Genomic DNA, 142,220 nt, shown 5'->3' on the forward strand with positions numbered 1-142,220 from the left:
ACTGGTTTGGGTTTAAAACCGGTTTCACCCAAACCGTCAGTTTCATGACCGGTTCCCCTTAAGATCTATCAAACCGGTTTTAAAACCAAACCGGTTTGAGAAAAACCGGTTTAAAACCGATTAAACCGGTTTTAGTCAAACCGGTTTTGACCAGCCGTTGACCAAACCGGTTCGGTTTATAAACTGGTTCGGTTTGGGTTTAAAACCGGTTTTGTACACCTCTACCTGGTAATACCCGAAAACCCGAACCCGTTCCATACCCGAAACAGGGTCTTCCAATACCCGAAACCGGGTATTTCAAATACCCGATTTATACCGAAAAATACCTTAAAAATACCCGAAATATTCTCCTAAAAAGTGCAACATTTTAAAAAATTTTAAAAAATCCAATCCATACCCGAAAAATACCCGAAAAAAGCCCGAAAAAAACCCACAAATAGGATTTTTTCAATACCTGAAAATAGGGTATTCAAATACCCGGTTCTATACCCGAACTGAACCCGATGCATAGAGTATGGTTTTTTAAGGCAATACCCGGACCCGAACCCTACCGATTTTTACCAATACCCGGTCATATCCGAACCCGGTTCTATACCCGACCCCGGGTATTTGAAAAAACCCGATTTGTGCACCTCTAGGCTAGGTCGTTGAGAAAAAGAAGAAAAAAATAACAAAATGACGGTGACGACAGACTATTAGGAAGAGATAGGTGTGTACGGTTTTGTTATTAGTCTTAATCAAATTAATCAGTTTGGTTTATTCGATTAATAACCAAAATTAAATTTTGGACTAAAATCTTTTAGTTATAAATTCATGACAATGACACATGGCTTCATGAATGAATGTATAAACACACGACATGGTGGTATAAAACATTAAATACATGAAATTGATGTATAAAAGTTAGAAATATATGAAAATATGAATGGTTTGGTTAAGTTATTTCCGCTGAATCGAAGGTACAAATTATTACGGATAACGTGATTTTAGTTAATTTGGTTTTTAGTTAATTTCGATTCGGTTGGCTTATTACTCACCCTAAGGGTCTGTTTGGTATGAGGTAATGGAATGCACGACGGAATGGAATGAACGGGGTAATGGAATGGACAATGGAATGGAATGGGTTATTACCATTCCAATGAAATGTTTGGTTACCACATGAGAATGAAGTGAATCGTTGCTTTTCATTGTTTGGTAGGTAGGAAAAAAAATAAATAAAATCAAAATGTTAGTGGGTGGTGGTGGTGGTGGGAGGTAGGTGGCGGTCGAGGCATTAGTGGGCGGTGATTGTAACACCCCGACCAAAGGCGGATTATACATCGGGGCGCCACATATTGTTTCATTACTCGTGACACTATTGGGTGTCAATATTTAATAAATACATTCATTCGCGCACGCGCAAAGCAAAAATAAGATAACATAAATCGTCATAAATCAATATATTATAAATCATAATATTCGAACAACAATAACTTGTCTTGATACATTTTAATCTAGGTCCAAAATAAAGAAAACTTCCTATGTGTCCACAAGCTCCAAAACAGCTACTGCAAACCTGAACATGTGTTAAAATAAACGTCAAACACTTGCGTGTTGGTGAGAAATCAAGTTTAATACAATACATAGATAACAATAAATCTGCGCGCAACATGTGTATGTCTGGTTTTCAACAAGGGTGTAATCTGATCGGGACCAACTCTAAGATTCATAAGACTGCCAGTGCTCACAATTGAGCTCACAAACAAAACAAACTGTGCATGTGTAAACAAAAGAGAAAATCATAAACGATAGTTCTCCCGTGTTCATCTAATGGTACCATGAAAACTGCGGAATAGACCGACAAGACGGTTAATGATCCACACATACAAATAAACAGCCAAGTCTACGTCCTCAACACATGGGATACTGCGCGACTAAAGTTCATAAACAAGTTTAAGACTCTAAGTTTGTATGAACACATGAACATCCCAAAACATTAAAAGCAAAAAGGGATTAGGTACGAGATTACTCACTTGATAAACGATGCGGTGTAAGATAAAGCAAGAACCAACTTTAAACAAGCACAAGTTAACCTATAAATAAGATTATTGTTTTAATGATTTGTTTTAAGTCTTGATTACAAGTTAGCATAATTAATAAGTAAATTATTATATATATATATTACCGGAAAAGCAGGGCAGAACAGGGAGGAAGACGGAGGCAGAGAGAGCAAGGAGGAGGACAGGAGAGATTAAGTGTTTTGTGTGTGTAGTGTTAGGAAAATAATACTATTATTTATAGAGAAAACCCTAGGAGACATAATCCCTAGAAAAGGGAAAAGGATCTTAACAGGATCAAGCAAAAGATATCAAAAAGCATAAGAATCCAAAAGCAAAAGATATGGAAAGATATGGCAGCTGCAGAGGCAAGATAAAGCTGTCAGGGAACAGTAAAAAAAGGCATGGGCGGTTCAGAAAAAGGTACAGGTCAAGCATGGAAAAAGCAGATCTCAAAAGATTGTCAGTCACTTTATCTGTCAACCAATGGGGTTGGTGCGCATGCTGCGCCGAAAGTAACTTTTCAGACATAAAGCAGATTAGGTCAACAGCTCAAAAGATAAGACAACACAAAAGCAAAAGGCTAGATTAAACAGAAGAAAACTCAAAGGGTTGAGCGCGAGAAGGCTAAGGCGCTAAGGCAGACACAGAAGGTCAAGAGAGCGCGAGCGCGAAGGCAGACAGAACTAACCTTAACGCGTCGCGGAAAGAACTACATTACTAAGCGCGCCGCGGGAAGAATTACATTTCTTAGCGCGCCGCGGTAGGAACTAAAATTCCTAGCGCGCCGCGGGAAGAACTATAATTCTTCGCGCGTCGAGGGATGAACTACGATTCTTAGCGCGCTGCGAGAAGAATTATAATTCTTAGCGCGCTGCGAGAAGAATTACAATTCTTAGCGCGCTGCGAGAAGAGTTCGTCTCGCGTATCGCTGTAACAGATGGTCTTCACGCAGGATTCCTTGTAAGGGGTCTGGCGCGTGGAGCTGCGCAGACAACCTTAGGCGGGAAGGAACAAAGGACAAGCAAAGAGTTAGAAGAAAAAAGAGGGAAACAAGGCGGAAAGAGAGAAGGAGAGGGACGGGACGGCGGAAAGAAAGAGAGAGAAAGAGGCGGGAAGGAAAATATATTATTATTAAAAGTAAAATATAAGTATAAATAAATATTAAATCATAAAAGAAAGAGATCGGGTAAGAGAAACGGGTACCTGGGTCGGGTCGGATCAGGGCAGATGTCACAGTCTCCCCTACTTTAAGAAATTTCGTCCCGAAATTTATCTCGAAGTAGGTTGCGCAGAGAACAGGTGCGGGTACTTGATCTTCATTTGATCTTCCCTTTCCCATGTAAACTCGGCTCCGCGCTTGGACTCCCAGCGAACTTTCACGATAGGGATACGACTGCGCTTGGTTTGCTTAACCTCGCGATCCATAATCTCAACAGGCTTCTCAACGAAATGCATAGTTTCATCAACTTGAACTTCATCAAGTGGAATGTGAAGGTTCTCGTCAGCTAAACACTTCTTGAGATTGGATACATGGAACGTTGGATGCACATTACTGAGCGCGGGCGGCAGGTCAAGTCTATAGGCAACTTTTCCTACACGCGCGAGAATCTTGAATGGACCAACATAACGAGGAGCAAGCTTACCCTTCTTCCCAAAGCGGACAACACCTTTCCAGGGCGACACTTTGAGGAGAACAAGATCACCAACTTGAAATTCGAGAGGCTTTCGCCTACGATCTGCGTAACTCTTCTGTCGGCTTCTGGCAGTCAGCAGATGATCACGGATCTTGGCGATTTTATCGGTTGTCTCTTGAACAAGTTCGGGTCCTGTGATTTGAGTTTCACCCACTTCGCTCCAACAAATCGGGGAGCGGCACTTACGACCGTAAAGTGCTTCAAATGGGGCCATACCGATACTGGAATGATAGCTGTTATTATAAGAGAACTCAATCAAAGGCAGGTGTGAATCCCAATTACCTCCAAAATCAAGAACACAAGATCGGAGCATATCCTCAAGAGTCTGAATAGTTCGCTCAGACTGACCGTCAGTCTGAGGATGATATGCCGTACTCATGTCCAAGCGAGTTCCTAGCGCAGATTGGAGAGATTTCCAAAAGCGAGATATAAAACGGCCATCGCGATCGGATATGATGCTCAAAGGAGTACCATGGCGGCAGACAATTTCCTTGACATAAAGCTGCGCGAGTTGCTCAACACGGTAGTTTTCACGAATGGGCAGAAAGTGAGCAGACTTAGTCAAACGATCCACTATTACCCAAATGCTATCATGTTTGCTTGCTGTCAAAGGTAACTTGGTAATAAAGTCCATTGCTACACATTCCCATTTCCACGTAGGAATTTCTGGTTGTTCGAGCAAACCAGATGGGCGTTGGTGTTCAGCTTTTACTTTAGAACAAGTCAGACATCTAGCTACGAACACAGCAATATCCTTCTTCATACCGGGCCACCAATAAGTAATGCGCAAATCCTTGTACATCTTATCAGCGCCAGGATGAATAGAATACCGAGATTTGTGCGCTTCACTCAGGATATCAGCACGAAGATTCTCATCAAAGGGAATCCAGATGCGATTAAGATAACAGAGAATTCCACTTAGATTGGGCACAAAATGCGCTTCCGCGCCACACGCTAACTCGGCGCGAAGGTTACCATTACTGATGGATGCGCGCTGCGCGTCACGAATGCGCGATTCAAGGTTGCTTTGGATCGGCGCGAAGTGAAGCTGGGTGCGCGGCAAGATACAGTTAAGCTGGCAGGGTTTTCGGCTGAGCGCGTCGGCTACCACATTAGCCTTACCAGGATGATACCGGATCTCACAATCGTAATCGCTGATGAGTTCGTTCCATCGGCGTTGTCTCATGTTGAGTTCCTTTTGATCAAAGATATGCTGAAGGCTTTTATGGTCAGTGTAAAGGATACACTTAGTACCATAAAGGTAGTGTCTCCAGATCTTCAAGGCAAATACCACTGCACCAAGTTCGAGATCGTGAGTTGTATAATTCTTTTCATGAACCTTGAGTTGCCTTGATGCGTAAGCGATAACCTTGCCTCGTTGCATAAGAACACAACCGAGACCTTGGTTGGATGCATCGCAATACACGACAAAATCATCATTACCCTCAGGTAGCGCAAGGACAGGAGCTTCACACAACAAACGCTTGAGCGTCAGAAAGGCTTCTTCTTGCTTCGAGCCCCAAATATACGGTTTACCTTTGTGCGTTAGAGCTGTTAAAGGCAAAGCGATCTTTGAGAAGTTCGAAATAAATCGCCGGTAGTAACCAGCTAAGCCCAGAAAGGAACGGATCTCAGAAGGAGAGGATGGCGTAATCCAGTTCTTGATTGCTTCAATTTTGGATGGGTCGACATGAATACCCATCTTGTTTACAACATGACCAAGAAACTGTACTTCATCAGACCAGAATTCACACTTGGAAAGCTTAGCATAGAGTTGCTCGGTTCGAAGCTTTTGCAACACCAACCGAAGATGTTGCTCGTGCTCGGCCTTGGTCTTAGAATACACCAGAACATCATCGATAAACACAATCACAAAACGGTCCAAGAAAGGCCTACACACCCGATTCATTAGATCCATGAAAACGGCGGGTGCGTTGGTTAAACCGAAGGACATGACCAAGAATTCAAAATGGTCATAACGAGTTCGAAAAGCAGTCTTCGGAACATCTTCATCGCGGATGCGCAACTGGTGATAGCCAGAGCGGAGATCAATCTTGGAAAAACAAGAGGCACCTTGGAGTTGATCAAAGAGGTCGTCAATACGCGGTAAGGGATACCGGTTCTTAATGGTGAGTTTGTTCAACTCGCGGTAATCAATACACATGCGAAACGATCCATCTTTCTTTTTAACGAACAACACCGGAGCACCCCAGGGCGAAGAGCTAGGGCGAATGAATCCTTTAGCAGTCAACTCTTGAAGTTGGCTGGCCAATTCTTGCATCTCAGCGGGTGCCAGACGATAAGGAGATTTAGCCACGGGGGAAGCACCAGGGACAAGATCAATACGGAACTCGACTTCACGAGCGGGAGGGATACCAGGAAGATCATCAGGAAAAACTTCAGGGAAATCACGCACAACAGGGATATCGCGAAGCTTCTTCTCTTCAGCAGGTTTAACCACATGGGCTAGGAATGCAATACACTTCTTCCGCATGAGCCTTCGGGCTTCGGCGCAAGACATAAGTTTAAGACCGCGGGAGGGTTTCTCGCCGTAAATACGAAGATCACCATTTTCTCGAGGTATGCGAATCATCTTCTTGGCGCAAATAACTTCGGCGCGATTATGCGTAAGCCAGTCCATACCAATGATAACATCAAAGCTTCCAAGAGGCATAGGGATGAGGTCAATCAGAAAATCGTTTTCGTTAAGGTTAAGCGTACAATCTTTAATCACCGAGTTAATTAAAACAGTTTCACCATTAGCCAATTCAACTGAAAAATTTTCTTTTAAATCGCTGCGCGGTCGCGCAAGCTTCTGCTCGAAGGCGCGAGAGATAAAACTTCGATCGGCGCCAGTATCAAAAAGTACAGAGGCATAAAATCCGTTAAGTAAAAATGTACCATTAACTACGTCATTATTCGCTTGCGCTTGGTGCGCGGTTATGTTAAAAGCTCGTCCACGCGTCACTTGGTTCGAAATCTGGTTCACCGGATTCGCCTGTGTGATTTGCACTTGTAGTCTCGGGCACGCGTTCCGGAAATGACTGGGATCACCGCAGTTAAAGCACGATCTGGGTCGTGGGTTTTGGTAGGTTGGTTGTGGGTTCTGCGGGTAGACTGGTGGTGTTGGCGCAATTGGGTTGGCGAGAAGGACTCTACAGTTTTCTGCAAGGTGACCAGTACGGCCACATCGGGTACAAAGTCGACACGGGGTTTGAGTTGGGTGGTGAAATCTACAGGTTGGGCAAAAGGGATGGTTTCCTGTGTAAGGTTTCTTAGTTGGAGGGGCAGAGAGTGCGGGATTGGTTAGGGCATAGTTGTGGACTACAGGAGGTGTTGGGTAGGTTGACAGAGGGTTAGGCGCATAAACTGGAGGTTGGTAAATGGGTTGCTGGACAATGGGCGGGTTGGTAAGCGCATAGGCCTTGCGCCTGCGCTTGAGGTTGTTATGGTTCGAGGGTTCAGGTTTGGTTTCTGTTGGTTCAGGGGCAGTCTTGGTGAGTTTGGTCTTTTCTGTTCCCCGCAGGAACAGGGTTCCTGCTCTGACATGGTTGTCGCTGAGTACAGCGGCCAACTCGATGGCGTCAGAGAGGGTTACTGGGTTTCTGGCCCATACAGAATCTTGAATTTCCATGGGGAGACCCCCAAGGTATTTCTCTATGGCTCGGCGGGAAGGGGTAACAAGGTGAGGGACAAGCAGGCTTAGTTCATGGAAGCGCGTCGCGTACTCGCGCGCTTCACCGCTGTATTGCTTCAAGTTCCAGAATTCCTCCTCTAGGCGCTTAATTTCGTTGGGAGGGCAGAATTCTCGCGTCAGAATTTCCTTGAATTCCTCCCATGTCATGCTAGAAGCAGCCTCTGCGCCACGCGCATGAGCTACTCCATTCCACCATGTAAGCGCTCTAGATTCCAGGACACTGGAAGCATATAGGGTTCGTCTGTCTGAGGGGCATTGGGTGTGGAGGAAAGTGTTTTCAATCTTTTCGAGCCATTGGAGCATCACGGTGGCTCCTTCAAGACCTGTGAACTTTGGAGGGTTACCCGCGTTAAAGGACTTAATGTTATAACTGGAGGTATTGTTTTGGCTCAAGGCTTGGGCTATCGCGGTGGCCATTTCCTGGGAACGTTGCTGTCTACGCATGCGCGAGGCTTCTCTTCTCTGAAATCGGCGAGATAGCGGAGGCATTCTATAAAAATTTTAATTTTAGTTAATATCTTGGTTTTAGCGCAAAGTTTTAATCTTATAAAGCTTGGTTTCACGGAGTCAGTTACTGTCCAAAGTTAAAGTAAAATAAATGACCCTAAATGCAGACTTAATAAAGGTAACAAACTCGAACCAAGAATCGGCAATTCATGTATCACCATGACTTTCCGAATTCCCAATTTAAAATGACTAGTAAACGAGTATTGGAGATTGACGATTCATGTATCACCATGACTTTTCAATCTTCAATATAAAACATACAAGAAAATGAGTATTGGAGGTTGACAATTCATGTATCACCATGACTTTTCAAGTCTCCAACCTCAGAACATAATCGTAAATGAAAATTGAAAATCAACTATTCATATATCACCATGACTTTTCGGATTTTCAAATCCAACAAACGAATATGTAAGTAAAATCAATAAAAATCGAAATTCAACAAAAATCGAAATATCGCGAAATAAAACATAAAATCATATACTGCGCAAGCGCGAGCATATTCATAAATAACGAGTAATTAACAATAAGCGCGCAAACATGAGATTTCTCTCATGCGCGAGAGGGGACTCTTAGGTATTCTAGGCCGTTACGTCTAACCACCTATCCTAAAGTCAACGAGCTCTGATACCAATCTGTAACACCCCGACCAAAGGCGGATTATACATCGGGGCGCCACATATTGTTTCATTACTCGTGACACTATTGGGTGTCAATATTTAATAAATACATTCATTCGCGCACGCGCAGGGTAAACATAAGATAACATAAATCGTCATAAATCAATATATTATAAATCATAATATTCGAACAACAATAACTTGTCTTGATACATTTTAATCTAGGTCCAAAATAAAGAAAACTTCCTATGTGTCCACAAGCTCCAAAACAGCTACTGCAAACCTGAACATGTGTTAAAATAAACGTCAAACACTTGCGTGTTGGTGAGAAATCAAGTTTAATACAATACATAAATAACAATAAATCTGCGCGCAACATGTGTATGTCTGGTTTTCAACAAGGGTGTAATCTGATCGGGACCAACTCTAAGATTCATAAGACTGCCAGTGCTCACAATTGAGCTCACAAACAAAACAAACTGTGCATGTGTAAACAAAAGAGAAAATCATAAACGATAGTTCTCCCGTGTTCATCTAATGGTACCATGAAAACTGCGGAATAGACCGACAAGACGGTTAATGATCCACACATACAAATAAACAGCCAAGTCTACGTCCTCAACACATGGGATACTGCGCGACTAAAGTTCATAAACAAGTTTAAGACTCTAAGTTTGTATGAACACATGAACATCCCAAAACATTAAAAGCAAAAAGGGATTAGGTACGAGATTACTCACTTGATAAACGATGCGGTGTAAGATAAAGCAAGAACCAACTTTAAACAAGCACAAGTTAACCTATAAATAAGATTATTGTTTTAATGATTTGTTTTAAGTCTTGATTACAAGTTAGCATAATTAATAAGTAAATTATTATATATATATATTACCGGAAAAGCAGGGCAGAACAGGGAGGAAGACGGAGGCAGAGAGGGAGGCGGCAGAGAGAGCAAGGAGGAGGACAGGAGAGATTAAGTGTTTTGTGTGTGTAGTGTTAGGAAAATAATACTATTATTTATAGAGAAAACCCTAGGAGACATAATCCCTAGAAAAGGGGAAAGGATCTTAACAGGATCAAGCAAAAGATATCAAAAAGCATAAGAATCCAAAAGCAAAAGATATGGAAAGATATGGCAGCTGCAGAGGCAAGATAAAGCTGTCAGGGAACAGTAAAAAAAGGCATGGGCGGTTCAGAAAAAGGTACAGGTCAAGCATGGAAAAAGCAGATCTCAAAAGATTGTCAGTCACTTTATCTGTCAACCAATGGGGTTGGTGCGCATGCTGCGCCGAAAGTAACTTTTCAGACATAAAGCAGATTAGGTCAACAGCTCAAAAGATAAGACAACACAAAAGCAAAAGGCTAGATTAAACAGAAGAAAACTCAAAGGGTTGAGCGCGAGAAGGCTAAGGCGCTAAGGCAGACACAGAAGGTCAAGAGAGCGCGAGCGCGAAGGCAGACAGAACTAACCTTAACGCGTCGCGGAAAGAACTACATTACTAAGCGCGCCGCGGGAAGAATTACATTTCTTAGCGCGCCGCGGTAGGAACTAAAATTCCTAGCGCGCCGCGGGAAGAACTATAATTCTTCGCGCGTCGAGGGATGAACTACGATTCTTAGCGCGCTGCGAGAAGAATTATAATTCTTAGCGCGCTGCGAGAAGAATTACAATTCTTAGCGCGCTGCGAGAAGAGTTCGTCTCGCGTATCGCTGTAACAGATGGTCTTCACGCAGGATTCCTTGTAAGGGGTCTGGCGCGTGGAGCTGCGCAGACAACCTTAGGCGGGAAGGAACAAAGGACAAGCAAAGAGTTAGAAGAAAAAAGAGGGAAACAAGGCGGAAAGAGAGAAGGAGAGGGACGGGACGGCGGAAAGAAAGAGAGAGAAAGAGGCGGGAAGGAAAATATATTATTATTAAAAGTAAAATATAAGTATAAATAAATATTAAATCATAAAAGAAAGAGATCGGGTAAGAGAAACGGGTACCTGGGTCGGGTCGGATCAGGGCAGATGTCACAGTGATGGTGGTTGGAGGTGGCGGGTGGTGGTGGGCAACAAGAGATAATGGTGGGTGGTGGGGGTGGGGGTGGGTGCGTGGTGGCGGTAACATTGGTGGTGGGCAGTGGTCACGGTGGACAGCGGGTGTGATGGTGGGGCGATCATTGATAAATGCGGCGGGCAACTGGTGGTGGTGGGTGGTTGGCACTGATGGCGATGGTTGGTGGAGGTGGGTGGTGGCGGTAATGGACGGTGATGGTGGTTAGTGGCGGCGGTGGACGATGATGGTGGTTGGTGGCAGTGGCGGTGGTGGGTGTTGATGGTGGGCAGTGGTGGTGGTGGGAGGGTGGTGGATATGATGTAGTGTGAAAGATGGAATGGAATGAAAAAAACATGGGGTATGGATGGAATGAAATTGAGGTATTTTAGAGGGAAGGGAATCACCTACGTAATGGGTCATTCCATTCCTTTGATCAACCAAACAAACTTTTCCCCATTCTCGTACAATGGGTCACTCAATTCCGTCCTCCATTCATCCATACCAAATGCTACCTAAGCGCTATTGTGTTGAGAAGGAATGTCCATTTTGGAACAAAGTTCAAAAATTCAAGTTTAGAGATTAGAAAACACATTTGGTTACATGGTCATCATGTTATTAATTGTTTGGTTTGAACTCTTTAAATTTGTGTATCTTTCGATATCTTGCCATGAACTCACATGATTTTGCTTTCTTTTTTATTAATATGAGTAGCTAATTTTCTTGTATTACCTAGGTATGGATGATAAGTAAATGTTTTTGACATGTTTCAATTTTAATTAATTACATGATGTATTGCTATTGAAAAGCTTTATCTAAATTAATCTTTGATGTGTTAAATTATTATTATTTTTTTTATAATTATTACATGAGATTCTATGTGTATTCTTTTGATTTGATTGATTGCCTTACATATGGATAGGGTTTCACGATTATATCATCTAGTTGGTGATTTGATATGTTTTGTGGGTTAATGCAACTATGGGAATCATGTGTGTGATTATTAAAATTAATTTCACTACCCTTACGACCGAGAGGTAATATGGACTAAGGAGTTCGTTTATCTTGCCAACTATTTTGTAGACCAATATACAAATTCAAAAATTTCTAAATTCAAAACTATAAGCCAAACAACTAAACCGATAAAATCACGCCATAAACCGAACTAAAATGAAGCATCAATTCATTAAATTGAAATTTTACAAAACCTCTCCTTACCAACCAATAAAGCATTCACTATACCCAAATAATATTCATAACCAATATCAAATAATTTCCAACAACAAAGGTCAAAAGACAACAATATTCATACAAAGCGAAACCTAAACACTAAATCAAATAGTCAACAGGAGTCACCAATCCTTCTCATTCACCGGCATAACTAGCATCTTAAACTCAGCCTTAGATCACATGAAGCAAAACATACATGGACCGTTAAGTCAAAGTCAAAGTCAAAATTAGTCAATAGCCATTTGGTGTGAGAAGTCTAACGTGCTCCAAAGTCCCACAAATGAATTGTATTGTCACCTGTGCTAGCTGCCACATGGCGTTCGTCGGCTATCATTGCGGTTATATCCCGAATTCGTTCTCGAAAAATATATAAATACTCCCCGTGATCCAACTCCCAGACCCGAACCCCGTTGCTAGTCGAAATAAACGCATAACCACCGTTTATGCAACCCAATAAACCACCCCGTGCCATGAACCGGCAAATCTCCCTCAAATGTTCCACCTGACGCACATTAGCTACACCCCTACTGTTAACAAACATTAGTGCCTTATTGTAAGCATCAGCGGTACCGACATTTATTTGCCTCATAAACTCTTCTTCTCCTAATATCATTTGGTTCCCTAAGCTGAACACAATCACGCGGCTTCTTGTGAACCCTACTGCCATGTCATCACTTGTTATTCTGATCCGACCAACGTGATCGTTTAGATCTATGAGCAGGTGCCAACCAATTACCGCGTCTGGGTCCGTTAATGTGCCCCCAATGAATACTAGTTCTTCGGTGATGCTGTTTCGTACATGAAATGCACGGTTTGGAACACCTGTGTATTAAAAAGAAAGTGTGTTCATGTTAGCAACGTTTGAACTAAAACGATATTCTTAAGCCTGAATTCATCAAACCGCTCTGCTTTAGTATTCATGAACCAGCTACCTTCATTCGGGTGAGGGTTACCAGTCTGAGTGGTTGAACTGCCTAACCAGATTCTCAAATTTTCTACTTTTTATCATTATTCTTCTTCCAAAATCTCACTTACTGATTCAAAATAAAATACAGTTACATATTTTGATTTGAATTGGATGAACATATATATATATATATTTTATTTTTTAAAATTATTTATAGTTGTTTTTTAAGTAGGTTTGCTAAAAGTAGACCACGAGACCTACTCTTAAAGGCAATGGTTATTCACACACCCTTTTTTTATATTCATACACCCTTTTAACACACATTTTATCTTTTATATACACTTTATAAAGGGTGTACGAATAACACATCCCCTCTTAAATTTTAATAGTACCGTCAATGGGAAGTTTGCATATTTATTTAGCTAGGCATGTAAACGAACCAAACGTTTAATAACAAGTAAAAAAAAGGTACAGTTAGCTAGGCATGTAAATGAACCGAACGTTTAAATGAATCGTTCAATGGGGAGTTTGTTTATTTATTAATAAATGAACAAACATGAACACAAGCCTAGATCGTTCATTTATGTCTATGAACATTCATTTACGTCTAGTGAGGCTTTATTATTTTTAGGCCCAATAGATTGACGTTCAATTTCATTTTAACTAGTGCTTGTTCAATTACCTTCATCGTCTATCTATGTGCAAGTATGTTCGTTCACAAACTTTTAATTTATACTGTAGAACATGTTCAATTTCGTAACATGAACAAGAAAACCTCATTCATTTAAGATCTTTTGTCGGTTAAATTTAAACAAACGAACAAACATGAACATGCTTCGTTCGTGTTCATTCGGTTTGTTTACAAGCATGCATTTAGCACAAACCGTGAGAGGGCTGAGGACCTGAGGTACATCTATCATAATGGGTTCTTAACTCGTTAGATCAACAAGACATCGGTTTTCTTGGTTATGAGAACATTAACTTTTTTTTAATTGTACATTTGTAAGATGGAACTAAATACCTGCGTAAAGACCAATCCACCAGCGGTTAGAACCAGTGAAATCAACAAGTACACCATCAGTGACCACGTCACCCAAGTGAGCCCTACGCAAAGCTCCCGGAACATGTATAGACGCAACATGAATATCACCGTCTAACGACGAAAAAACCAGACGAGTGTCCGTAAAAAAGATGCCAGAGACTGCACGAGAGAATGGTCCAAAATGATTCCTTTGATGTGGATGGAATGTGGACACGTGGAGTCTTGTGGGGAGATGGAATAAACGCACAGAACCATCGGAAAAGCCGGCTGCAATGTGGTAATCGGACAATGCAAGACGGCGGCACGAGAGTGCTTCGTTGTTGTTGTTATTGTTGTTGTCGTTGAGAGGGAAGTTGATGACTGTGTGGTGGTAATTACGGGAACGGAAGTTTCTAGCGGTACGGTGGCGGTAAATATATTCGTCGTGCCATGACGGATGGATGAGGTGGTGCCGGTTCCATATGCGTCGGGTTAGTGTTTGCCATAGGAGGTCGGATTGGGATGCCCTTCGCCATGTTCTACAAACCTGCAAAATGCCAACAAAACAAAAATAATTAATTAAGACTATACATGAGGTTTATATAACGAGTGAAAGATAGGCAAATTAAGACTCTTGAATTATGAGTCAAAAATTGTTTTTAAGTAAAATACAAAATTTAATACATAACTTACAACTCAACAAAGCAATATAGTCTCTTAAGAGATAAATCACCGTGCAATTTCAAATCATTAAAAACATTTACAATTTTGATCCTCTAACTTTAATCACCTTTTGTAAATTTAAACATTAATTACAACTATGACCCTTAATCTTTAACCTGTATACTCTTTTAATTTTCACTTTTAAACCAATTTCACCCACGTAATTTAAACGGTCATAACTTTTTATACGTTAATATTTTTTTATAAAGCATTGCACCATAAAAACGAGAATTTTATTATCTTTAATTTGATTATCATATTATTATAATTTTTTTCAGTTTAAAAAACAACATTTTATGTATGGGTGTTTGCGGTATGGTTTTGATGGTTTTAAATTAAGCTGTGATCCAAACTGTAAGTAACCTTTTTTTCGTCGAAAACCGAAACCACCCCGTTGAAACTTGAAATCGGTTGGCTAAAAGTTAAAGAAAAAAAATCAATCGTGAAATTAAACCAATGATCGGTTTGAACGCTTTCAAACCGAACAATAAACACACATAAACTTGTAATGAGATTACCAAATTCCGGGTTTCGCGCTGCATCGCGCGGGCACCCGTCTAGTGTTTTAGAATGTGCCAAATGTTATATTTAGCTTAACATGTCTAAAAACACTATGAAAAAATTTAACAGGGGGTCGAAAGACGGTCGGTGTCAAAATTTTATAGCGGTCGATCAAGATTTTAAAACACATATATATATATGGGTCGGCCGACAACATGGTATCATCTAATACTCTCACATGGATAAATAAATAATTCAAGTGTTAGCACTTAACTTAGCTATTACCTAACTAACCAATACAAACGCTATCATGCAAATTAGTATCAACGATAGTATGTTTATGTATTTATATATCTACGTATATGTGTATCAATGTATGTGATTTAGTATATGTATATGTATATGTATTTATACATTAACTTGTGTATTTTTACACGCGTACACAAATGTGTATGTGTATGTGTATGATATGATATGTGTATTTGTACTTATATGTGTATGTATTATGACAGTCACACGCACACATATTGTTTGTGTGTCTGTATGATGATTGCGTGTATTGAATCTATTATGACAAGTTTAGCTAGTGAGGACTCATTCAAACTTTAATCAATGCCTTTAAAATCTTCATAATATTCCAATTCACAACCCCTATTAAGTTTTCTAAGGCTTTAAACCGTTATGATTCCCTTTATTACAACACAAGGGGAAAGATGATAAGCGATTTAAGTTTCTTTAACAATTGTGTGCCACGTTTGTATGTTGATTGTGTGTATTGAATCTATTATGACAAGTTTAGCTGGTCAGAACTCATTCAAACTTCGATCATTGCCTTTAAAATCTTCATAATATTCCAACCCACAACACCTATTAAGTTTTATAAGGCTTTAAAACCGTTATGATTCCCTTTTTTACAACACAAGCGGAAGATGATAAGGCTCCACGCTATGGGCGCCCTTGGGGGGCTTCACAACGATGGACGCCGTTCTCTCTCTCTCTCTATCTCTCTCAAATATATAGGGCGCTAAAGGGGCTTTAAACCATAGGCGTTATGAAGAAGGGTTTCGAAGCCCCTTTTTTACGTGACGATGACGTGACATTGTGGTGGGGCTTCAATGCCCCCACCATAGAGAACAGCCTAAATAATTTAAGTTTTTTTAACCCTGGTCTTGTTAACAAATCCATATTACCAACATATGCACACCGGTAATTACTTTTCCAACGGATTTATAACAACAGAGTCCGCCAATGATACTCATTTGTTTAGTAATGACAACAACAAAAAACTTAAAAGAGATACCCAACTTATTAAACAGCATAATTTGTGCAAATCATGTGACAAACCGATAGATGCTTTGCCCAAACCCTCAAACTCGATTACATCATTTAGAGAAACATTTTCAAATGTAACAGTCTTCTTCAACTTTAACAACTTTGATTAATTATCTTTTTAGTATAAAAATAAAAACGCATGGAAATTTTATTTTTGTAATTCACATGTTGATTTACTATGTAAATGTAATTATTAAACAGTATTTTAGTTTCCTAAACACAATGAAAAGGATAAAAATCACTTTTAGATCATGTATAATAAGTTTATGAATATAATATATATAAAATTTCCTAATTAATAATTTAATGTAACATTTTATACGTAAATTAATGTATATACAAGCCATGGTTTTGTTATATTAGTCGTCGATATATCTATAGACTTAAAATATTTAATTATATGAACAAAAAAATACATTAAACAAATATAACATAAAGTAATAAATGAGTTAAAACAATTTAGTGAGCATGTTTTACTTAGATAGAAAGACCTTGGCAAAACAAAACTGGAATTGATAAGATAGAAAGGCTTTAGCAGCATGGGGGTTTATGTATATCCTATGACAGAAGTGAGAATTCATGCAGGCATGCAGAAAACTAATAAAGATAAATTCTTCAATTCTCTCTCTCTCTCTCTCTCTCAAACGTACGTGTCTATATCTCTATCTCTCGTAACATTTGTATATATGCATATTTTATTTGTATACATATACTTATTAACGTTAAGAGAGAGAAGTGTCAGAATCAATGCTCGGAGAATAAGAAAACACTGATGTATTGTATACATTTGTAGATCACCTGATGCCTACACCTACTCCTACACCTATACTTACACCACTGCGTTTCGTTTTGTCTTGTTATTCTGCTTATTAACTATTCACTAGTCCTTCTCATCAAACCATCTCCATGCGCCATGTAATCTGGTTCAATACTTAATTACTCCCCCACCTACCTGATTTAAGTCTTGTTGACAGGCTTGTGCATGCTTGGACATCTTTTTGTCTAACTTTAAAAAAATAATAATAGTAAATTAAAAATCTTGACTATCCGTAATGGAAACAGTATGGGGGAATTTTGGTGCCGTAACGCCTGGAACACCGCCCCCAGACACTATACATGGGTGATGTTTTGATGTTTAGCGTTATGTATATAACATTGTGATGACTCACATTGGGTTTTGTGAGAAAGAGGTAGTGAGAGAGGGGGGGGGGGGAGAGAGAGCCGTTTTGACAACATTATCTCACTATACCCACTTTTTTGCAAAATGTTCAACAACTGACTAAAAAGTGCATGACACAAAATGTTCGGGTGTGCCTAGGTTACAATTTGAATGGTCTTAACTACATTTATTTTGTTCTTTCGTTTTAAGATTTAATCCCTTTTTTCATAATTATTCATAGTTATAAGATCACATGTAAAACATTAAACATCAAATATTTTATTGTATTAAAATGTTACATATATTGTTCTAGTTACTTCCGGTATTTGAACAATAAGGTCTTTAAAGTTGTAAAAAACTTAAGATGAAAGATTTTTTTATTTAAGAATCATTTTTGAATTAAAAGAATTCAAAAATATAATTTATTTATAAAGTTACTGAAATACAGTATTATTAAGGGTATGACTTGTAAACGGATCTAGCAAGCTAGAAGCAACAAAGTACATCCAAACAGTGACATTACTGACTAAAACCAGAGAGAGAAAACCCCTATTAAAATAGGCAATGGTTATTCGTACATTCTTTTTGTTTATTCACACTCCGTTTTAACACACATTTAAACCTTGTAAATGGTTAAAGGGTGTAATAATAACACATCCCTTAAAATATACTATGAGGTAAAGAAGATTACAAACTCAAAAACAAAAAAAATGGTAGAAGTTATAATATTTTTGTTTCTTATCTTTGTATAGTAAGGCATGTTTTTAATGCTTTATGCTAGTGATTAACAACAAATGTCACATATATAGCAATGAAACAAAATTAAATTTCACTAGTCTAGCAAAATATGCAACTGATCACGTTGATTAATAGGAGTCATGGTTATCGAAATAATTTCAATTCTACTTAATTTTTTAACTGGCATTTTCCCTGAGAAAAAAATTATCATGTCTCCTATTATTTTACATATCAAATACTTAAAATGTTTAAAGAGGTTTATTACTGTGATTAACGAACATTAAAATTGACATATTTGTGTGTCCAACATGCAGGAATATATTTCTATTTCAAATAAGGTAGACAGAAAAAGTACAACCGAAGGATGATATATATAGAAACGGTAACTTTCATCTACTAAAAAAAATTATTTATTAATAGTAAACATGTAAACAATACAAAAAGGCAAAAAGCAAAATTTATTTGAAAGCGACAAAGTGTGGGTCTTATTTGTGCTGGACATCGATCTATGGTCAACATATTTGACCTTAACTGACCTCTGGATAGAGACCGCATTCTAAAAGTTCTGTTCCTTTTTCTTCTATTTTTCTCTTTTTATTATATTATCTCTTTTCTTTTCTTTTTTTACTCACAATCACATTCATTTTGATGGATAACATTTTTATATGATTAAACTGAACATAATAGTAACTCAATATCCTACTAGATAAGTCATAACTTATATTAAAAAAAAATACATATATTAGATAAACAATGTTATAATAAGTAGATTTGTCCTAAAAAGTGTAGGAAGTGTGTTTTCACCATTAGATCTAAGAAAACACACCGCACAATAAACACAATTTTCGTATACACCGTCAGATCAACATATCTAATGCACAAGATTGTTTCTTACACTTTTTAGACACACTCTACTTCTTATTTTAACCCCACCCTATATTGTTATGTAATATCTATGTTTCTACATATTGGAACCCAATTTTTGACACATCTAAATAAAGAAGATGAGTATATCTAAAAAAAAATTATTTAAAAAAACAACTAAAATAAAGTTAACATGTCTTTCAGACTAAAAAAATATGATAGTTGAGAGATTTTATTAGCTACCAAAAAATATAATCTAAAAAAAAATACTTTCATCCAAAATATACTCAAAACCAGTCCAAACAACCAACCGGTTCATATCAATTTAGCATATCGTTAGTATAGAATATAAATTTTATCTTGTATGATAGAAATACAGACATAAAATAATAAATAAACCTAACACAAAATACCTTTTAAAATTTTTACAAACTATTTATGTGAGTAATTACATGTAGTATAATAAAGACAACAGTCTCTTGGTAAAGAGGTAGGACCCAGCAGAGCACAGTTGGACCCGCAAGACTCACTTTGAAGAGGGACGTCTGCACAAAGACCAACTGGTTCCGCAGGACCCACCATGCTCAGAGAGATGAAGACCTTACGCGCAGTACGCCAGCTGTTCCCGCAGGAAAAGCCTCCCAATGGTGAAGTACCCCGCCTGTTCCCGCAGCTGCGGATACAAGCCATCAGGGAAGGCTACCCGCACTAATAGCAAGGCTACACGCACAAGGCACTAACTCTCAATAATTCAGTAATGTCACCTGAATAAGGAATGAGCAAGGCGGGAATACTCCCGCCCAAATGAGCCAGTCCGTACGCTTCTGGAGGATCTTTTGTACTATACCTGCCAAGGTATGGACAAAATAGACAAGATCTGACCAAAGCAGCCCATGAACCAATTACAGGGTGACAGCTCACTGACAACAGTACGACGAGGAGCACGCTCTAGTACAAAATGTCACTATCAGCCGCTGCCTACTCACCAACCCTTGTCGTGGCACGTACATAGCCTGCAGTTGGTGGAAAAGGAATAGTACACAGCCGGCCATGTCACTATCAGCCGCTGCCTACCCACCAACCACCAGCATGGCACGTGCGTAGCCCACAGTTGGTAGAAAAGGAATATTATACAGCTGGCTGTACCTGCTTGGAAACCTACCTTCGGCTATAAATACTCCAACACCTTGGAACGGTATCATATACTATCTTATATCATCACATATCTTCTCTAGCTATTCCTCTTAATATACACTTATATTCAGAGCAATCTAGTCTGATTCTCACGCCGGAGGGTCGTCACAAGGAGGTACCTCCCCCCTTCTCAGTGACGAGCTCACGATGTCTGTTTTGCAGGTCATCAGAAGAATAACCATCTTTGCCGGACTTGACCCTCGTAGGAAACATCTACTTGACCCTAAGATTATCCGTAATCCGTCGGGGTCACTTAGTGTTTCTTCATTGGCGCCATCCGTGCATAAAAGCTAGAACTAATTCTTTTTCAGTTTTTTTCAAAACCTCTGGAAAGATGGTTAAGGTTACTCCTGTGCCAAGGCCAACGAGTGACCAAGAAACTCAGGTAACCACAACACCAGCTACTGGGGGGAACACCGACGAGTACACAATTTTTACGAACACTACCCCGGTTACCCAAGCCGAGGCAAGTGCAGTAAATAATCCTCCCCTGGGATTCACCGATACCCAGTTGGAGAGACAACAGACGAGGCTCCCCCGCCAAACACTTTATCAAGTTAAAGCGTGGGCGGAAGCACGTCAGAAGGAATTTCAAGCTGAGTTGGATGAACACTTACGTTCACTCCAACAGGCTGACGAATTCGAAAGCACTCGACAACAGCTCAACATGAGTAATGAGTGCGAGTATGATAAAGATTGGGAAGAATATGACAGTGACGCAAACCCGCGCCATAGGGCGAAAGGGAAGCGTAAACAAGCAGATTTCCACAGAAGAAATTTTGGAGAAACCTTTAAACCAAAAAACGCGGGTGGAAACCCACGTGACTTCTCTAAAACCTTCAGACCAACTGTTGCAAATGCGGGAACGTCCAAATTTGCAAGGGACATTGCGGAAGCAATTGCCCCGAAAAGTGCCAAACAAATGTCCAACATAGGCACATATGATGGTATATCTTACCCAGACGATCATTTGAATAGATTCATAGCGGGGGCAACCGTCAGCAATTGGACGGAACCCACGTGGTGTTACATGTTCCAAATGACGCTTGTTGGGGCAGCCAGAGCGTGGTTCGACGGTCTACCGGTCCACCACATCTACGATTGGGCAGATTTCCAGCAAAAGTTCAGCCAACACTTCAGTCAACAAATAAAGTATACCGAAGAACAATGGACGATCCTCAACTGCATCCGAGAGGAAGATGAGTCTTTACTAGACTTCATCACGCGCTTTAATTCAAAGAAGCTAAGTCTGGGCACTATTAGCGAAGATCTTGTTCGCGCTGCTTTCATCCAGGGCGCGGAGGACCCAGAGCTCATCCGCACCTTAACGGGTAAAGATGACATGCCATCCATGTGGGATGCCATCATGACAGCAGCTAAACGCTTCGCGGAAACGGAAAAGCAACTGGGTAGAGATCTTCCCCAGAGTACAAACCTCTACACTCAAAAAACAAGAGGAAACAACGTCCTTACCGCCCGACAAAACAAAAAGAGGAAGCTTGGTATTTTGCAATCAAGGGTAAACTTTGGCACCTCATCCGGCTCGCACCCTCGGTTAGGCGGAAAGGATAACATGCAGTCGTCGAACCGGAACTCCAGATGGACGCCACTCACCAAAAGCGTCACCGAGATATTTGCCACCGAGAGGCTCCCATGGCCAGAGGCTCCAATAATCCGACAGCGTCCAAACGCTGATCAAAGCAAATCCTGTGACTTCCACAGGACAAAAGGCCACACCACGGAGGAATGCGTATCCTTGAAGGACGTCGTCGAATCATTCGTTATAAATGGGAAACTCACTCACCTCGTGGCGTAATAGACGCTAAGCAGGCTAATGCGTGTAGAACCCCAGTTGAGGAAAACACGGATGAAACTGCAGCTTTAATGTTGGAGACTACATACTGCGTAAACAACGAGATTCCGAACCAGGTGCATATCGGCTCGAAAGGCTCGATGACATCCCCATCCCAAGAACATGGAAGGGAGCTCAATTACACAGGCTGCATGTAGATCAATTCCAAACTTGTAAAGAAAAGGTCTAGAGCCACTTCTAATGGAAATGATTCTCCAAATCACATTGACGCTGATGGTCTTACATTTATACTTATGAACTTTCCAGACTGATATGCCGGTATTCACCGCATAAATATGGAAAGAAGTAAGTCGTTGTGTGTGGAAGGCGGCAAAACCCGCATAAACACAAAAAACGGTAAAAATTTCTAAGGAAAAGATGAGGAAAACCTTCACGCAGGTCAGTTATAGGTGAAGTTTGGTCATCCCACTAAATGAAAGTGACGGTCCTACCCGCACAATCATGATAGAGGAAACTGAACGTTAACCTATTGACAAACGCGCGTCGAAAGGTTAACTTATTCAAAACACTTAGAAAATTTATAAAAAGATGAGGAAAACCTTCACGCAGGTCAGTTATGGGTAAAGTTTGGTCATCCCACTAAATGCAAGTGACGGTCCTACCCGCACAATCATGATAGAGGAAACTAAGCATTAACCTATTGACAACCGCGCGTCGAAAGGTTAACTTATTCAAAACACTAAGAAAATTTCTAAAAAGATGAGGAAAACCTTCACGAAGGTCAGTTATGGGTAAAGTTTGGTCATCCCACTAAATGAAAGTGACGGTCCTACCCGCACAATCATAATAGAGGAAACTAAACACTAACCTATTGACAACCACGCGTCGAAAGGTTAACTTATTCAAAACACTTGGAAAATTGCTAAGTTAAACTAAAGTATGCGTGAGCAAGTCATATAACGTTTATAAAGCAAGTCAAAAAGATTCAAAAAGATTCAAAAATTCAAAAATAAGAGGGAATATACCCCCTTACCTTGGTAACCAAGAAACCGTAAGACAAGTGCGGGTACAGTGTCAAGGCGAAACCCTTCACATACTTAGCACCTGCAGGGAATTGAAGCCAAGAATACCTTGGTAACCAAGAACCCGTAAGACAAGTGCGGGTACAGTGTTAAGGCGAAACCCTTCACATACCTAGCACCTGCAGGGAATTGAAGCCAAGAATACCTTGGAAGTCAAGTAACTATAAGACGAGTGCGGGTACAGTGTCAAGGCGAAACCCTTCACATACTTAGCACTTGCAGGGAATTAAAACAAAGAAGGATCTTCTGGGCCATGCTTGTGGAAAGGGAAATAACATCCCCGCATAGCGGGAACGTTGAGAACTAGATTGTTTGAAGCTCCAAGATGGAATTGGTTGTTTAACATAATTGATCACTATGTCTAAAACAACCAAAACCTCGTGGAGAATCTACACAAGTGAAACTCAACGCTCCTGACTTGCGAGGAGGTTACACACCTACCCGCATCATACCCAAAGATCAAGCAGAAAAGTCGGGAATTTCTGCACGTGACATTATGGAAACCGCGGGAAGAATCCCCACGGAAAACCTTAAAACTAAAAACCCTTTTCAAAACCCCTTGCTTAAGTCCAAAAGTTCACCTCACTTATTAACAATTCATGAGAAGAACATTGGACTGGGGGGACTTGAAGAGGTAGGTCCCAGCAGAGCCCAGTTGGACCCGCAAGACTCACCTTGAAGAGGGACGTCTGCACAAAGACCAACTGGTTCCGCAGGACCCACCATGCTCAGAGAGATGAAGACCTTACGCGCAGTACGCCAGCTGTTCCCGCAGGAAAAGCCTCCCAATGGTGAAGTACCCCGCCTGTTCCCGCAGCTGCGGATACAAGCCATCAGGGAAGGCTACCCGCACTAATAGCAAGGCTACACGCACAAGGCACTAACTCTCAATAATTCAGTAATGTCACCTGAAGAAGGAATGAGCAAGGCGGGAATACTCCCGCCCAAATGAGCCAGTCCGTACGCTTCTAGAGGATCTTTTGTAATATACCTGCCAAGGTATGGACAAAATAGACAAGATCTAACCAAAGCAGCCCATGAACCAATCACAGGGTGACAGCTCACTGACAACAGTACGACGAGGAGCACGCTCTAGTACAAAATGTCACTATCAGCCGCTGCCTACTCACCAACCCTTGTCGTGGCACGTACATAGCCTGCAGTTGGTGGAAAAGGAATAGTACACAGCCGGCCATGTCATTATCAGCCGCTGCCTACCCACCAATCACCAGCATGGCACGTGCGTAGCCCTTAGTTGGTAGAAAAGGAATATTATACAGCTGGCTGTACCTGCTTGGAAACCTACATTCGGCTATAAATACCCCAACACCTTGTAACGGTATCATATACTATCTTATATCATCACATATCTTCTCTAGCTATTCCTCTTAATATACACTTATATTCAGAGCAATCTAGTCTGATTCTCACGCCGGAGGGTGGTCACAAGGAGGTACCCCCCTTCTCAGTGACGAGCTCACGGTGTCTGTTTTGCAGGTCATCAGAAGAATAACCATCTTTGCCGGACCTAACCCTCGTGGGAAACATCTACTTTAACCTAAGATTATCCGTAATCCGTCGGGGTCACTTAGTGTTTCTTCACTTGGGTTATGATCCTGAACTGAAATGGCCAAATCAATATTGTCAAAAGGCCTTGAATGACAATTTTAATCTTTCATTCCCAAGAAAGTGGTGGTCAAAAGCCCCTAAAAGAAAGTATGGTCCCCTTTTGGATATACGCAATTAATTAGTCACGCCTAACACATCATTTCATATCTTAAAAGATAACAAAAACATGCAAACACATAGGGGTGTCAAACCTATATATATTATCTTTACCTTAGAATAACATATCCGTTGCTCCATGCCATCTAAACAATTTTTTACTTAAGAGGTGTTTGGAATTTTTTATTTTGCTTTCTTAAAACTTATCATTAAGTTAATAAGTTACAAAAGTGTAACTTATGAAACTTTTTTTCTTACAATATAAGCAATCCCAAATACCTTATTACTTTTTTAAAAAGTTTATAAGTTATAAGTTAATGAAAATAAGCAATCCCAAACACCCCCTAAATGTATCTAACTTTAAACATCATCACAATAAAACATTTGGAGGACAAACCCCGAAACATAATGGGCAAAGGTGGCATAGAACCGGTTAAAGCCCTCTATTGTGGATATTCTAAATATATTCATAGACGTATTGTAATATGTAATAACATGATCGGCATTGTAATTTTATTAAAAGGTGAAATTACTTATTCCCAATGTATCTATCACTTTTTAGTAAATTTTAACTTTTAACAAGTTATATATAGTTTTATGACAAGTATAAAACAAATAGTTATGGAAATAAAATCTAATTGAGCATGAAACCAAATCTAATGAATATAAAATACGTAAACCATTGTTAATATTCTTCCAATTACCATATAATAACGGAGGAAACTCCCAGCCGTTACTTCAACTACAGTTGAACAAACTCCTTTAAATTAAAAACGATTAATTAGATTCAACTAAAAGTTTCAGAGTAATCAATTTTCTGTGTTGTGAATAATCAATCACCATTCGTAACTTTTGGAGTGAGTTAGTAGCTTTCATGATCAATGCAAATTGACAGATTTCAATTTGTTAGCGTAATATCAGTGTAAGTAACGCAAGCATTTGCACATTATAATAATATTATTATCAGATAATAATGTAACGAATGAAGAAATTATACCTGGAAGATATTAAACAGTGCGGGACCAGCTTCGAGGCGGCCGAATGATAGGGCGGCGTCAATGGCGATTTGAGTGGCGAGAGCTTCAAGGAAAGGTTCCGGCCAGACGGCGGTGTTGAAACGCTGACGGGAATGTGAGGGTCCTGCGGCGTCTGGTCCTTCATCGTGGTGAGAGGAAGAAGAAGAAGAGGAGGAAGTCGTTGACATGTGTTTGTTTGTTTGTTTTCGGTTAGAGGTACTGTAATGGAATAAGTTTTCCAAAAATTCACTCGCCCGAGGAGGAGCAAAAGGAGGGGCCCATGATGTTGCATAGCCTTTGCGCCTGTCTTTTATGTATATTAATAGAGGTGCACAAAATAACCGGTTCCGGAACCGACCCGGAACCGGTGGAAAAAACCCGGAGGAACCGGTCAAATACCCGACTATACCCGGAACCGGTTCCTACCCGAACCTGGTTTGACTTTTGTTAACCATACCCGGAACCGGTTCCTACCCGGTTCCGGGTTTTTTAAATACCCGATTTGTGCACGTCTATGTATATATACAACAACAATTACTATAATAATAATAATAATAATAATAATAATAATAATAATAATAATAATAATACAATAATACTTTAACGTACAATAAGTATGCGAATACCCTATATTCACGAAATCAATCATGAAATCAATCATGAAATCACATCCCAATATCTCGGAATCGTCAATACATATCCAATTAATCATTGGTTCACCGAAAAAAAAAACAGTTTTGGATCGTTAATCGATCATTTTTTTACTTTTTTCACGAAAATCGTTTTTGAACGTTTTTTAGTGTTTTAGGTTTTTGACTGAGCGTTTTAAATTTTTATGCCTTTTGAGCGTTTTTGTTTTTGCCTTTAAGCGTTCCGGGTACCTATCGTACGTAACAATTATTGTACAGTAACTTCACTCATAATAATAATAATTATAATAACAATAAAATTAATTTCCTATGATTTCTATCTTAAGTTATAAGAGGATGTTAATCTGCTTATGATTTATATTGAATTATTAAACCCGTTTTATTTTGAATCACTATAGAATTCTATAGTGAATAGTGGATTTCTATATTTCGAAGAGGAAATGAAATAGTCTTGTCCGTTTGTATTTGAAATGTAATAGGTTTTAAGTACGAAACCTTTTTTAATGAAGTAAACTTATAATGACTCAAATATTTTAAAGAAAAAAATTCCATTAATATTATGCATTTAGTTTTACTTGAGGGACAAGAGTAGAAGATTTCTAGTCACCACGCTGCCCACGCACACTCTCCATTTTTCTGAGCATGAAGACTCATCAAGTTCATATCTTTATTCGTTTCATGGATCGAACATTCGACGCGACTATTGAATCAGATTCAGGGTTTTCACGCAAAGACATATTGTTATCGTACATAGCAAAGTTATCGCGTAAGTTCTTGCATAGCTTACTTATCGCGTATCTTTGTTATCACATGGCTTAGCTATCGTAAGATAAGTTCTCGCATAGCTTATTTAACTTGGTTTTTTGTGATTAAGGTAACTCTAAACAGAGTAAATATATTTTAAAATAAGAAAATAAAACCTTTGAAGTCATATTCATTATTCTTTTCATACAAACTTCTATCTTATATAAATATTGATGTAGGTTACTTTGTATATATAGATTTGGTTGTGTGTATAGATACAGCATAGACATAGATTGCTGAATGTAAACAAGTACAAGTGTACAACCTTCTCATCCTGTGCCCCCACCATTAATGATGCAAGCTGGACCCTTCATAGTTCATACAAGTAACATCATTTTCTTATCATTCTTTTAATTCACATAACTTATAATCTGTTAACATTCCAGCTATATTTTTTTAATAGATTAATAGATGTTGATTTGTATAAAAAAGTTAGTTATATGTTTAACATCCATAATATTTATTTTTTAATAAAAAGTTTATATTCTAAAAAGATATATGTTTTGTCTTATAAGTTAGATAATATATATTATACTTACTCTCATAATATTCTTTTCATCAACCGTGTATAAGATTTATTCATCTTATATTTTAAAAATCTAAAAAAACAATTTATAAAGAAAATTTTTTGTTGTATGTCATGTTTCGATTTTACGTTGTGTTCCTGAGTTATATTAATGAAATAAAATAAAATAAAATTTCATTTTCTTTCATTTAACTCAGTTTGTTTTCGTTCTCTTTCTATCCTATTTTTTCCAAATATGTAGGAAAGTATCCATCCTTTAAAACACCATATTTTCTCTTCATTTTCTTTCCTTAACACTGCATAATCGGGTTTAAAATACAAAAAAAAAAAAAAGAAATAATAAGATTGGATATGGGGAAGAAAGGAAAATGAATTATATACTTAAAAGGAATTCTCGAATTAAAATAAATGAAAAAAAAGTGTTAAATACATTATTGAGTTAGATTAAAAGGAAAATATATGGAAAAAAATTGTAACTTTACAACTATTTCTTCATAGCAACATGGAAAGAGATAACTGAGATATGTTAAATTAGTAATATTGTAATGAGTTATAAACTTTTATTCACAATCATGTCATATTTGACAGAAAAAGTTTGAAATAAAAAAAGCTTAAGTTTTATTTTTATTCTCTTTCTTTTCTTTTAATAAAAAAAAATTCAATAATGAAAAAAGAAAAATTTTCTTATCTTTTCTTTTCTAATCCGTTAAATAAAAAACTCAATAATGCAATATAAATGAAACTTGAAAACACAATGTTTTTATCTTTCCTTTCCTTTCTTTTACAAATAAAACTTGAGAACACATATCTTTATTTCCATCCCTTTATTTTCCTTTATTTCATTAAATGGAACTTGGAAACACGGTGTAGTGTTAGACTTTTATCATGACATTTGAAAAGTTACGTATTTAGTGAGTGCTTGTCTTAGCTTTTGAAAATTTATTATTTGCTTATTTAAGAACAATTAAGTCAATAAATAATTTCGAAAAGCTCAATTTTAAAGCTTTTGGAAATTGTTTGCTTGTTTATTTGTTTTTGAAAAAACACATAACAATTTACAAAAGCTTAACCATACACCCCCTTAGTCATAGCTTTTTACAACTTTACAACATAATTTGGTTTCAACACTAACTTTGTGTTGAAAATAAATATAAAACTAATGTGAAATGAATCTTTTATCATATCTATTAATAGCTAAAACTTTTATCATGTCTAACAACTTTTAATTGATTTATTGATGAGTCATGAAACACACAAGTTAATATAATGAAACTCTAAATATCGGTGAACCTTCAAATGAGATAAAAAAGCAGACATGACCAAGATGAAGACGAATAATAGGTTCAAAGATAATTATGGGAATTTCTTACTCTCTCGTTCTCTCCTATGTTTATATAATTGGACATTTGGACCACAAGTCACGGCTTCTTCTAGTGATATGATCCATGAACCAAAGGAACAGCCCACCATGAAGCCCAAACTTAAGTGCATCAAGCCCATGTTTTAAGTTTTTTACTTTTAAGTTTTAATCAACCCTCAAACTAGAGACGCACAAATCGGGTTTTTAAAATACCTGAATCCAAGTATGGAACTGGGTTTGGGAATGACCGGGTATTGGCTCTCGTTCCAGTTGACATATATACTCTTCTATATGCAAATCATATCATTTTCACATAGATTGTTGGTTATCCATAAAGTAAAATGGTCTTTACATTGATCAACCTACTAGGCTACCAATTTACCAATATAACTCGTTTTATCCTTTAGTATGTCAGTAACCCGTGTATTATATTGTATAATAAAAAATTCAACATGTCTTACCTATTATTATCTTATTTCACATATGTAGTACCAACTTACCTTTATAAATGATAGTTAAAATAAGGCTTATTTCCAGTAGTGACAAAAAAAATTAACTTTATTAACTTAACAGGTCTAGTATAAACATAACATGATAACAACAAAATATCAAAAAGGCATATCGTCCAGAAAGTAAACTTGTTAACTCACAGATTCATGATAATCTATCATGACATATTGGCTAACTTCATGATGCATACTTTGTCTCACTTTCTTTATAAATTCATCACATTTCTGCTTAAACTCATCTTTATCATCATGTTCTTCTTCCTCTTCCACTACAATATTATCCACTATTGCATTTTCATCATCAACACACTCATCCAATTCTGTTTCTAGATCTTCAATTTGATCATCAAGATGATCATCAACAACCAATATCTCACCTCTGTATACTCTGTTCACTCTGTTTCATTTCTGCTAATTCATGTTCATAATGAACATGATGATGAAGATTAAAAGAATTTATATGATCATGGTCACTTGGTCTCAAAATATCGTCACATTCAATCAATTTTGGTGCTACATGATTGGTACCAGAATCAAGAAACAGCAATATTAGAATGCAATTGCATAGCAAAAAAATGCAGTGTTTGTCATTGATGTCGAGAAAGTTTGTGACATTTAAACCGAAAGTTAGCGAATAAACGAATAAGACGATAAAGATGGAGAAACTGTAAAATGGTATTTTTTTGCTGCACCGTCTGAATTGTTCTCCATTGTTGCAAAGACTGATACCCTTTGTAACTGTAAGAATAATATATGTTAAGTGTGTGCATGATGTTTATATTATATATATACGGAGGAGAGACATATGAAATTGAGAGAAAGTTTAATGGGAATTTGGGGGTAAGGTGGGGTGGCAAGAAGGCCAGGTCTTGGTCGTCTTGAAACTTGAAAGTGACATATAATTACATTAGAAAAAAAAACAACACGGTTTATGAAAATATGTTTTGTGTTATATGTTTTTGGATTTTATTTTTTAAATATTATAAAACTTAACGATAAAGATAAAGGTTCTAGGTTTTTCTACGTGTATATTTTCTAAAAATTTCTCATTTTTAGTTGATTGAATCCTTCGAATTTAAAAAGTTAAGTTTCCATTTTAAACGATTATTCATCAAAATTTGTAAGTAAAAATTGTCAAGATAATAAAAGATGAAAATCCCCGCAAGGATTAATTATTTGTTAATTGCTCTTGTTATATACAACCTTCAATTAGGGACTTTCCAAGTAAATTAGATAGTTCTATACTTCTAGATATTACAAATAGGATGCGTATGGATGTAGTATTGATAATCTCAATTTTATTTATCTTCATATCTAGCTTAATGCCCTTTGTTTTGTATTGGTTAATAACCTGTTAGGCACTAGTCTACTAGACATACTTGTTATTTTTCTTTTTTTTGTAGAAATTATCAGTTGTGATTCTTAAATATATTTCTTGCTATTTTTTTATATGTAATTTTGTTAACTAAGGAAATTAAAACTAACAAACAAAAAATTAGTGAAAGTACTTATTCTAATATCAAGGACAAAAGAAAATGTTTATGCAATGGTACAAGTAAACATATATGTATGTTTTGGGTAATCAGATTGGGTATCACTTAACACCATACTCTCCTCATACGTTATTTTTTAGAACTGATCATATAACTGAATACTTGTCATGTCACTCCAACGTCATTTAACAAAAATACTCCTTACTTAACGTTAAAAATATACGAGATTAAGGAATTAGATAAAAATAACAAAAGCCGTAAAACTTCAAGGTTTCAAATGCAAAAGAATAATAATAATAATAATATCAAAAAAAAAATCCTTTTGGATGAAAGTAACAATTGCAGCCAAATCTTTGGAGGGTAGTTTAATAAAAAAAATTAAATTATTTCAATATACTTAATAGCATTTTTCAGCCATAAAAATAACTCAAACTTGGAATATCGTTACTGAAACTATTTGACACCAGTTAACTTCAACTAACTTAAGTGGATTAGTTGGAAAGTTGGTTATTACTTCACTTTTAAGTTTAACCTAATATTATTTAACAGTGACTTTAAAAATCACTAAATCATAATAAGTTTTGTAATTATTTCATTTCACAAAAATTCAATTCTGTATCATTTTATACTTGATTTCATATTTAGAAGCTTTAACATTTTATATCGTTATGATTTCTGAGTTTGTTTTCAAAGAACAAACTTTTAACATATATGTCATTTTTCAAAGCATAAACTTTTTATAAATTATTCAAACTTATAATTTTTGAAATGTCATGAAATATTTCTATATAAGTTTATTTAGATGAAATTATCTGTAAGGGTGGTGGGGTGGAAGCGGGTAAACCATCACAGGTACCTCGGGTTTGCGGGAACACCGCCACCACCCCCATAAGTATTGATGTGGGGTATGAAGTCCGGGAGGTAGAACCCATGAACTATCAAACAAATATAGCCGTTGAATGGCCAATAGAGGAGTCGGTGGAGGAGGTGGTTCTAGCTCATGAGGCGCCGGTAGTCGGATCGTGTTTTAACAGATTTTGAACACGTCTACTAGACTACCCGGGACCGCTCTCTTAAAGCCAGCCAAAATCTATAATATCACCAAGAGAGTGTTCCTGAAATAACTTTACACTACAATTACAAACTTTTAAAAGACTCATGTTTTATTTATGTAACATCTACCATGATCATACTACAAAACATTTCCCAATAGATATCATAAGAAACATAGAATAATACACAATAATTTAAACGCCTACAATTCACTAGCATTATTAGGTGCCAAATCCAGAGCAAGTTCATCAAAAACAGGCATGTTCCTAACAATTTCAACAATCTGAGTCAACTCTCTATGAGCATAGTTAAACCGCTCTTTGGAAATCATTGATTCTGAATATAAAGTTGAAGTGAGAGAATGAAACGCCTCAGAACACTCATCCGTGTTATCTTGAGGCGTTATATGATCATCAGATAAGCCTAAAGAACTATCGATTCGCCACCTCAGCGGGAAATATTTTTCGGGTATCTGAAAGTAGTTTTTGAGTACAAGTACTCGAAGCGAATGTCTGCATAAAATACCTGAGTGTTCATACTCTTTACACGAACAATGAACTTGTTCATTATCCGGTATCCAAATTACCAGACACTCCCCTTCAAGTTTGTTATAATGTCTCATAAGAAACGACCCGTTTGACATATCGGTTGCTGCGTATTGCATGCATAGCACAAGTTCTTGTTGTAAAGCGTTAAACGCGAAAGGTGAAAGTATGCTTCGAGCGTGTTCTTCCAAGGGTAAACATGTCTTCAAGGGTAAACTTGGTACCCTTTCTTTGTTTTGAAAAGCAGCATTTGCAGCAACACTTACCTGATGAAGAGGGTAAAAATGTCAACTTTCTGGATCAAGTGAAAGAAAAAAACCGCAGATGTGGCAAAATAACAAACAGATCAAAGCAGAAGTCAACACTTTTTGATCGTTATGTTATAAACATTATAAACAATTATAATGTATTAACAAGATGATGAACCTATATTGCTAAACAATTACCAATCTGACTTTTTTAATAAAGTGGCTTGAGGTTTTAAGCATTAATAAACACTTTCGGTGACTTTCGACCCACGCAACCCGTTAAATATTAAAACTTTATCCGTTTGGATCAAATATGCAACATCTATAAACAAAAGTCATCCTTCTTGACTAAGTGTAAGAAAGAAGCCTGAGGTAGCAAACGGGTCGGTGGGTCAAAACAGGTTCAGGTTAAAGCATGTAACTTTCAAGATGAGTGCAAACAGCAAAGCAAGTAACTTTCAAGATGAGTGCAAACAGGTCGAATCAGCCATCTAACACTTTTTTGCCCATTTTTTCAATTTTTTCCCTTTTGTTTTTAGTAAAAAGGTAAAATTGTCATTTTAAATAAAAACAGAAAACCTAGCTGAAATCCATCCCAGGAACGAAAAGTGTGACTATTTCGCAAACAACTAGGATCGATTGCATAAATTATAAAGCTAGGGACCAAAAGTGAAATTTTAGCCAACCACAGGGACCATCTGAGTAATTTACTCTAAAAATAATTCCGCTACAATAATAATCTTACTCTTTTTAAAACATAAATGATTTTGGAGGTTTTAACTTTTAAGCATTGAACACACCTGTGTTGACTTCTGACCCGTTTGACCTGGTCAACCCGACCCATCTTTATGAGTTTAATCACAAACTGAGTTTAAAAAACAAACCTGTTCATAAAAACTCTTGAAAGATGAATGTGGAGTCAAAATATTCTTCATAAATTTATCAACCGACTTCACATACTCTACTGTCATTGTACGGGCCAGAAAATAACCTCTAATATAAGCAACGGGCCAAAAAGCTCGATAAGAAAACAGAAGAGCCACATGTTTATCTGATTCAATTCCAAATCGGGCCACGAGGTGATTCCATTGGTTCTCGAAATCCTCAATGTTTTCAAGATGACACACCAACTCAAACTCAGTTTTGAACTCGGGATATTGCAACCCGAGTGGCAAAGAAAACCAGCTCGATAGTTTAGATATGACGTGCCATATGCAAATAACGTGTTTAGTGTTTGGTAATTCGGTTGCTATCGCATCTCTTAGGCCTGGATCTATGTCGGTTACAATTGTTTGTGGGTGGGTCCCTCTCAAGAATCGGATGAAAGCCTGTTTTGATACATGATCAAAATAAGAAGACACAAAAGGAACAAATAATAACCGATCCGTAACCGAAATAGCCGGAATAACCCCTGAATCCAACCCAAAGCCGACGGTTTGGTTTTATGATTCTTCAGAAAATAAATTCCAGATCATTTTTGGCATGTACTGAAAGCCGAAAAACCAAACCGAATTGACTTTTATAACAGAACCGAACTCGTAAAAACCGACTTTAATTATTGAACTTATAGGTTGCAACTTTTATCGTTGAATGTTTATTAATTTATGAAAAATAATAATTGGTGTAGCCTAAAAAATTTAGGCCCAAATATATAATAATTAATTAATCATTACTTAACAAAAAAAAATATCGACCCAAATTCGTTATGCGGGGCCATTTTTTGGCCCAAAAAATTCAAGCCCGAATAACAAAACTGAACTGAATCCATTGTGAAAATCAAAAACCAAAAAACCCAAATCAAAGGGTTTTCAAAAACCCAAAAATTGAATTTTCGGTTTTTTAGTTCAGTTTGATCATGATGAGTTTTTAACACCAAACCTGTAGGGCCCACGAAAACGACTGAGAAGTTTCATCTTGAAGCAAAACGCACCCGAGCAAAAAAGCCCGACCCTGATTATCAATCCCAAACCAAACACCAAGAAGCATATTATACGTTATGGACCGATAAGTCGTTTCAAACGTAACCACATCTCCAAAAACCGAAAAAGCCCTAATCGAATCCCCATAAGCCCACGCAACATTTTCAATTTTGCCATTTTCATCAGTCGTGTAATTATAGATAAACCCATCGTCCCGTTGTGCTGCAGTTCTAAAACTTTCAAGAACCGCTAACATGTCGATTTCCCGTTTCTCGGTAAGTAATGCATCGTTCTCTTGAACGGTTTTTTTGCAAGTTCTCACAAAGTTTCTAACATCTTTCTGTATAAACGGTAATTGACCCGGTTGAACCCCTTTCTCTAATTCTAATACTTTTAATATCCGATTAACGGGAAATCCCGCTTTAGTAAGTAAAAGAATGCGTTCTTGATCGGGTTCTTGAATTTTCCTATACGCGGGCAAAAGGCGCACCTGATCATCTTCTAATAATTCATGATAATGAATATTACTAAACTGTGAAACATACCATTGCGTCACATTATTGACAATTTCTTTTGTTAAATATAACTTTGCATCACAACCACATCTTACTGATTTCCTATCTCTCGGGTGTTCTACATTCGCCTTTTTTCTCGGTTGGTTGAATCCGGACCGATAACAAACAAAGTCTCTCCTGTACACCCCAAGGTTTTGACTTTCTGTTGACCGGGCTTTCCTGACCGAAAACCCGTTTTTCCTAGCAAAGTTAGAGTAGTAATCAAACGCTTCATCGTCGGTTTTAAATATCTGACCGACATATGGCGTGAAGATGACATCTGGCGACGATGTGGCGCCTTCACCAGGTACCAATTCGGGTCCGACAGTTGATTGATCGTCTCCTTCGTGTTTGATGTAACATTTCCAATCGCCACACGGGCATTGCTGGCGGCGAATCCAGATGTTGTTTAACGATTTCGTTGCCATTAAATTATTAATTTTTATCAATCCTGATATAATTTATGGTTAAATTAGCCCCTATTAACCTCAATTTGTAATATAACAAGAGAAGAATCAAACAATATGATTAAGAGCAGATATATTAGCTGAATATACTTCTAATCGTAAACGATTCCAGAATTGCAACTAAAATAAAATGCTAGTTAAACGGAAGCTCATAACAAGGTAAGATTAAGTAAAAAGATGATAAATTTGTAAACCCCTTTTCAATTAAAACGAAAGTGGAGTGATTAGAGGTTGTATAAAGATTAATCAGAGCGAAATTTGAATTGAATTAGAGAAATTGACGTACCAGGAAGAGCAAATTAGGGTTTTGGAGTCCAGAATCATCATAAAACCTCAAATAAAGAGACCCTATGTAAATATGGAACACAGTAATAACTTAAACGCGAATATTATATTCACAAAATCTATTCATGAAATCACATCATAGCATTCAAAATCGTCAATACATATCCATTTAAGGCTGTTTAAAAAGCTCTTGACTCGAAGCTCGCTTGATAAAAGCTCGGAGAAAGCTCACTCGAAATCGGCTCGAGAGCTCGACTCGATTTCTAAACGAGCCGAGCCTGAGCTAGCCCTGGCTCGACTCGAGCTCGCTCGATTGACTCGAAGTATTTTATCAGGGGTGAGTTATAATAAAAATACATTATTTCCTATGAATGGTAAGAAGAAATCTCAACCATTAGATCAACACATCTAATGGATGAGATTAGAAGTTATAAAATAACCATATCGTGTCTTAACTTTGCCCTTTATGTGTAGTTTTTTAGGGGTAATTTTGTACATTGAATTTATTAATAAAAATCAACTGTTTTTTTTAAATGTCTTTCATTATGCAAATTAACCGTAATATTTTAATTTTTTTCCACAAAAATCGATTTTGAAAACTAAAAGTATAATAAAATTGATAAAATTAATTGATTCAGATTGGCATATAAACAAGTATATGTGTTGTATTAAGAAACAATTGAAATTAATAAACAAATATATATATGATTGGACGCTTTAAAGAGAATTAAATGAAATTAAGAAACAATAGACATTATTAATAAATAAATAAACACGATAGTCGGTAATTGTTGTACCATTTTCGCGATCCATAAATGAATTCATGTTTCTTATGGGGTTTCTTTTAATTATTATTTTTTTAATCAAAATCACTTTAACAAAGAAGGGAGGGTAGCCATAGAGAATCAGTTATGGAATAATCAAAAGAATCAAGTTGATAATGCTTATTTGTAGGAATTATCTATTTTAAACAAATTTAATGGATAGGCTTAATTACCTAAATATTCTTTATTTTAAATTAAGATGTAATTAATCTATTGGTTCCTACTATTCTTACAAAACTATTAATTTTTATTTAAACCCTATTCTATATATATATAGACACACACAGATACATATAATTATTTAGTCCGAACACATGGGCTTCCCTTATCAATTAAAGAGTCCAACCCAATACATAATACAAAATACCCAGTTACCCACAAGCCCATAACCCTATCACTATCTATCACCGTTCACTTTTTCTTTAACCCTAATCTATCTCTCTTCAAGTCACAGCGCTCTTGCATCCTTGCCCACAAACCCTAATCGAAGTCACGAAGCTAGCTGCTGCTATTAATTGCCATTACATCGAAGTCACGAAGATAAAACTCTTTTGCTTTTCTTTAATAACTTGTGATTGCCCCTGGTGATTATGTAGTGATGCATCACATCTTCATGATCTCTTGAATCTGTCAATTTATCATCGATGTCTATGTTGTACCTATTTGTTTTTATTGTTGCAAATGGGCTTGTGGTTGGAATCTTCGAGCCAAATCGAGCCGAGCTGAGCCGACTCGATTTAAAACCGAGCCGAGCTTGAGCTCATATTTTTAGCTCGATTAAAAATCGAGCTCGAGCCGAGCCAGCTCGAATGAATATCGAGCTCGAGCTCGAGCTGGCCTTGGCTCGGGCTCGGCTTGTGAACAGGACTATATCCAATTAATCATTGGTTTACCGAAAAAGCAGTTTTGGATCGTTAATCATGCGTTTTAGGTTTTTGACTGAGCGTTTTAGAATTTTTTGCCTTTGAGCGTTTTTGTTTTTACCTTTGAGCATCTCGCGTAACTATCGTTAAGCAGTTATTGTACAGTAAACTCACTCATGTAAATTATATCTAACTTAATAACTTATTTATGAAACAAATAAAATAAAATAATATATTGATTATTATCGGTCATTTTCTAAAGTGTTAAGTAATGTTGACCAGTAGCCTCCTACACTTTAAAAACTTGAAGCTGAATGTTCAAACACACTCAAAAAAACCGAGTAGCCCTACAACTTGGAAAATTTAATATCAAGTGGATCTTATTTTCTTAAAACAATTTAGTTTTTCAAGAATAAGGGGCTGTTTGGCAAGCGCTGAACCATTAAGTGCTGAATCATTAAGATGTCTGAATGATTAAGAGGCTTTGAGCCAGTAAGTGTTGAACCAGTAAGTGCTGTTTGGTTGAACATCTGAATGATTGTGCTAAATGACTATTTTACCCTTATGACTATTTTGTGCTAAATGAATATATTTGTTTAGTCAGAGCACATAATAATATACTAAATGACCAAACATTTATTATAACCAATCAAAATACATCTTAAAACACACTTTCATTATAACCAACCAAAATACATCTTAAAAATAGTTAACTGGGCATTAGCACAAATAATTAAACAACGAGGTTTTCCACCCACGTGTTGCGACAACGTTTGGGTTGATTCGAGTAGAGATATAAAACACTATTACATAAATGCAACCAAATTACTTGGCTCTCATTTTACAATTTGTAGTTTATTTCTTTTGTGGAATCTAAGAGAAGCCAACAATTATAACCTTGTATGCATCTTGATATTCTACTAGCTACCTGCAAGAACTAAAATATGACCATCAAATAAAGGAAAGGGGAGCTCTCACCATATATGAAAATAATTTTACCCATCATGTCAAATTGCAAATGACAGGTAGAACAAGCTTGCCTTCTTGTGAAGAGTTTATGTTTAACTTAATCTGCATTTCATCAAAATGAAAACTCAATTAAATTTGAGAGACATTCACAATCTTTTTAATTTGGGGTTCAAACTCCATATCCATAATGAAAAGATTGTCACAAACTACAAATTTTAAAACCTAAACTTGATCAGTACACTTGTCTAAACTTCAAAGCAACCAAGATTTATATTAGAAAGAACAAAATCCATACCAATTTCAAAATCTAAACACCTTAAACTGATAAATCAAATTGTGTCTTCTTTCTAAACCCTATGGAACTAAATTCACAAAATTAACATATGCAGACTACAATACAACTCTAATTGCATACCAAAATAATATCATTGAGAAACAAATTACAATAACAACATCAATACTACTATAACATCATGTAAATATACAAAAACTTCAAATAATAAATATATAATAACCGATCAATTGTTTCCGACTTGCAGTACCTTCCTGGACCTCTCTGGCAGCAGCACGTTCACCGAAAACCTGAGAGAATTTCCAGCCTAAGGTAGCATATCCAGATCGTTTACACCTTCCATCCAGGGGCGGATCTAGGTAATCGGGTGCGGGTTCACGGGAACCCACTGAGTTTCGGTTTTTATATAGAATGCCTATATAAAATATGAGAGTGAACCCACATATAAATTGTGAGTGAACTCATAAACAAAGGTTTTTTCATGGCCTAGTGGTAGACACCCTTGTTTGTCACTGTGAGAACCCGAGTTCAATTCCCATTTTCAGTAGGTTTTTTTTTTCTTAAACTGATTGTGTCTGTATCTTCCTACCTTCTGCTTCTGCTTGAGTGTATGTGGCTAACTTCAAAAGATGTGACTCTGCAACATTCATTTATCTTCCTAAAGTATTTTTATTAACACAATTAGGTGACTCTTGTAAACAAAAATCAACACAATTTCAAATTGCTCAATGTAGCAATTTAATCTTGTGGTTATTATGTATTACATGTTATAAGAAAGAGAGAGATGCTAGTTTTTCTAAAAGAACGTTTTGGTCATTATTTTGAGGAATCAAAGGTGATCTTTAGTAAAATCTCAATCTTGGTACACTGAACTAACCGAAATCGTCCAACCGACCTGAACCATAGAAACGAAAACGATCGGAACAATCGGAACGACCTGAATCGTCAAACCGACCCGAATAGTGAACCCACTTGACAAAATTCCTGGATCCGCCACTGCTTCCATCTAAGTTGAATCGCAGATACAAAACTCAACTACAACCATTCAACGAATATTGGTAAATCACAATTGTGTTCGAGGAACCAGATCAATCAATCCATCGTTTATACATATGTGGAATTTTTGCACATACACGGGCTGTTTCAAATTAAGTAACATTTTGTCGAACACACGGTGTTCATACCGAATTGATTATTGTAATACTATATCAAACAAATGTACATTTAATTTAGAATTAAGGCATGAGATATACACAAAATAATTAACATTTGTATAATCTGATAACGTAAATGGCGAATCTTCAAAACCATGATATAACAGTAAGATGAGATGATAAAATTACCGTCGCCGATCGCGAATGCAACACCTTCCTCGTGCCATGTAATATTGAACCGTTGTCTTCAATCATTGCCGCTGAAGATCGTCACAATCGTTGCGGTGGTGGTAGACGGATATGGAGGTGAAGATCGGTGGTGAAAGAAGGGGTAGGGGAATATTTTTTGACAAACCTGTATGCTAGGGTAAAGGGTATGCTGGTCATCTGAACCATTCACCAAACATTTGGAGCTGAATCATTAAGAGGAAACATTCATATGTGTTACAATTATCAGCCAAACACTCTGGATCTGAGCGAATCACATCTTAATGGTCTCATTCAGACCTAAAACAATCACCCCCTAAGTTTGACTGTTAATAAGAATGTAACATTCTCAATGGGTTCTCCATCCCCATCTTTAAAATTTAACCAAAAACCATAATTTCTTAAATTTATACACCATTTTTTAATATCAGTAATATTCGTTCTTATCATTCACACGTTCAACTTGTCATATCAATAATATTCGTTCAATTTCCTTTTAATTTGATAAAAATATATCACATTTACATAAATAATAGGTTTGAGCTTGGACAGTAGGACTCCTCTTTATCAAATGAACTTCAATTTGGACCCAGCTCCTCTTTATCACAAGAATTTTAATTTGGACTTGGGGTCGTTTAAGCTCGCTCGATTCTAGCCTTTAGGAAGCCGGTCCAGAGTAGCTCACGATTGCTCCACTCGCATACCTCTATTTTACAACATGAACTTATACAAGTGAAAAAACTATAATATATATGGATACATGTTGTATATTATAGAACTGAAAATTTGGTACAATATATATAAGTCATACTAACATTCTGATTCTGTCACTCTCCACAGTCCCTTTTTCCTTCATGAGCGTTATCGTCCGTTTCTCCAAAATCTTGAAACATTCGGTTTTTATTATTTCTTTGACCATTTATTGTCAGAAGTCAACGAGGGCGAAACTGGAAACTCAATCAAAATAATAAAAGAAGCTCTCTCGGCCTCCCGAAGATACTGTACAGTTCCGTTCATAATCTTAACAAGCTTTTGACTTATATAAAGCCCAAGACCTTCTCTCGTGACACTTCGGTTAAGATGAAACATATCATGAACCAACTTCTCAGGAATCCCGGGTGTCGGATGGGTAATTCTGTCATTTCATAACAACTTCTAGTGTTAAATCATTATCTTTATATTACTTGGTTATTTCTATGATACATATAATAATAGTTATTTATCATGTAATTATATCCTTACTATATCAAATAAAAGTTATCAAGCGCAAGTATATAATAAGACTAATCACCTGAATTCGATATGTGCGACTTGTACTTTTGCCCCGATACGTTCCATTTTGGGCGTCACACGGAAAATAACTGAAGACCCTTCAAAATAGGGAGTGAAATTGAGAGCATTTGATAAGAAATCCGAAAGTACCTGCTGAACCCTTAAATTATCACCGAATACAGATAAAGACAAAACTTGTTCGGGTGCATCAAAGACGACCTCCACTTTCCGCTCACGGCTTAAACCTGCGACCTGGTTCATAACCACTTCTAACGACTCCCCGAGTTTGAACTCGGCACATTTCATTTCCGTATAACTGAAACAAATATCAAATATTACATGATCAAATTCCCATGTTTTTCTAACAAAATAGTTGCACCGCTAGCCCCTTTTGGATAGCAAAACCAAGTTTTTTAAACTATGATTATTTTATAAAACCCTACCATTGTTCGATGCTTTCGACATCAAAATCGTCAACAATTTGTGCAAATTGTTCTCGGCATAAGTAGCTCTTACGCAAATTACGCCTCTGTTCTTCACACAACTCGAGTGAATCTAATAAATCCTCAATAAACTTAATCCCATTTAAACCATTTTTAAGTTCATGCCTCAAATACGACACTTTTGTAAGGCTATTTAACGCCGCCTGCTCAGACATACGTTGGACCAACATCGCGTGCTGAAGCTCGGAACTCGACACGTGTAAAAAACACAAAACCCCGGTAATTTTTCCATCTTTATTTACCCTTTTGTTAGCTGAAAGTAGCGCCTCGATGTATTTACCCTTTTGGTTGAAAAACCAGAATGATAGTTTATCCGAATCCAATCCAGACATTACCTCATTTATTAGTATTCTAAGACGGGTCAACATGTCATCTTTGACCTGACACCCAAAATTACCGACGGTAAAAACTTCGCCCGGCCGAGAGGACCACCTAAGCATTGTCAGTCCCAAGAAAGATGCACCCAAAACGGGGTAGTCACGCCGAACATCCCGAACCATTTTAATGGTAATTATTAACGGAGAATGAAGATAAACAAAGGGTTTACAACCAGATTCGGTGGTGGTGCAACATTTTTTTGGCTGACCCTGGTTAATATATGGCGGCACACCTAGAAGATGGAGATGTTGAGATGAGTTTATTAATAATCATGCATCTTTAATTTATCAATCCATAAAAAAATGTTGTTTTTATGTTTTATTGGTGCGGTGACAATGAATGTGTGACAAAGATAACATGATGAATATGAAATTGTGTTCTATATATGTTTAATAACTACATCCACCTTTAAATTTGTCTAAATAAATATGAAATTTTGATAATTTAACAAGGAATACCAATATTGTGTTGGATGTAGGATGCCCCAACAAATTCAAATAAATAAAAACACAATTTGATTGCTAAGATCCAAAACAGATATATAAATATAATTGTTTTAGTTGGAAAACATGTCTCTTAGTTGACCACTTAGTGTATAATTTTATGGATCACAGTTGTAATTGGCATCTTTATACGGCGGACAACGGTAGCATAAGCCCACCGACAGTCCAACACCCCACGTCTTTTTTTAAAATTGCCCCTCAAACTAATGTATATTTAACCAATTACATTTTAACCAAGAATATGACAACAAAATTAAAAAAAACATGTACAAAATACTTAAATACGTTATATTCTTACGACTTGATGAGCTTCATTTACAATTTTTACATTATAGAGAGTTTACCGTGAACCAATTAGGATCGTTAGAATTTAACACATGTCTCATTCAAGAGCTAATTTTCATGAATTATAACATTTTACTCGTTTACATTAAAGTATGCCATCGTTGTACATTCTTAACTTTCTCCTCTCCTCGCCTTAGATTTTCATGATTCTTAATGGGTTATTGTATCATTATGGGGCTTGTAACTTTATATAAATAAATTGGTAAAGAATCATATACGGTTGAAGCAAGTTCACTGTATCTTTGTAAATCAACGATCTAGAGGCTAAAAATATAATTGAAGATAGAAAAGGGATGTGTTCGATGAAAAAACAAATGTAGGAGGTTTTGATGTTGAGTTGTTGACAATAATGTAGCAGTGATCGAATGTCTTAAAAAGTGCAATCATTGAGTCACATATACTTTAATGATTACAAATTCCTTTTTTTTTAATGTGATTTGAACCTAAGACTTTCTCTGTTAAACTATGTGTAGTGAAGGATTTTCGACAAATGGTGCAACGTCAGTAGATGACCCAAAAAAAACCTAAACCCGGCGACCACCTTCCAAACCTATCCCCCTCGGGGGGGGGGGGGGGGGGTTGTAGCCCAATATCACCCAAAAAACTCACTCATTTTCGCCCAATACGTTCATCCTTAAAACCAAGTATTATAAAACTTTGTCTTTGTCAATTGACCAACTCTTTTGCTTAAATGCAATTCTATCTAAATCATCGAATCTATGTTCACATCTACTCCTCTAACTATGAGAACATTCTTTGGACTAATGCATCAAGTCCTAAGGGCTTAGATAAATCGATATCACTTAACGAAAACGAAAACAAAAACAAATCTAAATAATTTTTTTATAATTTATGAAATGCTAATTGTTGTTAGTCCATGAAGAGTTTATGATACTCAAGTAGCTAGCTTGCATATATTTTTTTAACATAAAGTGACAGAAAAGTAATAATAATGATTTAGTGGTAGTCTAAAATACACTATCATAGCATCATCATCCAAATAATTTTAATACCTAAAAAACAAAAACAAAAATGATAACCAACGGAATAATAAATAAATAATTATAATTAATCATTATATATACATACACTTTCAACAAGCAACTCACAGCTCCACCCACCGCCGCATCTCCGTCGCAATGCAGCCGTCGGTGGCATTATCTCTCCTCTTCCTCTTAACAATCACTCTATCCAATGCTCACAATATCACCCATATCCTCCAAAAAGATCCTAACCTCTCAACCTTCAACCACTACCTCACATTAACTCACCTCGCTGGAGAAATCAACCGCCGTCAGACCATCACTGTTTGCGCCGTCGACAATGCCGCCATGTCCACCTTGATCGCCAAAGGCCTCTCACTCGACACCATAAAAAACGTTCTCTCACTCCACGTCTTTGCTGATTATTATGGCGCTAAAAAGCTCCACCAGATCACCAAAGGCTCCACCTCCACCGCCACCATGTACCAAGCCACCGGTGAAGCCCCTGGCACCACCGGCTACGTCCACATCACCGACGCTAAAGGCGGCAAAGTCCAGTTCACTCCCGAAGACAATCCTTCACAAACTGATGTTTTGTTCGTTAAATCTGTATTTGAATTGCCGTATAACATCTCTGTGATTCAGATCAGTCATGTTTTGAACTCGCCGGAGGCGGAGGCGCCGACGTCGGCGCCGGATTTGAACTTGACGTCGTTGCTACAACGTGATGGGTGTAAGGCGTTTTATAATCTGTTATCGACTTCTGGAGCTATTGGAACGTTTTTAAGCGCCGCTGACGGTGGCGTTACTGTGTTTTGTCCTAGTGATGACGCCGTTACTGCTTTCGCGCCAAAATATAAAAACTTAACGGCGGAAGGTAATGCCCTTTTAACTTGATAAATAAAACAAGGAGTTTTTAGGATTAAATTATAAAAAAAAACCAAAACACAAATAGGGGTGTGACTAGGGCAGTTCACGGGTCGAGCTTGAAATTAAATGAGGTAGCTTGGTTTGGCTCGAGCACGATTTTGAAGTTAAACGAGCTTAAGATCAAGCCAACGAGCTTAGCCATGGCCCACCCAAGCTTGGCTCGGTTAAAAAATATGAGTCAGCTCGGCTCAAGTCGTTTCAAATCAAGTTTCGTTTATTAGTTTAATTTGAGGTTTTATCAATTGAGCGACGAGCCATGAGCTTTTTGAATAGTCTTAGGTGTGCATGGTGCAGTTATATTATTAGTATCAAGTTTAAACCGAAACCAAAGTCATTGGTTAATAAATTTTATTAACCAATCGGTTTTTGATTAATCTGTTCGGTTTATTAGGTAAGTTTTATTTGGTTAATTTGGATCAACCAAAATTAAAACGAGGCTTAAATATTTGTATAAACTTACCTAATTATTAACCAAGCGGTTTTTGGTTAATTGGTTCGATTTATTTGATAAGTTTGTTGATTTTCGGTTAAAGTTCGATTAACCAAAAATCAAAATGAGGCTTAAATATTTGCTTAAAATTTACATAAATTGGATACATAAAAAATATAAATATTTTAAAATATGAATGCTCAGGTTCAGTTAATTATAACGGTGAAAAAACAAATTTTCGATTAATTTTAGTTTTGGTTACTCGGTTATTGCACTTGCATCCGCATTTAACCGTTATTGATCTTGTGACAGGTAAGACATCATTGCTGCTTTATCACGGCGTGCCAACGTATAACTCAATGGGGATGTTGAGATCTAGTAACGGATTGACAAACACGTTAGCAACGGAAGGTGCGAATAAGTACGATTTCACAGTTCAAAACGACGGTGAGGATGTGAAATTGAAGACAAAGGTGGTTACGGCGGAGATCACAGGAACCGTTATTGATGATGAGCCGGTTGCGATATATAGAATTGATAAGGTTTTGATGCCTCGTGAGTTGTTTAAGGGAGCAGTGGAGGCGGATGAGCCGTCACCGTCTCCGAAGAAAAAGAAGTCCGGGAAGAACAGTGACGATGCGGAAGCTCCGGGACCGGATTCTTCCGATGATGATGGTGATGCGGCGGATCAGTCGGCGAATTCCGGTGGAAAGCTGGTGTCGTCGGCGGTTATGGTGGTGTTGCTCATCGTTGCGTTCTTGTAAGGGAATACATTTTTTTAAACGACGTCTTTCTTGTATTTATGCCACTGCATTCTTCAAATTTAAAGAGTCCAGATGCCCCACGTTGGTCATATTATGTTATGAGAGAATACATAATCCACCTTTTGTTTTTTATTTTTAATTGTTTTGTTTATATTTTTTTTGGGCTTTCTTTTTTTGTTTTTGTAATATAATAATTTTTTTCCTTTTTTTTGTAATTGTTTTTTTTAGTGTATAGAGGATTTGGTGAATAATAAGATGATACGATTGTCTGTTACTTTTGTAAAGATATTCCAGTTTTATCTTTTAGTCAATTAATAATTGCAACATAACTTTTCTGATGAATAAAAAATAAAGATGTGAAGACAATGTGTTGCATAGTTTACGTGTTATCTTTAGTTGTATGAGTTGTAATTAATGAGGAACAAATCTCTTTAAATACATAATCAATGATTAAGTATCATACCAAAGTGAATAGTGAGAATATTCTTTGTCCGATGTAAAAGTGTTTACCATTAGATGGGGTTAATGGGTAAAACCATTTCAGAAGAATAAATATTTGGGTTGAAGTTAAAGCTACTGGGATGAAGAGTAAATTAGGCTTTTTGGACTGTTGGGTTTGCTAGTTTATTGATGCATATGAAGTTATGTACGTTATTGGGAGAGATGTTAGAGTTGGTCGAATCATTTACTTTTAAAGTTTCTCTCGCTCACAAACAGTCAAAAAAACCCTAGCAACATTTTGGTTCATAGTTTGATTCACAAGATTGGTAACATTCTTGAAGAAACGTGGATCGACTCACTGGTAGACGATCTACTTTCCTCGGGTGTGATTATGCTATTTCACCGATGGTTCTCTGGGATCTGGGTTCTTCCATCTACAAAATGAACAGCACCGTAAACTTACCCCTCAGAAAGGGACAGAGGGGTCCTCTTTGGGGTAACCCTCCGGTGTGAGAATAAGAGTTTGTAGGAGAAGATAATAATATGAGAGTAAGGAAATTGAAGAGTATTGCTTAATATAGCTGAATACTGTGTAATTGGGTGTGCTCTCCTTGTGGAGTTGATGTGGTATTTATAGTGCTAGGGTTTCCAATGATTGGGCTCAGCCCCAATTAGGGCCTTGTTGGCCTCCTCCAATTGCTTTGCGCCACGTGTCCTTGGGACACCTGGTGCTTTTTCATTGGTTATAATCACGTGGTAGCACATGGGTTTTGCTGAGTTGTCCACCTTTCATTGGCAGCTGTCAACATCAGCATATTCTTATTCCTTAAAAAGATACCTTCTGGAAGGTTGTCTGACGTGCACAATCAAGGTTGCCCTAATCCTGATTTGGATAAGGACGAGGTTGATTATGTGCATGTGTGATATGCGCCTATCCTGAGGATGCGCGAGGTCTTCTCTTTATTCTCACGCGCAGATGTTTCATGCGCAGATGTGATATGCACAAGCATGTGATATGCGCCACGCGCGGATACGTCACGCGCAGATGTGATATGCGTGAGCATATATGGTGCGTGAGCATGTGATACGCGTGAGCATATGTGATGCATGAGCATATGTGATGCCTGAGCATGTGATGCATGAGCATATGTGATGCCTGAGCATGTGATGCATGAGCATATGTGATATGCGTGAGCATATGTGATATGCGCCATGCGCATAGGTTTTGGCTTTGTGCCTTCATAATATCTTGATTTCAAGCCTCTTGTCTATATCTTGTGGGTTGACCCGCCTCGCTCGGTGTTGAGGCGGGTACATACCTCTTCAATTCTGCTATTGTTTTTCAGATTCTATACTTGTTTTTGCCAAGGATCCTTAATGCAAGTATTGTTTTGTAAATATTTAAAAGTTTAATATGAATGTATTTTTGCTAATCTTGGTGTTTGTCATTCAAATGGTTGTATTTTTAACTTATCTAAAACTTCTCTATGTTAGTCTCTTGACACTATTTCTATTACATTTTTTTTGGCGGTGTTACATGTGCAAAGCTAGTTGTTGTTGTTGGACATGGTGGAATAAAGTTAGTGCAAGTCAATGTATCCACAAAATATCCAATTGGAGGCTAGCTAAAGGAAACCGGTAGTTGAATTGTGTCTTGGCTGAAACATTTGTTTGATGGTCTTAACAATTAAATTATATTGACAATTAGGTATTTAGGTGATGATAATGATATGTGCTTAAGCATGTGGAAGTCATGCGGTGTCATGGTTATAGTATTCTTGGAAGTTAGAAACATGTCATGGAAATTTAATATTTCGTTTATGACTACTTATGCAACATATCAAGTTTTATGGTACTCTTGTACAATAATTATCATACGCACTTTGAACCAAATTTGTACCAATGAACAAAATTAGTAAACTTTAAGACTAACTTTTAGTAACACGTGTGATGAACATATTTGTTATTGGTTTCAGCGTATGTATACCCTAGGCTGTTTACAAGTCGAGCCAAAGGCGAGTTAGGCCAACTTAGGCTCGCCATTGAATTTATGCGAGTCAACTTAGTTCGACTTGAACAATTAAACCTCTTGTTTCAAAACACTTGTTACTAACAAAATAATGGCCTTTAGCCCTCTTTCAATCATATATTTAGTCAAATCTTATTCAGCCTGGTCCAATTAAATCACAAGTAATTGAATTTTGTTAAAAACTAATATTCGGTTTATGCGATTTGTTTTTCGATGTAGACCGAAAAATCTTTTTTTTTTCACGATTTAAGCTTGAGGCCTTTAGACGTTTAACAAGTTTTGCCACTACCGCTGACTCATGAACCCCAAGGATGGACCGGAAAACCTTGTAAGGTAATAAACCAAGTGTACACGAGTCGTTTGTAATTTGTAGTTTGGCCACAATCAAACACACAGAAATATCAAATATGACGATGATGGCCATGGCCTACGGGCAGTGTTGCAAAAATCGCTAGTCGGTAGTCGGGCGGTGGGGTGGGGACTAGCGATTAATCGGGATTAGTCGAGATTAATCGGGATTAATCGGACCGGACTTTAATGTATATTTTTCAGTTTTATACATACACACACACATTTTTATATGTAATTTTCAGTTTTATACATGCACAAACATATTTTAGGCGGAGTTTGGCTGGAATCTCGTTGGAAACCGCTAATTTTTGCTGCAATATCGCCGGAAATAGTTGATTTGGGTCGGAATCTCGCCGGAAATAAATGATTTTGGTCGGAATTTCGTCGAAAACCGTCGATTTTGGCCGGATTTGACCGTTAACCGATTAATTGACCGACTAGCCCAAAATTAATCAGTGAAATGGAGACTAGCGATTAATCGGTGCCTAGTCGGGATTTTTGCAACCCTGCCAATGGGGATGGAGTGGTGAACCAATCAAATGATGCAGGCAGGCAGGCAGGCAGGCAGGCAGGAAAATAGCGTATTAATTCCACCAACCATTGGTCACCTCACCTGAAATAATATCATTGTATTTGTTTGTTAAATTGTGATCAATAAACGAACACCCTACACCTTTCACCAACACTCGCCACCCGATTCACCATCATCAGTTGTCCATATTCACCATCTACACTTGACGTACGAGAAACAGTTGTTAGTCCAATCTCTATATCACCTTCTTATTATTTCTACTCCGGAAATATATTCAAAACCTTACCGATCTGTAAGCTTCATCATCCTTTCATTTTACAATTTCAATTTCAATTTCAGAGTATCTAGGTTTAGATTTTAAATCCATCAGTAAACACATGTGAATTTTTTATTATCTTCGACTGTTGATTCAATATCTGAATTTATATGATTCGTTGCTTTCAGTATGCTGTATGTTGAATATTAGGTCTTTAATTCGACTTAGATATGCAAGTTAGGGCTTATTCTTCTTCTGCTGATGCTGCAGTATAAAAGTTAGGTATAATTGGGAATACTGTTAACTATATGACTCCTTATGATCAGTTTTGTTCGTAAGCTCGGTTATGCATAACGTTTCTTAGGCTAAAAACTGCAATCTTTTGTTTTGTATGTGTATCCATGTATGTGGCTCACAATTGTGTTAAACTTCAGGTGTGTTGTTTCATAAATGGCGGCAATACTGGCTTCTAACAGCTGCTATTGCCGTGATGTACAATTGGTAAATCAAGTGAGGACGTCGGACACTCTCAGCTTCTCAAGATCGGTTTCTATCCAGAAGCTAGATAGGCATGAATGTAGTTTGCCGAAAGTTCAGAGGTTTTACAGGTTACATGCTGAGATGCAGCAAACAGAGCCGCCAATGAAATATGGCACCAACGGTAGACCTTCAAAGCTTGATACTAACGGTCAAGCTATCAAGTTAGGTGCTAATGGTAAACCAGTGAATTTGGGGACCAATGGTCAACCTGTGAAGTTGGGAATGAAAGGTAAACCAATTACCATGGTTCCCACCAGTGAGGTAGTGAATAATAATAAGCCTGTATCTAAACAAAGAGCTGGAATGGTGAATGGATCAGCACAGACTGTTAATGGAACCGGTCTTGTTAAGAGAGAAATCACACCACCACTAGTTAAGTCTGTCAAAGTTAAAGAATTCTCGGGATTCCCACCTTCTGAAGAATTACGGGTCTTGCCATCGGATGAAAGTTTTAGTTGGGCAAATGATAATTATAATTCAGTACAAAGGTCAATAGATGTGTGGTCTTTTGTTCTTTCTTTGCGTGTTCGTGTTCTATTTGACAATGCAAAGTGGGCATATCCTGGTGGCTTTACAGAAGAAAAACAGGTTTCAATACTACTTTTAAATATATCTAAATAATATAAGGTTTCTACTATCAATTTAGTAACTTTGTATGCATTTCTAGAAAAGCAGAAGAAGAAAAACCGCTTCATGGTTAAGAGAATGTGTGCTTCAACTTGGCCCAACTTTTATTAAACTTGGGCAGTTGTCTTCAACAAGATCAGATTTATTTCCACGTGAATTTGTTGATGAACTCGCCAAATTACAGGTGTAGATCACTTCTACTACATGATAAAAGATTTAATGTGGTATCTAAATTCCTGATTTTTTTTTTGTTTATTATGATAATCATATGATTCAGGACAGAGTACCAGCATTTTCACCAGAAAAGGCAAAAGCTTTCATTGAAAAGGAATTGGGAGCTCCAGTTAATGTACTATTCAGGGAGTTTGAAGAACGACCAATTGCAGCTGCTAGTCTTGGTCAGGTGAAGCCTATATCTATAACCGCTTTTTAAATACAGTTAAATTAGTTAAATATGTTTCATGTATTTATCATCATGATGTTTTTCTATAGGTACATCGTGCAATACTACATAATGGAGAGAAAGTAGTTGTTAAAGTTCAAAGGCCTGGGTTGAAGAAACTGTTTGATATCGATTTACGTGAGCTCAACACTTACATATAACTATTAGTTTTTAATTATTTTTGTGGATATTACTGTGACTCAATAATATATTCTTTTCATTCAGGAAATTTAAAGCTAGTTGCAGAGTATTTTCAAAGAAGCGAAAGTCTTGGTGGCCCCACAAGGGACTGGATAGGTATCTATGATGAATGTGCAAAGTAAGCACCCATCATATATCAATATACACAATCATATATATAGCATATTTTTGGTAAACAGTGTGAAATGAGGGGAAAAAAAGGGAGCGCATTTTGTGTTTATTTTCGTATTTTTGTTTTGGTGTACCTAAGCTTAGGCTTGTAAACGAACCAAATGTTCAGTGAACCGCTCAGTGTGAAGTTCTTTTGTGTTCGTTTATTTAATAAACGAACGAACATGAACAAAATCTTTTGTTCATTTAGTTAAAGGAACACACATGAAAACTTACGTTGCTTTTTCATTTATGTTGGTGAACGTTTGTTTATTTAAATATGCTTGTGTTCGTTCATTTACGTTCATTTATGTTCGTCAGTTTACGTTCGTTCGTTTACATTCATTAATATATTCATTTAATTTTTAGGCCCTTTACAATTTAATCTAGTTTTAACAACTTTTTAGGCCCAGCACATTGTTGTTCATCTATGTTTGTTCGCTTATGTTCATGAACCATTCGTTGATACTATTAAAGAATGAACATAAACGAACACAAACACATTTATTTTCTTAATGAATGAGCATGACCAAGAAAACCTTGTTCGTTTAGTTGTTTGTGTTTGATCGTTTGTCCGGTTAAAGGTAAATGGACAAACACGAACATGCCTAAGTTGGTTAATTTATTCCCTTTTTCCAATTTTTTTTGCAGGATCTTGTACCAGGAGATTGATTATATAAACGAAGGGAAAAATGCAGATAGATTTCGCCGAGATTTTCGTAATATAAAGTGGGTCCGAGTGCCTGTATGTTTCTTTCTTGATTCTTCATTTATTATCAAAGTAAAACTCAATATATACTGTATTTTGTTTAATCCAATTTGATACCATGCAGCAAGTATTCTGGGATTATACTGCAACCAAGGTGCTAACATTGGAATATGTTCCAGGTTTTTATCTGAACTCTATTACTTAATAAATTTCTGTAATCTGATACTTAAAAATTGCTATTGTGTTGGAAATTTATGCTAAACAGGCATTAAGATAAATAACGTAGATGCAATAAAAGAAAGGGGTTACAGTCGATCCCGAATCTCTTCACGTGCCATTGAATCATACTTGATTCAGGTTTAGCATCTACATCTTTATAGTTTATTCATCGTTTTAATAATTTCTTTTTTATTGAATTTTTATTAATTTGTGTATATTATACAGATACTGAAAACAGGTTTCTTTCATGCTGATCCTCATCCTGGAAACCTTGCTATTGATGTGGATGAGTCACTGATCTACTATGATTTTGGTATGATGGGGGAGATTAAGTCATTCACAAGAGAAAGATTGATGGATCTTTTTTATGCAGTTTATGAAAATGATTCAAAAAAGGTATAAAATTTTGTAAAAAATGTAGTTAAAAAATGATAACCATATAAGATTAGCTAAATTGATATTATTATACAGGTTATGAACAGTTTGATAAGCCTTGAAGCACTTCGACCTACTGGAGACTTGTCACCAGTATGTAAAGTTTTATTTTTCCATATTAATTTTAATATCTTGATTTAATCTTGAACACATGTTTCTCATACATGATTATATGTTTATGTTTTAATAACAGGTAAGGAGATCTATTCAGTTCTTTTTGGATAATTTGCTAAATCAGTCACCGGATCAGGAACAAACTTTGGCTGCAATAGGCGAGGTATGCATCTGAGTATGTGTCATACATAGGCCTGTAAACAAACTGGGAGAACGTGAATGAGGGCCTGTTCATGTTTGTTCATAAAACTTTAGCCGAACACGAACAATTGATCTAATGGATTTTTTTTGTTCATGTTTGTTCGTTAAGAAAATGAACATGTTCGTGTTTGTTCATGTAAGTTTCTTAAAGTTCTAAACGAATAGTTCAAAAACGTAAACGAATACAAGTGAACATAAATGAACATGACTAAACAAACACAAACAAACAAGTCTAATACATTAAGTATCCAATAATTTCAATAAACAAACGTAGATAAACCAACTTACCACCGAACAGTTCACGAACGCTCAGTTCGTTTACAGGCCTAGTCACACACTCAAAGGTACTTTTGAGGCGTTTTATTTTCTTTTTTTCTCAGATAATATTTGGATTTTTTTTTAATCTAATTTTTTGGGGATATTATGATCTGCATGCAGGATTTGTTTTCTATAGCAACAGATCAGCCTTTTCGGTTCCCATCCACCTTCACATTTGTAATTAGGGCATTCTCCACTCTTGAAGGTGAGCTTGAAATTATGTATACATATACATGTGTATATGTATCATGTGTGTATCATGCATTCTTTCCATTACATATTTGTAAGTTCTTGAGTGTATACTTCTTTCCAGGAATTGGCTACTCACTGGATCCAGATTTTTCATTTGTCAAGATTGCTGCACCTTATGCACAGGTTAATTATCTTATTTTGATGTTGCAATCATACAAGTTTCCACAAAAAAGTAAAAATAATTTAGAAAAAAACAAAACCGTGTGGACCCGAGCCTCTTTAATGTTAAAATCTTAAATTTCTCAAATCAATTGCAGGAGTTGTTAGATCTGAAACAACAACGACCCAGTGGAACACAACTTGTTGCTGAAATACGAAAGCAAGCCGATGATGTACGTGACCTCATCCAATATCCTTAAATTTATAAAAAAAAATTATGTCTATAAAAGTTATGATATTATATACTAACAGAAGTGTATCTAACTTACTTTTAGGCAAGATCAAACACCATGTCGATGCCTTATAGAGTTCAAAGGATTGAAGAGTTTGTTAAACAACTAGAAGTAGGGGACATTAAACTTCGTGTCAGAGTTCTCGAGGTAGTTAATTTAGTTATTCATTTCCCATAATTTTCTTTACATTGTTATATATTTGGTAACGATTATATATTTTCATGTACATGGTAAGTCTGAGAGAGCAGCTCGGAAGGCAACAATATTGCAAATGGCAACCATGTACACGGTTTTAGGGGGCACTCTTGTAAATATTGGTGTCACACTTAGCTCACAAGGCAGCCAACTTATAGCAAATGGGTCATTTGTTGGTGCTGGTATATGCATATCCTGATGACTTTTGTTTTATTCTAGTTGTGATGAATATTAATGATTTTGAATGAATGTAGGTGTATTCATAGCACTGCTGATTAGGTCCATGCAGAGGGTGAAGAAGCTGGATAAATTTGAAAAAATGATATGATTTTAGAACATTTTTTTTAAATTTAAAACGAACATGTATTGATTTGTTGTATACAGAAAACTGTATAGAAAACTATATTTTGATAGGGATAGAAAAACATGTAATGTTTTATTTGATAATTATAGCAAAAATAATAAGTAAATTGAAATTGAAGTTAAAACCTCTCATGTATTCTTCAAATGATATGATGTGTTTACATGCCACAAGAAATTAAGTAACCAAATTTATCCACAAAGTTGAAAGGCGAGAAGATAAGATGTTTAAATCGGAGCAAAAGCCACTACAGATGCAGGCAAACATGTAGTGAAAATATTAAGGTATTAAGCTTTTGATGAAATATGAAGGATCAGAGTTGACTGATAGAATATTATTCTAAATATATTTTGTGCATTTTGGTTGAAAACTTATCACGAAAACGGGAGTAGTCGCAAAGAGTAACAAAGGGCGAAGGTCAAGCTAAGACTGAAGCCATCATAGCCTAGCTGGAAATTAAAAGTATGCTTATGTTACAAGCATGACAATTTGAATACGTAGTAATTGTAAGGTTGTAATCACCGACGATAAGAGTAACAAAATACATCAATTCTACAAATGACTTGCAGGTTGTGTGTTACTTAGCAACTTAACAAAAAACTTTTCTGATCTAGAGCGATAAAGCTACCATAAACGTTGTACATTGACTACAAGATTCATAATTCTCATAAGTTCGGTTTTTTTGGTTTGGATTTTTTTTTTTTGGTTTCTGATAGGTTTTTTCTGTTTCTTGCTCACCACTTCCCGTCAACCCGACCTGTTGTTTTAAACGGGTCACGTTAGTCAACCCATTTTTTAAACAGATCCTGTTAGTCAAGCCAAAATATGTTTTTCTTTATTTTTTTTCGTGTCGCCCCTAGACTTGGAATAGGGTTCCTGTGGTCTAAATTTGGGGCACGGGTAAGCAACTGACGCATAATTTAAATTAAATAATTAATTTAAACAACTAAAACTAGCCCTAAAATTAGAGAAAAAGTAAGTACAAACAGCATCAACAATAGCGTCATAATATCGAAGAGGCTTTTGTTTGCCTCTGTAAACAGCACAGACTCGCATGCCTTGAGTGAGTCTGGAACACTCATTATCATCGATCGGTTCGGAGACTGGACGGAATTTGTGAAGAAATTGTTGGGTTTGACGGTGAGTGGAGAAATCGGCGATGGTGAAGACTTCATCGGAGAGAGAGTAGAAACTCTGGAACTTGACACGGAGGAGCTGGTTGCCGTCTTCGAGATCGACACGGCAAGTGTACCACGCTTCATCATCGTCTTTGTTGGGGCGGAACTCTACGCCGTCGTTGATAATCGCCGCCATTTCAAACAAAGCTGGTGGTACTGCTGTCTGTCGTTTGCTTCAGAACATCATGCAGTCAGTCGTGTTGGGCCTTGTGTCGAATTATTATTATTATTATTATTTAGTAGTGTGAAACTGTGAATCATTAAGTTTTAACAATCACATGAATAATTTGTTAGTATAGAGTTTTACTATTAATTATTTTTTTTACGAGTATTGATCAATTACTTAAAAAGTCACATGCATAGCAGTTTTACATCAAATAATTGTGTTTAAACACCCGAAATGAAGCACCGTTCCCTGGTTTGAAATCCAAAAAAAAAAGTTTAACGGATAAAACCGAGGTCCAATGAGAAAAAATCGGGCAAAAGGTATGGCTGTTGGCAAGAAAATTTTAAGATGAGATTATTATCGCTTAACTGGAAAAATATGAAATTATTAAAATTCAGTTTGTGAAAAAAGAATAATCTAATAATCACATGAATAGTGTGTTAGTATAGAATATAGAGTTTTTGGTAACTCCACATTTCCACCCATATTAGTTGGTAAATTAATCTTCTTTGAAACTCAACCGTTCAGTTATTTACAAGCATTGAAGCTCTACCTACTCACGTTCAATGCATAGCGCTTTTACATCCATGTATCCCGCTTCTCTTTCTCTTTACTGCCCTTTGTTTTACCAAACCGGAGTCGTTATTTAGTCCACAATGCTGGTGTTGCCTCTCGTCCTTGTGCCGTATCAGGTAATTCATCTTCCCTTAGTTGGATTGTGTTTGGTGCTTGTCATCATATTCTGCATTGGTGCTACATTATCGGTTATCAATTTTTGCAGCCATAGTTTTCTTAAATCTTCGTTGTATCTTAACGGGATGTGATTGTTGTTTATCACCGAATTTGTTCTATATCGTTGTTGGATTACTGATTACAAACTTTTGCGGGTATATATTCGTAATGTTTTAACCTACGTCCGTTGTGCATGGTTGAGTTTCTTCTGCATCATTTTATCGTTACTAATCAGCACTTTTCACTGGCCTAATTTTGATAATATATATAGTTAGATCTTGAAATAATTATTTAACATACCATTTACTATATTTTTAAGAAGATATCAAATGCTAATACATTCAGTTTCCAAATGTTTCGGATTTTTGTCGAGTTTGGGTTTGTTTGTCATCCAAAAATGTAACTGGTTGAAGAATCTACAATTAACTATGACCATTTTGTAATATCACACTTTAACTTTAAACTTAAAAGTAAAACAAACTAGTAATATCTAGCAGCTATTTTTATATATTTTGCCATAAATCTACAATATGCCATCCGAAAATGTAATTGGTAGAAGTGAACCTACACTGCAGCTTCACAAAAACACAAACACCATGCTTGCACCTTTAGTCCTTCACAACACCTGTAACAAATAATGTTTTCTTTAGTTAATATATTTTTATAGGAACACAAAGAAGACATTCAAGGCTTATAACAACAGTCAATTTTACTCATACTTTGTGTTATGTATAACTCTGTAAAAATAAGCATCTGCCAGTTTTTTCACATATTTTCATGCTTAAAATTTACAACTAAAAGTAGCTACAAGTTGGACGGCCCCTAAAATTGGTTATGTACCCGAAAGTGAACAGTGAGGACTGTGAGTGTAATTTCTGAAAACTTGGGACCAAAACTGCAGCACGGTCTTACTAAAGGGACCATCCGTGTAATTAACTCTATTTGCCGCTTTTGACATTCTATTATGGGTCATGCTCCTGGTTATCGGGCCGGGTCATGGGAATCAATTCAGAGCCAGATTTTATACTTCATTTTTCACGGCTAACTTACGACGTAAAACAACAGATAACTAACTGTTTACCTGCCATTTGAAACTGTCTTTTAACAATTAACTGAACGGGTCCCGTTTCTTGTTCTCCTCCATAGCTAGCCTCTGCAAGAGCCCGTTTTGATGATTGTGAAATGTCATAAACAAATCTTTTAACTCTTTAGCTTTCCTGAATTCTTCTGTTCCTGAACGAACAATCTTCAACTCATTCTTTCTACTGTAGCTCTGGGATTAGGAATGCAAACATTAATAAATAACTAATTAATAATATTTGATATGTTGTGTTTGAAATAGAGAATGAGATGCACTTAATTAAGGAATAACACATTTACTAGATACTTAGGCTGCAAGCTCTGCAGGTTTGTGTTAAATGTTCCACTTCTAAGACCATCTTCAGCTATTACCCACGGCCTACAAGAAATAAAATAACTTAGAACTAATAAACCTAAAGCACCACAATAATATCATTAATAACACAAACAATTAATGCTAGATTGCTTACCTTCCAGAGAAAGAAGTAATGAAGTGATTTGGATTGTTTATAAAATCACAAATCCTCTTTAGTTTTGTCTCGCTATCCACCATGATAGCCCCTCGTGCATATGTTTCCAGTGACAAACTTGGAAGAACACACGTCTGTGCAGTGATTGACGTATGCTCATGTATGAAATCTATCATCGACAACGGGCATGAATCCTTATCCAAGTTTGTCAAAACAATATAATGATGAGGATCAGTCTTTTTTACACCTCCAAAATCTGTCATGATCACTTAACTCAGTGCAGAACCTTTCCCTCCCTATCGACAAACACACAAATCAACAACGATTTCCAAAAACATTATCATATAATAAAATCTTTAGTTAAATTACAAAACCTGCACACGATCCAGCATGAGAACTGTGTTCCACACTGCCAAACACCTATAGATTCACCACAAATACAAATAAATAAAAGATATATAGCAAACTAAGAAGACCACATCATAATGACATTAACCGAAAAACTTGCCTGTGATTCAACCGAGGGCACTTTGAGTTGTTGCTTCACAAGATTTGCAAATTCAGCAATCTTGGGATGAATATCACCATGAACAATGAAACATATGTCCTCAATGGATGCTTCAGTTAAAGTCCCCTCACCAGGACCATGCTGCCAGCACAGTAAATAAGAGCATACACACTTCTCAGGTGTATGCTCCACGTAAAGCACCTATTATCAAGTACAAAACAGAAAAAAAAAATATGAACAAAGGTAGAAAAATAATAATACAAATTTATTACCTAAATAGCATTAGAAAATAAACAGTATTAGATTTTATCTATGATTATGTATTTTATTTGTAACACATTAAAACTTCGGATCGCCACAGCTGTAATTATCAACAGGTTTATCCTAAAACCGTCACAACGGTTTGTAGCAGCGGTTATCTACGCCTAATCCTTGTATAAATACAAAATATTATATAAATTATTCGGTGTTCATCACCAAGATTGATCGTTATTCAGTTAATCCACTATATTTCAATTCAATTGGTGTTTGTAATTTCAATTGTGATTGCATTCTGATTTCCAAGAAATTGGTATCAGGGCCTGGTCATATATCACACTCACAAAATCAAAACACAATCAGAAATTTCGATTCAATCAAAAACAAAGATGGATCAATAGGCGATTATTCTCGAAGGAAATGAGGATATGATAGGCGATGAAGAGACGTGGATCGACTCACTGGTAGACGATCTACTTTCCTCGGGTGTGATTATGCTCTTCCACCGATGGATCTCTGGAATCTGGGTTCTTCCACCTACAAAATGAACAGCACCGTAAACTTACCCCTCAGAAAGGGACAGAGGGGTCCTCTTTGGGGTAACCCTCCGGTGTGAGAATAAGTGTTTGTAGGAGAAGATAATAATATCAGAGTAAGGAAAATGGAGTGTATTGCTTAATAGCTGAATACTCTGTGATTGTCTGTGATTGTGTGTGTGATTGTATGTAACTGAGTGTCCCTTCCTTGTGGAGTTGATGTGGTATTTATAGTGCTAGGGTTTCCACTGATTGGGCTCAGCCTTGTTGGCCTCCTCCAATTGATTTGCGCCACGTGTCCTTGGGGACACCTGGTGCTTTTTCATTGGTTATAATCACGTGGTAGCACATGGGTTTTGCTGAGTTGTCCACCTTTCATTGGCAGCTGTCAACATCAGCATATTCTTATTCCTTGAAAAGATACCTTCTGGAAGGTTGTCTGACGTGCATAATCAAGGTTGCCCTAATCCTGATTTGGATAAGGACGAGGTTGATTATGTGCATGTGTGATACGTGCCTATCCTGAGGATGCGCGAGGTCTTCTCTTTATTCTCACGCGCAGATGTTTCATGCGCAGATGTGATATGCACAAGCATGTGATATGCGCCACGCGCAGATGTGATATGCGTGAGCATATGTGATGCGTGAGCATATGTGATGCCTGAGCATGTGATGCCTGAGCATATGTGATATGCGTGAGCATATGTGATGCCTGAGCATGTGATGCATGAGCATATGTGATATGCGTGAGCATATGTTATATGCGCCATGCGCATAGGTTTTGGCTTTGTGCCTTCATAATGTCTTGATTTCAAGACTCTTGTCTATATCTTGTGGGTTGACCCGCCTCGCTCGGTGTTGACGCGGGTACATACCTCTTCAAGCCCCCCCAGTCTAATGTGTGTCTTGTCTCGCGCGAGCGAGGTAAGATAGATATTAGACTTAATAGTTTGCTCTTTTAATAGGGTTTTGTCTTTTTCTTCTTATTACTCGTCGTTGCGCGAAATTCTATCCTTTTGGTTGAAACGAATCGTCTATGTACGTGATGGAGACGTGTCAGACCTTTCGTGTGCTCGAGGTGCTACAGTTGCCTTTCATGTCCCCTCACATAGTGTCAGGAACACGTGTCGCGCTCGCGTTGGTCCGTACCTGCGAGTGGTGGCGCGTGAACTCTGGTGGCAGCTGTATCGTTTCTTTCCGTGTCCCCTCACACAGTGTCTGGGACACGTGTCGCGCTCGCATTGGCTTACACCTGCGAGTGGTGGCGCGTGGAGTCCGATCAGTACCAAAATTTCTCTCTCCTGGGCCTATAAAAGCCAGCCCCTTAAGAGTTTTTATTCTTCATCTTCCTTGTTTATTCAAAGCTTTCCTGTCTTTCATTCTTTTCCGATTACCGTCTTCTGCTTCCAGATCTCTGTTCTTTTAGAGGCTTCCTCCGTTCGTTTTTACAGTTGTATGTCTGATAGTTCAGACAACACAATCTCCCCCAACAGTCGCCGTGTTAAATCGCTAGTAATGTCAACTTTGAAGAAGACCGGCAAGGGGAAGAAGACTGCTGAGGCCTCCTCGGAGGAGATAGGGAGGACTAAGGCAGTGAAGAAGTGGGATGAGATCCCCTGCAAACTGAGGCAGGCCGATCTTGACAGCCTTATCGATACTCAGGGTTTTCTCCCTGAGTATGGCTGCATGTTGCCGGCGGCCGGGCAAACGGCGGCGGACCCGCCCACCGGCTATATATGCCTGTATTGCCATTTTTTCACCCACTGCAACCTTCGTCTCCCGATGACAAGGTTTGTGGGTGCGGTGCTTAAGTTTTATGGGATTCATATATCCCAAGTCCATCCGTTTGGACTTGTGCGCATGACTCACTTTGAGTTCATGTGCAAATCCCAGCGCGAGGATCCCACCCCTCGTCGCTTTCAATTTTTTTATAAGCCCAAGATCCAAGATTCTTGGTTCTCATTTATTCCTCGCAGTCAGAAGGTCAAGTGCTGCACTGTTTCATTCAAGAGCCTTCATGACTGGTCTGAGAGATTTTTCTACATCAGGGCTGGTGTGATCCCCATCCGCATGACCATGCGTGCGATTTCTTCTGCGCCTGCGGATGTGGGTGTCCTCAAGAACCCAACTGGCGCCTGGGTAAACAAGTTGACCGCTGAACCATCCCCTGCCAAGAACATTTGTGAGGAGGCGCTGGTGGGGGTTGGTATGAGCAGGAGGTGGGCGGACAGCGCGACTGAGCCCGTTATCCAAGTTGACGGCTTGTGTAAGTTAATCTCATTGCTTTACTTCTGCGCGAATATAATTCGTTTTGCTGATATCATTTGACTTGTTTTGTGCAGTCACCAAGGAGTATATCCACGCCGCCTATGATGAGCATATGGAGGGTGGCTCCGTCGCCCTGGGCGCTGGGGAGGTTGGCTTCCCCGATCGCTTTGATGACATGTTCATCCCTGTTGATCTGGGATTTCTCTTTGACAGCGATGCGCCTGGTAAGCCTTTGTACTAATGCTTATGCCTTTATAATACCAAATTTGGCTAACATTTCCGTTGCACGTATTGTAGATGCGCTCGAAAACTACGAGCTGGAGCTCGCGGAAGAGGAGGAGGAAGAGGAGGCGCCCCAACTAAAGCGTAAAGCTAAGGGGAAAACTGGCGCAGGGGCCAGTAAGAAACAGAAGAAAGATGATGCCCCTGTTGTTCAGGATCCTCCTACTCAGGCGAAGGGACCTGAGAAAACCCAGGTGTTTACCACCAAGTTTTCCTTGTCTTCCCTGCCTCAAAAAGTGGGCAGACCTCCTGTCCACTTGAGGTATGGTGGCGCTACCTCCTCCCTTCGCGCTGCGGAAAAGGGAAGCGGTGTTGCGCCTTCGACAGGTATACTTTGCTTATCTTTTATGGTTCTATGAGCGCGATTCTGATAGAATTACTAATGAATCTTTGCTCACTCAAATGTGTGTAGAGCCGGCGACCTTGGCGGATCAACCTCAAGCGCCACAAGATGCCGAGGCTGCGCCGGAGGTTCCTTCGAAGTCCCCCGTTTTACCCTCAAAAAGGGGTAGAATGGACTTCATGGCGATGTTTGCCTCGCGAACGGAGTTGCGCCAATGTATGTTTTGCGCTTTTATTTTCTGACTTATTTCTTTTAGATCAAGTCATGAACCATTTATTTTGTTGATTTTTTCATAGGAGTCATAGCTGGCGTACAAGCTGCTGGCGGCACTCCTGGCGCCGGTGCCATCGCCGCTGGTTCTGCTCCTGCTCCTGCTAGTGCTGAATCTCCCCTCATTGGGATTACTAAGGAGCAGGAGGCCGTTTTGCGCGCCGACCTGGCGGCGTCGAGACCTCCCTCACCTCCTCCTGCGCACAGCCCTCCTCGCGAGACCGATTTTGGCTCTAGGTCGCAGGAGAAAAGGCCTGTTTCCGAGGAGGATGAGGAGTTTGAAGTTGAAGACTCCGACCGCGGTCGCGCCAGTCCTGCAGCGCCACAAGGCTTCGCGGCGGAGCCTTCTCGTGGGGCTGGCGCTGACTTTTCTGCTTCATCCCCGCAGGTATAGGTTCTTTTTTGCTCCGCTGCGCGGACTTCCATCTTAGTGTTTTGATGACTTAGATAATTACTTTGTTTTTGCAGGAAGCCGATCACATTTACCGCCCGAGATGGAATATTACTGAAGACATCACATTTCAGTCCATGGGTGTGTGTGCGGAATTCTGGGCTCATGCTGTGCCTCCAGCTGAAAGGAGGTTCCAGGAGGACCGCGCTCGCGATGACTTGCTCAACGATCATCTGTTTGCTGGGTCGGCCTTCTTTGCTGCCTCCCAAGAGCTTCGCTATGATTACGTAAAGGTACGTGATGCTCTTGCGGAAGCCAAGCAAGAGGCTAAAGTGTCTGCTTGGCATCTTTCTGATGCTCGAGAGAGAGCTGAGAAGCTCCAAGCAGAGCTCAGTGAGAACAGAGCAAGTGCGAACAGCGCCTTCGTGAAGCGCGGGCATGAGCTCCAGGCTGCGCGGGAGAAGCTACAGGCGGCGGAGGCGGACTCGGCCAAGTACGCGCGCAGAGCGCGCGACTTGGAGCTGGAGGCGGAGGCGCGTGACCAAGCTCTTGTCCAGTCTATAACTGAAAAATCATCACTGGAGAGTGAGGTTGCGCGCCTGAAGAAGGAGCTGGCGGCCGCGCAGGCCGAGAAGGATGAAGCCTTGGCGATGGCAGCGTCTAGCCAGGAAGCACTTGATTCTGCGCGGGCGGAAAAGGAAGAAGCCTTGGCGGCAGCAGCGTCCGACAAAGAGGAGCTAAAACAGACTAAGGAAACTGTTGAGTTGTTAAACTCTCAGATTCCTGCCCTCGAGACGACTGTTTCTTCTCTCGCGCAGGATCGCCAATGGCTAGTCTCACAGGGTATGACTCGTTGCGCTTATGCGATGAAATATTCAGACGAATTTCAGGCCCTTGTGATGGATTGCAACGCTGCCGCGCGCTTGGTGGGTCGAGCTGAAGGGTTTAAGGATGGCTATGAATATGGGATGCTGAAGAAGAACCCATCCGACTACCCTTATCAGAGCGACGTTGCCTGCGCGGACATGGCCGCGATGGGGGAGAAGTATTTAAATACTCCCATCCCCATCCTTGGGCAGGTATTTTAACTTTAATGAGATTACTTTGATTTATTTTCCAAGTATTTTTGTACTCATATTTTTCCTTATGATTTGCAGATATCCGCGCTTGCTGACCAGCCCGACCTCGGCGCGCTTAAGAAATTACTTGACGAGTGTGAAGGGGCTGGTGGCGGCGATGATGGCGCGGGGAATGCTGCTCCTGCAAGCGGCTCTGGCGTGGCCAAAGGATCCGCTCCTGACACTACTGTGATAGAAGACTCCATTCAGGATGAACAACTTGACTATGGTCAGTTTGGAGATGACGAGGAGCAGGCTGCGCCAGATGCTGAGGGCGGTGATGAGGATGATGAAGAGGCTGATGTCAACGTGGAGACTTGAGAAGCCCTTCATGTTTTTTATTTTTATTTGTAGTTTGTATCTCATCTTGTAAACTTGTAAATTTCAATGCTTTGGAATGAAAATTTTTTTTTCCCTTCTTCGCATCTTGCGCTTTCCCCATTCATCTCTTTATATTGCATGTTTGCTTGTTGAATATAAATATGCTTGCACGTTGAAATAAGAACAAGGTTGTAAGGAAATTATTATACTTAATCCTTGTCATATTGTAAGTGATTTTGCCATATCTTGATTATGTTGACACGTGCCTTGCCGTTTTCATTATTCCTCTTTTGCGCGACGTTATCGCGCATTATGGAATTATGAGTTTTTTAGCCTTTACGTGTCAATGTGTTACTCAGATATCCATTACAATTTTATGCGCGACCTCGACCTGAGACCTTAACAACTATGTTTTGGCATTTGCTTTGCCTTAGTTGTGTTTATGTATTTTTATGGTCAGGCTGCGCAGCATGTAGGATGGATGTTGTGAGTGATTTGAGCTAAGGCTCACATTATTGGGCTAAGGCCCTGAGCTAAGGCTCATAATTTTGGGCTAAGGCCCTGACGTTTTAGAGTTAAGACTCGTTAACGCGTTTGCGCATGTATGTTTTACTTCGTTTTATTTTGTTTTGATGTCAATACAATGTTGTCATATTGCTCAAAATTAATAAAGGGAAGTGTGAAACATGTATGCAAAAGGTAATAGAATCCACATTAAGAGAAGATAGCGCGTATCATTATTCATAATGGCTTAAAAAGCCTTGATTACAAACTTGACATTTTTTACATGAAACATTTTCTAAGCTGTGCTGCGTTCCATGCGCGCGGGATCTTCTTTCCATTCAAATCTTTTAAGGCGTATGCGCCTTTTCCCAATTCTTCTAAGACTTGATAAGGTCCCTCCCAATTGGGGGACATTTTTCCCGGGGGTATCGCGCGGCTAGCTTCATTGTTTCGAAGGACAAAATCATTTTTCTTGAAATGGCATTCTTTCACGCGCTGGTTGTAATATTTTTCCAGTTTTTTCTTGTATTTGGCTTCATTGATGATAGCCGCCTCTCTGCGCCCTTCAAGTAAGTTGAGATCCAACCTTCTTTCGCGCTCGTTATCAATCTTGCTCATCATGAGCACTCTATGGGATGGGCATCCAATTTCTGCTGGAATCATTGCCTCTGTTCCATAGGTTAGGCTGAACGGGGATTCGCCATTGCTGGTTTTGCTTAATGTCCTGTGTGCCCACAGGACATTTGGTAGCTCTTCGACCCAAGAATGGGATTCTCCCTCTAACCTTTTCTTCAGCCCATTCAGATTTTGCCATATCTTGATTATGTTGACACGTGCCTTGCCGTTTTCATTATTCCTCTTTTGCGCGACGTTATCGCGCATTATGGAATTATGAGTTTTTTAGCCTTTACGTGTCAATGTGTTACTCAGATATCCATTACAATTTTATGCGCGACCTCGACCTGAGACCTTAACAACTATGTTTTGGCATTTGCTTTGCCTTAGTTGTGTTTATGTATTTTTATGGTCAGGCTGCGCAGCATGTAGGATGGATGTTGTGAGTGATTTGAGCTAAGGCTCACATTATTGGGCTAAGGCCCTGAGCTAAGGCTCATAATTTTGGGCTAAGGCCCTGACGTTTTAGAGTTAAGACTCGTTAACGCGTTTGCGCATGTATGTTTTACTTCGTTTTATTTTGTTTTGATGTCAATACAATGTTGTCATATTGCTCAAAATTAATAAAGGGAAGTGTGAAACATGTATGCAAAAGGTAATAGAATCCACATTAAGAGAAGATAGCGCGTATCATTATTCATAATGGCTTAAAAAGCCTTGATTACAAACTTGACATTTTTTACATGAAACATTTTCTAAGCTGTGCTGCGTTCCATGCGCGCGGGATCTTCTTTCCATTCAAATCTTTTAAGGCGTATGCGCCTTTTCCCAATTCTTCTAAGACTTGATAAGGTCCCTCCCAATTGGGGGACATTTTTCCCGGGGGTATCGCGCGGCTAGCTTCATTGTTTCGAAGGACAAAATCATTTTTCTTGAAATGGCATTCTTTCACGCGCTGGTTGTAATATTTTTCCAGTTTTTTCTTGTATTTGGCTTCATTGATGATAGCCGCCTCTCTGCGCCCTTCAAGTAAGTTGAGATCCAACCTTCTTTCGCGCTCGTTATCAATCTTGCTCATCATGAGCACTCTATGGGATGGGCATCCAATTTCTGCTGGAATCATTGCCTCTGTTCCATAGGTTAGGCTGAACGGGGATTCGCCATTGCTGGTTTTGCTTAATGTCCTGTGTGCCCACAGGACATTAGGTAGCTCTTCGACCCAAGAATGGGATTCTCCCTCTAACCTTTTCTTCAGCCCATTCAGCAAGCTTTGGTTAGCGCGTTCCACTTGGCCATTCCCCTGAGGGTGATAAACTGAAGTGAAAATTTGGTTGATGCGCAATTCCTTGAGCCAGCTGGATATCTTCTTGTCAGTGAATTGCTTGCCATTATCGCTCACAATTTCCATGGGCAAGCCAAAACGGCATATGATGTGGCTCCATATAAACTGCTTCATCGCTTCGGCTATGATTTTTGCTAGTGGCTTGGCTTCAACCCATTTTGTGAAATAGTCTACTGCCACTACCAAAAATTTTACTCGCCCTTGCGCTTGCGGAAGGGGACCCACAATGTCGATTGCCCATTTGTGGAAAGGCCATGCAGAGGTTACTGGAATCAAGTTGTTCTTTGGCCGCATGGTGTTTGGCGCATAGCTCTGACATGCTTTGCATTTTTGGATCTCTTTTAGGGCGTCCAAGTACATGCCTGGCCAATAGTAACCTGCGCTCATTACCTTGGCAACCACCATGCGCGGGCCAGCATGTATTCCACAGATTCCTTCGTGTATCTCTCTGATCACATAACTTGCTTCCTCAGCATCTAGGCATTTCATGAGCGGCCCAAGATAAGAGCGTCGATATAATGTGCCATCAAGGAGTTCATAGTTCTGCGACTTGTGTCTTATCTTCCTCGCCTGTGCGCGATCATCTGGTACCTTTCCCTCCTTCAAGAATTCCATTATTGGAGTTATCCATGATGAAGGGGTTGTATGAGTTACAAGGACAGACTTCGCTATCACCGACGGGTTGCTCATTACTTCTACCCTGACATCTTTGCCAAAGTGATCAAAACTGGTTGATGCCATCTTACTCAGCGCGTCTGCAGATTTGTTTTCACTGCGCGGAATATGAATGATTCTGAAGCAGTCAAATTGCTCGATGAGCTTTTTCGCCTGCTCTAGATATAGAGGCATGGTGTTCTCTTTGGCATCATAAAGGCCATTGACCTGTGCTGCTACCAAGTATGAATCAACATGGGCCTCTAGCTTTTTAACTCCGAATTTGTGCGCGATGCGCAGCCCAGCCAGCAGGGCTTCATACTCAGCCTCATTGTTGGTGCTCTTGAAGTCCAACCTGATGGCATAAGTATATTCATGATTCTCTGGATCCACCAGTTTGAGACCTGCGCCGGACCCTTCGTTGTTTGAAGCTCCGTCAGTGAACAATCTCCAAACATTTTCTTCATCATTGGCTCGCGGAGGGTCTACCTCGCGCTGAGCCTCTTCAACTCTTCCTTCGGGGATTTCTGCGATGAAATCAGCTAAAACTTGCCCCTTTATTGCTGGACGGGGCTTATAGGCGATCGTGTGTTCACCTAATTCCAGGGCCCATTTTGTCAGCCTTCCCGAGAGCGCGGAGCGCCGCAAGACTTGCTGGATGTTGTAACCAGTTAATACTTCAATAGGATGACCATTGAAATATCTATGAAGCTTGCGCGACGCGTGTGTTAGTGATAAAACTAACTTTTCCATGATGGAGTAGCGCGTCTCAGGATCTGTCAGCACCCGACTCACATAGTATATTGGCGTTTGGATTCCCTTGCGATCCACCAACAATACTGCGCCGATGGCGCGCTCTCCTGCTGATAGGTACAATGTCAAAGTTTCACCAGGAAGTGGAGCTGTGAGCGCGGGCAGATTTATCAAACATTCTTTAATCTCACTGAAAGCTTGCTCGGCCTCAGGAGTCCATTTGAATTGGCTTTTCTTTAAGCAGTTTCTCAATGTATTGACAAATGGGGTAGATTTGCTTGCATGGTTCGCTAGGAACCTGTTGATTGATACCAATCTACCATTCAGCTTCTGAACTTCTTTCATGGTGGATGGCGAGGGCATGTCAAGGATGGCCTCCACCTTCTCAGGGTTCACCTTAAAACCATCCTTGGTGACCATTACACCTAGAAATTTTCCCTCTTGCACGCCGAAAGTGCATTTGCTCGGATTGAGCTTCATGTTAACTTCCGTTAGGCGCCCAAGGGTTTCTTCGATGTCTTTGAGCATTTGTTTTTCCTCCCTACTTTTGATCACCAAATCATCCACATAGACTTCTAGGTTTCTTCCAATTTGATCGCTGAAAACGGCATCCATAAGTCTTTGGTAGGTGGCTCCCGCATTCTTCAAACCAAAGGGCATCTTTGTGTAAAAGAAAACACCCTTGTCGGTTCTGAAGGCGGTCTTGTCCTCGTCTTGTGGTGCCATTTGAATCTGGTGATAGCCCTTGTAGGCATCCAAGAAACATTTGAGCTTGAATGACGCCACGGAGTCCACCTTTGCGTCGATGTTTGGGAGGGGGTAACAATCCTTTGGGCATGCTTTGTTGAGGTCCTTGAAGTCAATGCACATCCTCCATGACCCGTTACTTTTCTTTACCATCACAGGATTGGCTACCCATGTCTGGTATCGTATCGGGCGGATGATGTTTGCGCGCAGTAGATCCTCAACCTGCTCATTCATGGCCCTCGCTTTCTCATCCCCCATGACTCTCTTCTTTTGAGCAATTGGCTCTACAGACTTGAACGTGTTGAGAGAATGTTGTGCCAGGTCTCGCGGAACCCCAGTCATATCAGAGTGTTGCCACGCGAAGACCGACATATATGCTGTGAGCAATCTTTTCATTCTCAACCTCGTGTCGTCTGATATCGTTGCGCCAATTGTGATTTTCTGCTCCGGGAATTTTGGGTTGAGAATCCATTCCTCTGGCGCGTCGTCTGCCATTGGAAGTTTCATTCTCCCTTCCCGCGGAGTACTTGTCACTGCACACAAATGATCTCTGTATACAAAAGTTACACCTGTTGGTGTTGGGAACCCCAACGCGCCGTGCGCTGGCGACGGTATGGCGTTGAATTGGGCAATCGTTCCCCTACCCAAGATCATATTGTGGCAAGAAGTGGTGGGCAAGACCAAGAAGTTAACAACTTCGGCTCGCTTGTGTTTCTCATCCCCCATGGTTAGTTCAAATTGTATCTGACTTAGGGGATGAATGATTTCATTTGAAACACCAGAGATTGGTGCATTCACAATTTCAAGCCTTTCTTGGTCTGCCGGATCCAGTTTTCTGAAACATTGCTCATACATGATGTCTGATTCGCTGCCAGTGTCCACCAGGACTTTTGACACTTCGTAATGAGCAATGTGTGTAGTGATGACAAGAGGACTGCTGATAGAAGGGCCTCCCCTGATTCTTGGGAAGATTACTTGTTGCTCGCGCCAATCTCCTTGGATTTGCGCGCTTCTCTTTCTTGATGTTTGCCCTTGCCTTCCTCCCTCGGCTACACAGATTCTTTTGTACTTCTTACTGGCAGAGGCTCCTTCTGGTTGTTCACTTTCTGGTCTTGGGTTTTTCACCAGGTGAGCCAGCTTGCCTGATTTCACATCTTTTTCAATTGCATCCTTCAAGTGATGGCATGCATCAGTGTTGTGTCCCGTGGACTTGTGAAACTCGCAGTACTTGCCACTGTTTGATGGTCCCTTGTAGTGTAGTGGCTTGGGGCTTTTGAACTGGACATTCTCAGTGCTTAACACTTGTGAAGGTGTTTTAGTGAGAGGAGTCCAGATTCTTGGCAGAGGTCTGCTAGGATCTCTGCCGCCTTCCCTCTTTTCACCCTCCCCGTGATTACGAACGTCTTTTTGGGGCTGGGGTGAGCTTGGTTGCGCCTGCTTTTCTGCGGAAGAAAAACTGGTTGATTGCAACTTGGACCATACAGTGTTCTGTTTGCCCCTTCTTTCGCTGCTGCGGGGTGCCTCTGCTTGATGCCCTCTTTCTCTCGCTCTATCTTGGGCAATCTGTTTTTCATTTCTCGCGAAGACTCGCGATGCTTCCATTAATTTGGCCCAAGTGGTGGGCATGCCATCTCTGCTCACAAGAGCTCGGCGGAGTTGATCACTGCGCGCGCCTTGTATAAAGGCCACGCGCAATAGTTGCTCAGTGATACCTCCGATTGCCAGAGAATCCTGATTGAAACGAGTGATGTAGTCTTCAATCGTTTCATCATTCCTGCGCACGCAGTGCATGATGTCATCAGGGTCGCGCGTGTGTCTGCGCTGTTGTACGAAGTGAGCTTGGAACTTTTCCAATAGTTCCTCGAACCCATCGATTTGCCCAGTAGGCAAGCTTTCAAACCAGACATGCGCCGCGCCCGTGAGGCAGCGAGCAAACATGTGACACCATGTTGGCATCGTCCAGCTTTCTAGGTTTCCAGTGTTGTAAAAACCTTGTAAGAAATCGTCTGGATCTGTTGTGCCGTCATATTTGCCCAAACCACTTGGCATCTTGGTCTTGTGCTGGATAGGGGCCTTCGCGATGCGCTCAGTGAATTTTGAATGTTTCACCAAGATGGCTGGCCTGTATGGTGTGGTTACATCCACTTGCCCTCTCACTGGTGGGCTGTATGGTGTGTGCAGATCCAGATCGGCTCTGACTCCAGGCGCCATGTTCATTTGCGCGCGGAGCTGTGAGCCTCCTGCATGAGTGTCTCGCGTCTTCCTGACGCTGCGCACTTCTTCATCACTAAACTCAGCGTGTTCAGTGTGAACAGAGTGACCCTCTTCCGGCGCGCGCGCCCTTTTTGTTCCTTGAATGGCTTGCCTGTCAAACGCTAGCCTTTGTGTTAAGTCGGCTAACTTTTTCTGTTTGACCATTTCATTGTACTTGTCCATTAGACGTCGTTGCTCGTTTATGAGCCATTCTTTAGGGTCATTGGTTTCATCTTCTGGACCCATTGGTCCTTTTTGTTTCGCGCCGGCAAGATTTTGTAACGTGAGATCGTCTGGAGGAGTTTCAGTCTGGCCGTGAGGAGTTGTGATGAAGGGACAGTTACTGGTGGTGTGCGTAGAATCACGCGGCCCCCTCAGAAACTGCTGTCCCTCATTAACATCCTCACGTTCAATATCCTGCAGAACTTGATCGACGTTACGAGCACCAGAAACCATGGTGAAATTTTGTTTTTTTAGAGATCTGATGAGATCTTCTTGTTGCCGTTGTAACAGTGGATGGCGCCAATGAAGAGACGTGGATCGACTCACTGGTAGACGATCTACTTTCCTCGGGTGTGATTATGCTCTTCCACCGATGGATCTCTGGAATCTGGGTTCTTCCACCTACAAAATGAACAGCACCGTAAACTTACCCCTCAGAAAGGGACAGAGGGGTCCTCTTTGGGGTAACCCTCCGGTGTGAGAATAAGTGTTTGTAGGAGAAGATAATAATATCAGAGTAAGGAAAATGGAGTGTATTGCTTAATAGCTGAATACTCTGTGATTGTCTGTGATTGTGTGTGTGATTGTATGTAACTGAGTGTCCCTTCCTTGTGGAGTTGATGTGGTATTTATAGTGCTAGGGTTTCCACTGATTGGGCTCAGCCTTGTTGGCCTCCTCTAATTGATTTGCGCCACGTGTCCTTGGGGACACCTGGTGCTTTTTCATTGGTTATAATCACATGGTAGCACATGGGTTTTGCTGAGTTGTCAACCTTTCATTGGCAGCTGTCAACATCAGCATATTCTTATTCCTTGAAAAGATACCTTCTGGAAGGTTGTCTGACGTGCATAATCAAGGTTGCCCTAATCCTGATTTGGATAAGGACGAGGTTGATTATGTGCATGTGTGATACGCGCCTATCCTGAGGATGCGCGGGGTCTTCTCTTTATTCTCACGCGCAGATGTTTCATGCGCAGATGTGATATGCACAAGCATGTGATATGCGCCACGCGCGGATGCGCCACGCGCAGATGTGATATGCGTGAGCATATGTGATGCGTGAGCATATGTGATGCCTGAGCATGTGATGCCTGAGCATATGTGATATGCGTGAGCATATGTGATGCCTGAGCATGTGATGCATGAGCATATGTGATATGCGTGAGCATATGTTATATGCGCCATGCGCATAGGTTTTGGCTTTGTGCCTTCATAATGTCTTGATTTCAAGACTCTTGTCTATATCTTGTGGGTTGACCCGCCTCGCTCGGTGTTGACGCGGGTACATACCTCTTCAGGCGATTATGTTTCTACTGCAAAGAATCTGGGTGCAAGATTAGGCAATGCAGACTAAAGGAACAGGATGATGCAAACCAATCAACACAGGGATTCAAGACCAGTTGACAAACACTGGTTTTATGGATGTAAACATCGTTACAGGAACACATCAAGATTCATGGTCTGAAATCTGGTATGTTACTTAGTACCCATTATAAAAATCATATTGCCCAAAATTTATCCCTGTTTAACAGAATCAAAAGTTCTTTTAGAATTGAAACAAGAACCGAAAAATCTGAGATTATGTTTATTCTTGGGGCGGGTCAAGTAATTTTGGGCATTAATGGTAACGCACTAAATCTTCAAAGTGTGTTCTATGTTCCTGAATTTGATAGGAACATGTTAAGTTTGGAACAATTGAGAAAAGAGGGATTCAAAATCAAATTTGAGGGAAACAAATGTGAAATCACACCTACATTTGATGATGAATCGGGCAGATGTACTTGCAAATCAAAAGAAAATAGCTTTGATGTGAACAGAGCATTGTTAAGAGGATTACAAAGCACACGAAGATCTCAAGAGATAATTTATTGAGTCTTGTGTTAATGAACTTTCACTAAATGAGGAACACCCCAACACAATAGATTGGTTGTATCTAATCATTGATGCAGTGGAATCCAACAGCTTTAACGATTGTATCACTTTGTTGGATTTAATTGACGGCATCAATGATCTTTACAAATATAGAGGATCAGATCAGTGTAAAGTTTTTACATATGCTAGATTGATTCTTTAATTTCTATCTGAAGTTATTAATGCCAATTCCACCAAAAGTTGAATAAACAAAAAAGGTGGGATGTTCGATCTTTATATAGGAGTCAAAAGAGAAGGGGGGTAGACGAATACAACCTCTGGACCATCATTGCAAAAGATGTTGGGTTGGAGTATGAAGATGATCTCATTGTCAAAGTACTCTACAAAGAATATCTGGATGAAATAGAATGGAATTGCAATGTGACAACAGCAGCACGGGAAAGACGAAAAGTGAATGGAAATTCAATAATTACAGGTTCCTTAAGTGGTGCAAACAAAGATCAAGGGGGCGTTAATGCACAAGATCAGGCACAGACTTTGCTCTATATCTAAACGAAAATTGGAATGCAGCGAAGAAATTCATGAAGAGGCGAAAGTTCGATTTTGCCAAAGCAACTGAAGCTATCAAAGATGCTCATAAAATCCCTCTTAAAAAACTTAATAATGTTTAAGGGGGAATATTAGAATTTGTCACATTAAAACTTAGGATTATATTTGTAATTATTATATTAAGGGTGGAAACTTAGAGTTGCTACCGCCGTCATTCTCAACAGGTTTATCCTAAACCGTCACAACGGTTTGTAACAGCAGTTATCCATGCCTAATCCTTGTATAAATATTATATCAATTCTTCGGTGTTCATCACCAAGATTGAACATTATTTGCTTAATCCACCATTTCAATTTAATTTCTGTTTGTAATTCCAATTATGATTACTGTGATTGTGTTCCGATTTCCAAGAAATAGCATATACTAATTATAGGGAGGGTTCATGTACAAAATAATCTTAACATGAGAACGTAGGAAACAACACCAATCTACCAAAAATGATAACATAGGAAACAATACCAAGTTATCAACTGCTATACCAATCTACATTAGCAATGTTTTATAATAACAAAGAAAAAAAGCTAATAATAACAACAAAAGAAACAGAATCAGCATCAAAATAATAACAGCAAATACTTATACCAGCAAAAGAAAAAAATCTAATAATAACAACACAATGTAAATCAACAAATACTTATAGCGTCTCATAATCGGAAATCAACTAATATGAACAAAAAAACAGCAAACACTTATAAAAACAAACCTAATAATAACAGCAAATACTTATAACAGCAAAAGAAAAAAGAACCTAATAATAACAATAAAATGTAAATCAATAAATACTTATAATGTCTCATAATCAGAAATCACTCAATCAGTAAATACGAAACAACAAACGCTTACAAAAATAACCTAATAATAACAACAAACTGATTCATGTTCAGAGACTCTAAGCTAATCACATCAGCATGACATCTATTACACGACTAATTAATCAATAATCAAAGCAAAACATTAAAAACATTAGCCCTAAAATATAGATAATAAAGCACATACAGCATCAACAACGGCGTCATAATAAAGAAGTTCGTCACGGTCATGGCGTCTGTAAATAGCACAGACTCGCATGCCTTGAACGAGTATGGAACACTCATTATCCTCCACCGGCTTGGATACTGGACGGAACTTGTGAATAAGTTGTTCGATGTCACAGTGAGTGTTGAAATCGGCCACGGAGAAGACCTCGAACTTGACTCGGAGCTGGTTTTGGTGTTCGAGAACGACGGCGCAGGTGAACCACGCTGCGTCTTTCTTCGTTAGGTATTCGAGATCGTAGTCGACTTCGATATCGTCTAAAACCGCCATTGTAATGGTGATGATAATGGTGCTTCAAGGTGGCGTACAAACATGCAATTTTGGGTAGGTGTCTCGGGACAAATGCAAGCGTTTATAATTTTGAGTTCAGTCAACTATAAGGCTGAGGGGTGTGGAGCGCGAGAAAGGGCGCGTGAGGCCATCCGCTCGCGCCCCGGGGCGCGAGCACCACACCACCGAGGCGCGAGAGGGGCGCGAGAGGGGCGCGAGCGCGGATTTCCAGGCGGGCTCAAGGGTGATCGCGGGAGAAGAGAGAGGAAAAGCTGGTGGGCCCACCCAAAAGAGCCGTTGAGCTCGGGTTTTTTTTTAAAAAAACCTTTACAAAATCCTATATAATACCCCTAAATCAACCCATTTTAACCATATCAAACACAACTTCAATCTCCACACCAGGGCCACGTGTCTTATCCTACACAACATGACGTTAGAAGACGAGGGCAAAGCTATATGCCAAAACTACCAAGGTGACATTCCGCCACAACCGTCCACAATCAGTGATCAACAAAAACTTCATAACATAGCAAATATCAAGAGCCGTGAGATACACGGGGATCTTCGACATGAGTTGGTTGAACATTTGTGGGCGAGGCGACCAGATGATCTTGTATTAGATTAGTTTTATTATTAAATATTATTGTTTGTTTAATTTTTAGTATGTTTTTTTTATTATGAATTTTCAAAAAAATGTGTGTTTTTTTAAATAATTTCTTGTTTTTTTAATAATACGTTTTTTTAATACATTTATAAAAAAATAAAAAAATAAACCGCTTGCGCCCCCTCTCGCGCCCCTCCACACCAGGGCCAGGGGCGCGAGCACCACAACCAACACCCATCTTATCAAGTTTCTCTCTCTGCCACACGTCACAATATTATTGGCTGGAGCCCCCACTTGCGCCCCCTCTCGCGCCCCCCACACCCCTCAGCCTAAGGCTGAGGGGTGTGGGGCGCTAACCTGGGCGCGTGAGCCCCTCCGCTCGCGCCCCCAGGCGCTAACCCCACACCACCGGGGCGCGAGCGCGGGCGCGAGCGGAGCGCGGAAATCCAGGCAGGCGTGAGTGTGGTCGCGAGAGAAGAGAGAGGAAAAGCTGGTGGGCCCGCCCAAAAGAGCCGTTGAGCTCGTTTTTTTTTTTTAAAAAACCTTTAAAAACTCCTATATAATACCCCAAAATCAACCCATTTCAACCATATCAAACACAACTTCAATCTCCAAACTCATATATAATATCCCAATCTCCTATATAATACCCAAAATGTCTGGAAATTGGTACCCAAACCTAGATTCAGATTATAGTTACGACGATTTATGGCCGTAAACATCGTCGATCTTGTTGAATCCCTCAATAAATTCAACAAAACCATGGAGGTGGTCTCTAATGACAAAAAGGAAAAAAGTCGAATGAGAGATTTGGACTTCCTTACAAGAGACTTCAGTAACCTAAATCCGGTCGATCAAATGCTGATGGAAAAGCAAAAGGAACGTATCCGAAAGAGGTTGATCGAAGAAGACCAAGCCGAAGAATAAGAATAATGTTTTTTTAGTACTTTAATTTTTATTTTATTTTTAGATATTAATGTGTTTTTTTTAATGTGTGTTTTTTTTAATAATTTATGAGTTTTTTTAATAATACGTTTTTTGAATATATTTATAAAAAAATAAAAAAAAAATCCGCTGGAGCCCCTGCTGGAGCCCCTCCACACCAGGGCCAGGGGCTCCAGCGGGGGCTCCAACACCCATCTTATCCAGTTTCTCTCTCTGCCACACGTCACAATATTATTGGCTGGAGCCCCCACTCGCGCCCCCGTTAGAGCCCCCCACACCCCTCAGCCTAAACTATCACTCGATGCCTGTCAATAATGTTTGGAGTCACAATTTGTTGAAATGAAAGATGACAACGTAACTTAAACTCGATGGGAATAAACAAAACCCAAAAAATACAAGGCATATTTAGGGTCGGGTAGGGACCTGGTATAAGATTATTTTTTGAATATATTTTTTTTTTTTGGAATGGGATATGATGAACCGAGATACGCCTGTTTACTCAATAACGGAAGTATGGATGGTAAAATAAATCTGAATTTCAAGCATGGATGTGTACATTATTAACCCTAATTATTTCCTATTTGTAAGTATATATTTCCAAATATGAAAGAGCTTGGTACTGACCAACAGTGGCGGAGCCAGAAATTTTTTTCTACGGGTTCGAATTTTTTCCGGCGTCAAAGTTTTCGGGTCCGGATGGGTCGGGTCGGGGCCATCATTCAGCCAAATAAATAAAACAAAATATCACAACCATAACAAAAGTATACCATCAGTATTAAAATAAATATAAAGTTATAATAAATAAAACGGCTTACGTATTATAATTGTTCTATACGGGTTTTCATGTATTGAAAATGAATCATAACATCTTTGGTCGCGACTATCAGAAATAACTCATTTTCAATATAGCAAATGTAAGCATCATTTATATAACCACTACCCATCCGATTAGTTCGAATACTTTTTTTAAAATGATGATAGAGGAGATCAAAAGGAGTACATTCTCATGGATAAAAAAAAGGGGCGATGAGAGGAACTTGATTGGTCGAGTTTGTGTAAGTTTACATTTTAAAAAAAATGAAGTTTGGTGTTGTATGTTCCTCCATTTCAAGCTTCTTGCTAGGTATAGGAGTTTTTATAATAATATATAAGTCGCTCAAAAAAAATAAAAATAAACGTGGATGAATGATGATGACCATTAAACAAAATATGGCGCTACACATATTATAACAAATACAATATTTGTCTAGATATATTTTTTGTGGGCATAGGGGAAATTGACAAGACTCCTTAAATTATCTTCTTTTCCATGGGTGACCTAAAATTAAATAGCATGTACTCAAAATGTCACAAAAACGTCGACAGGCTAGCTGAAGAAAATGACATCGTTGTCTCTGTTTGAAATTCAAGTTTTTGTTTTTTTTTCACCGGCGAATGATGAAATGTTTTCAGAGATTTCATGACAATGGGTTCGTTCGCCGAAAAAGAATGGGTTCGCTCGTTAAATCGTACCTATAAGTTATATATAAAACCGAAAATGAACCGGGTTCGGCCGAACCCAGTGACGTCTATGTGGCTCCGCCACTGCTGACCAATCTCGATCCCGAATTTTCCAATCCCAGTTTTCTTAAAACTTGCTATCAATACCAAAATGTTTGGTTAAATACCAACACCGATCCCGATTTTCTTAAAAACTTGATACATGTCCGTTTTGATACCAGTACCATTTTCTCATTTCTATTTCCAAATTTCATAGTTCCCACCATCCTAATTTTGATTCCATGATTTATCTTTTTTATATTTATTTTAAGTATATATATTGAGTATGCGTGCAAGGTGTTTATAATGTGTGTGAAATGAAAGAATGATGAATATGTCTTCATGGGCACAGCCACTACTATAGTCGTCATGGGCACAGTCAATACGCTATGTATATTTTGGTAGTGTTTAGAGTAACTGATAAATATAACTGATTAATGTTATTTGATAGATGCCAAACGAGTTTAGGGTCAGGTATATCCAAAGGACAATTATGCCCAATAACCGATGGATTTTGGGCAGGTTTGAATATGATGCAACTAAAAGTTTAGATAAAAGAAATTCTAGAAAGCTAAAACCCCATCATATCTGTCTTTATTTTTTGACTGCTATTGACAATGATTAGACGTGAAGTGGTGGGGTAGGCACATAGGTGATGGCACTGGCTCTAGTGGCGTCTAACAAGAACCAATAGGAAGCGTAGGAGGCGGTGGTGGCAACAAGGAGCTGCGAATGGTGATGGCGGGGGCACCGGTGAGCAGTCGCGGATCTAGGAATTACTTTCGGTGTGTTCACTGTTCGGGTCGGTTTGACGGTTCGGGTCATTTAAGGTTTATCACATAATAAAAATATGAATCAAATTGTTCGGGTTGGTTAACGTTTTTCACATAATAATGCCTACAAATCTAGTTTAAACATCACTAATTGTCTAATTCAATTAACAAATTTCAACGTAAATCTATTCGTTTTAATTCTAATTTCAATAAATAAACAAAAATAATTGAATCATAACATCAAATATACATGGAATATTGACTACTTTTATGAAGTCTAAAACGAAATGATTCTGAAGAGTATGGATAACTTTCATAAGCTTAATCAAAGGCCAGGTCAAACTTTAAACTACATTACAAATATCGACTACTAATCACAAAATCTCAATTGAACACGCTTCATAAAAGTTCATATATGACAGATGAAATCTACATTAAAAATATAAATTTTTGATTTGATAGTGTTATTAAAAATAGGCATCACACTGCTTCAATTTAAAAAGAAAAAAAGAGATCCACGGATCAAATCAACAAAAAGTTTGAAATCAATTAGAAGGATGAACGAAAACTAGGTTTTGGACACCGAGGATGTAAAAGAGAAGAAATATACGAGGCATACATATGTTGTTTACAGTGAAGAACCAAGAACACCACAAAGCTAAATCCTCTTCTATTATTTCATCACGTAAAAAGAGAAGCTTTAAAGGGGACTCGAACCCGAGTTATCACAGTGGAAGGGCTGGAGGTTAACTAATAGAACAAGTCTCAATTTTGTGTATGGTTTCACTCACAATTTATACGTGGGTTCACTTTCATAATTTATACAAGTGTTCTATATAAAATCCGAAACTTAGTGGGTTCCTGTGAACCCACAAGTGTATACGTATATCTGCCCAGGCCGGTGAGGCCTGTAACCACCAATAGGTGGTAAAGAAAGTGTACGCTTCCACCCATTGTAAACCATTCTTCGATTATACTTTTGTCAAACAAACCAATAATGATAAAGCCGAATTTCAAAGACAAATTATAGCAAAGTTGTTTGGTCCATTAGGTCAGGTATAATAGTTATCTAATAGCATATCATCATTTACAAAACTATATATATAGGTTGCCTTTTCCATCTTCCATTCATATCCAACACCAAAATATGAAATCCATCCAATTACACAAATTACACATATGACCATCCTTGCACCTTTACACACCTGCAACAAACAATGATTTCTTTAAAAAAATAACGTTTTATTTATGAAGGAAAAAAAAGACAATATGGCTTGTATATCATTTATGATCTCACATATGTTTCCAAGTGTAGAACCAAAAGCTAGCTATAATTGTCAGTTGGGTTGGGTTGGGTCGGGTCAAGGGAAACAATTACGACATGAAATAACAGCTAACATGGTTAAAATAAAAGTTGTCATTGTTTACCTGCCATTAGAGATTGCATTTTTACAACTTGCAGACACTATATTGATCTTCGTTCTTCTTCTCTTCTATAGCTAGCCTTTGCATGAGCCCTTGTATATGATTACGAAATACCAAATACAAATCTTTTAGCTGTTTAGACTTTCTGTATTCTTCTGTTCCTAACCGCACAACCTTCAGCTCATTCTGTGTACTGTAGTTCTGGTATCAGGAGGTCAAAGATCAACAGTTAATTAACAGAAATTACTGTAATTGAAATAGAGATACAAATGGTCCATAGGCCCAAAACCATTCCTGCAAAGCCCAATTCAATTTAAGAGAGAACACATTTACCTCATACTTAGGCTGCAAACTCTGCAGGTTTGTGTTGAATGTTCCACTTATAAGATTTTCTTCAGCTATTATCCATGGCCTGTAACACAAATAAAATAACTTCAATTAACAAACCTAAAGTAACACAATAAATTATACGAAAAACTCTTAACAATTAATGTCAACTTGCATGATAGCCTTAATAAATTCGAATCACACTACTGTTAAATTGCTTACCTTCCAGAGAAAGAAGTAATTAAGTGATTTGGATCGTTTACAAAGTCATAAATTCTCTTCAACTTTGTGCTACTATCCACCATGATAGCTCCGCATGCATATATATCTCCAAACAAACTTGGAAAGACACATGTTTGTGCAGTGATTGAAGTATGCTCACGTATGAACTCCTTCATTAACAATGGGCATAGATCCTTATCCAAGTTTTCCAATAAAATATAATGATGACGGTCAATCATTTTGGCACCTCCCATATCTTTATCCTGATCGCTTAATTCATGGCAGAATCTTTCCATCCCTATCACATAAAAACACAAAGTTGAAGAGATCGGGGTACGATGCCCCCAGTGGCAAGATCGGGGTATATGCTGCATTCTTTGTTTATGGGAACCTTAGGTTCCCATTGACAAAGTTTGTGTACCGTGTCCTGGAGAGGCACGGGGTGCACCTGACCGAGGTGCATCCGATGGCGATTGTCAAGGTCCGGCACTTCGAGTGGGTGTGTCGGATTCTGGGTATTGAGCCCTACGTGGACCGCCTGATGACCTTCTATACTTGGAGGTGCGTCCAGGGGTGGTACACCCTGACAACCCGTATCAAGGGTTTGAAGATCTGCGTGACCGAGCGCAGTCTCCGATCGTGAAAGCGGGAGTTCTTCTACATCTCTGCCCGCGCCATCCCCATTGCTATGAAGTTCAAGAAGGGTCAAGCGCTTCCGAGCCTTCACGCTTCCAGCTACCAGGAGGCGGAATGGTTCGCGAAGATATCCCGGGTCCAATCTCCGGTTTACCGGTTTGCGGAGTCCGGGATGGTGCTGCTGGGGATGAGCCGGGTATGGAAGGATGCTTCCCGGTTTCCCATCCTTCTTGAATACGGTTTGAACTCTATTCCTTATGGTATGTCTTGTCTTTCTTGCTGATATTAGTTAATTTTCTAACTGTTTCTTTTTCATTCAGAGGGGAATAATTTGGAGTCGCTCCTGTTCCCGCGGGAAGCTGACAGTCCCGTGCGGGTGGGCACTCGTGCTCTGGACGACAATGAGTTGCCCATCCTGGAGCAAACGGCGGATAGGTTTGTGGAGGTCTATCCGCCGGGCCAAGAGATCCTGAGCCACCGGCGGCCAGGTAAGGAGATATTCTATCCTGAACCCCTCAATGCTGTACCCGTTGCTGGAAATCCTTACATCCTATCTTCTTCTGAGGAATCCGCAGATGGTCCTCCCCTTGTACGGAAGAAGAAGGCTGCTGCCGGCGTGAAGGGGAAGGAGAAGGCCTCCACAGCTGATCCAGTTGTTCTATCTGACTCGGAGTCAGATAGTGAAGAGGTGGCGGGGGAGCCTGGTGGTGAGAAGACCACTGCTCCGGAGGCTACGATCGTTACCTCTGGAGAACCAACGAAGACGACGGTGACCGGTACCAAGAGGCCGGCTCCATCGGGTTCCTCCCCGCCCGTCCGTACGTTCAGGGTCAAGAAAACCCGTAAGTACAATCATAGTTTGTCTTTGTAGATTTATTACTTCATAAATTTATCTTAACACTTTCTTCTTTGTGCAGGCGTGGATGTTGACGCATTCCGGGGTGAAGCGCAGAGGAGTACCCTTCCGCCAATGACGGTAGGCTTTGTCAGCCTACCTGAGGCGTCGACCCAGGTGCCTGCGCCTGCTACCGCTGGTTCAGTTGCTCCCTCTGAGCAGACTGTTCCAGCTGAGATGACGTCACCGCCGGCTGTGAGTGCGATTTTTACAGCATCCTTTACAGAGCCGGCGGTTACTGCTGCTGCCTACGAGGCGGCGACCGCGGCGGCGACCACAACGGCGGCTGCCACCATGCCCGCGCCACCGGCACCGATGGCCGGACCATCAGGTACGCGCAGGGCTTCCCGCCGATCTTTGCCACCTTCCCGTCTGCCTGACCTGTTGGATGGATTTCCTTTAGGTTCAGGTGATGGGTTTGGCGGCTATCGGCCTGTCATTGACCCTACAGGTGCGTAGGGTTCCTTTCTTTTCTCTTGTTTTTTATCATCTTTTCCTTACTGCCTTTGTTTCTTTTGCAGTGTCGGATTCCAATGAAGTGTATGTTCCGCGATGGAACATACGCCGAGGAACAACCCTTCGCACACCTGTGGAGTGCGTGGACTGGGCTCGCCACGCTGCTCCTCCGGGTGCGTTGGGGGAAGCCATGGTTAGCTACCAGGAGGGTACGCTAACTAATGAGCTTCGGGTTCTCCAGGCCCGGATGCAGCCGCGCGTCGAGCTGCTTTGTCGTGAAAACGACAAGTTGAAAGCAGCTCGCGCCAAGGACATATCTGAGGCGCGTGCTCTTCGGGAGGAGAACCAACAGCTGGCGGCAACTGCCGCCGACAAGGAGAAGGCCTTCAAGGCCCTCGAGGTTGAAGTTCAGGCGCGACTCGAGGCCCGCTCCAAGGCTGCCCAAGCTGTGAATGAACAGCTTCGGCTGGCCAGGGAGACTGCGCGAAACGCAACCGAGAGGGCTGCCAAGGCTGAAGCCGTTGCTGAGCCTTTGCGTGTGGAGAATGAGGAGCTCAAGGTCAAATTAGAGGCTCTCCAACGCGCTCATGATGCCTTGGCAATGGAAGATGCCAAGAAACTCCAGGAAATCCTGGACCAGAGGAGGGTGCTTGACCACACCGAGCGGAAGCTTAAGGGCGTCGAAGAGGCTGCCGCAAAGGAAGTTTTACTTGCCAACCTTAACAAGAGCGAAGCCGAACGCGCCCATAAAGAAGCTCAAGCTGCCCTCCAATGGCTTCTTCGAGAAGCGTTGCCTCAGGTATGTTTAGTTTTATCTTCACGCTTTTCTTTTGTAAGAAAAGGTTCTAATACTTGTGTTTTCTTTGTAGGTTGTGCGTCGGGTCTTTTCAGAGACCTCTTATGATGATGCTATGACCGCAGCCCTCAACGCTTCTCATGAGGATGGGAAAAAGGCCGGCTTCCTGCTTGGTCTAGGGTTTGTTGAGAAAGGCGTCCCGCCTTCCAACTTCCCTTTGTTCGATGTGGATACCGAAGCCATTTATGACCAAGCATTGAACCAATACGCCGCCTTCCCGCATCCAGTGGTGGAGAAGGTGGACGAAGTAGCTGCTGCTGATGATGGGTTAGCTGTCCTCAAAGCGTTCCTCGAACCACCCCGTTCTTCTGACGGAGCGGGTCCAAGTGGAAGCGGCCCTGAAGCTTGATCCTGAAGATCCCTTCCCATTGCTAAGATAGACTTGTATAGTTTTATTCTTTTAGGCGGGTAGTTACCCGGCCATTCTTGTAATATATTCTTGAAATATTAATCTTTTTGCGTATAAGATTGTTATTTCCCTCTTTGGGTTCCTTGCTTTATAAACTTATGACTTGCATACTTAGTTTAAATTAGCAATTTTCCAAGTGTTTAGAATAAGAACCTTTGAACGTGGTTGATAATGGGTTAAAGTTTCGCTTCCTCCTTCGTGATTGTGCGGGTAGAACCGTCACTTGCACTTGGTAGGATGGCTAAACTTTAGCCTTCATCTGACCTGCGTGTAGGTTTTCCTTTTTGAAATTTCTAAGGCATTAAGATAAGTTAACCTTTGAACGTGGTTGATAACAGGAAGTCTTGCTTCCTCTTTCGTGAATGTGCGGGTAGAACCGTCACTTGCACTTAGTAGGATGGCAAAACTTTACCCTTATCTGACCTGCGTGTAGGTTTTTCTCACCTTTTGAGGATAAGTTAACCTTTGAACGTGGTTGATAACAGGTGTGAAGTTTTGCTTCCTCTTTCGTGATTGTGCGGGTAGAACCGTCACTTGCACTTAGTAGGATGGCAAAACTTTACCCTTATCTGACCTGCGTGTAGGTTTTCCTTATCCTTTTTAAGAATTTTGTTTTGAACCGTTCGACGCGCAGGTGTCGATAGGTTAGTGTTCGGTTTCCTTTCATGATTCATGCGGATAGACTGGCACTTTCATTTAATAGGATAATTGAACTCTTCCCCTTCAACCGGCCTGCGTGAAGGTTTGTCAAGTTATTGGGTTCGTGCGGGTAGGACCGCCTTCCCACGCAACGACTTCACGTAATGTGAACGCCGTCGCCAGTGTTGCATAGTTTAACCGTTCGACGCGCGGTTGTTGATAGGTTATTATTCAGTTTCCTTTAATGATTCATGCGGATAGACCGGCACTTTCATTTTTGGGTGCTGAACTTTTTCCCAAACTGACCTGCGTGAAGGTTTGTCACGTTATTGGGTTCGTGCGGGTAGGACCGCCTTCCCATGCAATGACTTCACGTAATTATGCGGTGAAAACCGACATATTAGTGTTCAGAAAAGTATGAATGTAAAATCATCAGCTTCGATGTTCTTAAAGAGAATCATTTCCATTAGAAGTGGCTCTTGGCCTTTTCTTTACAAGTTGGAATTGATTTACATGCAGACTGTGTAAATGAGCTCCCTTCCATGTTGGGATGGGAGTGCCATCGAGCCGATACGCACCTGGTTCGGGATCTCGTTCTTTACGCAGCATGTAGTCTCGATTTTGAAGCTGGAATTGATTCATGTCTTCCCCAGCTGAGGTTCTATACGCACCCGCCTGCTCAGCCTTTATTGTGCCACGAGGTGCGCGAGCGTCCCATCTCTGACAAATGCTTCGACCATGTCCTTTACGTCTATGCATTCTTCAGTGTTGTGGCCTTTCGGTAGCCGGGGTAGTGTTCGTAAAAACTGTGTTGCCGGTATTCCCCCTAGTAGCTGGGGTTGTGGTTACCGGAATTTCTCTAACCATCTTTGTAGAAGTTTGAAAAAACTGGAGAAAAATAAAGTTCTAGCTTTATGCACGGATGGCGCCAATGAAGAAACACTAACCGAACCCCGGGCAGATTACGGGTAACCTGGGGGTTAGATAGATGTTTCCCACGAGGGGTTAGACCCTTGGAAGATGGTTCTTCTGATAACCTGCAAAACAGACACCGTGAGCTCGTCACTGAGAAGGGGGGGGGTTCCTCCTTGTGACCACCCTCCGGCGTGAGAATCAGACTAGATTGCTCTTTAAATATAAAAGTATATTAAGAGATTGCTAGAGCAGATATCAGGTATAATATGATAATGTAGTAAGATATGATGATAATAGATAAGATGAGATGGTCATACCATTTGTGGTATTTATAGCCGAAGGTAGGTTTCCAAAGAGGTATGGCCGGCTGCAACAGTGTTCCTGTTCCACCAACAGTAGCCTACGCACGTGCCCTGCTGGTAGTTGGTGGGTAGGTAGCGGCTGATAGCGACCAGGCCTGCTGTACACTGTTCCTGTTCCACCAACTGACGGCTACGCACGTGGTATGGCAGTAGTTGGTGAGTAGGCAGCGGCTAATAGTGATACAGTACAGGAGCATGCTGCTCGCCATACTGTATCAGTGAGCTTTCGTATCTCTGATCAGATCTTTCGCCCATACCTCGTCAGGTACAGTAAAAGATCCTTCAGTATACGGACTGGCTTATTTGGGCGGGAGTATTCCCCCTCCCGCCTCTGTGCGGGATTGCTCCCGGCTTGGCTCATTCCTTCAGGTGACACTGAATGATCGAGAGCTAAGTGCCTTGTGCGTGTAGCCATGCTGCGCGGGTGGCCTTCCCTAATGGCTTGTATCCGAGGCTGCGGGGACAGGCGGAGTCCTTCACCATTGGGAGGCATTTCCCGCGGGACCAGCTTGCGTACTGCGCGTAAGGACGTCACGTCTCTGAGCATGGTCGGTCCTGCGGATCCAGTTGGTCTCTGCGCAGACGTCCCTGTTTAAGGTGAGTCTTGCGGGTCCAACTGGGCTCTGCTGGGACCTACCTCTTCACAAATTAAAAACAAGTCCTGATAGCATTAATTCAGTATCATCCAAACGATCTTTTGTTAAATTACAAAACCTGCAGAGGATTCGACAAGAGAACTGAGTCCAACACTGTAAAGCACCTATAAATCCACAACCAATTACAGATTAATACCATAAATCACAAACTAAGAAAACTGAAAAACTTGCCTGTGATTCAACCAAAGCCCCCTTGAGTTTTTGTTTGACAAGGTCTGCAAATTCAGCAACTTTGGGATGAATATCACCATCTATTATGAAACATATGTCCTCAATGGATGCCTCTGTTATATTCCCCTCACCAGGCCCATGCTGCCAGCATAGTAGATAAGAGCATACACACTTCTCAGGTGTATGCTCTTTATACCGCACCTATTATTACGAACAAAAGTGGAAGGACAATCCATTATTTAAATCAGTGTCGTAAAAATCACAATCAGTCACCAATATATCAATGATATCGCTAATCATTATGCTACGATTAGATCTCACCTAATCGAACCAACAAATCAGTGGTCAGTCAAAGTCGGAACAAATCGGTCCAAATCATTTATATTGGCCAAATTTTGGTCAAAATCTTTGAAGTAATGAAAAACTACACTTGTTTGAAGATATATATATATAATTTTAAAAATTAACATATAAAAATTCCAAACCGATTAATCCCTAGTAATGTACAGTCGGTACCTCCTAGCGAGTTCTACAACACAGACTTAAATAGCATACATATTATTACATTGTTCAATTATTAAATGACATAGGGTGGCTTACTGAGGTCTAAATTTGGGAACAATAGCAGACATTTATTAGTTCCTATTATATTGTATTCTCTAATAAATTAAGTTAACTGTTCTATTATTGGATGAACATAGGGTTCCTGTGGTCTAAATTTGGGACACTTAAGAGAATTATTATTATTATTATTATTATTATTATTATTATGGGTTTGGATCAAATACAAATGAAATTAACGCGCTAAACGTGAGAATCAAGTAGAGTAATTATGTATACAAGTAGAGTAATTATCATAGAGTAATATGTAATTACTTACTCTACTTGTATACATAATTACTCTACTTGATTCTCACGTTTAGCACTTTAATTTCATTTGTACGTTAACCTTCCCCTATTATTATTATTATTATTATTATTATTATTATTATTATTATTATATATTTAAAATGCCCTAAAATGAAAAAAAGATAAGATAAGATGTATACAGCATCAACAACGGCGTCAAAATATCGAGCATCTTCCTGGCGTCTGTATAACGCGTTGACGGTAACGCCTTCAACCAGTCTAGAACACTCATTATCCTCCACCGGCTTGGATATTGGACGGAACCTGTGGATGAGTTGTTCGATCTCATTGTGAGTGTTGAAATCGGCGATGGTGAAGACCTCATCGAAGTAGGTCTGAAGGAAGTCCTTGAACTTGACACGGAGCTGGTTTCGGTGTTCGAGAACTACGGCGCAGGTGTACCACGCATCGTCTGCATTGCACCAGAATTCGAGATCGAAGTTGACGCCGGAAACCGCCATTGATGGTTCAGGTTCAAGGTGGCGTTGTTTGGTTTGGTTTGGTTTGGTTTGGTTTAGAACATGCAGTCTTATTTCGGGATTTGGGCCTACTGAGTTTGCTTTATAGCAACTCGAGTGTAAGATCCTAAAATTTATAATGTTGAATAAAGAAAGTTACGTTTAGTGATTTCGCGTTATTAATTAATTAATATCAAGTAAAGAACGGATCATGGACTTAGATTAATTGAGATGAGTTAAATGAGGATGGGCTTAGGTCCATGAGCTTTAAGGGATATAAATATCCCCTAAACCAAGCTAAAACCCTAAACCCTCATTTCATTTCCATCATAATCTCTACACACTCCAAACACACCCACACCATAAACGAGCAAGATCCGAGAGAGAGTAAACGATTAGTTGTGATTAAACAAGTTAAACGAGATCCAAACGAGCACAAAAGGTATGTTCTTGACCTTTAAAGTTTATGTTTTATTGAATGTCCTTAAGCTTAAAGATCCAAGCTTTATAGTTTATACGGGATATATATACGAACGAAATGGTTAGGGAACGTTAGTGGGTGATGTCGAACCATAACAAGGGTATTAAAATCGCCAAAATGCGTGATAAAAACCAAACCCGTAGCGAACTGGGCAACTTCGCCTGCGAACTGGGCAACTTCGCCTTCAAAACGGTAACTTCGCCTTCAAAGCTTAACTTCGCCTTCAAGGCTTAACTTCGCCTACGGCCAAGTTCGCCTAACTAGTAACTTCGCATAAGGCCAAGTTCGCCTAACTGGTAACTTCGCCTAAGGCCAAGTTCGCCTAACTGATAACTTCGCCTAAAGCTAAGTTCGCTTAAGGTTTAACTTCGCCTAAAGTTAGATTCGCTTAGAAAAAAAATTAAAAACCTAATGGAAAATGTGTTAAGACAGTTAATGTAAATAAAATTTTTCCAAGCTGACCTGGCAGCTCGACCCCAGCCAGGGGCTCTGCCCCTTGGACCCTGCTAGGGGCTGCCGCCCCTAGACCCCGCTGCCAGGGGCGCTGCCCCCGGACCCTCGTTCGTTGTGGGTACTAGTTAAGACTAGAAAGATGATATGAGAAGTGATAGTTAATTGATACGTATACTTGTTATACAGTCAGCCGTGCACAACTGAATAAAGGGATTACGATTAACGGTGAACGTAACCGTGTTCAGGTGAGTTTCTAGCCCCAATTATGTGTCATGTTTTCGGGGCTGTGTGCATACTCAATATGTTTGTTAATACGCTTATCCTAAGAGATAAGTGTATGCCTTATGTGAATAATGTGAAATGTATGAATGATGGCTTGACGGTACGTGAACGATCTTCGGATATTGCACGTACTGTCAGGTTGTAACGCTAAGTATAAGGTAAGTATGATATGTATGCTTATGTGTATGAATGTGATAAAGTTAATAAAAGCAGGAAAGGATGGATGTACGGTAACGAAGAGGGAATCGAACCCTACTAATATTCGAGAACTAGGGAACCGAACCCTACTAATACTCGAGGAAAGAGGGTACCGAGCCCTAATAATACTCGAGGAAGGAGGGTACCGAGCCCTAATAATACTCGAGGAAGGAGGGTACCGAGCCCTAATAATACTCGAGGAATGTAGGGCGTAATGCTCTTTATAACGTAAGATATGAAAGTAAGTTAATACAAAGGAAAGTACGAAAGTATGAAAGTATGAAAGTATGAATGAAAGAATATAAGTTTATGTGTATTGCATAGTGTATGATTAACTAGAACTCACTCAGCGTAGCTGACTTTTAGTATGCACGCAGGTGAGTAGGATGAGGCAGCTCGCTTGAGGAGACACGTGGCACTGAATAAGAGGCTGGCATCGGAAGACTCAAGACGTTTAAGTTTAATGTTTCGTTTATTTTGAAAGACAAAATGATGTTTTAAGACAAGACGTGTTTTATTATGAAATGTTTTATGAAAGCTTTTATATTCCGCGAATGTTTTAATTAACTCTGATATTTAGAACTGTATTTATGAGTAAATCCAACACGAAAGTAGGGCTACCGGTAACGGGGCCTTACATCGAGTTGTACTGACTCGTGCCAAAGTGTGTGTTATGGTTCCAACCAAACGGTCCAAACATACATTGTAACTTGTAATAAATAATAAATAAATAAACAACGGCCATACCTCAACCCAACATGTAACTAGCATTTTCTTTAGGGTTCGGGTTTTGGTTACATGTGGATTTGAAACTAACATTTTTTTAATTGAAATATAGTTAATTATTGTTTACGTCCTTTTTGTTTAAGAGCGAAGTCACATTGAGTCCTCAAGAAAAATGAACTGATTGGATCCATATGATTCCAAAAGTGACCCGATTGAGTCTATGTCGTTAAGCTTTCATCCAAAAATGAGTTGAACTTACCAATATACCCATTCATAAGATTCTATGAGTGGTCATGCTCAGTTTTAGTCCCTCATTATAAATTTTCCTCTTCATACTATTTTTTAAAAGAAAACTAATTGAACTGGACTACTTTTTTAATAAAACTAATTGAATCGAAAGACTTTTTCAACAAAAACTAATCGAACCGAAATACTTTTTTTAACAAAACTAATCAAACCGAACTACTTTTTTAACAAAACTAATCGAACCGAACTACTTTTTTAACAAAACCAATTGAACCGAACTACATTTTTTTACCAAACTAATCGAACTTAACTATATTTTTAACTAAACTAATCAAGCCAAACTACTTTTTTTTAACAAAACTAATAGAAACGAACAATTTTTTAAACAAAACTAATCGAATCAAACTACTTTTTAACAACTGATCGAACTGAACTCCTTTTTTTAACAAAACTAATCGCACCGACGTAACTAAAAAAATCTAATCGTACAAAAAGTAGTTTTGTTAAAAAGGCTAGTTTGGTTCGATTAGTTTTGTTAAAAAAAATAGTTTGGTTCAATTAGTTTTGTTAAAAAAGTAATTCGGTACAATTAGTTTAGTTAAAAATGTAGTAAGGTTCGATTAGTTTTTTTCAAGTACTTCGGTTCGATTAGTTTTGTTATAAAAAATAGTCTGGTTCGATTAGTTTTGTTAAAAAAATTAGTTCGGTTCGATTAGTTTGGTTAAAAAAAAGTAGCTCAGTCTGATTAGTTTTTGTTAAAAAAGTGGTTCGGTTCGATTATTTTTTGTTGAAAAAGTCGCTCGGTTCGATTAGTTTTGTTTAAAAAAAGTAGTTCGGTTTGATCAGGTTTTGTTAAAAAAGTAGTTCGGTTCGATTATTTTTGTTGAAAAAGTCGTTCGGTTCGATTAGTTTTGTTAAAAAAAGTAGTTTGGTTAGATTAGTTTTTTTTAATAGTAGTTCGGTTCAACTAGTTTCGCTAAAAAAAAGAAGAAATTCTTTTCGATTAGTTTTTGTTAAAAAAGTAGTTCGGTTCGATTAGTTTTTGTTAAAAAGTAGTTCGGTTCGATTACTTTTTGTTGAAAAAGTCGTTCGGTTTGATTAGTTTTGTTAAAAAAAGTAGTTTGGTTCGATTAATTTTAATAAAATGGTAGTTCGGTTCAATTAGTTCGTTAAAAAAAAGTATTGTTCGATTAGTTTTTGTTAAAAAAGTAGTTCGGATCGACTAGTTTATTTTAAAAAAGTCGCTCGGTTCGATTAGTTTTTTTGGAGGGAAATTTATAACGAGGGACTAAAACTGAGCACGACCACAAACCATAGAAACTCATATGAATCTTATGAAGGGCATATTGGTAATTCTTTTTTTGGATGGAAACCTAATGGCAAGGACTTATTCGGGTCACTTTTGGAATCATAAGGATCCAATCAGTTCATTATTTTTTTAAGAACTTAATGTGACTTCGCCCTTAAACGACAGGGACTCAAACAGTAACTTTCTCAATGAAATATTTAGCGTAACACCTCATAAGAATCCAAAATTCAAACCAACAAACTCTCATGATTAGTTAGACCTCTCAGTTTTGGAGACTTAGAATTCAGTTTTCGGTTTCAGCTTACCAAGTTCGAACTCGGTTTGAGTTGGCTTTCACATTCAACTGAAAGAGAATATAAGCCAAGGAAACCAAAATTCAAACGGATGAACATACCTACATGATATCCAAGCTTTCTTTGTACACGACTTCTTTTATCATGATTTTTGACTACTTTTACAAATAGCACATGTTCTAAAATACTCAAAAAAAATTAACGTATAAAGATTAAACTGGCTAAGAAAACAATTAACCCGATATTTAGCATTCTAAACAACTTATAAGAGAAACGGATTAAGAGTAAAAACTAGCAAGCAAACACATTAATCCTGTCGTTACAATATATGCAATAACCAGAAACCGAAACATATTAAAGCGTCAACGAATCTTGATCCTAACTACAACACAAGAAAAGAAAAGAAAAGGAAAACACACCGGTTTTTAGCCATATAACATTTGCAAATCATCCTTAAACTTGGCCTTAAGTTGTTCTCTCTTTAACTTGAGAGCAGCAGTTACTAATCCTGATTCAGGAGTCCATGGTTCAGGCATCAGCTTTATCTTTGCAGGTAGTTCAAACTTGTCCAACTTTGCATCTTTCCCTGCCTGCATTATAAATTTGTTTACATACAAAAAAGGACTTGATCAATCACAAAAAAAAAGCGGGAGGCTAAACCGATTTCAGTGAAAGTGGATAATAGTTTTCTAAGGATGTAAATGAACCGAGCTGCTCACAAGCTACTCGAGAACAGCCCGCTAAAAGCTTGGATCGATCTGAGCTTAAACGAGGTTGAGCCTAAAAATAAACCCGTTAAATAGAGGAGCCCTAGCTTCATATACTGAACTCTGCTAGGCTCGCATACCTAAATGAGACTGTTATTTTTATATATATAGTAACTTTTATTTAATAAGTAAATAATATATTCTATGTATAAAAGTATAACTATAAGTGTATATAAAAATAACTTTATATGCAAATAAGATTAATAAATGATGCGAGATCAAGCTTGAAAAATTTCTATCGAGCCGAACTCAAGCTTTGAATATAGAGCTAGAAACGAGTTTAACTCGTGCCTGAGCTCTGTTAAGCTAAACGAGCAAAACTCGAACTTAGGCAAGCTTGTGTCGTAGTGAAACCTTTTTCTAAAAGGACTAGTTTGGCAACTTAGCCGGTAAAAAGGATGACATGGCAAGCCTTATTAGAAAATGGGTTAGTTTGGTAATTACTATTTTAAAATTGACTAGTATGGTACTTTTGTGATAACCATGTCATCAGGAAAACTCACACATAAGCAACAACCTAGTCATCACATGACCGGGTTACCAAATTAACCCATTTTTCAAAATAGAGGAAATGATAACAGTTGTTGGCTGTATCAACCATTCGTTCAGCAATGGACAAAAAAAAACACTAAACAAGTGGGCATTACAAACGCGCAAGGTTAAAAATGCAACTTCAAACAAACCTTGGCAAGAGATTGCTGAACCTCAGAGACAGTTTCTTTTTTACCACACAAGTCAGCATAATCTTTGTAAGTAATACCCGCACTTTGGGCCCACTGCTCAAGAACTTGACGTGCAGGGACTACTAGCGCAACACAGTAACTGTGGAAGGGGTCTGCATGCAACATTACATTTTCTACATACTTACTTGATGCAAGTGCTGCCTCAACCTATAATAAAGCACATTAATAATAATAATAATAATAATAATAATAATAATAATAATAATAATAATAATAATAAGTTTAAACATACCTTCCCTAAGGAAATGTACTCTCCATGTTGGAGTTTTACAATATCCTTTTTTCTATCAATTATTTCCAGGCATCCATCAGGGTGAAACCTACCAATGTCCCCAGTGTAGAACCAACGCATACCACTTTCATCAACCTGCAAACAAAATGTTAACATGAAAAATTAAACTTATAATTCAAAGTCAGCATGAATAATCTAATGAAAATCATGAAATACAAACCTTGAAAACCTCATTAGTTTTTTCCTCATTGTTGAAGTAACCAGCAGTTACACTATACCCACCGACTACAACTTCGCCACGTGGCATTGGCTTGTCAGAAGTTAAGTACCTGCCTTCATCCCATGAAACAAGCTGCAATCAGATTTTTTTAAAAAAAAGCTAAAAGTTAAAAGAGGCTGTGATCATATAAAAACTTTTATTGATTTTTTTAATTATTATACCTTAATATAGACACAAGGAAGAGGTGGACCAACACGCCCAACAGAATTATCATCTGCCTCAGAGAAAGCAGCTCCAGCACAGGTTTCGGTCAACCCATAACCTTGACCAATTGGAGCCCTAAAAAGTAATTAGTTTTTCAAGATACTATAGTTATTATTCCAATTGAGGTATTAATAAGTTCGTCTTGTAAACAAACCACACGTTCAGTTAACGGTTCATGAAGCGTTCGGCGGGAAGTTCATTTATGTCCGTTAATTTAATAAACAAACAATCATTAACAAATATTTCAGTTCATTTAGTTTAAACGAACAAACACGAACACATGCCTCGTTCATGCATTTAAATTAATTTATGTTAGTTCATTTATGTTCATTAGTTTACGTTTGTTTTAGTTTGTTTTTTACGTTTGTTAATATATCTATACTATATATAATGACGCAAAGATGGGCAAATTAAGACAGTAGATTTAAGGGATTTACAAATTTTTAAGCACATGTTACTACCTAAAATGAGGACAAAATGGTCATTCTAACATTAAATCTTACGTATATTTCATTTCTACAAAATAGTTACAAGATTGCCCCTTTAACTTTAATAATATTTTGCAAATATAAGAAATAGTTATAACTTTGGTCCTTTATCTTTTAACTATCTACTCTTCATAATTTCATTTCCAACCCAGATACCCCCACGATTTTTAAACAGTTATAACTTTTTCATAAAAACAAGCATTTAATTCTCTTTAATTTGAGTATGATATTGTCATAGTTTCTTTTCAGTTAAAAAAATAAAATTTTACATATAGCCGTTTGCCGTCTGGTTTTAATGGTCTTAAATTAAACCATGAGCCAAGCTATTATTAACGATTTTTGGTCACCGAAAATTGAAACTAAACCATTGAAAATTACCCAACAAAATCAAACCATTAACAATGGTTAGGTTCCATTTCGTTTATACTTCAATATTAAAATGAGTTTAAAATAATAACTATGAATCTACATATACCAATAAATGGTTTCACAATTACAAACGAAACGACGAACACCCATAAATCTATAATGTAATTACCAAGGTCCATATTCCCCGCTGCATAGCACGGGCACCCGTCTAGTTCATTTAAAATTTTTTGACCCATTACAACTTAGTCAAATTTTAACAACTTTCTAGGTCCAACACAATGTTCTTCATGTTAAGTTTAACTGGTTTTAACTCATTTATTTTCATTCATCTGTGTTCAGTTTTGTTCGTTCGTGAACCGTTCGTTCATACTGCTAACGAACGAAAATAAACGAGCGTGAACATGTTCATTATCTTAATGAACAAACAAAAACAAGAAACCCATTGTTATAATCATTCATGTTCAACAGTTTGCCCGGTCAAAGTTAAACGGACAAACATGAACATGATCTGTTCATTCACAAGCCTAATTATGTTTTAATTAATTAATTTGTACATAAAAAATATAATAAATTTTATTAAATAATGTAGAAACTATAGATAAGACTAGCCTTTATATATGATATAAAAAAATCAATTTAAAACTCATTCCATTCATACAGTTCATTACCAGACACTAATTCTAAAAACTGTCAGTTTAGATAACAAATAAACACTTACCCCACACAGACGTTAATAAATCGTTGTGTATCAGGAGCTAAAGGAGCACCGCCACATAGCATAAAACGAATTTGCCCACCAAGAACAGACTTTATTTTCTTAAAAACAACAGCATCCCATAATAACTTTTCTAATCCCCATGCCCCTAACCAACTTCCATCAACGGCTAGCAACCGTCTTTTGTAGGCAGCATTGAAAAGTTTAGTGGTCAAACCTCCTTTTTCCTCAACCTAAAAGATTGAAATTATATTAAACACTAGTAAAGTGAGAATATAATTTACTTTATATTACATACCTTTTTTACTACTCCGTCTCGAACGCGATCTAGAATTGTGGGAACCGCTGCCATTAAAGTTGGTTTTAAAGCCGAAGCATCTCCCATGGTTCCTTTTTTTATTTTATTTGAAGTGTCAGTCAAAGTCAATGCTGACCCGTAACCAATTGAACTACCTGCAGTTATCATCACAGTCTGCACACCAACACATTTCGTTAAAATAATTAAAAAACAATTGCAAGTAGCATACATAATAGGGCAAAAGGCACAAAATAAGAAAAACTTTAAATATTTTTCATGATTTTAGAAACCAGGTTACATTTTATTATCAGTCTTAGCCCCAAGTGACCAGATCAAACGGTAACAGATCACTTTTTGCTGATTTTTTAAAAACTGCTCAGATGGCGTCTTATATTGTATATTATAAATTCTAAAACGTATCATTTTTCAAACTTGAGGACAAATTCTTTTTTTAGTTTCTTTTTTCAACATAAGCCTTTTTATATGTTGCCATGTCAGCATTTTACTAGTAAAAACATGTAAAATGAGATTGGTTGACAAAATCAGTGATGAACTGTAAGTTGATTATATTTTGCGCTAGGCATGTAACGAACCAAACATTCAGCGGACCGTTCAGTGGGATGTTCAGTTATTTAGTAAACAAACGTTCATGATCAGAACTTTGTGTTCATTAGTTTAATGAACGAACATGAATACATGTATGAACACATGTACTGTAACTCTTGTTTGTTCATCTATGTTCGTTACGTTCGTTATAAATTCATTTAAATTGTTTAGACCCATCATAATTTAGTATAGTTTTAATAACTTTTTAGGAACAAGAGATTGTTGTTCGCCTTACTTTTAATTGGTTTTGGCTAAGTTGTGCTCGTTCATCTATGATTATCTATGTTCAGTTATGTTTGTTCGTTATGTTCGTAAATCGAACATGAACAATAAAACCTCGTCCATTTAATTGTTTGTGTTCGATCTTTTGATCGGTTAAATATAATCAGACGAACACGGTTTCAATTCTTGCATCTTATCATATATAATAAGAATTTATCCATAATTTTACCTCCGCGGCCAATTCAAATATATGAGCCAATGGTAAATATGCCAAGTAGACATCATTTGGCCCAATTCCTGGGATAACAGTCATAACAGCAGCAGCAGTTGCTACTAGATTCCCATGAGTCATCATCACCCCCTAGAAAATCAACACAGCATATAAGGTAATCAATTATTAAACCCTTTTATTTTATCACCACTCACATAATATTAACTTGTTAGTTCTTAACAACCATATAAGAAATAAGGGCACAATCAAACCTTTGGTAAACCCGTGCTGCCACTTGTATACATGATGACTGCAACATCTTTCTTAATAGGCAGTCTAGCATTAACTGGATTATTCTGCCCCGTTTTCTCAACTTCAGAAAATGAAGCAATTTTCCAATCACCAATATTACTCAAAGCTTCAGTGTTATCACTTTCAAAGTAAATAACATTTTTCACAGTTTCCAGACTCGAAGCAACAGTAGCCACTTTTTTCAGTAGCTTGGCATCACAAATCAAGGTCGTTACTTTCGTCTGCAAAAAAATAATATTACTATTCCATCAAAAGAATTTACAATAGATGCAGTGAAACCAAAATTGTGTTCCCACCTCGTTAAGCGAGTGAATTAGTGCATCATCACCCAAAGATGCATATATGGTCACTACAGTAATATTCTGACGAAAACACCCCTGAAACCATGATTCACTTGTAATTAATATTCATATATACAAAATTATAACAGTAATTCATCATTTACCTCAAATGCAATTAACCATTCTTCACGTGTATCAGAAAAAATAGCTATTCGAGTTTCAGGGTCATGACCAAGATGAATAAGTCCAGATGCAAAGTTGCAAACACGCTCAAACACTTGACCAAATGTCTGCCATTGATACTCGCCAAGCTCTAGTTTCTCAAACTTTCTCCCATCACTACCACTAACAAAGCTTCTATCTATCAGTTTTCTGGTTCCAAGAAACCGAAGCTGTGAATGTTTCTTACAAGATTGTTCAAACAGTGCAGCCATGGTTGTAGCCCCTTCCCATGGGACATCAACTAACTTCTTTGATCTGACATTTCGCATGGCAAACCCTGGTTCACCACCAACTTCAACTGGAACACCTCTTTGTTTCACCTTCTTTTTCCCTATAAACATTGAAGAAAGAACCAGTGGTACTGCAATGGCTACAAGAACTGCAATTACAGCACCATAATATTTGTCTTCCATGAAGGTGGACAAAGAACCCTTAACATCCATCTGCTCAACTCCCTCGGAATCAGCCATTATATGCAATCCAAATCGTCAAAACCGTATTGCCACTACAAATGAACCAATAGTTGTAGATTTCAGATCATGATTCAACCAACTTTTATATGTACGAAAGTTGAAAAGTAAATGAAACAAAGAATCTAAATTATATGCATTCAGTAACACAAAACGAATAACAAACTAATATTGTTAAATAAGAACCATGAATCCATTGTTATTTTAGTCAATGATCCAAGGAAACTTTATAATGCATTCATTAATGTGAGGAAATTAAAAATTGCTGCCCCAATAAGTGCAGAATCAACTCATACGAGAAGTAAATACGAAATAAGCATTTAGAAAACATTTAGGCCTGTGATCACATCAAACATCATAACAATCACAAACCTCAGGTTCCAGAAACCACAAACATTCATCTATGATCTGAATAATCAGCAGTTACAGTCTTACAGATTTCAGATATTATTCAAATCAACCTATTTATACAAACGTTCAAAAGCAAACAAAACAGAAAATCTATATTCATTCAAGTAACAGAATGAACTGCTAATAAATAAACTAATAATATGAAATCAATAAGCGCAGAATCAACTGATATAAGAAATGAATATATATAAAATAAGCATTTAGTAAACAATTAGGTCGGTGATCCATCACACATCATCACAATCACAAACCTAGGGTTCCAAAACCACAAACATTCATCTACGAACCTGAATAATCAATTTCGTAACAATATCAATGGAAACATGAGCTGAATGATCAGCTGCATGCGTAAACCTTACGCAATACGCTTTACGATGATAAAATCAGTCGGTGATCAATATAAACCCTAGAATATTAGGTCTACGGATCATATTACACAAGCTAATCATAACAGATTTACAGGAGAATAAGATCAACACAAGTTGTAATCATAATGAACAGAATCAATCAAATCGATATAGAAATAATAAGAGCAAATTGAGAACAGACCTTTCGAGAAGAATGAAATTGTTATTTCCGGTGAGTTGCTATTTCTGGGCAGAGAAAACCATGGAATTGGAATATGTATATTGCTTGGAAATGGATTAAGGTATATATAAAATATAGATTGAAGTTTTATATCATCAGTAAGACAGTGTTAGTCTGATCCTTTCGAGAAACTTGACTCTTATTTATTGTTACTTTTTTATTTGTATTATTATTAAATAGTTTAATACTAGTATAAACGTCCCGTGTACTATGCTGAAGTTAGACTATATGGTATGGATATTATTTTGCTTCTTGCTCTATAATGTCATGTCAGCGTCATATCATATCTCATTTCACTCCACTCTTTTTTACAATATTACGGAAATGGTCATCAATTCACCACTTCCCTCTTAATAAAATAATAGTATATTAATATGTAAAATTAGTTTAAGACAACTAAAATTTAAAAAAGTACAAACGTAAAATATATAAAATTTCGAGCAACCATCGTTGTCGGTTAGTCGAAGAGGTAAATATATTTCACCAAGCTTACTGGTCAAAACATGTTAAAGTTGTTTACGATAGGGAGATCGGTACCGTACCGGTACTGAAGATCTCAATCCCGAAAATCACAAAAATATTTGGTACCGGTACCGAAATATTCGATTCGGTACGGGTTTGGTACCGGGACGGTACCGGGACGGTACCGGTATTGAGGGTAAAATTCAAAAAATACTGGTACCGGTACCGTACAGATCCCGAAACTCAAAATATTGGTACCGACGGTGCTAACCGGTACCGAATTTGCTTATCCCTAATTTACGAGACTAAAAAGATATTTTTGTTTAATATTTATACGGGATGTTCGTAAATAACAATATCAAATCAATGTATTTAGTTTTCTTTTAAAAATAACAGTAACAAATTATTAATTAATTAACTAATTAAAATAGTTTTAAAAAGCATCACAGTTAACATATTAAATTGAAAAAAACATCAAAATAAAAAGCTTATCCCTTGACCCTTTCTTCTTCACCCAACCGCCCTTTTTTCTGCAGATCTTCTCAATCACCATCTTTTCTACGTGGATTCAACCAACATCTCCAAATTTATGTTGTAATATATCTATAAAAAGGAATAAAAGCCTTAAAAGGGGTAGAAAAATTTCAGCGGGGTTTTGAGCGGTAAAATATCCACCAAACTTTTGCCGATGGGCGGCACCAACAACACCGGGGCGGTGTTCACCGACGGCACCGCCTGCCATGTCATCATTTCAACGGTAAAACGAGATCCACACCGTATAGCCTTAGATGCTTCGTGTACGCACAGTGTATCAATAATTCAATATTCAATACTATTATCTGTATTGAATTAAATAGAAACAGAAATAAATGTTTGACTATATGAGATGGTTTTGTTTAATTTAAAACTAGATAAAAGTTACACAGAATTACAAATTTTGTCCTTTAAAAAAGCCAAATTACGGTTCGTGTCCTTTTCTAAGTTTCCTTGCAGGCGGTGTACTTTAAACTTTTTTTTCCTACAAGTTATGTCCTTTACGCTAACTGGGTTAGAAAAACTCTGTTAAATCCCATCACGTGAGAAGCATGTGAGGGTAGTTTTGTCTTTTTGCCTACCCTGCTGCTTCTTCTTCTTCTTCTTCTTCTGTGCTGCCTCATCTCACTTCTCTCTCTATGTTCTACCACACCATCACCATAACCACTCCTCAAACACCATCACCACCGCCACCATAGCTCCGCCACCAGCCACCGCTCCATCTCCGATTCCCTCATCCACCATCGTCCTCAATTCTGATTCGTTTGGAATTAGGGTTCTATCACAAAACACCTCTTTTTTAGGGTTTTAATTTCTGATTTTTGTTCATCTCTAAAAATAAACCAACCCTACCGACCAACCACCATGCCAGAATCGCCGCCACCATCATCACCATGCCTGAACACCACCCAATGTCGGAAACTGTCGTCACTAACAACTCCGGCCACAAAACCGTCTACCGAAATCTCCGGCGGACCTGCAACAGCGTCACCGCCATCTCTGATATAGGGATTAAAAGTTAAAACGCACCATCAGAAGCTTCAATCGACTCAAGTTTTCGGATTAAAACCTGCAACAGTACCGCCACCATCTAATCATCGGTGATTCCAGGACCCGATTCCAGTTAACTTGATAACTTGGAACTCGAATACAATCGGGTTTCGTTACTCATAGGATTCGATTACAATCCCGGAACCCGATTACCTTCCAAACTCGAACACAACAGTGGATTCGATTACAATCGGACACCGAAACAGTGGATTCGATTACCTTCCAAACTCGAACACAACAGTGGATTCGATTACAATCGGACACCGATTACGTTATACATCGATTACAACTACCAGTCGCTTACAATCGGGGTTCGATTACTTTCACTATAACTTGATTACAAAGAAACTCGATTACAATTGGATCCAGATGCGAACAACTCGAATACAAGAATCGATTGCACTGAGTTCGTTCCCATTACCCTTCGAATACAGTTGAGACTCGATTACACTGTTACACCCGATTACATTGTAATCGATTTTAGAGAGACTCGATTTCTTGGAGCTGCTGTAGGGAATTAGTAAAGAACAAAAAAATCAGATGATTATGAACAATATGAGCAATATAATCCTACTTGCAGTAGCAGCCAATTTCAAAATCACAGCCAAAGTCAAAATAATGAGGTTTCTTGGTGTTTTAAGAAATTAAGGGGTAGGATTTACACAATGGCCAAATATCAAAATTACAAATTTAGTTTATTACACAAATAGTCCTTAATGGGTAAAAAGACAAAAATGCCCTCACATGGGTCTCACGTGAGGGCATTTAACTGACTTTTTCTAACCCAGTTAGCGTAAAGGACAAAACTTGTAGGAAAAAAAAGTTTAAAGTACACCGCCTGCAAGGAAACTTAGAAAAGGACACGAACCGTAATTCGTCTTATTTTAAAGGACAAAATTTGTAATTCTGTCTAAAAGTTATTTATGTTTAGAAATCTAAGAATTTTAGATAAAACTTAAATATGAAATTTGTTTTGTGTATATCCAATTCATTTTATTAAAAGTTATTACCTTACTACTGATCATCAACCTAAGTAATTGAGGTGAATCATTAAAAGACTTTAGTTTAAAAGGTGAAGATCTTCAGTTTAAATCTAGTATGTGAAAAATATCAAGTTGAATCAACCGGTTTTCACTTGTGGCGAGCTTTCTTTTGAAAGTGAAATGAAGATGATCTAGTAAATCAGTGATTCGTTATTCAAATGACTTTTTAAAAAAAAGACTCAATTTCAAATTTTGTCCTTTAAAAAAAGCCAAATTACGGTTCGTGTCCTTTCCTTACAGGCGGTGTCCTTTAAACATTTTTTTCCTACACGTTACGTCCTTTACGCTAACTGGGTTAGAAAAACTCAGTTAAATACCCTCACGTGAGACGCATGTGAGGGCATTTTTGTCTTTTCGTATGTACCTGCAAATTTATAACACCTTCCCCCCCTTCTCTCTTCTTTCTCTCTCTATGCCACCACCATCACCATATCACAACCACTCCGGCCACCATACCCCCACCCACCCCGTTGCAGATTCCATTCCATTCCCACCGTCGCCGTCAACCACCCATCTACAACCATCACCACCACCACCACCTGGTCAACTCTCCATTAAACCTCCTAGTCGAAACCCGGCCACCACCACCACCGGATCCGGCCACCTCCAACCCATCCACAACCACCGGATCCGGCCACCTCCAACCCATCCACCACCACCGGATCTGGCCAACTCCAACCCATTTCGCCTCTACCTCCACCACCACCTAACCATTTCGCCTCTACCTCCACTACCACCAAATCATTAACCCTAGAAACCCTAGATCTCAAACCCACCAAATCACCCAATTTCTCTAACTCCGACGACAATCCAACACTGACCCACGAAACCCACACCCCCAGTTCCCACCACCACCTCCGCCGCCACCGTAAACCCACCGGATACCCTGTTGGATATCCATGAGCAGATCCGCCGCCGTAAACCCACCGTAAACCCGCCGCACCATCTTCTTATACAGAGACAGGTTCCTCTACAGCAAGTTAAGCCTGGACTCCCCTGTGATCTGTCGGGCCTCAGCAGTGACAATGACAAGATCAGATTTGACGATGTTGGAGTAGTCAACGAAGGCGGTGATGTTGGTACGAGGAAGGAAAGCGGCGACGTGTTGGAGGTCAAGCATCTCACCTCGGAGCTTGTCTGCGTTGACGTTAACGAGTGCGAGCTGGTCGGTGATGTTGGGTTAGGATAGTCTGTGCTACAAGGGAGAAGAGTAGAGAGAGAGAGAAAGAAGACGAGAAGAGAGAGAGAGAGTATATATCTAATAATTACTATTTATTTTTTACAATAATATATTTGAACCACTTCGTTGAAAAGACCAATATACTCTCACATGCGTCTCACGTGAGGGTATTTAACTGAGTTTTTCTAACCCAGTTAGCGTAAAGGACGTAACGTGTAGGAAAAAATGTTTAAAGGACACCGCCTGCAAAGAAACTAAAAAAAGGACACGAACCGTAATTTGGCTTTTTTTAAAGGACAAAATTTGTAATTCTGTCTAAAAAAAATAAGTTATTATCATCTTGTCTTAGTTGTCTTTTCATCTTGAGCTAACTGCTACAAATTTTGAAATTTAATAAATCTAAAAGTATTTAACCCAATTTACTTAATTTTTTAAAATAATTAAATTAAATATTGTAATAGGACATGCATGATGAATGGCCCAAGTGGCATTATGGCCCGCAATCACGCACTCTATAGCATATCGTGGAACTCACTCATTGCTTCGGGTGGTGGGACTTTCCTCTTTTACCTTTTTAAAATAAAAAATAGTATATCGTGAAAAGGATATTTAAAAATAGATAACGAAAAGTAACGGGTTTGTGATTAAAGTTTTGCTTAAAAAGGAATTGCCATCCATAAAAATTGTTTTTTTTTTAACGGCAAATTAGGATCACTCACGGACCACTGGAGTATCATCGTGTCACCAGCAGAACCATGCGATCATATCCATCTCCACTAGGCAATAATGTTTAACCACCAATTCAGGAGGAAACCCAATAAATCTTGGAAAAACCCCTTGTGGGATTCGAAACCAGGACCTTATGGTCCCTAAGCCTTATTCCACCACCAAGATGCCACTAGGCTATAAAGCCATGGACATAAAAATCGATTAAATAAGACAAATTTACAAGAGGATAAGAAGATATGCGAGTGAACTTATTAGGCTATGCGTAGTGGATGGGCTACAAATTGGAGCGTATTGTGACACGTGACGTTCAGTCAGCAATATGTGAGAATTTGTTTTTAGGATGTAATGGTGTATTGGCTACAAATAGTAATATAATATATGTATATATATATATAACACAAAGTAATATAATAATAAAATCAATCCTCTCCCGGCGACAAAACCCACCTGCGCCCGCCCCTTATCGCCCTAAAATCGCCGGGGGAGGGGGTGGCCCCCATCCCCCCCCCCCAAAAAAAAATCGCCCCAATCGCTCATTGAATATCGCCCCCTACACTTGCCCTAAGAGAAGATGTGTTGATGAATTTACAGATTGCGGGTTGGTAGGTTCAACTGTTCAACCGAACATGATTCATATTTTTATTTCATATAAAAGCATCAATCATAACCTACTCATACTAAAAATTATCACTCTGTGTCACCTAAGTATACGTCACCTACTCGTCTAGTCTCTCATCATCATCATATGCCGTCGAAATTAAATAATGAGGCATGACTTAAACTTGGGTCACATAAAACACCAAGTTTTTTTTCTTATCACTACACCATCATCACATTGGTCATTGACAAGAATATTATATATTTATTGAAAAATAGTCTAAATGTAAAAAAAATGAAGGAAAAAACACGCATGCAAATATGTAATTGAAGAAACACTAAGTGACCCCGACAGATTAAGGATAATCTTAGGGTTAAGTAGATGTTTCCCATGAGGGTTAGGTCCGGCAAAGATGGTTATTCTTCTCAACCTGCAAAATAGACACCGTAAGCTCGTCACTGAGAAGGGGGGGTTCCTCCTTGTGACCACCCTCCGGCGTGAGAATCAGACTAGGTTGCTCTGAATATAAGTGTATATAGAGAGAAATAGCTAGAAAGAAGATGATGATACCGTTCCAAGGTGTTGGAGTATTTATAGCCGAATGTAGGTTTCCAAGCAGGTACGACCAGCTGTATATAATATTCCTTTTCCACCAACTATGGGCTACGTTCGTGCCACGATGGGAGTTGGTGGGTAGGCAGCGGCTGATAGTGACATTTTGTACTGGAGCGTGCTCCTCCTCGTACTATTGCCAGTGAGCTGTCACCCTGTGATTGGTTCATGGGTTGCTTTTGTCAGATCTTGTCCATTTGTCAATACCTTGGTAGGTATAGTACAAAAGATCTTCTAGAAGCGTACGGACTGGCTCTTTTGGGCGGGAATATTCCCGCCCTGCTCATTCCTTCTTCAGGTGACATTGCTGAAGTATAAAAGTTAGTGCCTTGTGCGTGTAGCACTACTGTTAGTGCGGGTAGCCTTCCTTCTTGGCTTGTACCCACAGCTGCGAGAACAGGCAGGGTACTGTACCAAGGGAGGCTTTTCTGCGGGGACAGCTGGCTTACTGCGTGTAAGGTCTTCATCTCTCTGAGCATGGTGGTTCCTGCGGATCCAGTTGGTCTTTGCGCAGACGTACCTCTTCAAGGTGAGTCTTGCGGGTCCAACTGGGCTTTGCGGGAACCTACCTCCTCAAGTCCCCCCAGTCCATTGTTCTTCTCATGAATTGTTAATAAGTGATGGGAACTTTTGGACTTTAAGCAAGGGTTTTGAAAATGGGGTTTTCGTTTTTTAAGGTTCTCCGTGGGGATTTTTCCCGCAGTTTTCCTAATGTCACTTGCAGAAAATTCCCGACTTTTCTGCCTGATCTTTGGGTATGATGCGGGTAGGTGTGTAACCTCTTCGCAAGTCGGGAGAGTTGAGTTTCACTTGTGTAGATTCTCCACGAGGTTTTGGTAGTTTTAGACATAGTGATCAGTTATGTTAAACAACCAATTCCACCTTGAAGCTTCAAACAATCTAGTTCTCAACGTTCCCGCCATGCGGGGGTGTTATTTCTCTTTCCGCAAGCATGGCCCATAAGATCGATCTTCTTGGTTTCAATTCCCTGCAAGTGCTAAGTATGTGAAGGGTTTCGCCTTGACACTGTACCCACACTTGTCTTATGGTTTCTTGCTTTCCAAGGTAGGGGGTATATTCCCTCTTATTTTTGAATCTTTTTGTAAGGCCCCGAACCCGGTAGCCTTACTTTAGCGTCGGATTTACTCATAAACACAGTTCTTACAAATCAGAGTTCATTAAAACTTTCGCGGAACATAAAAACTTTCATGAAACGTTACAACAATCCAAAACTTGCCTTAATTAAACATTCTTGTCTTTCAAAATAAACGTCAATTACATTAAAACATCTTGAGTCTTCAAATGCCAGTCTCCTATTCGCCCACCATGTGCCCGCTCAAGCTAGTTGTCTCATTCTACTCACCTGCGTGCATACTAAAAGTCAGTTACGCTGAGTGAGTTCTAGTTAATCGGACGCCATACAATACATACACATACATACACATACATACATATCCGAAGATACATATCCATACCTAACTAGTTACCCTTCTGTTCTACATACATACTTACTACCATACATACATACATATCTACAATCACTAACCTCAGTCTACCGAGAGTACGTTCATAGTCCGCCGTCTATACCTGTACTCAAGGTCGTGAACACGTAAAAGGTCCACAGTCCTTACCTATGTTCACCATTTATGGTACGTGCAAGGTCCGCAGTCCTTCCCTATACCATCCTACATCCACAACACGTACAAGGTCCACAGTCCTTCCCTATGTTGCAACCTAAACCATAGCACGTACGAGGTCCGCAGTCCTCCCCTATGCTACCACAATACAAATACAGCACGTATAAGGTCCACAGTCCTTTCCTATGCTAATGCCTATCTATAATACGTATAAGGTCCGCAGTCCTTAACTACGTTGTCGTCTATTATCTGTAACACGTATAAGGCCCACCGTCCCTATCTACGTTTACATCTATCATCTACTTTACGTATAAGGCCCGCAGTCCTTAACTACGTTGTCGTCTATTATCTGTAACACGTATAAGGCCCACCGTCTCTATCTACGTTTACATCTATCATCTACATTACGTATAAGGCCCGCAGTCCTTAACTACGCTATCACCAGCCGAGTCTATGTCCGACAAAAGCTAGAGGGATTTGCCATCCTAACTTACTATGTCGAACGTAGAACTCACATACCATTCGTGTACCTGTATACACATACTTCACACATACAATAATTACATTATAGCATAAGAACACTCTAGGCGTTCTTTACATCATTCATTTAACAACCATACCTCTTGTCGATACGTGCAATATCCGAAGATCGTTCACGCCCCGACAAGTATTCATTTGTAATGTTCATACATCTTCGATATATAATATTCGTACCTTTATTTTTGACCTGACAGTACGCGCAATATCCGAAGATCGTTCGCGTACCGACAAGCAATCATTCATATCCATCACATATATCACATATGGCATACACTTATCACTTAGGATAAATGTATTAACACCACATCGAGTATGCACACAGCCCCGAAAACATAACACATAAATGGGGCTAGAAACTCACCTGAATCCTGTTACGCTCTCCGTTAATCGTTATTCCCTTCTTGAGCTGTGCACGGCTAACTGTATAATATTTACATGTATCAATTAACTACTACTACTCATGTTGTATTTCTATCTTTATACAACCCACAACGAACGGGGGTCCGGGGGCAACGCCCCTGGCAGCGGGGTCTAGGGGCGGCAGCCCCTAGCAGGGTCCAAGGGGCAGAGCCCCTGGCTGGGGTCGAGCTGCCAGGTCAGCTTGGAAAAATTTTATTTACATTAACTGTCTTAACACATTTTCCATTAGGTTTTTAATTTATTCTCTAATCGAACTTGACTTTAGGCGAAGTTAAACCTTAGGCGAACTTAGCTTTAGGCGAAGTTAAACCTTATGCGAACTTAGCTTTAGGCGAAGTTAAACCTTATGCGAACTTAGCTTTAGGCGAAGTTAAACCTTAGGCGAACTTAGCTTTAGGCGAAGTTAAACCTTAGGCGAACTTAGCTTTAGGCGAAGTTAAACCTTAGGCGAACTTAGCTTTAGGCGAAGTTAAACCTTAGGCGAACTTAGCTTTAGGCGAAGTTAAACCTTAGGCGAACTTAGCTTTAGGCGAAGTTAAACCTTAGGCGAACTTAGCTTTAGGCGAAGTTACCAGCTAGGCGAACTTGGCCGTAGGCGAAGTTAAGCTTTGAAGGCGAAGTTAAGCTTTGAAGGTGAAGTTACCAGTTTGCAGGCGAAGTTATCAGTTTGCAGGCGAAGCTGCCCAGTTCGCAGGCGAAGTTGCCCAGTTCAGCTACGGGTTTGGTTTTTATCAAGCATTTTGACGATTTTAATACCCTTGTTATGGTTCGACATCACCAACTAACGTTCCCTAACCATTTCGTTCGTATATATATCCCGTATATACTATAAAGCTTGGATCTTTAAGCTTAAGGACATTCAATAAAACATAAACTTTAAAGGTCAAGAACATACCTTTTGTGCTCGTTTGGATCTCGTTTAAATTGTTTAATCACAACTAATCGTTTACTCTTTCTCGGATCTTGCTCGTTTCTCTCCCTCGGCCGCCGGCCGTATATGGCGGTGTGTGGTGTGTGTGTGTTTTGGAGTGTGTAGAGATTATGATGGAAATGAAATGAGGGTTTAGGGTTTTAGGTTGGTTTAGGGGATATTTATATCCCATAAAGCCCATGGACCTAAAGCCCATTCTCATTTAACCCATCTCAATTAATCTAAATCCATGATCCGTTCTTTACTCGATATTAATTAATTAATAACGCGGAAATCACTAAACGTAACTTTCTTTATTCAACATTATAAATTTTAGGATGTTACACTTTTTGAATCTTTTTGAAATTCGGAGAGTTGGTCAAAGGATAAGGATAGTCCAGACGGTTGAAGGGACGTTGGCGTCTTCTGACGGTTTCAGGATGTGCAGGAAGTTATGACGACGTGACAGCATGTGGTCAATCAGGACGCGTTTTCAGGCGCGTTGTCGCGAGTTTCATGACACGCGCCATTCCGACACCTGTTGCCAACTTGCTTTATCCACACGTGTCGCCGTGTCATTGCGCCTGCGCTTTCTCTCTCATCCGCATTAAATTCATCGCATTCATTGCAATGAGTATATAAGGGGGAGAGGGTGTATTTCGTCCATTATCTTCACTTCACTCTCCTTTTCCTTTTAAGCGATTTCCGGCGAATACTCATCTTTTCCGGCGAGCATTCTCCTGAAACCGCTTTCTTTCTTCAACATTAAAAAATGTCTTCTTCTCATGACCCAGAGGTTAACGTCGAGGAGTCCGACGTTTACCCTGAGAACCCGACGTCCACGTCCGATAAGGACGATAAGAGTACTGCTGGCGAGTGTCAGTGTACTCTTTATGTCGATATATACCATTACATCGTCAAGAAGTCCATGCTGGAGCCCTATGAGCCAGAGTTCCCGGAGGCCGACCAGACGGTATACGACGCCCCTAAGGGCAAGATAGGGGTTTACGCTTCGTTCTTCATATATGGGAATCTAAGATTCCCATTAACGAAGTTCGTATACCGTGTTTTAGAGAAACACGGTGTTCATTTGACAGAGGTGCACCCAATGGCAATTGCTAAAGTTCGCCATTTCGAATGGGTGTGCCGTATTTTGGATATCGAGCCTCGAGCCGACCGCCTGATGACCTTCTATACCTGGAGGTGCGTCCAGGGTTGGTATACCCTTGTCACTCGGATCAAGGGTTTGAAGATCTGCACTACCGAGCGTAGTCTCCGCTCTTGGAAGCGTGAGTTTTTCTACATTTCCGCTCGCGTCGTTCCCATTGCGATGACGTTCAAGAATGGGAGGGCACTCCCTAATCTTCCGGCTTCCAATTACCAGGAGACGGAGTGGTTCACCAAGATTTCCCAGATTCGGACTCCTGTTTATCGCTTCGCGGAGTCTGGGATGATCATGCTTGGGATGAGCCGCGTGTGGAAGGATGCCGGGTCTGGGACGCCGCAAATACCCATCGTTCTTGAATACGGTTTGAACTATATTCCTTATGGTATGCTCCGTCTTTTGTGTTGGTTTAGGATTTCCTTCTAACATTGTTATCAATTTTATTTCAGAGGAGAATGACTTACAGTCGCTCTTGCACCCGCGGGAGACTGGTGGTCCCGCGCGGTTGGGTACTCGTGATCTTGATGAGAACGAGTTGCCCATTTTGGAGAAGACTGCGGATAGATTCGTAGAGGTCTACCCGACAGGCCACGAGATTTTAAGCGCCACTCGGCCAGGTAAGAAGTTCTTTAATCCTCGTCCTCTTCATGCTCACACTTCTGCTGGAATTCCTCTGATCTTGTCATCTTCTGATGAGGGATCCGCAGATGGGCCTTTTATCGTAAGGAAAAAAAAAGGCGGCTGGCGTAAAGGACAAAACGAAGGTTGCTCCTTTCGTTGACTTGGGGGATCAGTCTGATTCCGAGACTGAGAGTGAGGAGGCGGCGAGGAACCTTGGTGGTGGTGACGAGACCATTGTCTCAGAGGTTGAGACAACGGTTGTCACTTCCGAGCCGCCAAGCGTTGCGAAGATGACTGGCGTGAAGAGGCCAGTTTCATCGGGTCCATCTCCGCCTGTCAGGGCTTTCAAGATCAAGAAAACCAGTAGATATACTTTTTGTGTACCTTTTCCGCATTTTCTTCCGCCTTTGTTTTTTATATCTTTGGTTTTTCTTTATGCAGGAGTGGACTTATCTGTTTTTGAAGAGAGTGGTGCGGGAGGAAGTGGTTCAGGACCCACGACGATAGGTTTGGTCAACCTATCCGAGGCGATGACCCAGGCGGCTGTGCCTGTTTCCGTTGCTTCTACTGTTGAAGCAACTGTTCCGGTGATGACGTCGTCTGTCATGGCTGCTGGGCCGACGATGGCGTCTACTTTCGTTGCTGCGTTGAGCAGTTCAACTTCGCCAGCCGTCAGTGCCATTTTTACCACGTCTTTCACCGAACCGGCGGTGACTTTTTCCGTGAGCTCATCTGCAGCGGCTGCCACGGTTATGAGTTCATCTCAGATGAGTTCATCTCCGATGGTCTCTACCTCTGTGGCTTCTACGGTGTCACATTCGGCGTCAACGACTACTTCGTCCTTGGCCGGTTCTTCAGGTATGTTTAGAGTTGGGACCTCTAGACTTACCTCTGTTGATGAGGGAGTCCAATCTTTGCCTCCTTCCCACCTCCTTGACCTCTTGGATGGATATCCTTTAGGTTCGGGTGATGGGTTTAGCGGCTATCGGCCTGTTATCGACCCTACAGGTGCGTGGGGTTACTTTGGCCTGTTATCCATCCTTACTCATTTTTTCTTAACTGTTTTTTGTTGTTGCAGTTTCAGATTCCAATGAGGTCTATGCCCCAAGGTGGAATATCCTCCGAGGAACGACTCTCAGGACGGCTGCAGACTGCGTCGACTGGGCGCGCCATGCCGCTCCAAGTGGTGCATTGGGGGAGGCAATGGTTAGTTACCAGGAAGGCCGGTTGTCCACTGAGCTCCGAATTCTACTTGCCCGGATGCAGCCGCGTGTCGAATTACTTTGTCGTGAAAACGATAAGTTAAGGACTGCGCGTAGCTTGGAGGGGGCTCAGGTGCGATAGCTGAGGGAAGAAAACAAAAGGCTTGCCGCCACCGCTGCTGAGAGGGAAAATGCCTTCAAGGACCTTGAGGCCGAAATGCAAGCTAAGCATGAGGCCCGTTCCAAGGCTACTCAAGCTGTTAACGAACAGCTAAGGTTGGCCAAGGAAACTGCGCGCAATACGACTGAAAGGGCCTCAAAAGCTGAAGCTGCTGCTGAGCCTCTACGCGCTGAAAATGAAGAACTGAAAGCTAAACTGGAGAAGCTTCAGCAATCTCATGAGGCTTTGGCTTTGGAGGACGCCAAGAAGCTACAGGAGCTCTTGGATCAGAAGGGGGTACTTGATCGTACTGAGCGCAAGCTTAAAAGCGTTGAGGAGGCTGCTGCCAAGGAAGTGTTGCTTGCCAACTTAAGCAAGAATGAGGCCGAACGCGCACGCGATCAAGCTCACGCTACCCTTCAAGAGGCTCTGTCCAATAAGGATTGGCTTCTACGAGAAGCGTTGCCGTAGGTACGCATAGCTCAATTATTCTTTGCTTTTTGCTTTTTTTTTTATACTTAGAAAAGTTTTTTTTTTTTTGTAGGTTGTGCATCGGATTTTTGCGAACACATCCTATGATGATGCCATGAGCGCAGCCCTCAACGCTTCTCATGAGGATGGAGAGAAAGTTGGTTTCCTACTTGGCTTAGGATTTGCAGAGAAAGGCATCTCGCCTTCCAAATTTCCTCTACATGATGTTGACACTGAGGCTGCCTATGACCAAGCTGTGAACCAGTATGCTGCTTTCTCTCATCCGGTCGTGGAGAAGGTGAATGAAGTTGCTGCTGCTGATGACGGGCTAGCTGTTCTCAAAGCTTTCCTTGAACAGCCGCAGCCAACTGATGGTGCGGGTTCAAGTGGGTTTGGAGGGAGTGGTCCCGAAGCCTGAATCTTGATTCCTACAAGCCGTTAGGATAGATCTGTACTTTTTGTAGGCGGGTAGATACCTTAGCCATTTTGTAATGTTTGAACAGCTTTTATCGTGAATATAAATGTTTGGTTAATGCCTTGCCTTGTAAACATTATGTGATTTGCTCATGCATATTTTAGTTTAACTTAGCAATTTTCTAAGTGTTTTGAATAAGTTAACCTTTCGACGCGTGTCAGATAATAGGTTAATGTTCTGTTTCCTCTATCATGATTGTGCGGGTAGGACCGTCACTTTCACTTAGTAGGATGACCAAACTTCATCTATATCTGACCTGCGTGAAGGTTTTCCTCATCTTTCCCTTAGAAATTTTACTGTTTTTGTGTTTATGCGGGTTGTGCCGCTTTCCACATGCAACGACTTACTTCCTCCCTCACTTATTTATGCGGTGAATACGGCATATCAGTGTGGTCAGTTCATAAGTATAAAGGTAAGGCTATCAACATCAATGTGATAAGGAGAATCATTTCCATTAGAAGTGGCTCTAGGCCTGTTCGTTACAAGTTTGGAATTGATATACATGTAGCATCTGCGTAATTGAGCTCCATTCCATGTTCTTGGGATGGGGGTGCCATCGAGCCTTTCGAGCCGGTATGCGCCCTTTCCCAGAACTTCTTTAATAATGTATGGCCCTTCCCAGACCGGGGCCAGCTTTCCTGGGCGCTCCTGGTTCGAAGCCTCGTTGTTACACAGTATGTAGTCTCCGACATTGAAGTTGCAGAGTTTCACCCGCGTGTTGTAGTACTTTTGCATTTGTCGCTTGTAGTTCTCTTCACGCGCTGCGGCTAAGTCTCTGCGCTCTTCGGTTAGCATAAGGTCTAACCGTCTTTCCGCATCATTGTCTTCTGGTTGAGTTATGACTCTTGGTGAGGGTAGACCAATCTCGATTGGAACCATGGCTTCAGTGCCATAGGTGAGGCTGAACGGGGTTCGCCCGTGCTTGCTTTTTTCAGCGTTCTGTTTGCCCAAAGGACATGTGGAACTTCGTCCACCCAGCCGGATCTATGCTCCAAGAGTCTTTTCTTTATGCCGTCGACGATGCTCTTGTTTGCTCTTTCCACCTCACCATTACCCTGCGGGTGTGCCACTGAGGTAAAGGTGTGGGTGATTTGAAGCTCTTTCAGCCACTTTTGTAGCTTCTGGTCAGCAAAGTTGGTGCCGTTATCGCTAACCAAATTCTGTGGAAGTCCAAAACGACAAATAATAAATTCCCAAATAAATTTTTTGATATGTTTTGCGGTTGTTTGGGCTAGGGGTTTTGCTTCTATCCACTTGGTGAAGTAGTCGATGGCTACCACTAGGAACTGAACGTTCCCTGCAGCTGTGGGAAATGGGCATGTAACATCGATGGCCCACTTCTGGAATGGCCATGAAGAAGTGACTGGAACAAGTTCGTTCTTCGGGCGATGCGTGTTGGGTGCGTAGAGCTGGCAGGACCTACATTTTCTGATGTAGGCCAGCGCATCCGTGTGCATCCCCGACCAAAAGTATCCCGCGTTGTTTAGCTTAGCTACAACTGCGCGTGGACCTGCGTGTACTCCACAGATGCCTTCGTGTACTTCCCTTAGGAGGTAGTCGGCATCTTGGTCGTCAACGCATCTGATGAGTGGGCCAAGAAAATTACGCCTGTAAAGTATGTCATCAACAAGTTGATAGTTCAGTGATTTACAGCGTATCTTTCTTGCCTGTGTCTTTGACTCTGGTAATACACCCGTCGCAAGGTAATTTATGATTGGCGTCATCCATGTTTCCGTGCCGGTTTGGATGACACAAATTTCCTTGTGCGGGACTGATGGTGCTCCAAGAAGTTCAACGCGGATGTCCTTTCCTAAGTGGGTGAAGGCTAACGATGCAAGCTTGCTTAACGCATCCGCAGATTTGTTTTCGCTTCGCTTGATGTGCACAACTTTGCAATCGTTGAAATCGCGCATAAGGGTTTTTGCTTGTGCGAGGTACAGGGCCATTGTGTCGTTCACGGCCGTGTACGTCCTGTTTATCTGGTTGGCTACTAGCATGGAATCCACGTGGGCTTCCAAGTTTTTCACCCCCATCTTACGCACAATTCTTAATCCGGCCAAGAATGCTTCGTACTCCGCTTCGTTATTCGTACTTGGGAAATCCAGCCGAATAGCGTAAGTGTACTCTTGGCCTGCTGGGTTAGTTAGTTTCAACCCTGCGCCTAAACCTTTGTTGTTGGCTGCTCCATCAGTATAGAGTCGCCAGACATCGTTAATGTCTTGTGCTGGAGAGGGTTGAGCCTCTTCCTGGCACTCTTTTTCCCGCGAAGCGGGGATTTCTGCAATAAAGTCGGCCAAGACCTGGCCTTTTATGACTGGTCTTGGCTTGTACTTTATCGCGTATTCTCCCAACTCAATTGCCCATTTGGCTAGGCGCCCTAACAACTTGGGTTTGCCAAGAACGTTTGCAAGTTTGAAGTTGGTGAGAATGGTGATTGGGTGGCCTTGGAAATATCGTCTTAGCCCGCGTGAAGCCTGTACAAGCGCTAAGACTAATTTTTCCAGGGTGGAGTGCCGGGTTTCCACGTCTGTTAAGACGCGGATTACATAGTAGATGGGCATCTGGATGCCTTTCGTTCTACTAGTAGGACTGCCCCGGTTGCTCTGTCTGTGGCGGAGAGGTAGAGAATTAATTCCTCCCCCACTTCTGGTGCTGTGAGGGTTGGGAGTTCGACCAAGCGTGACCGAATCTCTTGAAAAGCTGCTTCCGCTTCTGGTGTCCAGCGGAAGTGCTCGGGTTGAGCTTCATGTTTATCTTTCTGAGCATGTTGAAAGTTTCTTCGATGTCTTTCAACATCGCCTCTGGCTCGAGGCTTTTGATGACCAAGTCATCCATGTAAAATTCCAAGTTCCTCCCGATTTGGGTGTGAAACTCTTTGTCCATCAGGCGTTGGTATGTGGATCCGGCGTTCTTTAGTCCGAATGGCATCATTTGGTAACAAAATGTGCCATCGGGCGTCCGAAATGCGGTTTTATCCTGATCGTCAACAGCCATGTGGATTTGATGGTACCCTTTATACGCATCAAGGAAGCATTTAAGGCGAAAAGGTGCTAATGAATCTACCTTAAGGTCAATTTCGGGTAACGGGTAACAATCCTTAGGGCATGCTTTGTTTAGGTCTTTGAAATCTATGCACATGCGCCATTGTTTGTTGGAATTTGGTACCATGACGGGATTTGCAACCCATGTTTGATATTTACTAACGCGTACGATGCCTGCGTCAGGGAATTCCTTGACTTGGGTTCTACACGCGTTAGCCTGCTCAGCACCCATTACGCGACGCTTTTGTATGACCGGCGCAAACGCCGGGTCACACTTGAGCTTATGCTCCGCCTTACTTCGAGGTACACCAGTCATGTCAGCTGGTGTCCACGCGAAGATGTCGGTATTTTTTTGCAACAAGCGTTTGAGTAAGGTGCGTGTGGGATTAGTGATCGTTGGGCCAATGGTAACGGCCTGGTCAGGGTATTTGCCATTGAAGGCCATTCTTCTGGCTCAGAGGTGGTTGGTTTAGCCATTTTTGGTTTGGGTTTAGATGAGACAGATGCGATGCATACCTGGGGAATGCCCGTGATCATAGCAACGCCCTCGGCTGTTGGCCATCCCATCATCCCATGGACTGAAGACACCACGGCATTAAATCTTGCCATCCCGTCTCTCCCGAAGAGAATGTCGTATGTGTGGTGTGGCTTCCTCATTACAATGAAGTCCACATCTTCTGTGCGGGAGTACTTCCCGTCCGTGAGAGTGACGGGGAAAGATATGATTCCCAAGGGGGTGTTTGTGCTGCCGTCGAACCCTTCCATCGAGGCGTAAACTGTTTCTAGGCGTTCTTTGTCTTCGTCGTCTAGCTTGTCGAATAACTGCCTATACATGACCGTTGACTAAGCGCCATTATCAGCAAGGGTGCGGGAGGTGATGTAGTGCCCCAGCTGGCTTTTGATGACTATGGGGCCTTCTTTGTTGGGCCCCCCTGGCACACGCGGGAAGCGCACTTCTGCTTCCTTCCACGCACTTGGCTCTGTTGTTTGTCGTTTTCTTTCTCTGATGTTGCCATGAACCATGTGAATGCTGATGTCGACGGGCTTCCGTCCATTGCCCTTGTACCGATTGTCTTTCCTCCCTCCGTTCTTGATTGACGCCACGAGGTGTGTGAGTTTCCCATCTTTGACGAATGTTTCGACGACATCCTTCAAGGATGTGCATTCCTCAGTGTTGTGGTCTTTTGTCCCGTGGAAGTCACAGGATTTGCTCTGATCAGCGTTTTGACGCTGTCGGATTATTGGAGCCTTTGGCCATGGGAGCCTCTCGGTGGCAAATATCTCGGTGACGCTTTTGGTGAGTGACGTCCATCTGGGATTCCGGTTCGACGAGTGCATGTTGTCCCTTCCGCCTAAGAGAGGGCGAGAGCTGGATGAGGTGTCAAAGTTAACCCTTGACTGCCAAATACCAAGCTTCCTCTTTTTGTTATGTCGGGCGGTACGGACGTTATTTTCTCTTGTTCTCTGAGTGTAGAGGTTTGTGCTCTGGGGAAGATTTCTACCCAGTTGCTTCTCCGTTTCGGCAAAGCGTTTAGCTGCCGTAATGATGGCATCCCACGTGGATGGCATGCCGTCTTTACCTGTCAACGTGCGGATGAGCTCTGGGTACTCAGCGCCCTGGATGAAAGCGGCGCGAACAAGATCTTCGCTAATGGTGCCCAGACTTAGCTTGTTTGAGTTGAAGCGAGTGATGAAGTCTAGCAAAGAATCGTCTTCCTCTCGGATGCAGTTGAGGATCGTCCATTGCTCTTCAGTATATTTTCTTTGTTGACTGAAGTGCTGGCTGAACTTGTGCTGGAAGTCTGCCCAATCGTAGATGTGGTGGACCGGTAGACGATCAAACCACGCCCTGGCTGCCCCGACGAGCGTCATTTGAAACATGTAACACCATGTGGGTTCCGTCCAATTACTGACGGTTGCCCCCGCAATAAATCTGTTCATGTGATCGTCCGGGTCAGATATGCCATCGTAAGTGCCTATGTTGGACATCTGTTTGGCACTCTTTGGAGCGATTGCTTCCGCAATGTCCCTTGCAAATTTGGACGTTCCCGCATTCGCAACAGTTGGTCTGAAAGTTTTGGAGAAGTGACGTGGGTTACCCCCCGTGTTCTTTGGTTCGAAAGTTTCTTCGAAATTTCTTCTCGAGTGGAAGTCTGTTTCTTTACACTTCCCTTTCGCCTTATGACGTGGGTTTGCGTCACTGTCAGATTCTTCCCAATCTTCATCCACATACTCGCAATCATTGCTCATGTTGAGCTGTTGTCGAGTGCTTCCGAATTGGTCATTGGCCTGTTGGAGTGAACGTAAACGTTCGTCCAACTCGGCTTGGAATTATTTCTGACGTGCTTCCGCCCAAGCTTTAACTTGTTCTGGTGTTTTTCGGGGAAGTCTCGTCTGTTGTCTCCCCAACTGGGCATCAATGAGTCCCAGGAGAGGATTGTTTACTGCACTTGCCCCGGCTTGGGTAATCTGGGTAGTGTTCGTAACAATCGTGTATTCACCGGTGTTCCCCCCAGTAGCTGGGGTTGTGGTTACCGGAGTTTCTTGGTTACACGGTGGCTTTGGCATCGGAGTAACCTTAACCATCTTTCCAGAAGTTTGAAAAAAAAAACTGAAAGTAAGTTCTAGCTTAATGCACGGATGGCACCAATGAAGAAACACTAAGTGACCCCGACAGATTAAGGATAATCTTACGGTTAAGTAGATGTTTCCCACGAGGGTTAGGTCCGGCTAAGATGGTTATTCTTCTCAACCTGCAAAACAGACACCGTAAGCTCGTCACTGAGAAGGGGGGGTTCCTCCTTGTGACCACCATCCGGCGTGAGAATCAGACTAGGTTGCTCTGAATATAAGTGTATATAGAGAGAAATAGCTAGAGAGAAGATGATGATACCGTTCCAAGGTGTTGGAGTATTTATAGCCGAAGGTAGGTTTCCAAGCAGGTACGGCCAGCTGTATATAATATTCCTTTTCCACCAACTATGGGCTACGTTCGTGCCACGATGGGAGTTGGTGGGTAGGCAGCGGCTGATAGTGACATTTTGTACTGGAGCGTGCTCCTCCTCGTACTATTGTCAGCGAGCTGTCACCCTGTGATTGGTTCATGGGTTGCTTTTGTCAGATCTTGTCCATTTGTCCATACCATGGTAGGTATAGTACAAAAGATCTTCTAGAAGCGTACGGACTGGCTCTTTTGGGCGGGAATATTCCCGCCCTGCTCATTCCTTCTTCAGGTGACATTGCTGAAGTATAAGAGTTATGCCTTGTGCGTGTAGCCTTACTGTTAGTGCGGGTAGCCTTCCTTCTTGGCTTGTACCCACAGCTGCGGGAACAGGTAACGTACTGTACCAAGTGAGGCTTTCCTGCGGGGACAGCTGGCTTACTGCGTGTAAGGTCTTCATCTCTCTGAGCATGGTGGTTCCTGCGGATCCAGTTGGTCTTTGCGCAGACGTACCTCTTCAAGGTGAGTCTTGCGGGTCCAACTGGGCTTTGCGGGAACCTACCTCTTCAGTAATCATCGTTATAATTAATCGGAGTAATATTTAGTCAAACGCCCAACTGAGTTTGATTGACCTTGTCCGGATACAATTATTATTTTCTATAAAGGTTTTGACTTTTGAGTTGAGACTTTGATTGTTTACAACCGTCTTATTTTTTATGGTGGTTAACAAAATGTATAAATACTTACATGGGTATTGTGTTTTTCTACTTTGACAATTCTGATATGACACGGGCATGACCTGAATATATCTAACCCGTTTAATAGATGGATCGTGTTCGGTTTAACCTATTAAATTATATAGGTCGTTGAAGAAACACTAAGTGACCCCGGGCAGATTACGGATAATCTGGGGGTTAAATAGATGTTTCCCACGAGGGTTAGGTCCGGCAAAGATGGTTCTTCTGATAACCTGCAAAACAGACACCGTGAGCTCGTCACTGAGAAGGGGGGGGGGGGTGCCTCCTTGTGACCACCCTCCGGCGTGAGAATCAGACTAGATTGCTCTTAAATATAAGTGTATATTAAGAGAATGACTAGAGCAGATATCAGGTAATATATCAAGATATGAGATATGAGATAAGATAATACCATTCTAAGGTGTTGGAGTATTTATAGCCGAAGGTAGGTTTCCAAGCAGGTACAGCCGGCTGAATAGTGTTCCTGTTCTGCCAACTGTGGGCTACGCACATGCCATGCTAGTGGTTGGTGGGTAGGCAGCGGCTGATAGTGACCAGGCCGGCTGTGTACTATTCCTGTTCCACCAACTGCAGGCTATGCACGTCCTCCGACAGGTTGGTGAGTAGGCAGCGGCTAATAGTGACATACAGTACAAGAGCGTGCTGCTCGTCATACTGTTGTCAGTGAACTGTCGTATCTTTGGTCAGATCCTTTGTCCATACCTCGTCAGGTACAGTACAAAAGATCCTCCAGTATCGTACGGACTGGCTCATTTGGGCGGGAGTTTTCCCGGCTTTGCGCATTCCTTCTTCAGGTGACATTACTGAATTATTATGAGAGTTAGTGCCTTGTGCGTGTAGCCTTGCTGCGCGGGTAGCCTTCCCTGATGGCTAGTATCCGCTACTGCGGGAACAGGCGGAGTACGTCGACTATTGGGATGCATTTCCTGCGGGGACAGCTTGCGTACTGCGCGTAAGGATGTCACGTCTCTGAGCATGGTGGGTCCTGCGGATCCAGTTGGTCTCTGCGCAGACGTCCCTAAGTTAAGTCTTGCGGGTTCAACCGCGCAGACGCCCGTTAAGGAGTCTTGCGGGTTCAACTGCGCAGACGTCCCTTTTCAAGGTGAGTCTTGCGGGTCCAACTGGGCTCTGCTGGGACCTACCTCTTCAAGTCCCCCCAGTCCAATGTTCTTCTCATGAATTGTTAATAAGTGAGGTGAACTTTTGGACTTAAGCAAGGGGTTTTGAAAAGGGTTTAGTTTTAAGGTTTTCCATGGGGATTCTTCCCGCGGAAGTCCTAATGTCACGTGCAGAATTTCCCACTGTTCTGCTTGATCTTTGGGTATGATGCGGGTAGGTCTGTAACCTCCTCGCAAGTCAAGAGCGTTGAGTACCTCTTGTGTAGATTCTCCATGAGGTTTTGGTAGTTTTGAACATAGTGATCAATTATGTTAAACAACCAATTCCATCTTGGAGCTTCAAACAATCTAGTTCTCGACGTTCCCGCTATGCGGGGATGTCATTCCCGTTTCCGCAAGCATGGCCCAGAAGATCCTTCTTGGTTTCAATTCCCTGCAGAGTGCTAGGTATGTGAAGGGTTTTGCCTTGACACTGTACCCGCACTCGTCTTATAGTTACTTTACTTCCAAGGTATTCCTGGCTTCAATTCTCTGTGGGTGCTAAGTATGTGAAGGGTTTTGCCTTGACACTGTACTCGCACCCGTTTTATAGTTACTTGGTTGCCGAGGTATTCTTGGCTTCAATTCCTGCAGGTGCTAAGTATGTGAAGGATTTTGCCTTAACACTGTACTCGCACCTGTCTTATAGTTACTTGGTTGCCAAGGTAAGGGGTATAGTCCCGCTTACTTTTGAATCTTTGTGACTTGCGTCATAAACGTTACATGACTTGCGCATGTATATTTTAGTTTATTTTAGCAATTTTCCCAGTGTTTTGAATAAGTTAACCGTTCGACGCGCGGCTGTCAATAGGTTAGTGTTCAGTTTCCTCTATCATGATTGTGCGGGTAGGACCGTCACTTTCATTTAGTGGGATGACCAATCTTCACCTATAACTGACCTGCGTGAAGGTTTGCCGTTTTTTGTGTTTATGCGGGTTTTGCCGCCGTCCACACGCAACGACTTCTTTCCATATTTATGCGGTGAATACCGGCATACCGTCCGGAAAGTTTATAAGTGTAAATGTAAAGCGATCAACACAATGTGAAAGGAGAATCATTTCCATTAGAAGTGGCTCCAGGCCGTTTCTTTATAAATTTGGAATTGATCTACATGTAACACTTGCGTAATTGAGCTCCATTCCATGTTCTTGGGATGGGGGTGCCATCGAGCCTTTCGAGCCGGTATGCGCCCTTTCCCAAAACTTCTTTGATAATGTATGGCCCTTCCCAGACAGGGGCCAGCTTTTCTGCGCGTTCTTGGTTCGAAGCCTCGTTGTTACGCAGTATGTAGTCTCCGGCATTGAAGTTGCAGAGTTTTACCCGCGTGTTGTAGTACTTTTGCATCTTTCGCTTGTAGTTCTCTTCACGCACTGCGGCTAAGTCTCTGCGTTCCTCGGTTAGCATAAGGTCTAACCGTCTTTCCGCATCATTGTCCTCTGGTTGAATCAAGACCCTTGGTGAGGGTAGACCAATTTCGACCGGGACCATGGCTTCAGTGCCATAAGTGAGGCTGAACGGGGTTTCTCCCGTACTTGCCTTTTTCATTGTTCTGTGTGCCCAAAGGACGTGTGGAACTTCGTCTACCCAGCCGGATCTGTGTTCCAATAGTCTTCTCTTTATGCCGTCGACGATGCTTCTGTTTGCTCTTTCCACCTCACCATTACCCTACGGGTGCGCCACTGAGGTAAAGGTGTGGGTGATTTGAAGTTCTTTCAGCCACTGTTGTAGCTTCTTGTCAGCAAAGTTGGTGCCGTTATCGCTCACCAAATTCTGTGAAAGCCCGAAACGACAAATAATAAACTCCCAAATGAATTTTTTGATATGTTTTGCGGTCGTTTGGGCTAAGGGTTTTGCTTCTATCCACTTGGTGAAGTAGTCGATGGCGACCACTAGAAACTGGACGTTCCCTGCTGCTGTGGGAAATGGGCCTGTCACGTCGATGGCCCACTTCTGAAATGGCCATGAAGAGGTAACTGGAACAAGTTCGTTCTTCGGGCGATGCGTGTTAGGTTCGTAGAGTTGGCAAGACCTACACTTTCTGATGTATGCTAGTGCATCCGTATGCATCCATGGCCAAAAGTATCCCGCGTTGTTTAGCTTAGCTACAACTGCGCGTGGGCCTGCGTGTATCCCACAGATGCCTTCGTGTACTTCCCTTAGTAGGTAGTCGGCATCTTGATCGTCAACGCATCTGAGGAGTGGGCCAAGAAAGTTACGTTTGTAAAGGATGTCATCGATGAGTTGATAGTTCAGTGCTTTACAGCGTAGTTTTCTTGCCTGTGTTTTCGACTCTGGTAGTATACCCGCCGCAAGGTAATTTATTATTGGTGTCATCCACGTTTCCGTGCCGGTTTGGATGACACAGACTTCCTTGTGTGGGACTGATGGTGCTCCAAGGAGTTCAATGCGGATGTCCTTCCCCAAGTGGGTGAAAGCCAATGACGCAAGCTTGCTTAACGCATCCGCAGATTTGTTTTCGTTACGCTTGACGTGTATGACTTTACAATCATTAAAATCGCGCATGAGGGTTTTTGCTTGAGTGAGGTACAGGGCCATTGTGTCGTTCACGGCCGTGTACGTCCCGTTTATCTGATTGGCTACTAACATGGAATCCACATGGGCTTCCAAGTTCTTTACTCCCATCTTACGCGCAATCCTCAACCCGGCCAAGAATGCTTCATACTCAGCTTCGTTATTCGTACTTGGAAATTCTAGTCGAATAGCGTAAGTGTATTCTTGGCCTGCTGGGTTGGTTAGTTTTAACCCTGCGCCTGAGCCCTCGTTGCTGGTTGCTCCATCAGTGTAGAGTCGCCAGACATCATCGATGTCCTGTGCTGGAGAGGGTTGAGCCTCGTCCTGGACCTACCTCTTCAGTCGTGTTTGGATTTATATGTCTAACGTTTGATCAAACATATCGATCCACCAACATGCTTAACTCATTTTTACAACCCACTAATCTAATTAACATGTTTAAAACTTGATTATCACACATTTGACATGGTTAGATAATTGGGTTAAACGGGTCGTGTTCGGATTACATAATTTAAGTGTGTTCTGGTTAGGATTGATGTTTTTGACGCTAATAAGTTGAGTCACATTAGGGTTGTACAATTCAACCCATAAAATCTTAACCCGCCAACCAAAACGATATTTTACACGCCTATACTATTAAACATCCTCTATATATAAATAATGATTTTTTCTTAGTTAATTGAAGATTATTTATCCAATGTTTTAGCTAGATAATTACAAAAAATATCAGGTATTTCTTTTTTGGTTTTGATAGAATCTTACTAAATAACATGAACGCTCTGCACTGAGTTTACTAGGATAGAAGAGATTCGTATCAAACCGTGTTTCAACAAATCTTAGAATTTGAAGTTAGTCTCGTAGGTCCCAACCCAACCGTGTCTCAACAATCCCACTTGATCTTTCATTTTGTCCACAACTTTTTTTTAAATAATTATGTTATTCAATCATTGCTAATCAAGTCTATTATTAGTTCACTACAGATATTTGAATTGTATACAATCGCAATAACATAAGGCATCACATTTAGAAGTGATTATATTGTTTATAAATGTTGTGTTAAGGTAACAGTAAGATTAATAATCTTTAAAGCTTTATCAAATTTACATTTTAACTATTTAGTTTTACTAATGTTTCAAATTTTCAGTGTAACATATCATGAACTATCTAAAAGTTATATTGATAGTTATCGTTCCTAATTTGCTATGGCATTCGGTATTTTATCTAGTCATGCATACGTTCTTTCCCTCGGCTTAAAGTGCGAGCCAAGATCCGTCACAAAAAACAAAATAAGAACAAGAAAGAAAAATATATATTTACAGTATCTACAATACATTTTACCACTTGGAGTTTATGTTCATCTTATTAAGCATCAGTAATTATTTCACTTAACATCAAATTCAAAACCAAGAGATAAACAGATTGTCTAACACCATTTACAGAACAACACTCATCCAAAGATGCATCCTAATTCAACTATGATTTACATCTCTCATTTTTCTACATACCAACCAAAAAACACAAAAAACAATATACCATCAAACATCCAAATTTGCTTATGCAGACATACATAATTACATGCAAATTGTACACACTAATTTCATCATCTACAACTCACCTACATCATTCATCTGTCTTTGCAGGAATCCCAATCCACCAAAGAAAGGTAACCAAATCTGGTCTAGTTTCCATTTTACGTGCGCATGTGATGCTGACATGGCAAGGGCTAACAGAAAATGACAGAATTGTTTTGAGGTTTTTATATGGATTAAAACAAAGTTGTTTATCCAAAGTTGATATAGAACCAGTTTGGTTACCTGTTTATACAATCAACCAAAAGATTTACCACGTGACGAAAATTAGAGAAACATTTTAGCCAGAGGAATGATGACGATGTGATGTTATGATGGACCGGCTGCACATGTAGAAATTGATCCCATTGCTTATTCATATGACAAAGATATGTATGAAGATTTTCTAGAACTTAAAAGCTTCGAGTTTGAACCAACGGGTCATAATCAAGCATCACCTGCCTTCACAAACCGCCCTTTCACACGCTTTCTTACATCAGCGCGCTCTTTTCGTAAAGCGTATCGTACTCTCTTCTCAAATCTATAAAGCATGCCAAAAAAACAGGTTATGGTTTTTTACAAACTTTAATATTAAATCTTATCAGCTAGGGTTATCCAAAATGTTCACAACTCGCTCGAAATCGCCTCGTTTGTAAATAAGACGAGCTGAGCCTGAGCCAAGGTCGGCTAGCGGCTCACTTGCTGGTTCGTTTTAACTAAAACCTATATATTTGTAACTTAAAGCTGTATGATATAAACGAGCCAAGTTGGCTTCAGTCATTTACAGCCCTACATACAGCTACTACTAACTTTATAAATAACTAGTAATGTGACCCCCGCGCTGCGGCGGGGTAAACCGTGAAAAAAATCATTTTGATATAAAGCAAAGCAATCTAGTTTTAGCAATATAATGCCCTAGTCGTTAGATTAACAAACATTCAATCATATTTTGACACCAAGCTTACATGTTACGTTCTTATATAAGCAAGTTTTTTTTAATGATCCTAAAGGTTAGGTATCGATGAGAAAAGTTGTAGCAATGACATTAAACCGCACCAAAAGCAGCCTTGAAAACGTTAAACCACGCATACACGTTAAGCACAATAACTCCCATGTGAAATATAAAAAATTGTCCATTAGATTGTTAATTATTTTAGCGTTTTTTTTACGAAAAGTAAAACTTTTATCAGGTTGGTAAATAAACTAATGAAAAGTATCATTTTTAACATGAAGGGAAAAGACAATGGATTTGTTAGTTTATAAAAAAAATTGCTCAATAACTCTAGTGAATTTTGAAATATTTATACATGTATTGATAACTAAGCTAATGAAATAGTTTATATAAATTTGAGTGGTACTTGATCCAATTATCAAAACTAATATTTTTTAACATGTGCAGACAAAAAGAAGAGCTATTTACAAAGGTTCAAAAAAAAATTGCATCATGTACAATCTATAGCACATAAAGTAATGTACAACATACTAAGCATAATGTACAAAGTTTCATGCACAATTTTAAGTGAATAGTTATTTTGTGAGACAACTTTCTTTTGGAAATTGTAATATATATAATTATTGTGTCAAGTACGATTAAAAAATATGCATTACTTAAGTTATTATCTATTTTTGTAAATAAATGATTGTTGGGTGTAACTTTTTTATAAAATCCCATTTGACCCGTAAGATATAAACATAAGCATTCGGGTCAAAATTACCACCTTCGCTTGGTATATTAAAGACTCACTTTCTCATTTTCTTCTTTTCCTTGTAACGTTGGACAGCATCACTTCTGCTGCCAATAGCGGCGGTGGTAGTTTGATCATTGCTCGGGCCTGGACCTGGGCCCTGGTTGCACGGTGATGGTTCACCCATGGGAAGCATTGAAGATGCGTCACAGTCTTGATACTCACCAGCACTGCTTTCTCCTGTAAGACTTGAAAATGAGATATTCGAGTGTTGCCTTGCATAACAAGGATTCGGTTTGGTTTTACAGCTGATTAACGAGTCAGCTGATGCTGCATTGCTGCATGCTGGTTGTGCTGGATTTGCATGTCCCGTTGAAGATTCCTAACCACAAAAAAAAAATAAAAAATAAATAAATAATAAGTAGGAGAAAATAACACCTTTTTATATCACATGCACAATCAGTTCTGGGCTTCTGGCCCAATCCTAGATTCTAATGAATCTCCAGATTAGGCCCACAAAAAGCCCGTTTACAGGCCTGAAAGTCCGGTGCAAGAGGCCTGTTGCATATGATACAGATGCAATTTTCTGGCTTTTGCATACAATTCAATATTTTTTTCTTAACAACTTTACATTACGTGTATTGTATATATAAACTTGAAAATTTGTATGCTTAACAAAACTTGTTTTGATGTTTTTATTTTTTTATTCTTTATAAAACTGAATTTTTAGTATTTCTAGTCCTAAAATTCTAACGAATATCCAGATTAGGCCCTGTCAAAGCCTGTTTATAGGCCCGAATGCCCATTACCAGTGTCCTGGTCCCTTGGGTCTAGTACATTATTTGGTCCATATGATAGAGATGCAATTTCTGGCTTTATGCATACCATTCAATCTTTTTGTTAGTAAAACATAAAGGTATATTTGTATATTTTTATGCTTAACAAAACTGGTTTGAGGTTTTTTTTCATTAAAATGTTTACTATCTATATAATTGAATTTTTAAAATGCTATATAATTTACATTATTTTTGTTAATTTCTTTTTAACAAATCGTAATTATATTTTAATATATAATATTTTAAATAATAACTAATTAAGCATCCAAACAAAAAAATGGTTTCTTTTTGGAAAACAGGACTTGAATTGGGCCAGGACCTCTGGATCAAATAAAGGGCCATTTTCGGGCCCATGATTGGGATTTATCACTGCATTTTGAGCCGGGCTTTATGCACCTCTACATGTGCATACCCATCAAACCATGCATGTCCACCATGGGTCAAAGATGGACCAACATCAGCCCAACGGGCCGACCCATGACACCATTAGATTAAGCAAATTACATTCAATTCCAATGCAATGGATTAAGTGAAACATGTAAATAAACTTTGTGATAATTGAAGGCAAAGTTGACATTTTTTGTTTTGTTTTTCCCAGTAATTTCAAGCTAATCATATCAAGAACAAAATTAGAGAATGGTAAACGATATAATAACAATAATAATACCTTTCCAACATGCGAAGATTCGGCACCGCCAAACAAACTATCAATCCCATCTTTTGCAAAAAGATGTTTGGGATCGTTATGACCAACACCAAATAGTTCTTCATAATTCTCAATGCTCAAGTCAACTTCATCCATACTAAAGTTAACATAGAATCCATCATCATCAAGTAACGGGTCAATATCTTTTGTACCCGAATGCAATATCTGCATACACACAACAGAAAGTTAGAGATAGTTATACAATGACAATCATATATGTGTGTTTTATTGTGCATTTAAAAATCACTTTACCTTAGGTGTACAAGAATTAAAGGGCCCAGTTTGTTGAACATTCGATTGATCGGTCCAAACATGTGAATTATTTCCACCCTGCAAACTATTTGCAAGTAAATCTTGACTATTATCATTATTATTGCTTCTAGAAGGTCCTTGGTTATTATCAGCAATGCTCATTGAGCCCATTTCTTGCTCACACGTCGACCCGTTAACTAACCCCGAATCTGAATCTGACATAAACGACCAAATTGAAGAAAGTTCTACGGCCGAAGGGCAACCCGAGTAACAATTTAATGTCTGTTTACTGTGCTTTGTTGACCCGTTATGACAGACCCAGTCACAATTTTGACAAAGTGAGACTTTTTCCTCTACGCATCTGACCAATGCGGGTTGTGAGTTGCATCTGTCACATACAAGTGCTCGTGAATGACGTTTCGACAACGCGTTTGCGGAATGAACGATTCGATCACACGATAAACACAAGTAGGCTGCATCTGATCTACAATACACCATTGATCTTGCTTCACCACAATGATCACAATGGTAACCCATTTCTTGTTTCTCAAGAAACAAGATTTTTAACCCCTTTTTAAGATCTTTTAACAAATTACCTGCATTAGGACATAAATAAAATGAGAAATCAATCATCAAAAATGGAATTTTTATATCTTTTTGACTTAAAAAGATAAACTTTATTGATTCAGAATATGTTCTAGGTACATAAAAGGGTCAATAAGTCAAATCAAGAACAATATATCAAGAATAACTTTTATAATTATTGGAATCTTCATATCAAGAATGTCAGATTGAAATTGAAAAGGGTATTTTTAGCATCTAAAAACCCTAACAAAAGATGAAAAATCATCAAGCAAACCAGACTGAATTACACACCTGAATTACAAACATTTTCAAAACCCTAATAAAAGTTTACAAAGTCAAACAACAAAGAACCAAAGCAGATCAAACTCAAAAGAATCAACCTTACAAGCTAAATTAGAATAAAAAAACAACAAAACAATCAGGTCAATAAGAAAATATATAAAAAAAATAGCAGAAATCCACAAGAACAGCTTAAATTATGAAAAAAGATTCAAACTTTCCGGAAAACAGGGTCAAATTCAAATCAAAGATTCAAACCCACAACTTGCAGATCAATAAAAACCAAAAGAAACCCATTTCTATAAAGCAAAAAGGAACAAAACCCAGAAAGGCTTACTGATAATTTGACCCGGAAAGACTGGTGCAGGTGATTTTGTTGCAGGATTGGAAAGTGATAAAGATCGGAACTTTCTGGAGGTATATGTGTTTTTTTGGGTGTGAGTTGTGAGGCAGGCGTTGGTTCTGGATTTGTTTACAGTTGGTGTGTTTAGATAGGTGACAACACAAAATTTCACATAACTAATTGGCAAAAAGTGCATAGAGAGAAGAAAGCTGTGTTTGGGTGGGTTGGAATGGTGGGGCCCTGTCAATTTCATGACATTTGGGTCAATTGCAACTTTAGTCCTTTTCATATGGGAGTACATGATTTTAGTCGTCATCTTAAATCTTGATTGTTTCGGTGTGCAAATCGCGCCCTAAAATTGTAAAAAATTGGTTAGATGAGAACCAATTGTGTGTGGTCAAGCTCTTGATCATGGTGTGAGAAAATTGACGGTTTGTGTAAATTGTAAAATGGTATATGTCCGGATCAAAGTTGTTATTTTAATGAAACATAGATCATAAAAAATGTATTTATCGACTCACAACATGTTCTACGTATCCTCTCATTCCATTTCCCATGCAACACATAACAAATTACAAGTAACAAAAAACGACAGTGAAAGTATAGTAACAAAGGGCGTGCTTTTTAAATCATTAGTTTGTATTAAAATTGTTAAAGTATAAAAATGGATCGTGATTGTAATACATATGCATACCTAAATATTCTAAAAATGAAAAAAAAAATAGATAATAAGAGTTAAAATTGTTCAGTCTTGTTTACACAACCAATTTCAAGTTTCAAACTAATTCAAATCCTTGTCCTCTCAAACTATAAAAACTGAACCAACTTGCTCTCAAAGTGGCCGACTTACTTTACTATAAACGGATCAACCGTTTTTAAAAGTTTTTGAACACTCTCTATGATAAGTATAAGACTCTACAAGTACAAACCCGTATAAACTATGTAGAGATGCAAACAAATACCCTTGAAATAAAAGGTCCAAAATGTAACTTTGTTATGTGGAAGGACCACTAAAGTAATTAGTATTTTTGTCTGAGTGCTGCAAATCTATCTGCTAAAATATATAATTAAGAATCTTATCCGTCCTCGTATATTATACTTTTTTAGCATTTGTTTAAATGAAATAAAAAACTTTTCTTTTGGTGCTTTGTGGACCCACCATCTTGTAAAGTTCTTACTTAGAGATTATTCAATATTGTAGCTAAATGTGGTCCATTTGTTTTAAATTATTTTACATGATTGAAGCGTATTTAAATGTGGGTTGTTGTGGGTTAAAACTATTGTGGAGACATTTCCAAAGAGCCGGTTCTAAGGTATGTGTGACGTAACATATAAGTAATAAGTGTTAATGATTTTTATATGTTTAACAACATAAATATTTGCTATCGCATGGTTTTCTCTTACTTGCCATTACCTAGAGATCTTTGTTAAATCTATCTATTTTTTTGGTAGTTTTGGATGGGTTGTTAAAGTCAACCCAAGAGGCAATTATGTGGTAGATGCTTTTTGTGAGTGATATTGTGCTAGTCGTGGAGAGTAAAACAACAAGTATAAATGTGAGGTTCAAGGAGTGGTGATCAGTACCCTTATAGAGCGCAAAAGTTTAAGGATTAATCGTTCTAAAACATAGTACCTCTATTGTAACGTCTTCAGTGGCGCAAACGATGCGCAATACTACCACATTTCTATTGAAGGCCAAGTTGTCCCCAGACGCCCAGTTACTTAAAGTATTTAGGATCGTTCAAGAGTGGGAGAAACATAAACGTGTAGTCCATCATGTTCAAGCGGGTTGGTGCAAGTGGAGAGCAACCGCTAGAATATTGTGTGGCAAGTACTTCCCAACAAGAATAAAATGGAAATTATATAGGGTTACCGTTTGACCAACTATGTTATATGGTATCAAATGTTGAGCCATCAAGATGTCACAAGTGCGAAAAATGAAGGTAAAAGAGATTGAAATGGAAGTGTGGACACACAAGGTTGGATCGAATAAGAAATGAAGCTTTTTAGGAGAAGTTGGGGGTAATACATATCTCGTATAACATAATTGAGGGGAGGCTAAGATGGTTTGGGCATGTGTCGGAGAAACAAATGATGGCTCCGGTAAGAACTGTGGAAACCTTATAGTGGAGCGTAAGTTTGGATGTGGACTTGAGGCATTCCTAGATTTATATGTGACGAGCGGATAGACGAGATTTGTTAGACTTACACATCTTTGTGAGAAAGAGAGTGAATAAGCAATGACGATAACATAGCTCAGACGGCAGAGATGAAGCAACTTGTTGGTGGAGCATAGGCAACGTTGACAAGGGAAGAAGTGGGTCTCTCAAACCATAATATGTATATGCGAACAAGTTATGAAAGAAGACAACTTGTGAGAAAAATCCCCAAACACAAATCATAAGTGCATTATTAAGTTCAACTTTCTTTAGGTGTTTCACATATAATAAAAAATAAAAACTATAAAGAAATAAATTTGAAGGATCGAAAGGTACTGAAAAGTTATGCTAGAGCCAATAATTCGCCAAGTGAATCTGATCCTCATAAAGTAGTCCAAGGTTCATCTTGGCTCCATGACAATGTAACTAACAAATAATCATCATAATTAACAAGTTGATCGAATTAATAATTAGTTAAAAGAGTGCAAAAAGCAAAGGAGATGCCCAACTAAACACTTGTTGATTGGCCAGAAACTCTCTTTTGTTCCAAGTAGGCAAGTGTTACACTACATAATATATATCACTCTAAGCATCTCCACTAGTAGTCCCACCGAATTGACTACAGAATCCTGTTTGCTCAACCTGGCAACAGATTTGAGTATGTATACTGCAAATCTGAGTTGGGTTGAGTCTGGTGAGACTTGTTTGTTTTATGTCGGTTTGATTTGGGTTCACTACTGAGGTTAGTGTCGTTATCAATCTCTAATCATTAAAGTTAGGATAAGTTATTAATCATAGGATTCATATCAATGATTGAATTGGTATACTAAATCAATAAAAACAAAACAAAGACAAAAATTGGATAACTCCCGATATAAGAGGTGTTCACGGTTGGGTTTAAAAATCGTGAAACCATCCAAACCGGTTATCAGTTTGGTTTTACGGTCAAAATGTTTTATCTCAAATTTAGGTCGGTCAAGTTCAAAGTTTTCAAACCGTTACGAACGGTTTGTTTACGGTTTTTGCTAAAAATTGGTCGTATATTTTCGGACCGGACCGTTAACAATATATTATACACTTTTAGATATTTTATATTGACTATATATTTTGTTATTTACTTTTATATTGGACTTGGTTTGTTTGGTAGAGTTATACTAGCCATCACTTTGCAAATTTGATGTATGTTCCTAATCCTTCGTTCATAGTTTCTTCCAACATGTGCACATCTTTTCTAATCTTATAGAAGTAGTAATTAAAGAGAATTTAACCCATGGCGTATTAAAGTGTTATAACATATTCAAAAAGTTACAATGATGGTGTTCTTTGTTTTAATTAATTTACGTCATGATTATTCTTCCGGTCACTCAATGGTAAAGGTAAATAGGTAATTTTGTAGCATTTTCTTAATCCTCAAGATCCATTTAAAACCGCTTCACCTTACATGACAATCCTTTGTTACAATTTTGTTTCTATACCTAAACGTCGAATCAGAGAGAAATAGCCGGCCACAAATGGAAATAGAGTACAAGGTTCGAGTGCAAAGAAGGCCACAACAAAATTGGGTGCAACAAAGTAAACCAAATGAACTGTAAAAAGAACATAAGAAACTTATCATTGTTGATTTCGTGTTGTTGCTTTTGAACTTAAGCTCAAAAATAAAGAAACTCTTCAAATAACTGTTAAACGTGTTCAACACCAAATCAGATTGAAGTCTCCTAATATCTCGAAGAATATTTAATATAATAATAATAATTAGTTTATTATTATAGATAAGTTAGTCTTATATAATCCTAACTATATTTGGTTTCAAATTGTGTATTTGAGTTAGTATAGGATTAGAACTGTGTGTTTATATATACCCTAGGTTTGATGTGTTAGCAATCATTAAGTTTTTTCTTAATAAAATAGTCGATCGTGTTTTAATCAAATCTCGTGTTGGTGTTCTTGATTCACTCGCTAAAAGTTTAACAATAACTACTTATTAAAAGGTTTTTTTATTACAACTAATTATCCGAATTTAATTAATCGTTATCAACTAATTTATTAATAACGAAAATATCTAGAAATAGGACAATGTTGTGATATGACTGACGATGAGCTTCATACGATCCAAAATAGAAGTCGTTGCGGAAACAGAATATGTGCTCAAAACTCTTGTGATGAAGATTGTATTTTATCAAGTTGTTTTGACACCATGAATGTATCTTCTTCTTCTTTTTCACCTCTAACAATATCAATGACGTCAACATTATAACATGATGTACCATTCGGGAAAGCACCAGAAAGTTCATCATGCCGTACTTGATACTTGGCAAACCATCCACAATGATCGCTCAACATCTCATACACGGTCAGGAGTATAGTGGCAATTTCCAATCACTGTTAAATGCAGATGATCTCTAGATTCCCCAAAGTATGTTGTGAATTCCATCTCTGCTGGCAAGGGCAACGATGTCAATTTCAACTGTTCAGCCTCTATTTCAAAGCAATAGTGGTTGCGACAAACAGGATGCCAGTAAATAGCTCCGTTCCAGTAAACTAATCCTCTCATGTAAAGCGGACAATGTGCAGAGAAAGATTCGGTAAAAATCTTCCATTTCCCTGTATCAGATGAGTAGATTTGAATATAAAACATATGCATATCAAGACCTACATCGCGAATACAAACAACTTTGTAGTGAGCACAATCTTTTGGATTAAATGCCAGAGCCATATAATTAAAAGTACTAGGAACATTGTCGTCTTCCAGGATCGGTGGGATGATTGCAAATTGCTTGGTGTTTGGATTGAACACGTAATACACACATTTGTGATCTTCAAAACTTATGCGACCATTTCCCAATCGTTTGCTACAACAAAGCAGCAATCCACTACAAGATTGCAAGATTCTAATACCACAAGGATCAAAGCAGAAATCGAGACTAAGGAAAGGAGGAGGGGTAGGGGTTTGAACATCAAATGGAATATACATATCCTGAACAAATAGACCATGAGATTTCGAAAGGTTGTCATACAAGAGGGTGAAATGCCTATCACTCAAAAGCCATCGCCAGTGTTTAGATACAGATTTGAAACGAAGAATGGAGGCAACGGGAAGCCGGAGAAGGATTTCAGTTAAAAGATCATCGTTGGAAGCAACCAAAGCTCCGGACTGAGTGGGTTGTTGATCTACAACCACAAAGCATGTTTTTATCATGTTTAGGGCTTCCTTGATTTTGGCTCTAATGTTCATGATCATTTGTAATATGCCTACAGTTTTTTGTATCAAATTTCTTGTATCAGATAATTAGATTTACATATATTTCTGTACTTGAAATTGTTATAACTTATACGAAATAATCAATCGTTTATATATTGAAGAAACCAAAGATGAATAACATACCTTAAATCTGTTGTGGGTGATATCATATCATGGTAGATTCATCTCATCATTTAGTATTAATTTTGTAGGAAACGAGAATCTAGCGTTTTCATTCTCATTCACCCGTATGTATGTAGTACTTTAGTTTTCATCCAGATCTAAGTACTTTGTGTAACCTACGTGTCAGGGTGTCACAGGATGTCACTTCCACTGGATAATTGTTTTTTCTTTTTTTTCTTTTTTTTTTCAAGTAAGAAGGTGATTGCGAATTGGGCTTTGGGCAGTTGTCATGAAATAGTACACTATTGCAAGTTGGGCTTTGGGTCACCTTTTCCCTTGTCAATGTCAAGTGCCGGTATGTTTTAATGTTAATAAAATAATAATATAAGCTTCTTTTTAAACTGGTATGTGTGATACTTTTTTTTTATACATTCAGTAATTTTAAATTTAAAATACTTAGATAATGACAATAAAAGTCCTTGGGTTGGTGAACTAGTGACAAAGACAAAGTCTCTTAAACATCTAAAGGTTCTTGATTCAAGTACTAACAAAGTAAAGGTTTTTAAATTATATGCGTTATTAGACTATGTGTTATGGTTGACATGAGAGTGCCACCCCATAACCACGTTGGATACAAGGGCGCCACACACCATGCCACTCAATTATTCAAGGGCACCCCCATCCCACCCCACCCCACCCTACCTCTTCTTCACGCCATTGCAATGGTGTCGAAGATTTTAAGAATTCGTTGGAGCTATTATTAACAGCAAAATTAAATTAACTATATACACAAACCTATCCGTATTTTATACAAACCACTCATTTTTCTCTCCAAATCTATCATACTCTTCAAATACAAAAAGTTATAACATGTCACAGGAAACTTTCCCCGATTCGGATTTAGAAGACCCACTATAATCATTTTAAGAATTCGTTAGCATGAATGTTCCTAGGGTTATGTTTAATAATTGTGCTATGAATGTGGGCCATTAGGCTTGGTTAAGTTAACCTCTGTTGACGATTGACGATTTTGAAATTTTTTTTATGGAACGAGGACAACGTAGGAAACATTTTAGTGTTGTTATTTTTTTTGTTTATGATTTATATTTTAAGTTATGATTTTTATTATGATTTTTTTTGAATTTTTTTGAGGGGTTTTTTGTTAAGATCAAAAACCCTTAAGAAAATATTCAAAAATAATAATAAAAAATTATAACTCAAAATATAAATCATAAACAAAAAAAATAACAATACTAAAATGTTTCATACGTTGTCCTCGTTCCATAAAAAAACTACCGAGAATCGAACCAAAACCGAAAAAATCGACGAAAATGAAACAAAAAGCCAAAACCGAACCACATCAATCGAAATCGAAAAAATCAATCAAAACGAAACTAAAAGAATTCAAACCAAACAAAAACGAAACTGAAAAACGGACAAAAACGAGTTCGGAATCGACCAAAAAGAAACCAAAACCCAACTCGTCTTGTGTGAAAACTAGTGTTGGCTTGAAACCTGAACCGAACCCGTTTCGTGTCGAAACATGTCTTGTACGAAAACCCGTTCCGATTCAAAACCTGTCACATTTCCTTAGGACACTAACCCACATCGACCCATTTCTTTAAACTTGTCGACCCATTTTGACCCGAAAATAAAAGAATGGAATTTCAAATGACTCATTTTGACCCATTTAGTTAAAACCTTTTACCTAAACCAACTCATTTAATTTTTAAAATAACTCAAATTAACTCTTTTAAAAGGGTTTTGGTCAAAATTGCCACCATATTCCAAAGGATAAACCTCCACTCAAAAACCCATCTTGTTTTATGGTGGGTCTGACGCCACTACTCATAAATGGACTGTCTAGACCAAGCCCAAAAAGGTAACCCCTAATCTAGGGTCGTCCAAATCGCTCGTCACTCAAACTCAATCGCCGCTCGCTCGGAAATTGCTCGGTAAATGCTCGCTCGTTTTTCGCTCGATTGAAAACGAGCCGCTCTGCTCGGTTCGGTTTGTAAACGAGCCAAGCAACGAGCAAAGGTCTGCTCGGTTCTGTTTGGCTCAAATATTTTTAATTTATTTTATATATAACTATATATGAACAAATATATAAATATATAGATAATACACATAAATATAAGCTTACAGTTATTTTTACCTCTTTAAAATTTTCATATTATGTCAATTTATAGTTTTATTTGTTCGCTTCAAGTTTTTAAAATACTAAAAGTTTGTTTACATGATCATTATATCTCACTTCAAACTTATTTTTAATAAAAATTTATAATCTATTACACGTTTGTCTAAAAACTACTAATTTGTTTATAAAATATGTTATTTACAACATTCAAATTTGTTTCTTATTGAAAATTTTAAAGTGAAAAAGTAATAAATAATGCTCGAAATCGCTCGATATTCGATCGAAAAATGCTCGATTCAATTTTGGCTCATTTCGGTTTTCACTCAGTTCGAATTTCAGTCGTTCAGTTCGGTTGTAAACGAGCCAAGCAACGAGCAAGCCTTCGCTCGGTTCGGCTCGGCTCGTGAACGCCCCTACCCTAATCCGTGTATCAAAAGTTCGGACACATTTTTGTTTATTTAATTTAAAAAGTTCTTTTGCCAAATAGTTATAAAGTTATCCGACGGTACCTCGATGACTTTCTTTAAAGAAGGTCACCGGTTCGGTCTAGTGAAAAACTGTCGTGCGTAAGTCAATGGTTTTACCAAAGTGGGCATTTGTTGTTAAATTTCTCCTGGAATGTTGACGTGACGGGTCATCACCGCTATGTGTGATCGCAGACGTGAGTGGCCTTGTACAAATGAGTGTACAAGATGGTTGGGTTTTGTTGGCAAAAAGTAAAAATTAACTCTTTTATACCATACACACCATATGAGCGTTGAATCCATGAGAAACATGTGTTTACATGGCCGGCTTAATGTCCTCGGAGGCCTAAAACTAACTAAAATGTTGAGGCATTTTTCTTTTCTTTTCTTTATGCGAATAGTGCTAGAGAGTATACACAAATTATAGAATATGGATTATATGCACTGATAATGGGTATGAAGCAATTTCCATTGGCTTGTGGCATATCAATGAGTTATTAATTTTAGAAGAACTCTAATTTCAGAATCTTATAATATATAACTCTGATTTAAAATGGACACCCTTTAAAAGTGGAGGCCAAAGCTATGACCTCATTTAGCTTACCCACGACTCCATGAGACGGCCGTGTGTGTTTATTCTATTAATATGTTTTAGTTGAAGTAAAAAATACTACCGTGAATTTGATTGTAAAAGTAAAAGATTAAATAGCCGGAATTCGAATTATTAAAATAAACTAAAAATAGTGACTGCTTTCGAATTTTGTAGAAGGTTTTAAATAGGTACAAATTCATCAAGATCTAAAACAATTCAATATCTATCTATTCTAATAAAAGACTACAACTTTTACCACTTGTCAAGTTCATAGCCCTCCTAACTATTTTTTAATAAATTTCCATATATGGTCCTTATTTTTTAAGCCGTTTCAATATATGAATCCAAGTTTATGTTTATTAAATGTAAATACTAACAGATTCATTCATTAAATTTAATGGTGAAATAAGGAAATATTAAAATTGAAGTTGCTGATCTGTTAGAATAAAATTTGAAAGTCACAAGTAATTGCAAATTAAAAAATTAAAGGTGCATTATTGTCGAAGAATTTGGATTTGTATGGTAAACTACAAATTGTTTTTAAGCGTGGATTCAAACAGTAGTGCATAATTTTTTATATAAGATTGGTTTCAAATTTAGATTTAATTTTTTCTCATATGCATTTGAACTCATCAAATGTGTATTTTCTTAATTTTCTTAAAGGGTTTCAAATTTGGATTTAATTTTTTCTCATATGTATTTTCTTAATTTTCTACAAACATTTTGTATAAATATTATAAACATGGAGAATACCTATTATACATATATATCTTGGTGTTTAGCATTAAATCATTGAAGTTGAATAATATAATTATAATCTATATGTATAACGATTTACTCTATAAACTATATGTCATCTATTTATATGAGTTTTTTTGTGTAGTATAAAGGGTTTTAGCAATAAGAATATTAATATTTAGTTTTCAATATTTTCTTTCATAACTCAGACCAAAATGCTTCAAAAACATATGTTTTATAACTTGATTTATACTGTTTCTATACATTCAAATATATTTAGTTTAATATCTCTTATAAGATAAATTACTTAATTAAAAGCATTTGATATTTTAAACCAAAAAATTTGATCCAATCCCATTCCATTATTTTCGTTTTTCAAAAATCATTTAAGATATTGAAACCTAGAATATCGTTTTCATCAGTTATTTACATAATTCCTATATTATATTACCTTATTAATTTTATTTTTATACAAATACAACGAATTTAGGTAATGTTAGTGTTACATATTGGTTAGTACATAATTAAAGTGTTTTTTATGGTTTATATTCAAAATAATAGAAAAATAAACAATCGATTCATTATATGTGAATGAGAACAATCGACTTGGACTAAATCCTCATAATGTCAGCGACTAAGGCTTAGCCTTTAATACCTAAAAATATATATGATTTAAAAACTAAAAAGTTTATTTTTATAGACCCGAAACCTAGAATTCTGACCAAAGAACCAACCCAAATTACTCCGGTTTAAGTTCGGGTTAGTATTTTCTTGGGCTCGAGTTTATCAGGTCTGGTTAGTTTGGGTTCGGTTACGAGTTTTCTTGGGTTGGGTTTTAGGTTACGGGTAAAAGTGACAGTCATACTTCCAACTATTATATATAAGAATCACTACATTCACTTTATGCAACTTTAAATTTTCTAAAATTCTTCTAACAAAGAATAATCACTATTATTTGAACATGGTTATAAGATTAGTATGTATTTGTCATTTTTCGGGCAATTACATTCATATGAATGAAACAAATCATTGGGTAAAGTTAAAATACAAAGGACAACAAAAATGAGAAGGGTGAGAATGAATCTAATCCATTGATCTTAGATTTAGATTGTAGAGATTAATTCAAGAATAAAAATTGAATAAAAATAGATGAGAAGAGCATGCAGGTAATAACTCATTTATGATGACATTCTCTCTCCACATGCAAGACACATGTCAATTCCTCCATCATTTTAAAACGTCTATAACTTTTTCATACGACATTTTTTTTAGAAAATTTTTACCATAATAACAAGCGTTTTTTTATCTTTAATATAAATATCATATTGTTATATAAAAATAAAAAAAAAAGTTGGTGGGTTTTTTTATATTGTGTTATTTG

At 39.1% G+C, this 142,220-nt stretch overlaps 11 protein-coding genes, 1 long non-coding RNA gene and 2 pseudogenes across 16 annotated transcripts; 2 read left to right on the forward strand and 12 right to left on the reverse strand.

The window, feature by feature from the left end:
- Window positions 1–12,077: 12,077 nt before the first annotated feature.
- LOC143536159 (transcriptional regulator STERILE APETALA-like) lies at window positions 12,078–30,456 on the reverse strand. The gene is made up of 4 exons (XM_077030214.1): window positions 30,386–30,456; window positions 29,887–30,142; window positions 13,750–14,296; window positions 12,078–12,643 (listed from the first exon to the last, which is right to left on the reverse strand). Exons 1-4 carry the CDS (start codon window positions 30,454–30,456, stop codon window positions 12,078–12,080), a joined length of 1,440 nt encoding a protein of 479 aa, XP_076886329.1.
- A 1,966-nt stretch (window positions 30,457–32,422) lies between these two features.
- Window positions 32,423–36,103, reverse strand: LOC143536140 (putative protein FAR1-RELATED SEQUENCE 10). 2 transcript variants are annotated; one of them, XM_077030199.1, is made up of 4 exons: window positions 35,549–36,103; window positions 34,963–35,470; window positions 33,969–34,412; window positions 32,423–33,102 (listed from the first exon to the last, which is right to left on the reverse strand). In XM_077030199.1, the coding sequence occupies exons 1-4, from the start codon at window positions 35,983–35,985 to the stop codon at window positions 32,494–32,496; spliced, it is 1,998 nt and encodes a 665-aa protein (XP_076886314.1). In that variant the 5' UTR covers window positions 35,986–36,103; the 3' UTR covers window positions 32,423–32,493. The 2 variants fall into 2 exon arrangements, with proteins under 2 accessions (XP_076886314.1, XP_076886313.1); XM_077030198.1 differs by having other exon boundaries at window positions 34,963–36,102.
- A 5,317-nt stretch (window positions 36,104–41,420) lies between these two features.
- LOC143536112 (phytochrome C-like) lies at window positions 41,421–42,785 on the reverse strand. Its single transcript, XM_077030177.1, has 3 exons — window positions 42,334–42,785; window positions 41,910–42,206; window positions 41,421–41,753 (listed from the first exon to the last, which is right to left on the reverse strand). The coding sequence occupies exons 1-3, from the start codon at window positions 42,759–42,761 to the stop codon at window positions 41,522–41,524; spliced, it is 957 nt and encodes a 318-aa protein (XP_076886292.1). The 5' UTR covers window positions 42,762–42,785; the 3' UTR covers window positions 41,421–41,521.
- A 1,953-nt stretch (window positions 42,786–44,738) lies between these two features.
- On the forward strand, window positions 44,739–46,807 carry LOC143536113 (fasciclin-like arabinogalactan protein 2). Its single transcript, XM_077030178.1, has 2 exons — window positions 44,739–45,479; window positions 46,275–46,807. Exons 1-2 carry the CDS (start codon window positions 44,759–44,761, stop codon window positions 46,724–46,726), a joined length of 1,173 nt encoding a protein of 390 aa, XP_076886293.1. The 5' UTR covers window positions 44,739–44,758; the 3' UTR covers window positions 46,727–46,807.
- Window positions 46,808–50,341: 3,534 nt separating this feature from the next.
- LOC143536142 (protein ACTIVITY OF BC1 COMPLEX KINASE 7, chloroplastic-like) lies at window positions 50,342–55,590 on the forward strand. The gene is made up of 18 exons (XM_077030200.1): window positions 50,342–50,371; window positions 50,770–51,463; window positions 51,543–51,686; window positions 51,780–51,905; window positions 51,995–52,082; window positions 52,170–52,263; window positions 52,947–53,040; window positions 53,129–53,183; window positions 53,270–53,361; window positions 53,449–53,619; window positions 53,695–53,751; window positions 53,852–53,935; window positions 54,412–54,496; window positions 54,605–54,666; window positions 54,801–54,875; window positions 54,978–55,082; window positions 55,171–55,312; window positions 55,385–55,590. The coding sequence occupies exons 2-18, from the start codon at window positions 50,786–50,788 to the stop codon at window positions 55,456–55,458; spliced, it is 2,226 nt and encodes a 741-aa protein (XP_076886315.1). The 5' UTR covers window positions 50,342–50,371; window positions 50,770–50,785; the 3' UTR covers window positions 55,459–55,590.
- An 834-nt stretch (window positions 55,591–56,424) lies between these two features.
- Window positions 56,425–56,805, reverse strand: LOC143536160 (uncharacterized). Its single transcript, XM_077030215.1, has one exon. The coding sequence runs from the start codon at window positions 56,803–56,805 to the stop codon at window positions 56,425–56,427; it is 381 nt and encodes a 126-aa protein (XP_076886330.1).
- A 1,272-nt stretch (window positions 56,806–58,077) lies between these two features.
- On the reverse strand, window positions 58,078–76,164 carry LOC143536115 (uncharacterized). Of its 2 annotated transcripts, XM_077030180.1 has the most exons (6): window positions 75,981–76,164; window positions 59,492–59,826; window positions 59,118–59,413; window positions 58,948–59,026; window positions 58,649–58,840; window positions 58,078–58,192 (listed from the first exon to the last, which is right to left on the reverse strand). In XM_077030180.1, the coding sequence occupies exons 3-5, from the start codon at window positions 59,378–59,380 to the stop codon at window positions 58,676–58,678; spliced, it is 507 nt and encodes a 168-aa protein (XP_076886295.1). In that variant the 5' UTR covers window positions 59,381–59,413; window positions 59,492–59,826; window positions 75,981–76,164; the 3' UTR covers window positions 58,078–58,192; window positions 58,649–58,675. The 2 variants fall into 2 exon arrangements, with proteins under 2 accessions (XP_076886295.1, XP_076886294.1); XM_077030179.1 differs by having other exon boundaries at window positions 59,118–59,826.
- Window positions 59,387–76,289, reverse strand: LOC143536161 (protein SAWADEE HOMEODOMAIN HOMOLOG 2-like). The gene is made up of 4 exons (XM_077030216.1): window positions 75,981–76,289; window positions 59,626–59,826; window positions 59,487–59,537; window positions 59,387–59,413 (listed from the first exon to the last, which is right to left on the reverse strand). The coding sequence occupies exons 1-4, from the start codon at window positions 76,287–76,289 to the stop codon at window positions 59,387–59,389; spliced, it is 588 nt and encodes a 195-aa protein (XP_076886331.1).
- A 5,293-nt stretch (window positions 76,290–81,582) lies between these two features.
- Window positions 81,583–88,106, reverse strand: LOC143536117 (uncharacterized). Of its 2 annotated transcripts, XM_077030182.1 has the most exons (4): window positions 88,007–88,106; window positions 82,125–82,422; window positions 81,909–81,987; window positions 81,583–81,776 (listed from the first exon to the last, which is right to left on the reverse strand). In XM_077030182.1, exons 2-4 carry the CDS (start codon window positions 82,418–82,420, stop codon window positions 81,600–81,602), a joined length of 552 nt encoding a protein of 183 aa, XP_076886297.1. In that variant the 5' UTR covers window positions 82,421–82,422; window positions 88,007–88,106; the 3' UTR covers window positions 81,583–81,599. The 2 variants fall into 2 exon arrangements, with proteins under 2 accessions (XP_076886297.1, XP_076886298.1); XM_077030183.1 differs by lacking the exon at window positions 88,007–88,106 and having other exon boundaries at window positions 82,125–82,436.
- LOC143536116 (protein SAWADEE HOMEODOMAIN HOMOLOG 2-like) lies at window positions 88,078–89,556 on the reverse strand. The gene is made up of 2 exons (XM_077030181.1): window positions 89,169–89,556; window positions 88,078–88,320 (listed from the first exon to the last, which is right to left on the reverse strand). The coding sequence occupies exons 1-2, from the start codon at window positions 89,487–89,489 to the stop codon at window positions 88,078–88,080; spliced, it is 564 nt and encodes a 187-aa protein (XP_076886296.1). The 5' UTR covers window positions 89,490–89,556.
- Window positions 89,557–93,718: 4,162 nt separating this feature from the next.
- Window positions 93,719–100,966, reverse strand: LOC143536143 (long chain acyl-CoA synthetase 8-like). Its single transcript, XM_077030201.1, has 12 exons — window positions 100,855–100,966; window positions 99,367–99,929; window positions 99,218–99,298; window positions 98,882–99,142; window positions 98,628–98,759; window positions 97,571–97,744; window positions 97,276–97,505; window positions 95,658–95,775; window positions 95,437–95,568; window positions 95,217–95,351; window positions 94,925–95,131; window positions 93,719–94,064 (listed from the first exon to the last, which is right to left on the reverse strand). Exons 2-12 carry the CDS (start codon window positions 99,892–99,894, stop codon window positions 93,900–93,902), a joined length of 2,163 nt encoding a protein of 720 aa, XP_076886316.1. The 5' UTR covers window positions 99,895–99,929; window positions 100,855–100,966; the 3' UTR covers window positions 93,719–93,899.
- A 1,599-nt stretch (window positions 100,967–102,565) lies between these two features.
- LOC143536118 (uncharacterized) lies at window positions 102,566–104,883 on the reverse strand. The gene is made up of 3 exons (XR_013135832.1): window positions 104,686–104,883; window positions 104,504–104,620; window positions 102,566–102,621 (listed from the first exon to the last, which is right to left on the reverse strand). It is a non-coding gene; the product is annotated as an uncharacterized LOC143536118 (long non-coding RNA).
- A 22,229-nt stretch (window positions 104,884–127,112) lies between these two features.
- LOC143536163 (zinc finger protein CONSTANS-LIKE 9-like) lies at window positions 127,113–131,737 on the reverse strand (annotated as a pseudogene). The gene is made up of 5 exons (XR_013135843.1): window positions 131,380–131,737; window positions 130,179–130,774; window positions 129,888–130,091; window positions 128,444–128,766; window positions 127,113–127,240 (listed from the first exon to the last, which is right to left on the reverse strand). The product of XR_013135843.1 is annotated as a zinc finger protein CONSTANS-LIKE 9-like (transcript).
- Window positions 131,738–135,575: 3,838 nt separating this feature from the next.
- On the reverse strand, window positions 135,576–136,785 carry LOC143536119 (F-box protein At5g07610-like; annotated as a pseudogene).
- Between the last annotated feature and the right edge of the window lie 5,435 nt (window positions 136,786–142,220).

This window comes from Bidens hawaiensis, unplaced genomic scaffold (assembly GCF_021521415.1).
Source record: "Bidens hawaiensis isolate Kalapana, Puna unplaced genomic scaffold, B.hawaiensis_p1.1 tig00010738_1, whole genome shotgun sequence".
Taxonomy (NCBI): domain Eukaryota; kingdom Viridiplantae; phylum Streptophyta; class Magnoliopsida; order Asterales; family Asteraceae; genus Bidens; species Bidens hawaiensis.

What these genes read in the sequence shown, in the direction of transcription:
- LOC143536160 (XM_077030215.1), bottom strand. Translation starts at nt 56,805, where the DNA reads ATGGCGGCGATTATCAACGACGGCGTAGAGTTCCGCCCCAACAAAGAC.
- LOC143536159 (XM_077030214.1), bottom strand. Translation starts at nt 30,456, where the DNA reads ATGGAGAACAATTCAGACGGTGCAGCAAAAAAATACCATTTTACAGTT. An exon ending in TGATAGATTATCATGAATCT is followed by an intron (nt 14,297 to 29,886) that starts GTGAGTTAACAA and finishes GGCATTTTGCAG; the next exon opens with GTTTGTAGAACATGGCGAAG. An exon ending in GTGGATTGGTCTTTACGCAG is followed by an intron (nt 12,644 to 13,749) that starts GTATTTAGTTCC and finishes TTTAATACACAG; the next exon opens with GTGTTCCAAACCGTGCATTT.
- LOC143536113 (XM_077030178.1), top strand. Translation starts at nt 44,759, where the DNA reads ATGCAGCCGTCGGTGGCATTATCTCTCCTCTTCCTCTTAACAATCACT. An exon ending in TAAAAACTTAACGGCGGAAG is followed by an intron (nt 45,480 to 46,274) that starts GTAATGCCCTTT and finishes ATCTTGTGACAG; the next exon opens with GTAAGACATCATTGCTGCTT.
- LOC143536112 (XM_077030177.1), bottom strand. Translation starts at nt 42,761, where the DNA reads ATGTTGACCCGTCTTAGAATACTAATAAATGAGGTAATGTCTGGATTG. An exon ending in GTCGAAAGCATCGAACAATG is followed by an intron (nt 42,207 to 42,333) that starts GTAGGGTTTTAT and finishes TATTTGTTTCAG; the next exon opens with TTATACGGAAATGAAATGTG. An exon ending in GTCGCACATATCGAATTCAG is followed by an intron (nt 41,754 to 41,909) that starts GTGATTAGTCTT and finishes ATGAAATGACAG; the next exon opens with AATTACCCATCCGACACCCG.
- LOC143536116 (XM_077030181.1), bottom strand. Translation starts at nt 89,489, where the DNA reads ATGGCGGTTTCCGGCGTCAACTTCGATCTCGAATTCTGGTGCAATGCA. An exon ending in TTGACGCCGTTGTTGATGCT is followed by an intron (nt 88,321 to 89,168) that starts GTATACATCTTA and finishes TCGTAATAATAG; the next exon opens with GTGCGGTATAAAGAGCATAC.
- LOC143536161 (XM_077030216.1), bottom strand. Translation starts at nt 76,289, where the DNA reads ATGGCGGTTTTAGACGATATCGAAGTCGACTACGATCTCGAATACCTA. An exon ending in ATGACGCCGTTGTTGATGCT is followed by an intron (nt 59,827 to 75,980) that starts GTATGTGCTTTA and finishes ACTTGATAATAG; the next exon opens with GTGCTTTACGTGGAGCATAC. An exon ending in TGCCCTCGGTTGAATCACAG is followed by an intron (nt 59,538 to 59,625) that starts GCAAGTTTTTCG and finishes GTGAATCTATAG; the next exon opens with GTGTTTGGCAGTGTGGAACA.
- LOC143536143 (XM_077030201.1), bottom strand. Translation starts at nt 99,894, where the DNA reads ATGGCTGATTCCGAGGGAGTTGAGCAGATGGATGTTAAGGGTTCTTTG. An exon ending in TAATTCACTCGCTTAACGAG is followed by an intron (nt 99,143 to 99,217) that starts GTGGGAACACAA and finishes ATTTTTTTGCAG; the next exon opens with ACGAAAGTAACGACCTTGAT. An exon ending in TATTTGAATTGGCCGCGGAG is followed by an intron (nt 97,745 to 98,627) that starts GTAAAATTATGG and finishes GTTGGTGTGCAG; the next exon opens with ACTGTGATGATAACTGCAGG.
- LOC143536117 (XM_077030182.1), bottom strand. Translation starts at nt 82,420, where the DNA reads ATGGAAAGATTCTGCCATGAATTAAGCGATCAGGATAAAGATATGGGA. An exon ending in ATTACTTCTTTCTCTGGAAG is followed by an intron (nt 81,988 to 82,124) that starts GTAAGCAATTTA and finishes TTTGTGTTACAG; the next exon opens with GCCATGGATAATAGCTGAAG. An exon ending in GTTTGCAGCCTAAGTATGAG is followed by an intron (nt 81,777 to 81,908) that starts GTAAATGTGTTC and finishes TCCTGATACCAG; the next exon opens with AACTACAGTACACAGAATGA.
- LOC143536115 (XM_077030180.1), bottom strand. Translation starts at nt 59,380, where the DNA reads ATGACAGATTTTGGAGGTGTAAAAAAGACTGATCCTCATCATTATATT. An exon ending in ATTACTTCTTTCTCTGGAAG is followed by an intron (nt 59,027 to 59,117) that starts GTAAGCAATCTA and finishes TATTTCTTGTAG; the next exon opens with GCCGTGGGTAATAGCTGAAG. An exon ending in GCTTGCAGCCTAAGTATCTA is followed by an intron (nt 58,841 to 58,947) that starts GTAAATGTGTTA and finishes TCCTAATCCCAG; the next exon opens with AGCTACAGTAGAAAGAATGA.
- LOC143536142 (XM_077030200.1), top strand. Translation starts at nt 50,786, where the DNA reads ATGGCGGCAATACTGGCTTCTAACAGCTGCTATTGCCGTGATGTACAA. An exon ending in ATCTATGATGAATGTGCAAA is followed by an intron (nt 52,264 to 52,946) that starts GTAAGCACCCAT and finishes TTTTTTTTGCAG; the next exon opens with GATCTTGTACCAGGAGATTG. An exon ending in TACGAAAGCAAGCCGATGAT is followed by an intron (nt 54,876 to 54,977) that starts GTACGTGACCTC and finishes ACTTACTTTTAG; the next exon opens with GCAAGATCAAACACCATGTC.
- LOC143536140 (XM_077030198.1), bottom strand. Translation starts at nt 35,985, where the DNA reads ATGGCAACGAAATCGTTAAACAACATCTGGATTCGCCGCCAGCAATGC. An exon ending in CGTTTTCGTGGGCCCTACAG is followed by an intron (nt 34,413 to 34,962) that starts GTTTGGTGTTAA and finishes GTATCAAAACAG; the next exon opens with GCTTTCATCCGATTCTTGAG. An exon ending in TCAAGAGTTTTTATGAACAG is followed by an intron (nt 33,103 to 33,968) that starts GTTTGTTTTTTA and finishes CCTCTTCATCAG; the next exon opens with GTAAGTGTTGCTGCAAATGC.